General features: G+C 50.7%; 1 protein-coding gene across 3 annotated transcripts; it reads right to left on the bottom strand.

Annotated features, from left to right (window-relative positions):
- Positions 1 to 58,151: 58,151 nt before the first annotated feature.
- On the bottom strand, positions 58,152 to 130,096 carry Cplx2 (complexin 2). Of its 3 annotated transcripts, none has more exons than XM_021646441.2 (4): positions 129,795 to 130,096; positions 62,926 to 63,040; positions 62,629 to 62,804; positions 58,152 to 62,104 (listed from the first exon to the last, which is right to left on the bottom strand). In XM_021646441.2, the coding sequence occupies exons 2-4, from the start codon at positions 62,954 to 62,956 to the stop codon at positions 61,907 to 61,909; spliced, it is 405 nt and encodes a 134-aa protein (XP_021502116.1). In that variant the 5' UTR covers positions 62,957 to 63,040; positions 129,795 to 130,096; the 3' UTR covers positions 58,152 to 61,906. The 3 variants fall into 3 exon arrangements, with proteins under 3 accessions (XP_021502116.1, XP_021502118.1, XP_021502119.1); XM_021646443.2 differs by lacking the exon at positions 129,795 to 130,096 and adding an exon at positions 70,229 to 70,518; XM_021646444.2 differs by lacking the exon at positions 129,795 to 130,096 and adding an exon at positions 69,892 to 69,913.
- Between the last annotated feature and the right edge of the window lie 1,082 nt (positions 130,097 to 131,178).

Here is a 131,178-nt window from a genome sequence, read left to right as displayed (position 1 = left end):
CAGCACGGATGAGAAGAGGGATGCGTGCGCACGGAGGAGGAACACTCTCTGAGGCATTGCAGAGTGTGGGAGCCACGTGAAAGAGGTTTGAGCCAGTGGCGCCGACCTGGAAGGCTCAGGCAGTGGAGTCCGGCAGCCACGAGATGGGTCTCCCCTCGGCCCTCGTGCTGGTCATGCTCTAGTTCTTGATCAGAGGGCCCTATTGCTGAACACACCGCATATTCTGGAGTCACAGAATGTGTAGAAGCGTTGCCACGTTAGGGCAAACCTGATTCCATAGCACTGGGCCGGGTTACCTGTGTTAGGAAATACAGTTCGGCCCGGGGGTACCTAGGGTGGGCCCATGCCATGGTGTGCCCCTGAGGCATTATGCCATGCCACAGACCTGTTGTAAGGAGGTTTGCTAGGGAAGGGGAGAGGAGTGAGGGCCTAGGAAAGGGGTAGAGAGGACATGCAGACAGGCGGGCAGACAGATGAGAGCAGAGCCATGAGGGCAGAGAGAGAGAGAGATGGTCAATGAGGCCAGAAAGGGGGAGGGATAGAACACTGGGAACACAGAGAAAGGGCTGGGATGGTGGCGGTCCTTTTATATGCAGCACACATCTGGCGCATCTGGCACACCTGGCAGCAGGTGATGATGCAAACCATTGCTAGGTCCCCAACAGGAGGCTAGGGTACTCCCTGTTTACTAAAAACCTGGCTTACCAGTCTTACATGGCTATGACTCCTGTAATCCGTAAGAATACCTGGGCCTGGCATGACATGAATGCCATGAATGCCATGCCTCTGGGGTGATAGTGGCATGAATGTCATGGAAGTAGCCAATCACCATTTCCTGATTGGGCTTAGGGTCTGCTGCACAAGGTGGAATTCATGCTTGGCTCTGTTGTTATCAAGGTCAAAAATCTGTGGTTGGCTAGTTCATCGGCCCTTGGGTAGAGCCACTACCAGCTGTTTGCTGACTGGACAACAGCATTACACTGCCCGGGATAGCCACAGACCAGTGTGTGTGTCTCAGCCTTCATCAGAGAAGCTGCTTTTAGCAGCGATAACAGAGACCCCCAACTGCTCAGCAGTGACTAAGAAACTGCTCAGCCCTAAATCAGACATCCATACCCAACCTCTCCTGTCAAGGCTCAGGGGGAAGACTGTACCAGCCAGAGATGGTGGATGTCTGCAAAGCCAGGGTTCTAGGACACACAGGAACATCCATGTTGTGACAGCACCCATGAGGCTTGTGCAAGACCAAGCCAGAGAACAACTCAGCATGGGAGTTGGGGATGGGGCTGGTCATGAGGTCCTTCCCCTTGCTGAGGACCTATTGGCAGCTGGCTGTTGGGAGAGTCGGTTTTCTTCACAGAAGTGGTCCCTGAGAGGCAGCCCATACTATTGGCCCTCCTTTAGGTAGGCTCCTCGCTCCAGCCCAGCTTCTTTCTGGCTGAAGGGAGGAGGGATGATGGAGAGGTACTTTAGGGCTGGCTGTGAAGGGACTAACCGTTGAGCTAAGGGGGTCAGCCCGAGCACCTTTTGGGTCTTTAAGCGGTTGGAAGTTCTGTTTTAGAAAGACCACCTGGGGCAGTGTGAGACTTGCAGATGAGAAGGAAGAAATGCTGGAGGCCGCTGCAGAGCAGAGCTGCTCAGGAAAACTTCGCCAGTGGCTTCAACCCCTGCTGTTAGGTCTGATGTTGGCTGGGCACTGCCTAGCAGAACACTGGAACTTAAAAGGAGATATTTCCTTTAGTGGAGGGAGGGAGGGGGAGGAGGCGGGACAGAAGGGGGGGACAGGAGATAGAAATATCCTTTTTTAAGGGCGTGCCTCAATGAATGCTCCCCCCCCCCGTTAGGCCCCACCTCCCAATTTTCACCACTGTCTAATCGCTCGTCAGCTAGTAACCAAAGCTTCCAAGTTTAAATCTCCGACTCTGTGCAGGACACCGCTGCTGCTGGTGAATTCTTAAGGTACAAGGACACAGCTCCAGCAAGTAGATTAAACAGATCGTCCACACACATAGCCGTCTGGCCTTGGCTATGTAACCTTCGTGAGCCTCAGTTTCCTCCCCTGTTAACATGACACTACCTGGACTCCCAAAGAAAGTTGCAAGAATTCTGTGCTCCAAACAGTTCCTGCAAACAGCATCCCGAGAGTAGGAGGCTGTTGGGTGTCTTGGTACCACTAGGGAGGCTGAAAGGGAGGCAGGCTAGGGGCTGAAGGAGGGGCAGAGGGGATGTGGTTTTCAGGTTCGAGGCTCTGTGACCCTCACGCGGTTAAGACCTATCGGCCACTCTCTGTGTAGCCACTAGAGGGCAGCAGAGGCAAGGCTGCGGGAGGAAATCTGCCCCGGGTGCAGTGCGGCTGTCTGAGCCTTCAGCCTTTTTAATCCCTGTTGTGATCAGCGCTGTGTGTCTGCCTTGGACGGTCCCTCTTTTCTTCCGCCGAGCACGAGCTGAATGTTTTTGGGGAACACTCAGGGGTCCTTCGTGTCCCCGCTTGCCTTACGCCCGGGGTCAGCGGTAGATGAAGTGTGTTGTTTGAATTTCTGAAGACACTGGCTGTCTAGACCGTGGGCTTGCACCTGGCAGCTCTGCCAGTTGCTCGGAGTCTGCTCCATCTTGCACCCTCCCTGCTTCCCGGCTCCTTCCTGCACTCTTTGATCTTGTGTGTAGAGTATTAAAGTGAGCCTCAAATCCTTAATCTATTTTGAAGGCTGGCCGGGAGCAGCGTTTCTGGGGGCCCACTGAACAGCACAGGCTGGGTGCTTTCAGAGAAGGGCGGCTTTCATTCCAAGGTCATGGGAAAGGAGGGGCGGAGGAGTAGAGACACCTTTTAGGCTCTGAATCCATTACCTTGTGTCAAGCCTTTACACTGATTTATCCCATTACATCCATAACAAGTAGGCTGGGGAGGTACTCGGCAGGCAAAGCGCTTGCTGCGCAAACACGAAAACTCCAGTTTGAGCTCTGGAATACATGTAGAAAAGCCCAGTGTGGTTGTAGCTCAGTGCCCTGGAGGCAGAGAGAGGTCGAGCCTTGGGCTCACCGGTCAGCCAGCTTAGCCAAGTTGCAAACCCTGGAAAAACAAAGAGAAGGCCTCCCACGGGTCCAAACAGGGGTCGACCCCTGGACTCCACACCACGAACACACAGCTCTAGACACCCACACGGAGGGTGCACCCCTCCACAAGGCGCCCCCAAACACCGTGTCCTGGGAGTTTTCCATATTGTCTCTTCCAGCTGCCCGTGAGGTATGTTAATCCCAAAGAAAGGGGGAGGTATATTAGTTCATTTTCTCGTTTGCTGAAACCAAAATGCCCAGGAGGAAGGAAAAAAAAAAAAGCAAAACTTAGAGGTCTCTTAGAGGTTATTTTTGGCTCATAGCTTGAGGGTGCAGCCCAAGCCAGTGCAGATGTGGCTGGAGCGAGGGGCATCCGGTCCCAGTTTCCTCTTGGCAGAGGACCAAGAGCGCTGGCATCTCGGCCCTTCTCCCGGTCAGCCAGTGTGCGACCCTTCACACCAGCGGTCCATCTCCCCCTCTCAGTGCTGCTCCTCCCCCCCACCAGCGAGTGGCCCCTGGGTGATCTAAATGCTATCAGGTTGACAGCCAAGACTGACAGGAGGCTGTGTTGAGAGGCCCAGGCCTCAAGATGGTCTGTCAGCCATTCCAGCTGCTGAGCCAACTCCAAACTCCAAGCTTCTCCTTCCTAAGGTATTGGGAACAGTCCACTTCACTTCTGTCCAGACTGTTTCAGAGTGAGTTTACAGACACTAACCATTACGAGGGAGAAAGCTAGAGCTATGAGAAAACACCCCCAGAACTCTGGATCTCACAGCATCGGTGCCAGTTGGAAGCATGGATTCAGTATTGGCATGCCTGGGTTTGAATCCCTGATCACCCACCAGAGACTCCTCACCCCTCCCCCTCCCCACGCCCGTGTGTGTGTGTGTGTGTGTGTGTGTGTGTGTGTGTGTGTAAATAGCCCTCCTCTATAGTATCTGCTTCAGTTCTGTCTTTCAGGCTCCTGCTTTGAGCTCCCGTCCTGACTCCCCTTCATGATGGACTATAAGCTGTGAGCTGAAATAAACCCTTTCCTCTCCAAGTGGCTTTTGGTCATGGTGTTTATTACAGCAACAGAAACTTACTAAGAGGTGGTTAAGACTGGGGCAAGAACTGTAGGCTGGTTTCAGGCCTGATCGATTCTGGATGGAGGGGAAGAAGGAAGCAAAGGGTGGCCTGGGTGAAGTCAAGTGTTCTGTTGGAGCTAACATACTGCGAACTTCATGCAGGAACACTGAAACAAGCTGGGTCTTTCTTCGCCTGATATATTGAAGCCATGCCCTGAGACATAATGTTAGCTTCGGGCTTCGTCCTGGCTCTCAAGCACCCTGGGTTTTATGGCACAAGGAAACAAGTGATGATTAAGTGTGATTAGAGGGAATCAAGTCAGGACTTTAGTATGCCCCGACCCTCGGGACTTCAACGGGGTTCCTAAGGAGGAGATTGGAAGGAATGGGGGAGGGGAGGAACAAGAGACGCAGGAATGAAGCCAAGTCTGTTTGTCTGATCAAGGCCTCCTTTATTAGAAATTTTTACCCAACTTATATAGGGAGAAGGCAGGAAAGGGGGAAGATTAATCTACTACTGCAGGAGATAGGAAGAATGCTTTCATGGGTTAAATATTGTACCTGCAAGATACCATAAGGATGTTTTCTTTAAGATAGCTTACGGATGCTCTAACAAACGGATGTCCTCACAATCTATCACCCATGATTTAGGGTCTTAGATAACTCTTTCACTAAATAGCTTTAGGTCTCCTCTAAATGATCTTTGCTCACTACTTGGCTTTGGCTTCAGTAACTACCTTTGTCTCCACTAGATAGCTTTGGCTCACTAATTGACTTTGGCTTCTGTAGATACCTTTGTCTCCACTAGATAGCTTTGGCTCACTAATTGACTTTTGCTTCAGTAGATAGCTTTGGCGCCCAGCACTTTAGTAGAAACCAAAGCTTCTGGCTCATGTGTGTTGGACATGCTTAGCTGAGGCAGGACCCAGGGTCTCAAAATGCATCCTTAGGAAAGCGTTGGCTCTCTTGTCTCCTGTTTTACCCTTTGTAAAGCTCTCCATTTGTGGCATCACAGGTGTCATGCTGCTCCTGGATTCCATGGTAACAGTTCAGCCACCACAACAGAAAAGCCAAACATGCTTCTCATCAGTTTCCTCTGCTCTCAGGAAGCTGAGTCTCATTGGGTGGGGTGCTGGCTAGTCTGTGTCAACACGACACACAAACTGGAGTTATCTTAAAGGAGGGGACCTCAAGTGAGAAAATGCATCCACAAGATCTGCATGCAAGGTGGTTTCTCTTCTTTCTTTCTTTCAAGATTTGTTTACTTATGTATGGGTGCTCTATTTGCTTGTATGCCTGCATGCCAGAAGAAGGCATCAGACCCCATTACAGATGGTTGGGAGCCATGATGTTATTGGTGAGAATTGGACTCAAGACCTCTGGAAGAGCAGTCATTGCTCTTAACTGCTGAGCCATCTCTCCAGCCCCGTAAGGTGTTTTCTTTATTAGTGACTGATGTGGGAGGATCCAGCTCACTGTGGGTGGTTCTACCCCTGGGCAGGTGGCCCTGCATTCTATAAACAGACTGAGCAAGCCAGTAAGCAGCACCCTCCATGGCCTCTGCATCAGAACCTGCCTTCAGGTTCCTGCCGTGCTTGAGTTCCTGTCCTGACTCCCTCAGTGGTGGACAGCAATGTCGTCTTTCCTTTCTAACTTGCTTTTTGTCATGGTGTTTCCTTACAGCAGCAGAAACCGTAGCTGAGACAAGTTGGTACTAGTGTAGTGGGGTATTGCTGTGACAGATCTGGTCATGTTTTGGGGAGGATTGTGAAGAACTTTGGAACTTTGGGCTAGAAAAGCCATTGAGTGTTGAGAAGCTCTGTAGTTGCTTGGAAGATCAGAAGGGTGAAAGAGTGCAGAGGATGGAGGCCTGGCTTGTGAAGTTTTAGAGAGATGTCTTTCGGGCCATTTGTTATTTTTAGTTAAGTTTCTGTGGTTCTGGTTAGCTGGGGCTGAAGAATCAGCTATGATCAATGAGAGCCCAGAACCGCTAAATCGAACTTTGCGTTACTGGGACAATTGATGCTGGTCAGCTGGAGCTAAAAGTTATCGGTGAGTAAGAAGAGAACAGCATCACTGAGGTGAAATCTTCTGGGAAGTGTTTTCTGAGAGCATGGAGAAGCTTGGAACTGTGTAGGAGTCACCCAGGTGACCGGTTTTGAAGGTAGGAAGGGCTCATGGAGAGCCGCTGAGGCTTAGCACTGTGAGAGGCCAGGAGAGGCCATTGGTGAAGACGCAGCCTCAGGGCCAGTTGAAGGCCCAGGACTGAAGGGGTCATGCAAAGAAGTTGAGGCTTGGAACTATTAAGAGTGCTTATGCTATTGGTGAAAGTACAGCCCAATTGTAGCAAGGGACCCTAGAAGTTTTTGGGATGCCATCAAGAACAGGATAGGATGACCATCAAGAACAGCAGCAGGAGTGGGGGAGGAACCAGTGCTAGGAGATCTTAACTGAGAACCTTACTTGAGAAAAATATCTCCATAAGATCTGGCTGTAAGGTATTTTCTTAATTAGTGACTGATGGGGGAGGGCCCAGCCCACTGTGGGTGGTTCCATCCCCGAGCTGGTGGTCCTGGGTCCTGGGTTCTGTAAGAAATCAATGGCAGAATCTGTATACTGCAGAGGGCAGAGTTGGAGAAGTGACCCAAGCCCTCTGGAGGAGCCCAGAAGATTGTATGTGGATCCCAGACATTAGACATTGAGTTATTTATACTGTTGGAGTTTGGTTTTGCTTGGGTCAGATTGTGACTGAGCCCTGGTTCTTTCATCTTAAGGAAGGTTTTTAAGTTAATTTTTATTTTTATTTATTTTTGTTTTTAATGTGAGATCTTGGGGATGAATAAGAAGGGAAAGATGTGGCTTAGTAGTGATGCGTTTATATGTCAAGATGACCAGGGGTCAACCAGTGATTGCTGTGGGAGAATCCAGCCCACCGTGTGTGGTACCATGTAGGAATAAGGTTGCTGTGTAATTCAGTTGCTGACTTCTGTGCCCTCCTATCTGTTTGCAATCCCTGTTCTGAGAATCTCCTGTCTCAGTGTTGTGGAACACTGCTCCCCAGTTGTCCCCTGATGTGCCAATAAAACAGCTTGTAGCCAATCACTGAGCAGGGGAGAACATAGGGTTGGATTTCCTGCCAGCCAGGGGAGGAGGAGTTAGAAGAAGTAGGGAGATTGAGTCATAGTAGAGATCCAGAAGACAGCAGGGAGGAGCGGGAGTAGGGAAGCTACAAAGTGCAAGTATCTCTGGGATGTATGCTCAGATGAAACCAGTTTAGATTAGAGGAGGGTTAAGAATAGAATAACAGCTGATCCGTTATTGTGCTGTGAAGCTTATTATTAAACAAATATAAAAGAGTCCCTCTTATTTGTGTGATAACCGGTTTCAGATAGAAACAGAAACAAATGCAGTTTTGTAAAAGTAACTTCAACAGTTCCATTTCTGGGCTGGTGGTCCTGGGTTCTATAAGAAAGCAGATGAGCAAGCCATGGATCCCCCCATCACCTGCCTCCCCTGATAGGGCAGCAGGGTCCAGGCCAGGTCAGTTTGGTTTAGGGTATTTGGATTGAGCTTGAGGGGAAATATGGTAGGGCAAGAGCAATGTAGTTCACCCATGGGAAATTCAGATCTGTCACTAAAGGTAGAAACAGTGAATATTTTGTTTATCCATAGTTGTCCATTATAGCTACTGGGGTAGTTCGAATATGTTCTCGTGTTTTGAGTGTTTGGCACATGGGGTCTGGCACTATGAGGAGGTGTGACCTTGTTGGAGTCAGTATGGTTTTGTTGGAGGGAGTGTGTCACTGTGGGGGCGGGCTTTGATGTCTCCTATGCTCAAGCTATGCCCAGTGTGGCACATGGTCTCCTTTCGCTCCCTGCAGATCCAAGCGTAGAACCCTCAGCTCCTTCTCCAGCACCGTCTGCCTGCACGCTGCCATGCTTCCTGCCATGGTGGTAATGGTCCAAACTTCTGAAGCTGTAAGCTGCCCCAATTAAATGTTTTCTTTTGTAAGAGTTACCTTGGCCATGGTGTCTCTTTACAGCGACAAAACCCTAAGATGGTTACTGAGGAACAGAATAATCTAATTAAGCTCTCTAGATTGAGACTCAGTTCTACCACAGCTGGGTTGTTTTACCTGTCATCCTGAGTGTCAGTGTCCCAACTGCAAAGGGAGAGTGATACCACACACAGTAAGCTCAAGGCAGTGGTTTTCAACTTCCCTAGTGCCACGACCCTTCAATACAGCTCCTCGTGTTGTGGGATCGGAACCATAAAATTACTCGCTGCCGCTTTATAACTAATTTTCCAGTGTTATGCCTCATAACATAAATATTTGCTATGCAGGATATCTGATATGTGATCCCCAAAGGGGATGCCTTCCACAGGTTGAGAACAGGCTCAAGACAGTGTGAAAACACATTGCTCAGGTCCAGTCTCTGGGGGCACCATTGGCAAATTTTTACAGTATGAACCTTGACGTTTCTGAATCATAACCTGATCAGTAGCTACCAACAGATGTGGCAGCCAGGCATCGTAGATAGAACCCAGCTGTGCTTGGTTCAAGCCCTAAGCTTCCCTGAACAGTTCCACTGTATTCCCTCTCTGAAATGAGCATTATCATTCCTGCCTCACAGTGCCTTTAGGAGGAAGTGGTGAGGTGATGTCTATCTAGGACCTGCATGCATGTCCAATAGCCCATGCTGGGCACATTCTGGGCTGTAACTAGTGATGGATGGGTTTTTAGCAAGCCCGTACTCCTGAGCATGTCAGAAGTCCAGGCAGGCATCTATCAGGACATATACATGCCTTGGGAACCAAACCCAGACCTCTGGATAAAGTGTACACTTGCCCATCGGCCACAGGCCTAGGGGGAGGATTTATATAGACTGATTCTTTTTTCTTCTTCCTTCTTCCTTGCGGTGGACAGCCTCGCAGTCATGTGTCACTCTTCCATACCCCCAGGCTCCGTTATCAGCTTGTCTTTCATTGCCTTCACAAGGCTTCCAGCCAGGCAGTCATCTGGAGTGTGCTAATTCTCCTCTGTTGCTGGCAGAGCTCTGGGATCAGCTCTGCACTAGGACAAGTTGTAAGTAAACACACATTACTCAGTGTGGCCCTTTTCCCAGCACATTGTCTCCGAATTGTTTAACTTCAAACCAGGGAACCAAAGAGTGACTGGGGGAAAATATGTATGTTATTTAATTCAGACAATTAATATTATACAGAGACGATTGATGGTGCTTGGTTACACTGCCAGGGCCTTGAAGGAAACCTGTCAACAGACACAGTGCTCGGAGACCAGGCCTTCTGATTCTTAGTCTAAAATCCTGGTTATCTCCTGGATTTTTCTTGATCATTCAGTCACTCCAACATCTAATGTAAGCTTTGTTTGTACATTGTGAGAACAGAGTTGAAAAAAAGAGTCTCTGTTCTTCAAGTCCCAGAAACATTTCCTCCTTCCTCCCTCCGTCCCCTTTCTCTTCTTCCCTCCTCTGAAGTCCCTTCCTCTTTCCCTCCTCAAAACCTCACTTCCTCTTTCCGTCTACACACACCATCATCTACTCTGCATGCAGCTACCTGTGACTTTCCTGGCCACACAGTCTGTTTGTACTTCCCGCTGTCTTCTTCTCTTTCCAGCCCTCATCGATACATGTATTTTTTGCCTTGGCTGATTATCCGGCTATCAGTGGATCTCAAGCTCTGAGTCCCGGGCTGTGTGGATGACCACAGTAAACGGCACTCCTTTCTCTTTAGGCTTTCACCTCTCCTGGAGGAAACGGCCCCTCAGGATGTATCCAGGGCTCTTTATACAAGCAAGGGGACCTGCTTCTTATTTCTGCGAAGGCTTCATTCAGAGGGGGAAAGCACTTGCCTTAGGAGCTCCCAGTGGTAACAACCAGGAAGAAACTTCTAGGTTGAGGGAATAATGGCAAAGCCAGAGTGTTTGGTGGGCTTGGGAGGTGGGAGTGTAATGTCATTTGATGACTCTTTTCAGGAGTGACCTATCTAGTTGACACTGGAGCGAGGTTTTTAAAGGAGAACCTTCAATTCCAGACTCGGAGCCAGAATGCTGCCCTGTAGGTATCTGGAAACCATTGCAGGGCTCTCAGCAGGCGGGGACATAGGTCAGTGAGCATTTAGAAAGATCGCTCTTGGTGGTTGGATCTCAGGAGCAACTGGCAGTATTAAGAGTATTTAAAGGCTGCTCTAATAGCCCCAAGGGAATTGACGTCATGACATCTTAGCCAAAGAGCTGGAGACTGGCGGTGGGGTTTCAGAGACTGCAGGGAAAATGAACAATGACCATGCCCTTTGCTTAAAGACCACAGGAAGAAGAGGATGTCTGCGGGTGAAAACAGTTAACATACTTAGTTTTAGGTATCTGTGGAAACACTGAGGGGAAAGCTAGGGAGCAGTTAGTTTTAAAACCTGAAACTTCTGCAAGATAGCAGAGGGGCATTGGTGATGATGGTGAGATGTCTACAAGATGGCAGAGGGGCATTGGTGATGATGGTGAGATGGAGTGGAGAGCATCACAGCACATAGAATGATAGCTGCCACGGAGGCTGGAGACAATAGTTTCTGGGTAGAGTTCTCTGGTCAGCAGTGGTCAGTATAGAGAAGGAGCAGAAGGATGAGAACTTTGATGACTGTACTATGGTTATGTCTGTTATTAACATTAGAGGGAACAGGGTGATGCATATTTGTGTTATTCAGAGTTCTCTAGAGGAATACAACCAATAGAATGAATATATATAGATGGATGTTTTTCTTAACCTAGAAATGCTTCCACTAAAACTATGTTGTTATATCTCTTATGTAGCAACTTCCTGAGAGTGGAAACATTCATCCTGAAGGGAGGCTTGTTAAGACTCAGGAAGACAACTCAAAAGTCTCAGGAAGTCCATAAAACTGACCAGATTGCACAAGGCTCCTCAAGGTTATATAAGCAGTCAGCCCTGCTGAGGAGAGGAGACTCTGACGTGGTGAGCTGCCAGCATGTTATAAACAGAGCCCTAGAGATGCAGCTTTCATGACTATCGTCCATGCTTTTGTGGGCTTTCAGTGATGCAGCTGCCTTTGAGTTACACATATTCACATGAGTAACCTCAATAAACTCATGCCAGTGTTGGGGTGTTGCCTTGGTCTGATGTTAGTTTCCTCTCTGAGGTGAGAAGATGTTTGTTCATATCTTTTCATAAAATTATCACACAACATAAACTGAACAGGGGCAGAAAGACTAAAAAAAAAAAAAAAAAAGTTGGGGAGGAGTGCATGCATGGCTCCTACAGTGGGCACTGAGACGTACAGGTGAGGTTAAAACGAGTGGGAGTGTCTGCAGGGGAGGTTCATGTGGTGGTGGGGCACCTCCTCACAGTGCCAGTTGCATCATTGGTGTGATGGACCACCGAGTCTGAGGTGTCTGAGAAGAAAGCACTCGTGTGGTGGCATCCCAGGGCGGCCATCTTCCTCTGCTTGACATGTGGTGGGGGGGCATGCTGCTTTGAGGAGGAGTCTACCTGTTGAGAACAGGGATGCCCTGTCGACATCTGCTAGACTCAGAATGTGTCACAGTCCCTTCGAGAAGCACACAGGAGACAGAACTGTAAACGGACTGAGGTATCAGCTGCACAAGCCCTGTTCTGGGCAGGCAGGCATGCAACTGAGGCTCGGCTATCTTCCCAGAGAGAACCTGGGCATTTAGAGGAGCAATTACAATGGGAAGAACCTGCAGTTGCTACTGGCCTCCATGCTTGCTTCTCATGGAAAATAAAGTGGAAGAAAAAGGGAGGCTGAGAGAGAGAGGTCGGCTTGATATTTCTTATGCCTCAGGACCCTAAAGGTAAAGAGAACTCAGCTCTATCTTAAAGAGCCCCCTCCCAAAAGTTGAAAATGGGGGAGTATCCAGACAGTGAGAGAGCAAGCTAAAGTTGGCAGAAGATACAGAGAAAGGGAAAATCCACAATTCCATGTACAGATTGAAAGCCAAAACATGACCTGACAGGAGGGGCCATGGTAGCCACGGAGCATTCTGTCTCACCACAGCTTGAGTTGACTTTAAATAAGTAACAGAAGGGGCTGCCACAGCCTAGCACATAAGGCTGTGGGATATGGGGGTAGATGCGGTCACTGAGTCCTGTGGCAGAAGCTGAGCAATGTAACTACTAGCCATCCAAGACGAAGGCTACATCACCGCTGTAAAGAAAACTAGTCTTCAGTGGACCGGCTCATAAGGGTCATTGGGATGTGTGATTTTCAACTGCTGATGTCCCTGTGAGTACCAGGGCCAGGAAGACAGGAGAGGAAGGACAGGTGTTACTGAGAGCCCTGGGCGTGAGAGAGGAAGCTCCCGATACTCAGTTCACTTGGCTGATAGGAGAACTGAAAAGGAGACTGATCAGCGGGGGCCTCAGGAACAGTTTAGGGCTTTAGGGACTTTGCTGACCCTTGTACATTGTTGAACACTGGCTGGGCTGCATGGCTTTGATCTAAATATAAACAGGGTTCAAGGTGTAAAGACAATCAAGAAGGGATACAAGAAAAACAAAACCGTCCAAGTGCTCAAAGGCAAATACGCAAGGTTTGCATGGAGCTGGATTATCTCGAGAAAAACATCCAGCAGAAACCCAAGTGCTGTGCTGGTGAGTTTCCAAAAGCTGTTAAACCCCAAGCAACAGTTTAGATACGGAAAGACTAAGCCAGTCCTAGGGACGCCATTATTCTCTCAGAGTGTGTGGTGTAAAGTGTGTGGTGGTGGTGGTGGGGCACGTTAGAGACTATTCAGCAGGCTGGGGCCCTTGTGCCTGCTGATGGAAAGGGTGTGGCTGATGGAAAGGCTGCCAGAACAAAGGAGCCAGCTCCAGCAGCAGGCATGGTAGGTCAGAGGGCAGCCTTGGGCCTGAGCCAGATCAAACAGCACGGGCTGGCCCTGCTGGTACCATAGAGGCAAAGAGGTGCAGCAGCCCTGCGGTGGCTGCACTCAGGGTGAGGGGGCAGGTGAGAGGGTGCATGGGTTATAGAGGAGGCGGGGTGAGGGGGCAGGTGAGAGCGTGCATGGGTTATAGAGGAGTCGGGATGAAGGGGCAGGTGAGAGGGTGCATGGGTTATAGAGGAGGTGTGGTAGAGTCTCCCCACATGTGCCTGTACCCAGCCTTACACTTTTCTGGTGAAAGGACTGATAAAAGTGGTGAGAATTGTTTACGTGGTGGTGGGTCTCGCTAGTGTTTCCTTTTTGGTGTCCCTTTAGATGAAGACAAACTGATACTTAGTTGGAATGGAAGATCATGGCCTTCAGAGATTCTGCCCACTCTCTGTAAAAAATAAAAAATAAAACAAAACAAGACAAAAAAAAAAAAAACACCAAAAAAACTTTATTACATAATGGTAACCTTTGAGTGTCTTACAGATTTATACAAACATCTTTTTAGAAAGACAGTTAAAAATCCCAGTATAATTTTATAAAAGGTTATCCCACACGTTTGGGGGTGAGGTGGGAAAAGGCACTCTCAAGAGCCTGAAGGCTGTTAAATTAGAAATCCCAGGGCCAGAGCTGACTTACCACCCTCTGAGCTGTTGTTTAGGGAGGTCCCGGGAGCCCCCACAGTGACAAGGCCATTGTCGGCACTTTTAGTTACATGCTGGAACTGTATCAAAACCTTATCATTGCAGATATTGTCCATACATTGGTTACCAGACACAGAAAGTCAGAGCTGGACTGAAGGGAAGCCTTCCCGCTGCTGCTGGCTTTTGGAATGCTAAGGTGCTTCATGGGCACCAAGCACTACACCTGCTTAGCTATAGAGAACACTATCAAAATGCCAAGCAGGATGTGACAGAGAGAGGTTCGGGTACCAGCAGCTTTCTGATTGAATTCCAAGTCGTCTTCGTACTCTGAACTCATTTTCGGTGCTGTAAGTCGGTGGGGGGACCTCTGTTGGGGAAGTCGTGGGTCCCAGTGGGGAAACACGGCCCTGTTTTATTAGGTGAACATACTGTGCCTGTCAAGTGTCTTCTAAGAATTAACGCCTGTGCCCACAGATTGCTGTCGTCGGCTGGGAGTGGAAAGAAACCTCCTTTACAAGTGATGGTGTACCCTAGAGATGCACAATTGCTTCAGAAATACCTTGGAATAAATCTATGAAGGAAGTAAAAGGCCTCTCTATGTTGAACCCTTTAAAACACTCAAGATATTAAAGAAGGCACTAGGAGATGGAAAGGCCCCCATGCTCATACTTCAGAAGAATTGTGGAAATGGCTAACTTACCAAAAGCTCATCCAGTATAATACTCATCAAAATTCCAACGTCCTCCCATATAGAAAAAAAAAAAAAAAAACAACCTAAAATTCATACACAAGCACAAAACATTCCAGATGGCGAGAGCGAAAAGAACAATGCTAGAGGCATCTCCACAGCTGGTTTCAGGTTAGCCCATACTGTCCGTGAAGAGACACGAAACCGAACACACAGATCAATAGAACAGAAGGCCTAGATGTAACCCGCACAGCAGCAGCCATCTGAGTTTTGACAAAGAGAAGCAAAAATAAGCCCTGGAGGAAAGATGGCCTCTCCAACGGGCGGTTCTACGGAAACCGAGCGTCTTCATGTAGAAGAATGCAGCTAGGCCATCTGCACAGACAGTGACGCCAAGTAGACCGAAGACCTTAGGGTTGACACGTGAAGTGGCTAGAGGAAAATATGTGGAAACACTGTAAGTATAGTCACCTGAGAAGCCAGTGCCTCTGTTGGCTTTGATGGAACCACTACACTTTCGGTTTTCAGACGCGGCCACACTGTGCACCAGGGTTACAGCCCCCTCTGCTACCCACACCCCTCCTTCCCCCTCGCCTCCCAAGTGCCAAGAGGACAGGTACACATAACCAGGCCTGGCACTATTTTTGTATAAATATTCTGGTATTCCCTCCTCCCCCCACATAACGCTTTCATTGATTCTCTGAAAATTTTACATCATGTGTACCCTGATCACAGCCCCTTTCCAGCTCTTCCAGGTCCACCTCCCCCTTGTGACCTCCTCCACAAAAAAAGTAAGAAATAAAAAGGAGATGAAGAAGGAGGAGGAGAAGAAGAAGAAGAAGGAGGAGGAGGAGGAGGAGAAAGAGAAGGAGAAGAAGAAGGAGAAAGAGGAGGAAGAGGAGAACTCCACTTTGTGTTATCCACATACACATTGGGGCATGGTCCAACTCATAATGACCTACCTTTTAAATAGTACTGAGTCCTTCCCGTCCCCCACCTCCACCAGAAGCCACCAACTGTGGAGAGCTACAATTCAGCATCTCCATCATACTCCCCCACTACCTCCTGAGACAGGGTTTCTTTGTGTAATAAACCCTGGCTGTCCTGGACTGCTTCATAGACTAGGCTGGCCTTGAACTCACAGAGATCTGCCTGCCTCTGCCTCCCGAATGCTGGGATTAAAGGCAAGAGCCACCAGGCCTGGCTCCATCAGAACTGTAAGAACTTTGTTTGGTGGCTTCCTGTTTAGGCTCTTACTTTTGGGGGGGGTACGGGTTGTCTCAGAAGCCTTCCATGTCCCTCCCTCTCAACTATGCTCAGCAGCAGCAAGGACATCAGCACGGCCTCAGGTAGAACCCAGGCCTCTGGGGGCAGCATGGCTGCAGCACAGGTCCTGGGCATGGTCCTCAGTGGCAGCATGAGCTGTGGCTATCATCCTGGTCCCTGGCAGTCACAAGCCCTGATGCCTCAACAGGATGCTCGCTCTTCTACCATGCACCTGTCCCTCTGGCATTTTTTTTTTTAAGAGTTCCAAGGGATAGAGAGGAAAATCTTACATATTCACTGATATGTTTCAATTTTTTGGTGCTTTCTGCCCCTCCGTGGAGTTCTAGACTCCTATCTAAGTATGATTTTCCTTTACCTGAGGGACCTCTGTTAACACGACGCCTATGCAATTGTTACTTCTCTAGCTTGCTGTATCATGTGCCTTTTTTCTCTGGCTGCCTTTAAGGTGTTAGATAGTTTGGGTAAAACTGGTTGTACTGTGTCATTTTATTCTCTTTACAAAACGTTTTATTGTTTCTTTGACTGTTGTCTTTCTTCTCCTCATCACGCATGACTTGGAACAAGACTCCCCGGGCCTTGTTTACAAATCAGTGCTGTGTGTGTGCACTTACTGTTTTTTTTAGTTTGCTTTGGGTGTTTTTCATTTTTAGTTCAGATAGGTGCTTAACTTTTTGAATTGATGGATTATAGCTATCTTAGCTGTTCTAATGTCCTCATTTGCTAATTCCAGCATCTGTGTCACTTCTCAGTGCCAATTCGTGGGTTATTCTCTTCATTGTGGTTTATTCTTACTCTTTGCATTTCTTGACAATCTTTGATTGGATGCCAGCTGGTATGAATTCTGTTGCTGTTGGATATGTCCCTGTGAATCCATTCTCTGGCATGAAGTCAAGTTATCTGAAAACAGTTTGATCTCGCTGGGTCCTGCTTCTGTGTTTTGTTGGGAAGGCTCGTGACAGTGTTTTGTCTCTGAGTCATGATTCCATATGACTCAAGGAAGACCCTTGGGAGTATTCCATTGATGCACTGTGAAGTTTTAGCCTTTGCTGTTTGGCTGTTGGTGCTAAGTCCTGTCTTTAGCTCTATGTGGAATGCCAGGTAGCAATTCCTTCAGCTCTTTCAGACGAGTATTTCCACAGCCTCAGTGTTCTCCTTGTCTGCACCAGCTGAGTGAGCCTGTTTGCTGTTCTGGGCAGCTTTCTGAGCTCTGGACTCTAACGTGGGAATTCCGACCTTCTTGGTCTAGCTCTTTGACTTCTGGGATCTGCTGACCTTGGCTTCTTTTGGATAGCCACACACTTCATCTTGTTTATATCATGCCGCTCAGAGACCGTTGGCCTCTGTTGCCTGATGTTCAACCTCTTAGAAACTGTTGTTTTATGTATTTTAGTGGATTCTTTGATGCTTTCAGTGGGAGGACAACCAAACCAAAACATCTGTGACTCCGGTCTCTAAAGGCTCGCTCTTCAAGAACCAGCCTGCCTCCATCTTAGGCTGCAAAGTCATCTTATAGTAAAGACAAACCAGGCTTGTTACTATTTTCAATTAAACCTCTGTTTCTCAAGGATTGGGCTATGCCCCACCTGAAACCTTAACCATAAATGGTTCTGTACTGCCTGCTCCAGGAGACGGCAACCATGTTGTTTTAAAGAGGTGTAATGACCGTCTTGCAACCCTACCTGTGTTTCAATAGGTTGTTATAAGCCACCTTGTTTTGACTGCTTTGCTGTGTTCTGCTGCTGTAACCCTGATTATTTTGACCACTAAATGCCCCTACCCTTTGAAAACTCCCTACCATGGAGCTATAAAAACTTTATCTTTTTCGTGTCAACTGCTGATCTCTTTAACCCTACCTTAGAGGGAGGCAGCCTGTGTACACGAATAGAAGAGCTTACTTTAGTGCACATTCACACATGCCCACAAAATAATACAATTTTAAAAAGCTTCCTTTAATTAACCTGGCCGTGATGACTAGGGTCAGCTGTCTTTCTCCTTGCATCTTTGGGATTAACACTGTGTGTGGACTGGCTCTCATTCCTGGGTCAGTGTAGCATTTTCTCCATTGTTTGACAAAGGATTAGTGAATAACCCAGTGAAGAAAGAATTTCAGGCTTCATTGTAGAGAAGTACAATCAGATGAGGTAAAGTTTCATTATCAGTACACAGCAGAGTGTAGGTTCAAAACAGACCCGCTGACCTGGTCATTATAGTGGAGCATGGCTATAGTGAATGCCGCTTTAAAGAAAAGCGTTTTGTTAGATGTTTAAAGCTATCTCTAGTTAACACAAATTTAGGGTTGAGTCTCAGATTTGCCCTTTATTAACTCTGTGGTCTTGGACGGGGGCCTTCCTCGCCTCATCTCCTCCTTTTTTCCTCCCCCTCATCTTTGTTTTCCTGGAGCCTTACTTAACATCTATAACGGGGGAATGGAAACTCCTAAATCACAGAGGTTCCTCATGGGTTAGATGCTTATAGAAGGCTCTATGCAGTACCTGGTAGTGTAAATAGAGGCCTCTCTCTCAGGTCTATTGATTCCAGACTTTACTGGAGCGGAGGGCAGCATAAAAACAGGACCTGTGGGGATTGTGGAGCCTGGGGTGGCATTGTTTGAAAAAAACATATAAATTGTCATTGAAAGGAACCAGGTTCATTTGCAATTCTGTAATTCAGTTCTAACCCATGGGAACTTAAATTCTGGGTATAGATCAAATTTTCTAAGATAAGTAGAAAACCTCAGTTTGCTTTGTGGATTCTCATGATTTTCTTTTTTTTTTTTTAATGTCAGTATCCAATTAAAACAGAAACTATGTGGGCCAAACAATGAAGCTCTTGACTGCAGGTGAAAGGTATTCTGGGCAACAGAGCTCCCTTGGGACAAGGCTGGCAGGAGCTAAAGCTGGCTTTCCAGGGAGCTGCCGTACAGTGGAGAGGAAAAGCCTTTCACACAGGGAGGATTGGATATTGTGGGATTGGACCTTAATTATCCTTGACCTTCTTAGGCTTTCATCTATAGAATTCTCTCTTTCTTCTTTTGCTGAAATGCTGAAATTGAAGCAGAAAGCACTTCTGTGGCTCATAGAGGGAGTGCCTTCTTAGGAAAGAACGGCTTTCTCTTATCATGTGATTCATTCCTCCGGTGAGCAATAATCCCATTTTCCTTGTAGGGCCTTTGAGACTCAGACAGTAAGAATCTGAGAGTCCAACGGACCGGGGTAGGAGGGGCAAGCCTGGGGCCCAGGTCTTCGTTGCCTGTTTCTCATGTGGCCACACAGTGCTCAGGGAGGGACGCAGAAATGGGCCTTGACAGTGCTTGAACACGGAAGCTTCATGTTAATCTCAGGGGCCCTGCGGTCAACCCTGTGGCTGACTTGACCAACCCTACTTCAGAGCCAAGTTGAGGTCCAGAGGGATGGGAAAGAGACTCACCCAAAGGCAGCCTCTTACAGGCTAGCACATTCACGCTGTCTGAAGATTAACACACTAGGCCTATATTCTACTACATTTCACAGAAGCCCCAAACTGTCAGCAGATCCTCACTGGGTCAGTGATTCCAGCTTGGCAAAGCACGGGTGATTTAGACAGAGTCCTTCCTGGTTCCAAAGACCCTGTCATTAGGTCCCCTACACTGGCTCCTGGATAAGAGAATGATCTTAGAGTCTAACCCATGCGAGGGTGCATGGTTCTATTGCTAGCTAGCTTATTCCCCATCTATGAGGTGGGATTCACTTATTTGACAAACTACTCTCTGGGTTTCTGGCATATGATCCGGCCATTGTTCAAAGTACTGAAGACACTGCAATGTCTTAACATCCCTGCTGTCGGTAACTTTTATCTTTGTGAGGGCATAAAAGCAGTGAAGTGGTAAAGAGTATGCAACCCATTGACAAATGCTATGAAGAAGAATGGGGTAAGAGGGCGGGGTATTCTGTGCGTGTGGCTCAGCTATTTTTTTGTATCACATGGCCAGAGTCTTCTCAGATGGTCGTCTAACCCGAGACCAGATGAAAGGAGGCAGCCACGTGAATTTTCAGGGGGAAGATCCAGCCGCTGGGACGAGCGACATGCTCACACTGGGTGAGGCGCTACTCCGAGGGCTCCACTGCGAGGAAAACAGTAGCTTTCCAGATTGCACTCTATTGTCCTAGGAGACTGCGTTAGACTCAAAGGCAGCTTTGACTCCATCTTGAGGGAGAAGGGTGACTGTAGCCCTGGGTGGACCCAGAAGCTGTACCATCTGTTAGACAGCTCTATGCAGCACAGCAGTAAATGTCTTAGCCCTGGAAACAGAAAGGGAGCCACCTTTCTGTTGGGGTGAACTGGAACTTAGAGGGCACACGGGTGATTAAAATATCAGGGAGACCAGGACAAGAACTCACTGGCCATACCAGACCGAGGAAAGTTTGTAACTCCCTTGCCTCAACCCCATAAAGGGCTGGACAGCCAACACTGGACTGCATGGCCCCACGCCAGCCTGTCATCCGGTACTCAGCTCTTCTGCAGGCAAAAAAGTTTCTTTTTCCTTGAAGGAACACAGTATCAGTGAGTTCCACATTTGATGCAGCAGTAAAATGAGGATCCGATCAGGGTTAAGTTTGGTGATTGTGGACAGAGTTGGGGGAGGGGGAATGGGAGTGGGGGGAGCCAATAAATCGATCAGGTAACTGTGCCCCAAAAGCTCCTAAGCAGTGGCAAGCTAACCAGACTAGAGGGAAGACCTATGAAAGGGGCTCCCCACCACCAGACCCCAGCTCTGGGAGCTCCCACTCTATTCACGGGGTCTGCACCACCTGATAACAAACTTCTTGCTTTGTTCTGCGTGCATCACCCGTCTTCTAATTCTCTAATCAATGGAGAAAAAGAGCCCGCCAGCCTGGCTGCCTAGCCTCTTTGGTCATCACTCGCCGTAGTTATCTTTTTACTCCTAGTCCAAAGCAACTACTTCTTTACTTCTTGTGTATATATGGGTTAGCCTATCCTGAACATTTCATATAAATGGAATCATACAGTCTGCAGTATCTTTGTGTCTGGGAGATTCTGATATAATATATTACATTATATTTAATATAATATAATATATTAATATATAATATATAACATATTAATTCTATGATATGTACATATTGAAAATCAGGTACTGTACGTGCTTTACAGAATCGTTCCTCAAACTTGTGGCTATTTATTTTCAAACTTAATGTTGTTTTTTAAAATTTCCATTAAAATTACACTACAGCACCATGCTTTAGTGTAATAATTTGTGTTAGTAGCTGATTATATGGTCCTTCAAGACCCAGATCCAGAGTGTTTAGTGATGAAAATATCTCTTTCCTTATAAGAAACAATTCTACAAGCCGGGCATGGTGGTGCACACCTTCAGTCCCAGCACTCTGGAAAGCAAAGGAAGGTGAATCTCTGTGAGTTCAAGGCTGGCCTGTCTACAAAGTGAGTCTAGGACAGCCAAGGTTACACAGAGAAACCTTGTCTCAAAAAACAAAAACAAAACCAACCAACCAAACAAACAAACAAAAAAAGAAATGATTCTACACAGATCTATTTTATGCAGATGCACGCAGCATCTGTGCGTTTCCACACTGCAGAAACTTAAGGAATTTTCCTGCTTTAATTTTACTTAAACCTGTGGCCTTTGAAAATCCTTTCTGCTGTCTTTTCATGTAGAGAAGAATTTTTAATTTTGCTCAAGTGCAGCTTATCAATTTTTTTCTCTCTCAAGTCATTCTTTTAGAGTTGTAATGAAGAAATCTTTGCCCTAACCTATAATCATGAACATGGAGGAAGGCCATGATTAAGAGACTAGGAAAGTAGAAGAAGTCACAGTGGGGAGATTTTTCACAAGCTAGGTCCAGCAATCCCAAGCAGAAAAGCCTCACCCCCAGCCAAGCCCAGAGCAGCAGAGAGCTGCAACCCACTGCGGGGCTAAAGCCCAGGGCTGCTCCAGCCTCTGTTCGCGTCTGAACACCAAGAACCTAGCGTGCACGGCTGGGACTGCGGATCTGGAACACACACAGTGCTCACACTCACCTTCCAGGACTGAACAGCAACCAGTGTGGACTGCCCTCACTTAGGCGCCAGGAAGTGGAACACAAAACTATCGTAACTGGGCAAATGCTTTTCTAGGAAGGACCCCTGCAAGCCCAGCCGACAGGCTCACAGTGCAGGCACGGCTCTGGTCAGTCTTGGATTCTACTTTGATCCAAAGCATGAATGAATTCTCGGCTATGGAGGTAGCCAGTTCACCACAATAAGGATTTCCCCTAATTTTTTACGGTCAAAGATTTTCTTTTTAAAGAGACACAAGGAACGAATTTTTTATACAAGTAAAACATGTATATAGTGTTAGTATTTAGGCAGCCTGCTTCTGGGTTGCCTAGCAACCTATGATGTCATCATGTGTCCCCCACCATGTAGCCACACCTGGCACGGTTAAGTTTCTCCTTAAAGGTTCAACCTGCCACTTTGTCACTCTCTTGCCCTCTCATCTCTTGCTCTCTCCTCTTTCTCTGTCGAGGCACCCTCTCCCTTCCCCTAGCATATCTTGCTCTCTCCTTCTCTCCCTCTTTCTTCATCTCCTTCTAATAAACTTCTTTCATATAAAATCTGTGTGCGCATCATCGTTTCATTGGTCCTAACATTGGTGCGTTGGCCGGAAACCAAACCCTTATTTTTATGGTTGTGAGCCTGGCCTTTAATGGCTGAGCCATCTCTCCAGCTCCTGCCTACATACTGACATACAGACCCTTAGTTTTTATGGTGTTTAGCCATACTTGGGTCACTTTTGATCTGTAAAATCAGATATTCATGTAGTTCAAGTTCATGCTCTTTGTCCCTTACTAAATCATGAGCTGTTAGTCAAGCCACAGGTATCTCTGCTACAGTTCACTCCTTGCACTAGTCTTTTGGTCGGGTCCTTGAGTTCACTAAGCATCTGTCACAGAGGATACGAGGAGGCCGGTGGAGATGTGCTGTGTTGCAGAGCTCCACACAGACTTACATACAACAGAGTTCCATGCTGTCCTGGCATCCTGCCCTCTAAAACCAAGACCTCCACACACCTTCCCGGAGCACCACAGTTTACATATGTGGTTAGCTATTCAAACACCAATTGTGGTAGATGGTTAGGAATGTCCCCCAAAGGTCCTGTCGTAGTAAATTTAAAATAAATGGCTGTTGGGCTATACAAGGTTTATTATTAGCCCTAAGATTATCACGGCAGTATTATCTAACCTGCTCTCACAAACAACAAGACACAGACACCTGTTAGATTTATAATTGCCTTATTTACCTTGGGCCGGGCAGATATTTCACTTACACTGTCTCAGTATCCTCACCATCCATCTCCCAGCCCCCACCCAGTGCCATCCACCTTAATCCTCCTCAGCTGGACGACCTGCCATCCATAATCCATGGTACTTGCTTATTTTCTCCATCTGGGCCTTTTCACTCCATTATTGGAGTCTTTCCTCAGCCCACATGGTGTTTTCTTCAGGCTAATCCATCCTGGTGTCCTCCACTTTCCTCTCTTCACATAGTTCCTCATGGGTTTCTCCAAAGCCTGGGAACTTTAGCCATACTCACCTCATTCTGCCCTGCCCAGGTATAGGCTGTTTAATTAGCAGATTGGGTATAATGAATTTAGGCAGGTTTACACAGAGGGCCAGTAATTAGCATCAGACCATCTTTCCAAAGGCTCCTTGTTAAAAGGTTTGTCAGCGGGTGGTGCCAGCACTCCCTAGTGGCTGGTCCCTTTGGTCACTAGGGTCATGCTCTTGAAGGGGTTGTGGGCCTTGATCTCTTCCTCTTCCTCTTTGTTTCCTCGGTCAGGCAATCATAGTACTGCCTCACGCCATGGGGTCAATTGCTCATGTACTAAAACCTCTCTGCTGTGAGCCAAATGTGGCTTTTTGTTGCTATGGCAAGATGCCTAAAGCCGTTTAAAGGAGAAAGGATTTACTTTGAAACACGATTTCAGAGTTCTCAGTAAAGGAGCATGTGATCAAGGAGAATGCTGACCTCATGGCTCTAGGAAGGAGGGAGACCAAAACACACCCTCTAAATTCCTGTTTCCAGTGACCCACTTCCTCCAGGCAGCCTAACCTTCCTTACTTCCACCACGTCCCCACGTCAAATTTCTCAGTGCCCTCACTTCTTATTGATTAGGTGTGAGCCCTCGTTAGCTAGCTGTGCCCGGAATGCCCTCTCGGACATTTCATAGAATGCTCTCAGTCTATTTAAGTTAACAGTCAAGATTAACCATCACGGTGACTGGGTGTGTGAGTGTTCTGGTTGTGACATCTGTCACCCCAGCAATTGCTGGGGTTGGTTCAGCTGACTTGGCTGTTTAGGCACCTGTCTGATTCTTCTGTCCGGGTTCCATGTTTGTCCCTCACTGAGCCTGGTGCTCAGTGGACGAGGAAGACCTTCCCAGAATAGAGGCACACTGGTTCCCCAGGGTCTGCGCGTGGCTGTGCTGTTCTTTTAGGACCTCCGAAAAATCTCCAAAGCATCACAGGTAATTTTTCTTTTCCTTTTATTTTGGTTTTTGAGACAGAATTTCTTTGTGTGTGGGGATTGGGAACCGAGGAAAAGGGGAGTGGGGTAGAGCCCACTCGGAATCCCGGGAACCAGACTCCGGAGACCAGACAAGGATCTAACTTTATTGTCCAGGGTAAGAGCCTTTCAACGATTGAAAGGCCAATCAAACCATCTCCTGCTAGCCTCAAGCACCAATAACAATCTACTAGGTTCACACAAGTATAAGGAATAGGGGCGGGGTGGGGGCAAGGTCACCTTAGAAGGCTTCCTTAAAGAAGGGGAAAGCAGTTACCGCCCTAGCCATTTTGAGTCCATCTTGAGACCTCACTAGTGTGCCAGGAGGTCCTAGTGGATCAGCACTGTGTGCAGTGGATCAGGATCTTTTGGGGAGTTGTAGAAGTCACTGACCCTTCAGTCACCACTCCCCATGGGCCTCCAGAAGGCCCATTTCACATTGTATAGCTCTGCCTGTTCTGGAACTCACTCTTTAGACCAGGCTGGCCTGGAACTCACAGAGATCTGTCGGCTTCTGCCTCCTGAGAGTTGGGATTAAAGGTGTGGGCCCCTACCACCCGGCCTATCACAGCTAGTTTCATGTCTAACCGTTTGCTTAGCAATGGTGATAGGTGATAACAAGGGTAATAACAAGAACGACTGGGCATGATGTGTGCTGATGTTGAACATTTTGGCAACAGCCAACACAGTTTCTTCTCACTGAAGTTTCTCTTGTTATAGCTGCATAATTAAAGAGAATTCTGAAATTGCAAGCAAATCTAGCTTTTGAATACTCTTAACATTCTTAGTTCCTATTCTTTGGCAGACTAGAAGTTTTTAAAATATTTGCATGCTAAAAATACTTGAAAGTTTTGCAGCCTAAAAACATTGGCTCTGGGTTGCAGTGTGGTGGAAATATGACACGTCTGTCATCCGTGACTTCTCATTCTCTTTACCCACCAGCACATTCTCTCTGTACCCACAATTAGTCAATGACTGACCCATATTATGGTTTCGATCTTAAACGTCCTTTCAGTTCCTAACACCGAAGCTTGGTTTCCAGTATTCCTTGGGAGGTGGGTCCTGCTAAAAGGCCATTGTTATGTGCTCTAGAAGCAATACTGGGATTCTGATATCTCCTCCTCTCTCTCTGATTAGTGGATCCAGTGAGGTAAACCAGCCTCCCTTCCCGTGTGCCCCCACCATGAGCTCAAACCAACAGGGCTAAGTGAGTTGTACTGAAGCCTTCAAAATTGTGAGTTGAAATAAACCTTTCCTTCTTAACAGCTGATTGTCTTGGAATTTCATCACAGTAGCAGGAAGCTAACCAACGCACCCTATAAGAAGTCAGGGCTACACCAGCGGTTACATTTCTCAGAGTCCCTGGCATGTGACCTGAGGTGTGTGACAGGGGCTGAGAGGTCCAGCTGGGGTGTGGGCAATAATGAATGCTCTTTCTTCCCCTTCTGTAGAAGATAAGCCTTTACTATGGTAGGATAAAAAATAACCTGAGGGTGGGATTCAGGGTGGCTGGCTGGGGAGGTGGGGGAACAGTTCCCTGAGCTGCACTGACCAGCAGGAGCAGGAAGCCAGTCTTGTTTGTTAAGACGCTGAGCTGCTGATGCTGGTCTTTCCTGGATTACGCTAGATTAAGCAAAGAAGATGAAATTTTTACTAGAACAGAGCTTTTTATTTGTTCTGTATTGGGTTCCTTCTATTATTTATTGAAATATAAAGCATTCTTCTACTTCCAGAAGGTTCCAGAATCAGTGACTGACTTTAAGTTGGATTTTACAGAAGCAGAGATTCCAGCTCGCAAGAGAGGTGATTTGTCTGTGGCTAATGAGTGGAGGCAAGCCTAACAACTCTGACCTCTGTAGCTGGGGCCCGTTCTTTTGGTAAGGGCCATTGACTTTCCATTGCCCTTATCGGCATTTCATGCAAGCCTTGACTTCATCTCTCAGCTCCAGGCCTGCCCAATTTGGTTCCCTGCTCCCAGGGATTAGATTTGTGATGGTCATGTGACCCACAACAGCTCAAATCTCAGCCAGTGCCAGCATCTTTGCTGCAACGTCCCGGGCTGTTGGGTCAGTACAGGTCATCAGCTTCTGAGGCTATCTTAACACACCCAGATTAGATATGAAGACAACAGTGGGGAGCGGAGCTGCCGATGCCAGCAGACAAGGGGCCTGGTGTTGGAGTTCCTGTATCCAGCCATGCACAGAGCTGGGACCAGCACCTTTCCTCTTCTTGCTTATGTTTTGTTGTTGGTGCAAGTTTCGATTGACGTTTCTGACACTTGAACCTGACTTGTGCATGCATACTGCTGTCACTTTTTCCTCAAGGGACAGGAGTCCCTGATTTCTGTTCAGTGGTGTTTTCTGCTGATAGCAGGGAGGCCCAGGCAGCTTGTGATCACATGCTTCCAATCCTAAAGGCTTGTGACTCCCTCAGGAATGCCCACATAGGAGTTCTCCACTGCATTGAACCCCACCAGAGTCCAGATACTCTTTGAAACCCATGGGGGAGCACTGAACACAACATTCACCTCAAACTGACTTGCTACTGAAGCATTGCTGAAACAGAAAGAGGCATTTATTTCTACAAGGAGCGCGCAGAGTGTGAGGGAGAAGCTCTCACAGCCTGTGCACTAACAGATACGTAGTGTTACCAGGACTCCAGGTGCAAGAGCTGCTGTCTCCAGTGAGTGTGCTGAAGGTTGTCTGGGTGTGGGGAACCGTTCATGGGGCACTGGAAGTAGGAGAGCAGTGTGGCCCAGCCTTTTCAGAGCATAACTTGCTGGTGACTATTCCAGTGGGGAAGGCAGGAAGGCAGGTGGCCTCCCGCTTAGAACTGGGCTCTGCAAATAAACCTTGATGAGTTTGCAAAGGTGTAAGGAGATGCAAATGGGTAGGAAGGAATTTGTTATAGCAAAAGTACTGGTCACCATTACTCTCAGATAGAGAACTGTCTTCATCAGTCCTAGGACCTCCAAACCACGAATTAGTTCCAATGGCTAAGAAGAATGAGGTCACCCTGGATGCAGAGGGGTGGGAAGGCGTTGAGGGTATATGAAGCTATTAATGTCGAGACGAAAATAAGCTCTTTCCGAAGTTAAGATGAAGTTGGGAAGTAGGGCTAGGGAGGCAGGGGACTTTAATTTTCCGCTAATTAATCTTCTTCCACACTGGAGCGATGGCTCACTGGTTAAGAGCAGACACGGTCCACCGCCCGTAAATTCAGGTCCAGGGGAATCTGATGCCCTCTCCTGGACTCTGCAGGCACCTGTACTCATGCACGCACCCTCCCCCATCTCCTACCCATTAAAGAAATCAAGATAAATCTTTAAAAAAATCTTTACAATTTGATTTTTTAAATTGCACGAGCATATATTACCTTACATATTCATTGGAAAACTAATATTAATAATGCATGGAGTGAAAGATTCAAGAGGCTCAAGGGGGATGTGCCAGTTATCTGTAACCAACTGATCTGGAATTAATTTGTTCCTAGCATGTACTTATGGCTTCGAGGAGGAGGAGGATGGGTGAGGAAGGCCGGAGGACACTGGGGGTCACTGCTCTGTCTTTCTCACAGTCGTTCTTTGTGCATGGGCTGGCTGACATGAGGCTTCCTGAGCTCCACTGAAGTCCTTAGAAAGCCTTCGGGGGTACCCTACCCGTGGTCCTGGCTGTGGTTCTCCTAGGTCCGGATCCTGAACCAGGGGAACTAGACAGTGAGGCACTGGGTCCCCCAGGACTGGCCCCTTCCTGCCAGCTCCCTTGAGCCAGGCTTGCCTGGCAGATACTCAAACACTCATTAGGCAAGACAGATCTGTAGGCAAATATTTATCCCCGGGCAGCTGCGGGCTGCAGGTGCAGGCCGAGGCCTGTTTACCTAGAGTGCAGCCAGGCAGGCGCTGCCTGTTTGCTAAGTGCCCTTCTGGCTCTGCTTAGATGCCCACCTGGGAGCAGGCTGGGGCAGACCGGTCAGGTTAGAGGCTGAGAGATGCTGCCCTGGCAGGCAAGCCTTGCAGAGGCCCCAGTATCCAGTTCTGATGTGGCTTACATGGTAAAACAGGCTCTGCTCCCTTCCTCTCTGTCGCAACCGTCTCTTGCATCATCTGCTAAGGTGGCCATTGCCCACTTCTCTCTGGGATCTTTCTTGGCATTCAGCTCCCATGCTCACCCATCAGGGTCTTCATAACTCACTTCTACTCCAGAGTGGTTGGGGACACTATGAAGCCACTGTGGTGATCCCAGCAATCACCACATGGTAATGATGGCTGGTAACATACGGTTGTTTCTGGGACTCCTTGCCAAGACCAAGGGGGAGGGATGCCCATGGCCCTTAGATACTGTGTGTGTGTGCGTGTGTGCGTGTGTGCGTGTGTGCGTGTGTGTGCGTGTGTGCGTGTGTGTGTATGTGTGTGTGTGTGTGTGTGTGTGGTGGAGCTCAACTCCAAGGCTCAGGCAAAGGTTCTACTCCTGAGCTACAGTCCTCCCAGGATTTCTATGCTTGGAATCATCTCTAGACATGTACAGTGTCTAACTCCGTGTAAACGCTGTGTGAAAGCATATTGTATCACACAGCTCAGAGAACACCAAACACAGACAGATCTCTGCATGCTCAACACAGTTTCTATCCTGAGCGGGGAAGCTGCAGATGTGGAGGGTGTCCACACTTTCTTTTTTTTTCTTTTTTTTTTTTGTAGATTTATTAATTTTAATTTATCGGTGTGAGTGTTTTGTGTGTGTATGTTTGTGACCACAGGCATACCTGGTGCCCAAGGAGGCCAGATGGCACGGTTAGGTAGCCTGTCAGTTGGTTACCATCTTGTGAGCTGCTGTGTGGGTGTTGGGAGTCGACATGCTCCTAAGTGCTGCGCTGTTTCTCCAGCTTCCGTGCTTGCTTTTCCACACTCACCTGGCTCATGTTAGTGTTGGAGAGAGAATTGGTAGACAAGGACAGGGGCTTTTGCAGACCGTTCTTTCCCCAGGACTTCCCAGGGAGTAGAGTGCCCAGCAGATATCTGCTTAGGGCAAGCCTGAGTGAAGCTGGTCCAAAAGGCTTGAACGCTACACCAGGGAGGAGGGTGTTTCTAGCCAGAGATGGGAAAGTGTTGGTAAGGAAATGCCAATAATGTAAACAAGAAAATGATAATCCGGATGCTCCAGAGTGAGCAATATAGATTCTGTAAGGCTCTGCATTGCCTGCTCTCCCCAGTCACACCCCTTCCCTCACTCTCTCCCCTGACCCCAGTCCACTGGCCTCTTTGCTATTTCTTTGAAACAAAACAAAACAAAAAACAAAACTATGTATTTGTTTTTATATTACATCTATGGGTGTTTTGCCTGCACATATATCTGTGCGCCATTTGTGTGCATTGCTTATTCAAGAGGAAGGAAGAGGGCATCTGGTCTCATGGAACTAGAGTTACAAACAGTTGTGAGCCGACATATGCTGAAGATGGGGTGGGGCCTTTGGGACACACTAGGCTCTAAGTGTGTGTGGGGTCCTCGGTAGTGAAATAGTGGCAACAGCACGTCTCTCTCCGCAAGTGCTGTGCTTGAGTGCATCTTCCAGAGTGTGTGTGCTGGGACTAGCTCCTCTCTGCCCCAGTACAGTAGTCCTGAGGGATGGGACCTCTGAGAGGGATTACTTCGCAGGCTCGGAATAGTTTAGTACTGCTGCCTCAGGAATGGATCCTGATAAAAGGGTGAATTTAGTCTCCTCTTTCACTCTCCCCATTCCTTCTTTCTCTCATCCCCCCACCCTCCCACATTCTTTTGCATCTTCCCATATGATGGGGGTGGTGCTTCGGGAAAACCTGGTCTCTAGAAAACCTGGTCTCTCCTTCCTTCCTTCCTTCCTTCCTTCCTTCCTTCCTTCCTTCCTTCCTTCCTTCCTTCCTTCCTTCTTTCCTTTTTACTTTCTTATTAATAAATTGCCTAACCTGTCGCTTTCTGCTATAGTAGCTCAAGATGGATTAGGTCAATGAACTGTCTATGATGGTATTTTGTTAGAGCAACCCTAAACAGACAAGATAGGGCCTTCAACCTCACTGTTTTATTGTCTAGAACTGGTTCCCTTGAATGTCACCTGACCAGACAACCCTTCCTTTTAGTACAAAGGAGCCTCCTTGGCACCCCAACCCCCACCCCATCCCCATCCTGCTCATTTACATTTCTAACAGCTGGATCTGCTCACTTGCTTATTGTCTGTCTTGGCCCCTGGGATGGAAAATAGGAGTGCCATCCATGTGTGTCTTGCTGTGAGCCCAGAACACAAAGCTTTAGACTCAGCGAAAGCCTGCCGAATGAATGAGTGAATGTGGAATAGTAAACTAAGCTACCCCAAATCTGGAATGAGCTAATGCCTCTCGCATGGCCCACGGTGGCCCTGTTTGCAGGGCCTCGCTTAGCCCCCTTTGCTCCGCGTGTCAGCAGGAAGGGGATTATGACAAGCCTTAAAAAGTGATTAGTGACCCTGCAGGAGCTTCACAGCCACACGGAGCTGGGGGCCTGCAGGCTCATGGCTGCAGGAAAAGCCAATTTTAAACTTTGATGTGTGAGAATTGCAGCAGTGTGTTTTGTTTTGAAACAGTGGGTCCCTGGGTTCAGCTCCCAGCTCATCTGTTTACTGTACGGCCTGAGACTAAGAAAGCCTCTGCTGTGAGCCTCGGCTAGCCCTAGAACAGGGACAGCATAGAAAACATTTCAACAGGGCCATTTCCTGGACTACAGCATTCGGTCTGCATCCTTTTAGGGACCCGGGTAAGCCGAGTCTGTGCTTTGCTTAATCGGCTGGTCGTTTCTGGATACGGAACACGAGAGTCTTTCCCATGCACTGACCATAGGGAGGAGGTTGGCTAAGCCCTACTTTGTTTAGGCGCCTCTGCAACCCCATGTGTGCTGCTTTGCCAATGACGTCACATAGCTCAGAGCAATGGAAGGTCCGGGATCGGAAGCCACACTTATTCTTGAGTTGTTCTAACTGTCTGCGTGGGAGCAGAATCTTGTTCCTTTAAAAAATATGTTAATTTATTTGGACAAGATCTTACTATGTAGCTCAGGCTGGCCTCAAACTCATGCTCTTCCTGCCTCAGCCTCCAGAGTGCTGGAATTACAGGTGTGCACCACACTTTGGCTTACTGCTGTTTTAAAGGTTTCGGAAAAAGAGGCTCAGGGAGACCAGAGACTTGCCCTGGGCGAGGATGGAAAGAGCTGGGACCCAGATCTGTTGATTTCTGTCTTGTGTTCTCCTTTGGCCTGTCTTTGCACTTTGGGGCATCAGCCAAGTGTCACACTTCTCCTGAACGGTGGACAGTAAGTGACTAGAGAGGGCTGAGCTTTCAAGTGTCTGCTCCATCACCAGTGTCAGGACTGAGGACAGGTGGGGTGGGGTGTGTGGATCGCTGGCGAACAGAAAAAACCTGTCTGCACACGGTCTCCCCCTCCTTTCTGCTGCGTCTTTCTCCCCCTTTCCCTCTCTTGCCTCCCAGAGAGCTCTGCACTAATTAATCAGCAGACATTAGCTATTCCAGCTGGGACCAAGTGGGGTAGACTCATTAGTACATGATGACATTAATGTAACGTTGTTGGAGCAAATTCAATGATTTGGGGTAGGCGCCTATGGACGGCGGCTGCCTGCGGAACTGGCACGGGCAAAGAAACAGTTGTGCGAGGCAGAGAGGAAGCCATGTGGATGCGGAAGGAGGGCCAGCAGGCCCTGTCTCCAAGATGACTGGACAGAGGAAAGGCGCAGAGCATCTGTAGCTGAGGCAGGGACTTTTGTCCTCCAGTGCTTACTGGTATTGACTGGTTCATTCCTCAAAACCTTTGGTGGAGGCCCGGCAGCTCTCCTTACCCTGTTTTAGGAAGTCTTGCTCCCTGTGTTAGCTTCTCACCGACCGAGAACCTCTCCAGTGTGGTACAAGGACTCATTGCTGACTAGCTGGTTCCTCTGGGAGGCATGTGGGGTAGCATTATGGAAATGAACCCAGAAAACATGACTCCCTCAGCATCAGGCAGGTTGGAGTGCTTGCTGTGCAGCAGCTTTTGGGCCTGGATGGTTTGGGATAGAGGGGCTGTTGAGGCCCATGGGGGTGACATCCATCATGGAGCATGTACCAGGGGAGAGGGAATGGCCTTCTTCTCCACCTTCCTTTCAGTCTTCATTTTCTACTTAGGAGAGCTGAACAATTCTTGGGTATAAAACATTATGCGTATTGTATGTTTTCATCATGTGTGTGGGGACATGAGTGCTACAGTGCAGGCATGGCGGTGTCTGTGGAGTGAGTTATCTCCTCCACCTTCCATGGCTCCCAGAGATTGACTCAGGTTGCCGAGCTCGAGCAGCAAGGGCCGCTACCTGTGAGCCATCTCAGCGGTCCTCAACATCAACCCTCTTTACCTTCAGAGACAATAGACTCTCAGGAGCCCTGTGCAGGGAGACTTCGAAGTTGATTTCAGCCTTCTTCCCGTGCTAGGATTCATTTCTTCACTCCCTCATGTATTCATCCACACAGTAAGAGCCTCCCATGTGACAGCTGGGCTGGACGACGAGGTGAAGGAGACTGTGACACCATGCTTCTGTGGGGAAGATAATTGCTAGACTACAGAATAAGGAGGGCTGTTGGATTTTCCCAAGATAGGATTTCAGGTGCACTGTCTCCTGGTCCCGGCGACCACCCGAGCTGCTCTCATCTTCATTTCTTCAGAAAACGTAGCTGATGTGCCTATCATCTTAGACGCTGTGGAAAGGTGTCACTCAGGAGAAGTGAGTGTTCCAGTTTCTATCTGAAGTGTCATGTGTTGAAAACTTGTGTAGCTCATTGTGTTGTTGGGAGGAGGTGGTGGAATCTACAGGAGGTCTGTGAGGGGCCGTGCCTTTGAAGCGTACATCAAATCCTGGAGGGCCCATTATCTAACCCAGGCAGGTGGCTTTGTTCTGCCATGTGCTCCGAGGAATGGTGTAGCTGGCTCATATAGTAATTCTATTTCGGTTCTTTGAGAGGCATCCACACTGAATCCCAAACTTACACCAGAGTGTATAGGGGTTCCTTTTTCTCTGCATCCTCACCAGCGTTTGGTGCCATTTGCTTCTTTAGTGATGGCTATTCCAACTCACGAAGTCTTAATTTGCATTTCTCTGGTGACTAAGGATGCTGAACATTTTTTCCATATGCTCATTCGTCATCTGCACTTCATGTTTGGAGAACTGTCTGTTCACTTCACTGGCTCTTTTATTGATGGAGGTTGTTTTTGGTATTTAGGTTTTAAAAGTTCATTATGTATTCCAGATATTAATCATCTGCCGGATGTATAGCCAGCAAGGATTTTCCTCCCGTTCTGTAGGCATCTCCTTCTCTCTGTCTTTTATTGTGTGCATGCATGATTTGTGCGTGCGTGCGTGTGTGTGTGTGTGTGTGTGTGTGTGTGTGTGCTGTTGTAGGTAACAACTGGAAAACGACTTTGTGGAGCTGGTGTGTCCTTCAGTCTTTATATGGCGTCCAAATATCAAGCGAGGTCGCCAGACTTCTGAAGCAAGTCCTGTTACCTCCTGAGGCATCACTACTGCCCCTCAGCTCTCTCCTAATTCAATTAACTGTTAAATTGCTGTGTAAAAGCCCTTTAATTTCATGTAATCCCATTTTTCAACTCACAGCATTATCTTCTGAGCCACTGCAATCCTGCAGGATGTCCTTCCCTAGGCTCACATCTTGAGGGGTTTCCACTACACTTCCCTGTAACGGTTTTCAGGTCTCAGATTAATGTCTTTGTTCCATGTTGAGTTCATGTCTGTAAACAGTGGTTAACAGAGACCTGCTTTCATTCTTCTACAGTGGATGTCCAGCTTTTGCAGAATTACAGAATTATTTACTGAAGAACTTGTCTTTCCTTCAAAATATGGTCTTTGTAGGGAAAACTCAGGTGACTGTCGCTGTGTGTGTTTAGGTCTGTGTACACCACTCTGCTCTGCTGATTGCACGCCTGTTTTTTTACTATGGGTCTGTGCTATAACTTGATGTCAGGCATGGTGATACTTATAACATTGTATTTTTTTGTTTTTGTTTTTGTTTTTTTGACCAGGATTGCTTTGGCTGTTTGGGCTGTTTTGTGTTACCATGTGGATTTTAGACTGTATTTTCTATCTCTGTGAAGAATGGCATCGGTTGGGGCTGGCAATGGAATTTAAATGGGTATTGCACTCTCTGAATCACTTTCTCCTGTGTTATTGAACTAAGACTTCAAGGACTGTGCTGAAGGGTGAACACTCATGGTTATTTTAATTTTAGTGGATTTTTTTTAATCTGCGGCGGTTAGTACTGTTTGTCAACTTGACGGGTGTGGTGGTGCGGATAGGAAGGGCCCCGTAGATTCATGTGTGTGAATGCTTGGCCCATAGGTGCTGTTAGGGGGTGTGGCTTTGTTGGAGGAGGTATGGCCTTGCTGGAGGAAGTGTGTCACTGTGGGGGCGGGCTTTGAGGTGTCCTATGCTCAAGCTACGCCCAGTGTGACACACAGTCTCCTGCTGCCTGTGGATCCAGATGTAGGACTCTCAGCTCCTCTTCAGCACCGTGTCTGCCTGCGGCCATGCTGCCCGCCGTGATGGTAATGGACTAAACCTCTGAAGCTATAAGCCAGCCCCAGTTAAATGTTTTTCTTTATAAGAGTTGCCTTGGCCACGGTGTTTCTTCACAGCAATGGAACCCTGACTAAGGCTACTAGACCTAGCCTCGGTTAGGAGAAAAGCCTCTGGGCGTGCCTGTAAGACTTGAGTTGTCTATACTGGGCTGGTTAAAGTGGGACGACTCCCCTTAAATGCGGGCAGCACCATAATGGCTGTGGCCTGAGACTCACTAACAAGGAGGAAGTGATCTGAGCCTGGGCTTTCATCGCTTTCTGCTTCCTGACTGTGCGTACGACATGACCAGCTGTCTCATGTTCTTGGGGCCATGATGGACTCCACCCTCAAACTGTGAGCCCCAATTAACCCTTACTTCCTTAAGTTACTCTTATGAGGTATTGGTATGGGACCATTGCTGAGATAAACCTGACCTTGTGATCCTTAGGCCTTTGGAATTGACTTGTGGTAGGCGCGTGGAAGAGTTTGCAACTTTGTGCTTAGGAAAGCCCTAGAATGACCTCTGTCTCTGTCAGTGAACACTCTGTGGCTTTTCTGAGTTCTCTTATAAACGTTGGGTGCCAATTATAACTGGACATTCTTGTACTGACAGCTCCCAGTAATGACTCGGAGACTTTTTATTGATTACTGATGCTTGGCCTTAGTTTAAGCCTGTTTCCCAGCTGGCTCTCAGCTTAACCTAACCCTTTTATATTGATCTACATTCTGCTGGTGGCTCGTTACCTTTCCTCAGTTTCTCAGTCCCAGCCCCGTTTCTTCCTCAGTGTCTGGCTGGCGAACCTTTCCACCTCAGGTTCTTTCCCGGAGTTCCTCTCTCTGGGCATCCTGCCTTCCTCTCCTTCCTTTGCTATTCACCATTCAGCTCTTTATTAAACTGATCAGAAGGTGTGGAGGGAGTGATTATAAAATATGATGCAAATACCAAAGTCCAGCATGTCCTCTGTTCCCTGCTGTGCAGAGATCAGCATATGAATGATACAAAGACAATCTTCACACGGTGCACAGAAAGGTCGCCCAACATTCTCTCTTCGTCTTTAGAGGTGGTCCCAAGCATTTGCAGTTGCCGTAGCTCCTTTTTGGGAAGTGAGCACTCCCTGCTGGGGCCGAGCCCCTAGGAAGGCCTCTGGACTCTTTAATTCTGCCTCCTAAAGTCTCCTTTCTTTGTTTGTTTACTGCAAACCAAAAGGTAGTTGCTCTGGTCTAACCCCCTCCCCAGAGATTCTAGTGTCCCCCTGTGTGTGCCACCCACCATTGTCCTTCTTCAGGGAGCATTTAAACAGATCTTCACGCTGCTGCGGTTTACAGGGTACTGTTAGGAACTCAGCCACGGTGCTGACCAACCTCCTCAGCCTTCCCACTCACCCTCACCCTCAGCCCTCCCACTCACCCTAACCCCTGGGAAAGTTTTTCTTTAATTTTGTTTTTTCAAGACAGGGTTTCTCTGTGGAGCCCAGGCTGTCCTGAAACTTGCTCAGTAGATGGGGCTGGCTTGGAGATTCACTGTCCCTGCCTCCTGACTGCTGGGATTAAAGGCGTGTACCCCCCTAGGCTTACCCCTGAGAAATTCTAAGATTTTACTCTGTTTCTGTTTGTTTTTTTTTTTTTTTTCTTTTTGACATTTCCAGATTCCACATATAAATGTGATATCATGTGACATTTGTCTTTCTGTGTCTAGCTTACTTCTCTTCACATAAATTTAACTGGGTGTCCTGATTTTTCAGTTACTTCCCACTTTTGACACTTTGGCTTTGCTGAAATGGAAGCCACCGGAAGATGTGGGGTGGAGCGGGAAGGGATGTGAGCAGTTTCACAGCTAGCCTCTGGGAACTTTTTCAGAGGGCAAAGACAGAGACTTATTTTGTAACTTTGCAGATAAGGAATGGTGGACTCACCGCTGGGGAGGCACTTGGGAGAGTGCTGAGCGAGTTTTGAAGGCAGAGCTGAGCCCATGTGTTGTGGGTTGGGAGAGAAATGGAGGGTTCAAGGAGGAATACAGGGCTCTTGGCTTGAGCGGCTGGAAAAGATCCCAAGGAGACGCCCCTGTGTACGTCAATGGGAAGAGATGCTTATGAGGTAGCAGCTGTGGTCATGGTCCTGACTTCATTTGGTTGTTGGGACAAATGTCACCAGGGGCTGGGCAGCTGGCGAGATCGCCATGGAGGTGCAGACACTGATGTGCGGCTCTGCCACCGGCACCGGGACTTTGAGGGTCTAGTGCGCTGCTCCTCCGCAGGACACCGAGTTTGGCTGTTTCTCCTAACATGCTACGGATAGTGCAATGGGCACAGCCTTAAGAGCAGGAGCTGTGGGGCTTCTGAGCTCGGGAATGACACGGAAGATCTCTGATATTGGGTCCTTTGCAGGAGAGAGGGTTTGAAGGGCCGCTAGGGGACTTGACCGTGCCTGCCCTGGCCCCACATGAGGAGGCTTGGCCCACGGCAGTGGCTGGGGTTCAGGGACGGGAAGGCAAAAAGGGAGAGTGCGTTTGTGCTCGGAACTGATGGGGCTGGGATGGACATGAGGAGCAGGAAGATGGATGCTAGAGCATTAAGCTCTCCCAGAGGGTCCTCGTGTTTGTCTCTGAGGCGTGCGGGCTGTCCTCACCGCATCCCCAGCACCCTATGGCCAGTGTGCTTGTTAACAAGGAACACTCCTCAGAGGAAACATATGTGCTGTTATTTTTAGGTGATTAGCCACACTTCGTGGTGTGTTTGACAGTCGTGGGTAAACAAAAGCCATTTGTCAAAATGAGATGTTCCAGCCTCGTCCCCTTCAGCAGGCCAGTTGCCGCACTGTGAATTTCTGTTGCATCCGAAGCCAGGCTAATTAGCACCATGGCTCTGAATAATAACGTCTGCGTCTGCTCAGGCTCCTGTGTGCAGGGCCGGCTTCCGGGAGTCACAGGTGCAGCTTTTTTGTTGCCACTGTTTTAGAGTTGGAGGAGCTGAGGTTAATGGAGGGAGAGTGAGTTCCTCATGGCTCCAGATCCTTGGACTGGGACTTCGAGGGGCTTCTCTGTACTCTCTGAATCCCTCCCCTCTCCCATCCTGAGAAACGCCCTAGCAGCTTGGTGTTTAGAGGACTGCCATTCTTCACACCGAGCTCGAATCTGGTTTCCGGGGATTCCATCCAAGCCACTCCCCATCCTTCTGCAGTAACTCAGGTAACGAGGGAACTGGCAGCTTAAAGGCCTAGTGTGGGGCTGCTAAGGGAGTGAAAAACAGAGTTGCCATCTCGGCCCAGCCCACGGGGTGCCTTGGCCCGTGGTCCCACCCAGCGGTCTCCAAATTACCACATACAGTTGTCCCTCTGTATCTGTGGGTTCTACATGAGTGGATTTTTACTAATCAAGGGCTGAAAACAGAGAAAGGGTTTTGTTTGTGCTAAACACGTACATAATATTTCCTGATGCCAGAAGTTTAAGTCAGTTTATAGCACTCAGGGAGAGGTGCCGAGGCTACACACAAACGCCCATGCCATTGTGTCTATGACAGCTGACCATGCTCAGGTGGGCACCCACGGGGGTTCTGGACCCTCCCACATTGGCAAATGGAGGGATGACTGCATTTTCTTAGAGAATTCTGAGTGTAACAAGACAGACCTCTGTGCTTTCAACTCTTTCTCCCCGACGCTATAGAGAGAACCAGGCCTGACCTCCCACCCTGAAACTCACCAGTCCCAGGAACTAGGCCGTAGCTCACCAATTCCAACAACGAGACAATAAAATTACCCACCCAAGGAACAGCCTGGAGGCAACCACAAGAACGGGAAGGTATCTCATCTCAGGGTGGGGCATCCGCGCTGGGCTGCCCCTTGGATCTTATAGTAGAACATTCTGGGCACAGAAATACCTAACATTCCTCAGGTCTATAGATAGCTTGCTCAATGTTAGTTAGCCACAATTGCTTTGTAACAAGCTTGCCCTTGCTGAATGTCACCCAATTGTGTAACTGCTAAGCTGTAATTTCCCAAGCCTTGCTGTAACCCTAAATAAAAACCTCTCTCTCCCTGAACTTGGGGCTCTACACTCAAGAACCACTGTGTCAGTTATGGTGTAGGCGGGTGCTCGAGCTTGTAATAAAGACCCTACTGCGCTTGCATCAGAATCGGCAACTTGGTGGTCTCTGGGGTCCGTGAGACTTGGGCATAACACTATGAGACAGTTCCAAAATGGCATTGCCAGCTGCCTGCTCTGCCTGTAGAGAGGGTCCTCACAGAACTTCTAAGTGTGCACTCCTGAAAGCTGGAGGCCTTGTGGAGTGGACGTTGTTTGGTGGATGCTGAGTCTATGCTGATGTGTATGTGTGGGGAGAGAAGGGTTCTGCTCCTGTGTAGTACTTTTCTGACACCTCCTGGGTTATACCCTTAGAACATAATCCCATGTTCTCACAGCATCCTGCAGCTCTCTGGAGGGGTATCTCCCTCTTTTCTATCAAGCCCAGCATACCCATAGCTTGTGATTTTTTTCCCCTTGTCTTTGGCTTAGTCTATTTTCTGTTGCTATGTTGGGATGCCGAGCCTGGGAAGTGACGTTTTGGCTCATGCTTCTAGATGTTGGGAGGTCCAAGAGCATTGCTTAGCCTCTCGGGAGGTGACTGTCTCGTGGGGGAAGCAGAGGGGACGATGGAAGGAGGAATCAGCTTGTGCTGTATCAGCGTGCTCCGGGGGGAACATTTAAGTATGTGAGGACTCTCCCAAGAGACAGCAGCAATCCATCCTGAGGGTGGTGCCTACCTGAGCTGAACATCTCTCTTCTGGCCCCACCTCCCAACCCTGCCACATCGGAAATAGAATTTCAACCTGTGTTTTGAAGAAACCAGCCATATTTGACTCACAGCCCTGGCCTGGTGGCCAGGAAGAGCAATGGAAATTGGAGGCAGGAGACATGACAGGAGTGTTAGCCTTCAGTGGGGAAGGAGGCCCATTTGTGTTGGCTCCTAAGGCCAAAGGGATCTGGAGAGGAAACATCTGCTAAATCTCCATTCCAGATATTGCCAATTCCACCTTGTGCTTCTGAGATGAGCGCCCCCTACGGGCCGGCAGGGGCCTGTCATTGCTGACCAGCCATGCTCAGCTTGCTATCCTTCTTTCTTTCTTTCTTTCTTTCTTTCTTTCTTTCTTTCTTTCTTTCTTTCTTTCTTTCTTTCTTTCTTTCTTTCTTTCTTTCTTTCTTTCTTTCTTTCAAAATCATTTTCTAGACCAACTGTGTTTAACAATGACCACTAGTTAAGTGTTCCTTCTAGTCACCCCTTTGCTCACACCTTACAAGTGTAACACACCAGTTAATGAGTTCTTCCGTCACATGTGCCAGGGCATATCTGAGCTGGCTCCTCCGAGGGAGCCAGCAGCAGGCAGCTCAGCTGGGCAGCATTCATCCCAGGATCTGCCTTTCTGACTTGCTTTCCATAGCACCTGTCACAAGCTGGGTTCCTGGAAAGGATGCTGACAGCTCAGCACATGGGACATTAATTAAGAGGGAGTCTTAGGTTGGCGTTGGTGGCAGGGAAGTGATGGGAGCAAGCTGGGGCAGAGTGGCAGCCTCAGCTGACATGTGGGAGTTCTGAAAGCGTCCCGACCCTTTAGCAGCGTTCCCAGTTAGGGCAGAAGGTCCTAGTCTTCTGACCCTGGTACTGAGTAGTTATTGAGCTCAGCGGCCCTGGGACAGCAGGCGACCTTGGGTAGGGTAGGCCCTTTCTGCCCAGGCATGGCACTTCCCACACCTGGGAAACAGGGGGACATGTTTGGCGTGTCACAGTGTTCACTATACCCCTGTGGTTCAGACACGGTGGCTCACACCTTTAACCCCAGCCCTCAGGGAGGCAGAGCCAGGCTGACCAGCCTTGTCTATAAAGCGAGTCTTGGACCTTGAGGTTACAGAGAGAAACCTTGTCTCAAAAAACAAAATAACAACCAAGAGTATTTGGCTAAGTTCGGAGGCCTCCACAGGAATAGCCATTCCGTATCAAACATGCAGTTATTTGTGGGTGTTTACAAGTGAATCAACTTCAACTCAATCCATTTTCTTTAAGGGTGTGGCTCCTGGTAGGATGGCCATGCTCTAGGGCCATAGCCCCACGTTCAGGAGTAAAGGGGGAGCAGATTGGAGTCAGTGGGTAGCTAAAAACAAAGAGGGAGGTCACGAAGTGGGCATAGGAAGGTGAGAGTGGATCTGGAGGGAGGCAGGGCAAGAGTAGAGTGGAGACTATGATCAAAAGACATGAAATTTTCAAAGGATTAATGAAAACATTTTAGCAGGGCGGTGGTGGCATATGCCTTTAATCCCAGCACTCAGGAGGCTCCAGGCAGGTGAGTTCCAGCCAGCCTGGTCTACAAAATGAGTTCCAGGACAGCCAGGATGGCTACAGAGAGAAACCCTGCCTCAAAAAAAAAAAAAAAAAGTTTAACTAAAACTAATGTAAGCAATGAGAGGGAGTTATTTTTTCACATACTCAGGAAAACCTCTTCAGGAATGGATGGGTCCAGGATTGTCCTGTGTTACTCAGATTACCAACGTGCTATGAAGACCCCTACCCCACCCCCATCTCTTGTCTCTAAGTTTTCTGAGCTGGCCTCACTTCAAGCAGTATACCTTTGTGAACGGAGGCCTGCATCCCCTGAGTACTGTGACACTAGCAGAGCAGGGTGAAAACCAGACTGAAGCAGGAAAAACCAACCCACCCAAACTGGCTAACAGCGCCAGGACACTCATTAAGCCAGACCTGGGTCACAGGCCTTCTGTGGACTCCAACCCCTTGATAGGAAGCTCAAGAGATTTCCCAAGAGGAGACAGATAGCGCCCCCCCCCATGAGAGAAAATCTAGTCGAATCAAAGACAGCCGTTTCCTTCATCAGTTGGATACCTCGGCCACCCTTCTAGTTGGCAGAAGGGCTTCAGGTTGTCCAGTGAAGGGTTATTGAGCTAAGAGCTACAGGCAGGCAGAGAAACTCCTGACTGGCTGATAAAGTCTGCAGGTATTTGGGGATAGGAAGTCCACATATCAATAGGAACTCATGACCTTGGGAAAGCAGAAAATAGATGCACACAAGACACATGGAATTTTCCACCCCGAAAGCCCCATTTTCAGCTTTATAAAGGTCTCATCTCCCCCTGAACCTCGGAGCCGGGTCTCCACCGTGAGAGATGGCTGTCCTTCACCAACAATCTGCTTTGGTTGAGGTGGCTCCCCACAATATGATCTAACAGGCTCCCAGGCCCACGTGTGTAACAGGTTTGTGTGTGGGTTCCTACATGTGTAACAGGTTTTGTGGCTGCTGGGAAACACACTGCATGGTTGTCCTGGCCGCATTTCTGGGGTCCATGCGCAGGGTCCCAGCCTCTGGGTGAATGGAAGACAGATTTGGGTGGATTCTGTGTGATCTTGGGGCTGTGTCTTCCGCGTCTTCTGCTGTCCCCAAGCCCCGGTGCCCAGCAGCATGTTTCCCTGAAGCGCAGGGCAGACTCTGGCAGGGAGGATTAGGTGGGAGTGAGTGTAAAAAGCATCTGGCAGAAAGCCCGGCACACCGTTTGTTCGGGTATTAAACATGAGAATATTTTAAGCTGCACTTCTTGGACAATCAGAGTCTGATTAGGAGGGGGTGGTTGCCCTGGAAACACAGGTTTCTCTGCACAGAAAGGTCAGGAACTCCTAAGGTCTGCATTTGTCTTTCTGCCTTTACCTGGGGCAGAGATCTGGGGGTTTTGATCTGAGGGAAAAGCCTTTCCCACGTTCCCCAGAGGCCCTCCTTTCCGCCTCTGTATTCTGGACTCCAGTTCCTTAAAAACCGCTTGGCGGCAGGTCCTTTGCTCAGTCAGGCCCTGGAGACAATCCTGTCCTGGCTCTGAGATGGAGACCAGGTGAGCTGGGACACCCACACAGACCCAGCTCATTTCAGAATCATTCCTTCCCTCTGCTTGTGCCCATTTAGTGTGTAGTTATTAGCGTCTAGTTTTGCCAGCCCCGGGGTTGGCTCTGGTGACCACGTCTCATCTTAATTTCTGGTGGGAGGCTGAGGTCTGGGCCACACTGAGTGCCATGACTGAGTGACAGTATGCCCTGGTCCCCTTTGGACCTCAGGGAGGACACTGGGAGGAGATGGAGTCTGCAGGAGGAGTGAGACACTGGCTTCTCCCCTCACCCTGGCCTCTGAGCATCTCTGTTCCCACTCCCTGTGAGGAGGCTCAGCCAAGAAGGCTCTCATTCTTGCTTGATGAAGGTGCCCAGTTTTGGACTTTCCACCTCCAGACTTGGAGCTAAATAAACTATTTACAAAATACCTAGCCTCAGGCATTTCATTTAACAGTGGACAAAGTATTGACAGTGAGATTTGGGCCCGGTCAACCAGCAGCCCGCGTGCCCGTCTGACCTTCAGATGTCGCTCTTGGCTGCAGGGGTTTAAAAGCATGTATTTACATTGCCTATGGCTTTAAATTTGCTATTTCTTTCTCTCTTTCCCTTTCTTTCTTTCTCTCTTTCTTTCTTTCTCTCTTTCTTTCTTTCTCTCTTTCTATCTTTCTTTTTCTTTTTTTCCCCCAAGACAGGGTTTCTCTGTGTAGTGCTGGCTGTCCTGGACTTGCTCTGTAGACCAGGCTGGCCTCAAACTCACAGAGATCCGACTGCCTCTGCCTCCTTGAATGCTGGGATTCCAGGAGTGTGTCACTGCACCCAGTGTGCTTTGCTCACAAGAGAGAAATGATTGGGCTTCTGCCTTTCAGGGTGGCTGTCCAGGTCACTTGCAGGACCATGGCAGCCTGACCTACGTAAATCTCTAGTGTACAGAGCATTGTCTTAAATCTTACCGTAGTATACATAGTATATGGGCATTCCTGCTGAGTAGAAGCACACTTAGAGCGATCTTCCCAGGCTAAGCGGTATGAAGCTCCCTTCCCATGCTGGGCAGGAGCACTGAGCTGCAGCTCCAGCCAGTTTCTGGATGGTCGTAGCAAATTTAGCCCTGCACTCTGCAGCTAAAGTGATACTGGCTTCTTCTGCTACCAGGTAGGTGAAGTTCACTGGTGCAGTTTTTTATTTTTATTTATTTATTACTTTAGATTTTCACCTGCACAGGAAGCATAGCACACTCTTGATCTATGATATTTTCTTTGAAATAATAATAATAAAAAGATTCATTTATTTGTTCAGTATGTGTCTATGTGTGTGTATGGAAGTCAGAGGGCAACCAGCGGGAGTCCGGATCAAACTCAGGTCAGATTTGGTGCTTGCTGAGCCACATTGCTGGCCCCCAAACTTTAGATATTTTTAACATATGATGTTCTTTTTGGGACATAACTCCATTATAAGTGGAGAAGGATTTATGTTCTCACCGTGGGGCAGGGGCACAGGGAGGATTGTGGTGGGGGGACCAAGGTGGAGCCTTGGAGCTCACAGGATAGAGAAGAAGGAATAACGCAGTCCCACAAGGAAGGTATAAGCTCTCCTCTCTCGCCTGTAGGTATTAGTCCTATTTTATTGATTATTTACTTTGTGAGTATGCACGTCCACCCACAAGTTGGCTCTCTCTTCTGTGCTATGAGTCTTGGGGCTTGAACTCAGGTTGTTAGGCTTGGTGGCAGGCTCCTTAACCTGCCGAGCTGTCTCCCAGGCCTTCACCCTGTCCCAAGACGGAGCCATCTCATTCAGACTGAGTCAGGCTCGCTGAGTGCAGCTGTGCTCCACGCTGCCTTCTGAGTCCAGAGGTGCTGCCCTCAGCGCTGCTGCACTCCCGTGCCGGCTTGGTGTCTCCGAGCTCGGTCACTGCGGCACCTGAGGGCAGCGTCCTCTGAACGAAGGCAGAGCTTTGTGATGCCCAAGGCCCGGACAACGTGCTCAAGTGCTCAGCCCCGCTTCCTGTGCGTGAGCTTCCTCCCATGAAGGCTCTTCTCATGGCCACCAGCTTCTCCAGACATGCATGTGGCTACCTCAGCTAACAGGAAGAGAGAGCCTCTTTCCCCTCAAGTTTACTAAAGTGCTAGGGAGCGTTTTCACTGGCCACACCTGAATCACGCGATCATGCCCGAACTAGTCACTATGCTTAAGGAAATATGGTCTGCTTTGGGTTGGACCTGGCTCACGCAATCATCCCAGGGCCAGAGGGAGTCAAAGCTGCACAGGCTAGGTGTGTGCATGTGAGGAAGACCCTCACCCCAGGTATTGGAGTCCTGGACCTAGACGGGAGAGTAGCTGGTCAGGAAACAGTGGCTGTTCCTCAGAACAGCCCAGAGGACCCCATGGCCTGGTCTGTGATTAAGAGTCTGCTTTGGCCCCCAGGATAAGCTTAGGAGGCACAGGAACTGGAACCCAGTGCTTAGGAAGGTCCTTGTGGAGGAGGCACAGAAGGACATCTGGCCTGGGAACCAGCTCAGGGCACATGATGCCTCCACCATGGAGGAGTGGAGCTGGGTGCAGGCTTCTGCCATGGCCAGCACCTTGGGTGTGTGGGAGTGCATTCCCATCTTCTCCACACATTATCCTGACTATAGTTTGGAGCGAGGGTCAAGCTCCCCTATTCGTGGGCTCAAGCCACAGGCTCCATTCGATGATGTTCTCAGAGATCAGCAGTAACTAAGCAGAAAGAGGGTTTTATGAATTAGTTCCAATCCCTGAAGGGACAAAACCAGCCAAAGGGAAGGCAGAGAGGTGAGCCCAGTCCCCATGGCATCCACTGCCCCTTTGTGCAGAAAATCCTGTGTTTCCAGGGCAACTGCTGCATCCTGATTGGACACCCCACCTTGCTGGGGAGTGCAACTTGAAACCTTCTGGTGTATAATTTATTTTGAACGTTCTGTGCATGAAGCATGGATACGATCTCCTTTTATCCTTTCTGCACGAGGGGCGTGTTCCTCGCTTTCCTCACGGCTGTGACAAACTACCTGGCAGAAACAAGCGAAGGAAGGAAGGGTGCGTTTGTGGCTCACAGTCTGAGGGTGCTGTCTCTTCTCCTGGGGAGTGCACAGGGCGGCTGGACCGCCCTGTCTTCTCTCTAGTCATGAAACAGAGAGAAAGAGGAAGATGTTTCAGTTGCCTTCTCTGTTTCATTCAGTCCGGGACCTCAGTTCACAGAACGGTGCTGCTGATGTCAGGTCTCCCCTCCTCAGTCAGCCAACACAGATACAGAGGGCTATTTGCTGGGTGACGGAGTCCTGTCAAGTTGTCGAGATTGACCATGATGTCAGGTGTGGTAGCATGTGCCTTTAGTCCTAGCACTTGGGAGGCAGAGGCAGGTGGATGTCTGTGAGTTTGAGGGTAGCTGTATCTAGTTAGTATATAGTGAGACTTTGGGAAGAGAGAGAGAGAGAGAGAGAGAGAGAGAGAGAGAGAGAGAATATTAACCATCACAGAGGGGTATGGTTCACATTTTACAGAAAGCTGGTAGTAAACACAAGACTCTTCTAAATTTACTTTAGGTCTAAGCAGGAATTTTTCCAAGCTAGGTCCCCTTTGATTCTGCTAGGTTATAGACCCAGTGGAAGCCTAATGTGCCTCCAGAAGTGGCATGTGTGTGCACACATGTGTGTGTTTGTGCATGTTGCTGGTGTCCATAGTCACTTGACAAGTGTTCCAAAGACACTCGGGGGAGGCCTGACAGATATCCCATTGCGGCCTTGTCAGAGTTCTTACAGCCTTTCCCAGAGCTTGGTCCTTTCTTTCTCATTTGGGGCCCAGGTCCAACTGCTCCCCCAAGGTCCGGTTGCCTCAGTGAGGATGGTGAGAGGCGCAGGAGGGCTGAAAGGAGGCAGGGAGGGCATGGGGGCCAAGGCTAAGGCCTCAGAGGAGGAGACAGGAGCAGAGAGGAGGCGCCATTATCCTGTCCCCAGTGGTCTTGGCCTCCTGTTGTGAAATCTTGGTGGTGTAAGGGGGTGGTGGAGGAGGTAAGCTGGACTGGGACATACCTTGTTGTCATTTAATGGGGGCAGGGCTGAGGTTGGCTTCTCCAGGAAGCCATGGTGTCACCAGGTGGGAGCCACCCTGTGAACAGGTGTCCTCGTGGTCATCTTTGGATGCAGGCAGGGAGCTGAATTAGCTTGGGAGTTGGTTCCTGTGGTGTTTCCAGGTCGTGTCACACCCTGGGGGTGGGTGGGGTCCTGGATGGCCACGGCCACTGAGCTGAGGGCAGCGGTAATCATTTCATCCCTGTCTCCTGTATCTCTGGGAATCCTCAGTCTTGTGCCATCTTCTTGTCCCTATTAGAGGTTCATGTAATTTCCTCCACAAAGTGATCTGGTTCCCAGACCCCTTCTCTCTTTCATCATCAGAGCACAAACCTTCCTGCTTCCAACCCGAAGCTCTTAGTAAGCAGCTGTCTCCTGAGTGTCTCCGGGGTGGAGACTGGCTTCCAGGCATCTTGACATCTTCTCCAACCCGCTCATCCTCTGTGAAACCTCCACTTCCACAAGGGACTCAGATAAAATACCATTCTGTTCCTTCCTGGGCCCTCCCTAGGCAAGCCCCACTCAGCTCTTTGAGCTTCCTCCTTGGGGATCTATTATGTTTTATTCTCTTTCCTGTTACATTCTAATCATTGCTCCCTAAACTTTTTCCATTCATGATCCATTTATAACCAAGAAACTTTTACATGACCCCAAGAACACAGATATATAAAATAGGAATACAAATAAAATACTTACTACTAGTGAATCATAAACATACATGGTACAAAATGGCAGAAGTATATTTAGGGATACTTCAGAAGTTGTTGAAAATTCTGTCCTAATCCCAAGCCAAACTGTAATGATTTTTAAAAAAAAATGAGCTTCAAGTCAGTAGTTCAAGCATAGTTTTTAAAAATAAGCATTCTCCTACAACCCAATCCAAATACAGATCGATCTGATACCTCCATGCTGAAGGATAGTGATGGGAGACATTAAAAACTTTGTTTTCCATGGTTCTACATGTTTCTTCAAGAGCAGGAAGCTTTGCACACACAGTGAAGACACCACAGTCCATGACACACAGTAGTCTAGAATCAGAGCCTTGGTGGTGCTGCTTGGAGCCATGGCATGTGCCGTCACATGTGTCCAGAGCCAAGGCTGCCATGAAGACATGCAACACAACAAGGCAACATGGGTGGGTGCTGCCTAAATCACCTTGACTTCATGTTTGGTTGCATGTTTGATTTCAAATTAATTTTTGGTCCTTGAGCTTCCAGATTTTCTCAACCTTAGCATTTGATGATGAGACTGGGAGCAGAGCTTGAGAAGCCAGGGTCTAGTTCACACACCTTCCCACCCTTCCTGAGGAGCTATGAGGGGTCACTCCATAGCTTCAGCCTTGCCCACGCTGCCTGCCTGTCCCTCTCTTCTGCCTAAAATCTCCAGTGGCTGCTCAGCATCTTTGCAGAGGTCCACACCCCTTTTCCCAGGCACCTGGGGTTGTGGCCTGCAGCTGCTGCTTCCGCATGTGCCTTCACACTCCAGGGCCTACAGTGTGCATGGTTCCTACGCACTGCCGAGCCTTCACACATGCGATGGTTTCTGCCTCGGATGCCTCTCTCTCCTCTCCTTTATTCCTTTTTGGTACCAGGAACTGAAGCCAGGGCCTCTGCCTGCAGGAGGTATGCTCAATCACTGAGCTACACCACCAGCACCTGCTGTGGGTTTTAATTCTCAGCTCACCGGAGAGTGAGTGAAGCTTCCGACCCCTCTGAAATATCCCCTGAAGCATCTGTCTCCTTTGTGCCCCACCTCTGGGCTCTGGTCACATCCTTCATGGTTCCATACTTATAGACATCTCTGTCCTCCAGCTGACTGTGAGGGCCTGGAGGGCCAGTGGTGTTCATTCGTGAGGTTCCCATCACTCAGCTTGGAACCAGGCCTGGCCCTGTGCTTAGCTGAGGCTACAGGAAGGATGAGATACCTGACAATCAGTCTCTCCATAGCCTCCACCAGGGCCTTGTGATGTACTCTTTGGCCTCCTATTGCTAGTGTAACAAGTGACCACAGCCTAGTGGTTGAAAAAATACAAATATGTTGTCTAACAGTTCTGGAGGTTAGTAATCAGGCAACCTCAGTCTCACCGTGTGGAAATCAAAGTGAGGACGAGGCTGTCTGTCTCCCTTGAACACTGACAGAAGGAGCCACTTGCTGCTCCTAGACCTCACTCACTTCTCACTTTCCCTGGCCTTTGGCCTCTTGTACATCTTTTAACTTCAGGGATGCTGGGCTGAACTCTCACAGAACCTCTCCTCGTCTCTCTTCTGTTTTCAAGAGTACTGGTGTTTGCACGGAGCCCAGTTGGAGGGTCTAGGGTAACCTCCTTATTTTAAGGCCAGACCCTTAGTGACTCAGTTTACCTGTAGCCTTACTTCCTGCTTTGCAACACCAAGCTCACAGCCTCAGGACTGCGATGTAGCTGTCTGTGGGGAAGGAGACATCGTTCTGCTCACCACACTGGAAGGAGAGGATGATGCTCTCTGAAATTCCAAAAATTAGGGAAATCAGGGTCAAAGGACAGTGCAGATGAGAAAACTTTTTTTTTAAGATTTATTTTCTTTTATGTGTATAAATGTTTCGCTTGTATGTATGTATGTATGCATGTATGTATGTTCACCACACATGTGCGTGGGACCATGCTTCCCCTGGACCTGGAGTTACAGATGAGTGCTGGGAACTGAACCCCAGTCTTCTGCAAGAGCAACAAGTGCTCTCAACTGCTGAGCCACCTCTCCAGCCCTAGCAAGCAGGTTTAAGGTAGGTAGGAGTGTTTGGCGTAGGGGGAGCCAGAAGGGGACTTCCTATCATGGTGGTAAACTTGAAAGGGGCAGAAAGATAAGCCTAACCAGCTTGACACAGAGAATCCCCGGCTGCCGTTTCACATTCCGGGTTTTCAGTGGTTCACGTTAACTGAAGTCTGAAACACTGACCAGGCAGAAACAACTGAAGGTTTTAAGCTGTACACTCCTCCAAGTCCCATGGTGCATCTGGTGCTGCCCTTCGGATGTGAACCCTCTCTTTGTTCTGTGTGCCATGCTGTACTTACCATCTGCCTACATGCCCGTGGTTGCCTCCTCTTGACCGACTGTGGCAGCATCACAGGGCTTGTGTCCACGTAAGCCTTGGTTTACTTAACAATGGCCCCAGAGCACAGGGGAAGTGACGCTGGAGACTTTATTACAGTAGAGTATTGTAATCATTATTAATTGGTGCTATTAATCCCTTACTGTTGTTAATTCGTATGTTGAACTTTATCATAGGTATCTATGTATAGTAAAAACATTCTAAATAGAGTCCTTACTACCTGAGGTCTCCAACTGCCTCTGAGGTCTTGGAATGCATTCCCTGGAGACAAAGGCAGACCTTGCTCAAGAGGAAGTGGCTAATGGTGGTTTCTCCGGGCGTGGCTAGGTGGACGTGCAGGTGATTTCCTGTAGCTACACGTCTCGTCTCTTTATCTCCCAGTTGCCTTTGTCTCAGACTGGCTTCATTTCAGGCCTTCTGAGGGGGTCATGCCACAGCAGCCACTCCTGCTCCTCAGTCCTAGCAAACCTCACTGAACCTTGCTCCCTCCGCTGTCCTCCCTCTCTATTCCCACCCAAACCACACACTCATTAGACGGTGCTTAATCCAAATCATCACAGGGTGGACTCCTAAAGGAGATGCTGGTTGCTATGCACCAGTTGAGGGACAGTCAGGGACACCATTTCTGGTTCTGCTGCCCTTTGCTGTGCGATATTGGGCCACTTACTGTTGTCTCTAGGCCTTTTTGTAGAAGGAGGGGTGGGGCTGGCTGCTCTTTAAGGGACCTTCCAGCTCCCACAACCTTTTCACTCAGAGGCTTTCCCCATCTGTCTAGCCCATCTGCTTTCCTGTGCTTGCAGACACTAGGAGCAACTGTCCTTAGAAAGCATAGTGCGTTTTCTGCAGGGAGGATTGTGGGGAAAGAGTGCCGACCGGCTGAAGCAGGGCTGAGAGGGCTCCAGAGGGGGTTCCACACGAAGTTAGCAAGGGGGCTGGAGAGACGGCTCCCCGGTAAGAGCACCTGCATCTCTGCCAAAAGATTTGGTTTTGGTTGGCAGCCCCCACACTGTGGCTAAAAGCTGTCTGTTCTGTAACTCCAGTTCCAGAAAACCCAAAGCCCCCTCCCTTTTCGACCTTTGTGGGTACTGCACACAGGTGATATACAGACATTCATACAGGCACACACCCAAACATGTGAAATAAAGGAATGTTTTTAAAAGGCTAGGAAGGGCTGTGGGGAAGAAGCATTGGGTTCCTGGAGAGTTTTGATTTGCAGGTGAGCTAATGGACAGTTGGGGTAAACACGACCCAGGGCTCTGTTCTGTCCTGGGACTTCAGCCTCACCTTGTGCTTGATTACAAGGCTTGGTGTGGTCAGGGCTGAGCCTGCATCTGAATTGGTGAGGGAGTGGTCACAGTATGGAGGAGCTGCTGACTCAGAGTGGACCGGGTACACAGGGAGGTCTGTGTCCTGTGAAAAGGGCAATGGTCTCGTGGGAAAGCTCAGACATTTACCATCATTTGGCATGTTATGCATTTTATTGCTCCTTGTCGGTCCTCATGGACTGGAATGTTAATCCTGTGTTAATTCGATGACCTTGTTCTCCAAGTCATGCTGGAGTGACTAAATAGTGCAGAGGTGTGGGCGCCAGGGTAGCCAGTGCTGTGTCTACTGGAGCAGTGGTTCTGCAGCCTGGTGCTACAGCAGGACCATCTGTGGGGCTCTTAAAAATCCCAGTGCCCAGGCACACAAGATGCCATTTAAACCAGAACGGTAGGAGCCTGAAGCCACGCGTCACTATAGTTATTAGAAGATTTTCCATTTCCCATTCCACTGAACTCTGAAGCCTGAGAAGCAGTGTATCCGGCTGGGCACAGGCGGGCATACACTCCCCCGGGACACATGTGGCAGGCTGCCCGCACCCACGCAGAAGGGAGGTGTGGAGCTGGAGCCGGAGCTGCGGCTGGCCCCGGCTTCCGGGCAGTTGGATGGAGACTTTTTGTCCCAGATCGCCCTCGCTTTCTCAGGACGCTGGCTATGGAGGTGACTACTCCACTCTCATGGAATGGATTTTGGTTGCGAGTCAAGAAGAGCTCTTGTTCCCCAGCTAAATGATGGCAAATCAATTTGAGGTCTTGGCTGGAGCTGTTGATTAGGGCTGGCAGCCAGGGAGCCTGGGGCTGTCTGAGCCAAGTCAGGGCTTAGCCAGTCTATGGGAGGGGGTAGCAGGCATGAGCTGAAGACCAGGGTTGGGTCCAGGAACCCAGTGCTCTCTCCTAAGGCTCTGGGGGGTATAATCTCACTTTGTTTATCGCTGCAGTGCTGATAGTTTTTAAGCTTCTCCATTTGTTTGGGGGCAGGGCTTTGCTTTGTAGCCTGTGCTGGCCTGGGAGTTCACTGTGTAGCCTAAGCTGGCCTTGAACTCAGGATCTCCTGCTTCAGGTTGCTGAATGCTGGAATGACAAGCTGGAATGACACCGTGCCTGAGGAAGGTCTGTAGTATTCATGGTCTTAGTTATCATTTATTGAGGAGTAGAGGCTAACACATTTTGTAGCTAACTGGGCATCACAGGCCTTGCCCTTTTGTAGTGCAGCTCCTAGGAGGTGCAGTGCAATATCCAGTGCTGAACGGCTCCCAAGTTCCAAACAAGGCTTCCTGGGAAAAACTCCAAGTGCTGTCTCCTGGGCTTGACCGTGCGTGGTTGTGCTTGACCGTGCGTGGTTGTGCACATATAGACTCTGAGCTGCCACGAGTTTGGCAGATGCAAACCTACAGGTAGGCCTAATGGGCTAAAGGTAGGCCTGACAGAAGGCCTCCAGGGAGGGTTTGCTGAAGGCAGAGGGAGCAAAGAGACTTTTACTGTATGGATGGATCAGTGAAGGAACATTTACTGACTAAGCCTTGAATAAAGATCCTGTAATGTAGATTGAGGTTCATATTGTGAAGTATGTGGCCCCCCACTACGTCCCAGGCCCCAGCCATCTTTCTTTCTGAGGTTCATGCTCTGCAGTATCTCCAACACTGACTTGGAGCTGGTGTCGGGACCAAAAAAAACTACAGAAGCAGCGGTGTGAGGTCTACGCCTTCTGAAGCTAAGTCTAAAGACATTTCAGCTTCTACCTGATTCTCTTGAATGAGTCTCTCCTATGGAGGCTAGTGGCCAGCATTTGGAGGGCATTCAGGAGGTTCTACAGAGAGGCCTCCTTTGTAAGGAGAGCTGCCGACAGGACAGAACTGTCACCTCTTAGCTGTCTCAGAGGCGTGTCATCTGGACACATCTGGTCAGTCCAGCCCTCAGATAAGAGTGTAGTCCTTATTTGCCATCTTTGCTGCTGTTTTGGTATTTGAGACAGGTCTGTGCATCCTTGGCTCGTCTAGAACTTGACATGTAGCACAGGCTGGCCTCAAACTCAGTTTCCTCTGCCTCTGCCTCCCTCGTGCTGGGATTAAAGATGTGCACCACCATTCCCAGTGATCCAGGCTGCTATCTTGACCACATAACAGCAGATCCCCTTGCGGATTGATAGAGCCCCCACCCCAGAATTCATGGCCCAAGAGAAAAGCAAATGTGTACTGCTTGAAGCCACTAAATTGGGGGGGGGGGTAATTTGTTATGGAGCTATCATTTTAAGATCCAAGAAGGAGCCCTGAAGGAGACAGTTATTATTATCCTCTTGGCTTGTTTTGTATTGTTACACTGGAAAGGCATGGAACAGATCCGGCTTTCTTTTTTTTTTTTTTTCTTTTTCTTTTTTTTAGGACAGGGTTTCTCTGTGTAGCCTTGGCTGTCCGGGACTCATTTTATAGACCAGGATGGCCTCAAACTCACAGACATCAACCTGCATCTGCCTCCTTGAGTGCTGGGATTACAGGCATGTGCCATCATGCCTGGCTCAGATTTGGTTTCTTATTTATCTCTCCAATTTGTTATTTGGATGGCTGGAGTCTCCTGATCTCCTTTGAGTTCTTCTTTCTCCTGTTATTTTTCTTTTTTCATCAGCAGTGTTGATATAGTAATAATGGTAACATTTAGTAGCTGTGACTGTTAGTTTTAAAATATGTGCCAGTACAATGCTAGACTTACAGGCATATATATATATATATATATATATATATATTATATATATATGTATAATCTAATCCCTTCTATGAGCTTGGTGGTTAGACATTATTATACTGTCTGAGTTCCATGCCAGGCATCAATTTCTGCTGTACAGCTGTTTCCTCACAAAAAGTACCAGAGAGGCCATGAAACCTACAAGACTCACAAAGCCCTTCCTCAAACAGTAAAGAGAGCGGAGACTGTTTTTCAGAGATGGAATGTAGCTTCTGTGCCACCTTTCCTGCGGAGGTAAGGCTTTTTACTGGTGCAGCTGCTCAGGGGTTGCACACACTCCTGTAAACAACTGAAACAAACTCCTCAGTCACCAAGCTGGACTTGGATTGAATCATTTTCTTTTTGGTCTGTTGTTGGTGCTTTATCTGGTGTAAACAGACATTTGTTCATGTGTCCTCAGGAAGTCACACAACTTCAAAGCTTCTCTTTCTCATGTGTAAGATGGGGGTAGTGCTGAACTCAGATTGTTTTCAAGGTAGGTCATGTGTTTAAAGCAATCAGCTCTTGTGGGTGGCATATAGCAAGTGTTTACTGAGTCGGGGAGGGGGGCTCCCTTTTTCTCCCCTAGCTTATTGTATTAAATGACCGTTACACAGACAGGGTCATGTCAAATTTGTCTCACAGTGAGTGTAACAGGGAACTGATGTAACCAAGAGCTGAAGAGCTTGAGCCTGCCTCAAGATGGATGCTTTGGGTCTGGAGACTAAGATGGAGATGGCCCCTCTCATGAAACCTATGAGGCTAAAACACATGTCAGCTCTATGCTTGGAGCTGGTAATGCTCTGCCTGAGCTCACACAACTTGGAAGGACTGGAGTCTGCATTTATACCCAGGTCAGCATGCACGCAGAGGCTGTGTGTGAGAGAGGTCTCCAGCTGGAGGAGCCTCACTGAGAAAACATTGTCTTCAGGCAGTATCAAATCATCTCTCAGATCAGGCAAGAAACCTCAATTAATTACAAGTGCTAAGTGAATGGTCTAGAAGCTGGGCTTTGCAGTCAATTAGTGAGATACAGAAGGAGATTTATTAACCCCCTGCCTTCTGGCAGTTTTTAGTTTAGGGAAAGAAGGGAGCTTTCAAATTAGAGTGAGCTTCAGGATGCTGTGTGTGTGTGAGGTGCAGGCACAAGAGTACCCTGACCAAGGTTGGCACAGGGGAATGGGTTTGAATTTAATCCCCCTGCCTGCTCTTCAGGATCTTCTGGTCGTATGGTGAAGTCAGTGGTCAGAATCCTTCTCAGCTGTGGTGCTAGACCATGCAAAATGCAACGTGTGCTCCCTATGAGGAAGCCAGCATGGAGCACAGACTACCCACAGCATGGACTCGAACCCAGGTGCCTTGAACACAGAATACCCAAACCCATGACCTTCTTCCAGCTTGACCCCCGCCTCTGTGTTCCGTGCTCTGGAGAGTCCTGTTATCAAGGCAGAGACACAGAACCTGGTCTAGATGCCTTCCTCACCCATGCTCTGCACAGAGGTCCTGACCACTCGCGTTCTGATGGGTCCCTTCATTGTGCTGCTTCGTCACACTCAGCATCAGCAGAAGTCCGCTGCATCTTCTCCTACCTTGATGTTGCACTGTCTCCTTCCTGGGTTTTGAGTTTCCAGCCTCTTCCTCTCAACCCGAGAAGACATTCCTCTATCTGCATCTCTGCTTAATACCCTCCAGTGGCTGCTGGTGGCCTGCAGGTAGAACCTAAATTCGATTGCTTGGCACCTCGTTTGCTTCTGCCCAGACTCAGCTTCTCACCGACAGCTCAGCCAGCTCCTGCAGACATCTCTCATGCTTCCTGGCTCCTTTCCTGCCCCCTGGACCGAACTGCTGTTGTCCCATCTCCCCCTTTGGCTTTGCTCTTGGTACCAGGGGTGCCCTCCTTCCCCACTAAACAGCCTCCTCCCCATTTCAGACTCATTTCAGTTGCTGTTTCTCTGGGGAGCCTTCACTAAAGGCCTAAGCTCTGCTGTGGTGACTGATTGGTCTAGCTCTTTCTTTGCAAGTAACTACTTGCAAGGCAGCTGGACTGGGCTGTGCGGCTGGTATTCTTGGTATCTAGGACAGTGCCAAGCACTGTTTGCTTTAACGAAGAGATTAAGATGCCTATGAGAAAAACTTTAGAATTAAAACCAGGAGGGTGGTGGTGTTTGTCCACTGCCAGGCTACAGGTGCCCTGGGACCCACTGTAAGGAGAAGAGAGGGGTGGGGAGGAGAAGAGAAGGGAAAGGAGGGGAGGGAAGGAGAGAGGGGAGGGAGGGGAAGGGAGGACAGGAGAGGGGAGGAGAAGAGAGGAGAGGACAGGAGAGGGGAGGGGAGGAAAGGCATTGAGCAGCTGGGCTAAGCTATCATGAAGCTGGCCTGGGTCTTGAGGGGCAATGTCTGGTGACTGGCAGAGTCCATTGTGTGGTGGCCTCCCAGGCAATTCTGAAGTCCTCATTTTCTTTTTTTCCCATGGTTCTGGACCTGAAATTGTCTTGCAGAACTCCTCAGGGAGCTCACCCCCAACTGCTCCTCCTCCATGAGGTGTCTCCTCTAACTCTTGGGGCTCTGCCTGCGAAGGTCTGGGACTCAGGCACTGCCTGAGGAAGGGAGGCTCCAGGCTCAGTCCTGGTATTCTCACTTTGGTGCAATTCCCTCCCTGTCAGTGCAGGAAGAACTTGTAATTCCTTCTGGCTGAAAGCACATGGCCCATCTTCTGCAGTTAGGTGATATAAAATTGTGTGTGGCTTCCGTCTAGCAGACTCATCTCGAGTTATCTTGGTTTGCATACTTGGGTAGAACAAGCTTCATGTTGTGAGCTGCCTCACTGGAGGGGCTCATGGGGCAGGGCACACAGGACATTCTCCAGCCTACATCCAGGAACTGTGTTCTTCCAGCCACCATGGGAGCTTGGGAGAGATCCTTGCCCAGCTGAACCTTCTGATGAGGACCCCAGCCCCGGCTTGCACTCTGCCAGCATCCACTGGAAAGCAGAGATTCCAGCTAACCTTGTGCCCGGACTCCTGACCCACAGACACCGGGAAGTAACCCGTGTGTTGCCCTGATGGAGACTGCAGCTGTGGGAGAGATGCGTGTCTCGCGCATTAACGAGAGTGCACAGTGCTAGTCGAGTGCCTGGGCCTGGTACTCAACGATAAGGGCCTGAGTGCAAAACTCGACTTGCTCTTCACAACAGTGGAGGTTAGAATAATTATTATCATCCCATTTCCCTTGTGAGAGGCTGCTCACAGGGGTTAAGTGTCTCGCTCGAGATGGCTCTGCAGAGGCGGCAGCGCCTGTCTGTAAAACGCTCGGGGCTTTTGTTGCAACACAAAGCTTTGTGCTCTGTGTGCTTGGCGACAGGCTCTGCTGGGTCAAGAGACAGACAGCCGTCTCCGTGGCTTTGCAGAGGGGAGCTAAGTTAGGCGAGGGCTTGAGAAGCTTGAGGGCGGGGCCAAGGGTACAAGGAGGGGCAAGGGTAATTTATGCAAATGTGATGTAGCGATGATGTGGGGCTGGGCATACTGAGGTGGGTGTGGCTCTGATTTAGGTTGGAATCCTTGAAGTCATCTCACAAGGGGCCATTTTGACAATTTGGATGCTGTGTTTTCTCCCCCCTCCCCTTAGGTACATCCCATAGGCAGGTGGAAGGGAGTGGCATGTTGATGTTTTTGTTTTTTAGACAGACCCTCTAGCTGGGGCTGGGGCTGGGGCTGGGGCTGGCCGGAGAAAGGATAGTTGAGAGGGAAGAGGTAGATCACTACGTGGGGACAGACCTGTGCATGACAGTGGGGTGTGCTGGGAAGTCAGAGGGAAGGCCTCACTTCCGGCTGGCCTGGGTATGTGGTCTGACTGAAGGGAGTAAAGGGGGTCTCCTCCTGAGCCTTCAACAAGGTGTGTCCAGAGGAAGGCTGAGTGCTCCTCTCTCTGTGTGCAGCCTCTGGCAGGCCCCCAGGCTCAGCAGGGAGCAGATGCCTCCCCCATGTTTGATTTGCCAGTCTATTGTGTTCACGGAGCTCTCAAGGTGTCACACCCTGAAGAGGGGAGAAGGGCAGTCGGGGATGGGAGGTAGAGAGATCCTGGAACTCGGGCCAGCCCTAAGCTGGGCTGGCGTTGACTTCTGAGGTCATTTCCACAGTGTCCGGGACGAAAGTGTGGGGCATGAAAGAGGGTGTTTTGGGGTACCTGAGCTGTTTGTGTTGTTTGTCTGCTGTCACTGGTGGTGCCAACAGACAGAAGAAAGCAGACAGATAAAAGCTGCTGTACAAGGTCTTTTTCTTTGTTGTCATGGTTGGTTTTGTACATCTTAGCATTTGCATCATACAAAGGGGGGAGCACAGCCATGGCTTTTGGTCAGGTTCAAGGGGGTGCGGGGGGTGGCCCTCCCCTCCCCCAGATACTGACACATTTAAAGGAAGCAGAGCAACAAGGACAGAGCACAACTATGGGAAAGAGGTTCCCTACATGAGCAGGATGGCCCGTCTCACCCGGGTCTCAGTAGGACTCCCCACCCCTGTCCTGCAGCACCTCTGTTCTCTCCCTGGTAAAAAGGGTAGGGCAACAGGAATGGGGACTAGAGCAGGGGACATTTGCTGGGAGGCATACCCTTAGACCTGGGAGATGGTCCCCATGGGAGCTAGTCTGATCCCTAAGCCTCCCAGTGCAGACAGGGGCTGGCTAAACCTTAGAAAGATGGAAGCAGGAGGTCAACCCTGCTGGCTGCATGCTGGGTATTTATGGAGCTGGGAATCCTATGCCATCCTTCCTCTAGCCACAGGTCTTTAGGATGGCTGGTTTGCCCGCCAGCTACCCCATACATGACAGTTGAAATACTCTATCTTGTTCCTGCTCTCTCTCTCTCTTTCTCTCATATACTTGGCATGGCCTACGGACCTCTTACTTCCATTGAAGGAAGCACCCATGAAGCCTTACTGCTAAGGACTCACTTTCTGGTGCTTTGGGGCTGAAATGGAGGACAGGCACTTGGAAACCCTGTGTGAAACCCTTTCTTCTCTCTGATGGTGGTTTCCAGGTGCAGGAGCCTGGTGGCTTTTCCCAAGAGCGCAAATGTTAGCAGTGTCTTTCTCCAGCCATCTAACACTGTATGTGTAGCCTCTTTTCAGCGAGTCACCTGGACACTGCATTTGTTTATGATAGGTTCATCTGCTCATTCCGTGGGCCACACACACACCTCCTGCTTTAGACACCTCAGGTGAATGAACACCCTTTCCCCTGCTCAAGAGCCCAAGCTTTGTCCTCCCATGAATGTGTTGTACATGGCAATCTTTAAGAGTCACCCAGACTATCTCCCTGTAGTCTGGGCTGTGTCAGAAACATCAATCATTATATTTCCCTGGGTACCATGTGTGTAGAACCAGGTATGTACCAAGTAGAATTTCTCTTGCCCCAACCACCACTTCCAAAAAACCTTCAAATCTGCTGCCTGGGCATGGAAAGGAGGCTTAAATCTAGATTAAGCCAGCCCAGCCTAGAGGGCACTGAGTGGGGCTGAAAAGCCCTGCGCCCATCTGGGTACCCAGAGGAAGCATGGAAACCACCGAGGACACTGTTGAAGGGTCTGGAGTCCCTCAGGCCCGGTGAGTTCTCACATGGCTGGGTTCTCTTGCTTATCTGCAGCTCCCTGGTCTCCACTACCTATCTGGTGCTCTGTGCTCCACCATCACCTTTGAGGTCTAAGGGTCCCTATCAAGGGTTAGGCCTTTCTCTTCACTGGTATCCATCCCTGTCTTCAAATGGGGGTCACCCTCAGGGTCTAGGGAGGCCTGGGGCCCCTGGACTGGTCCCTGCCTGTCTCTGGCCCAAGACCCCAAGGCTCTGGAGAATGACCATCCTGCCCAGGATAAAAAACAGAAACAAGCAGACAACAGGGGTGCAAGATGGCTCCCCACCACAGACATAGACACAAACAATGGCCCCCGTGGGATGACACAGGGGCCTAAGAGGGTCGGGGTGGGGGAAAGGGTAAGTCCCGGGAGCTGGAGCTGCCGAGGCCCTGCTCCTTAGAGAAGGGACAGACCAGGGGACTTTTCTGGTTCCCTAAACATACAGATTGTTTAGTCTCGTCTTTAAAGTATTGCGGTCTAACTGATATGGCTTTAACTATTGGAAACGGACAGGGAAGACACATGTCTTTCCTGAAATAAAAGCGTAAGTCCACTAAAATGAAAAACCTGCAGAATGCAAACTGGGGCCAGTGTGACAGGGGCTCCAGGGGTGGGCAAGCCGCCCCCTCCTAGGCCCCTGCTTTTGGGATAGGCCCTGGTGGGGCCCAGCATGGCTTCCTGGGGCACTGCCTGGGTCCGTCCCAGTAGCATTCTGAGGACCTCAGGTAGGAAACCCCCAAGGGTGGGAGGACTCTAGGCCAAGGGTAAGATCTCTGTCAGATGTGGCCATCTGTGACTAGTGGTCTCAGGGTTGGGAGGAGGCATTTTCTCTGGTTCAAGCACATACTTACGCACACAACTGCCTGCTTTAGACCCACACACATGAACACCATCTTAGCCCATCTGACAGTTCTCTCAGACACACATTCTGCATCTAACATGTAACTGTCACTCTTGACACACATGCCATTTTGAAAATACATGCATATACAAGCTAACACATGCAATCTTCAAGCACATGAGATGGCTAGCACACACTGAGAACTTAACTGAAATCCAGGCATAGACCACATCCCACAAACACAGATACAAAGAGTACATCGTATGGACAACCTCTAACAGAGGTGTGAAGGCTAGCACACACATGCGATCTCAACACACGGAGCCTAACCCGACATGCTGTGTGATGGGTCTGCCGTGCGTTATCCGGTGTGTGGGGGCTCACACATTCATCCTTCATTTGTACCTCCCCCTCTGTCCCTACTCCATTTCTATACAAGTCACAGAACAGGAAGCCTTGACAATGTAGGGTGTGAGGACAGACGCCATACATCCCAGAGGAGAGCTCAGTCTTGGCCAGTGGGATGAATGGACAGTCTCATGAGGTGGGAATTGGCTTCTCCCAACTGCTTGGGGCTTTGGCCAAGAAGGGTCCTCCTGTGGACAATGGGGACTTGGAAGCACATGGACAGGACATGGAGGGGTGGAAGGGTGGATAGGAATGGGGGCAGTCTGGCTGTACCAGTGTGGGGTCCCATGGCACAGACCATCACTGCCCGATGGCTCCAAGTATTTTCTGGGGGCCCGGGCAGCCCCTTGGCCGGGCAAACTGGGGCCTAGCCTGGCAGTGGGCTCCCAGGACCTAAGTCAGATGGGGGAGGAGAAGGGGTTGCCCTGCCCTGGGCTCCTCCACAGATGTGCTAAGTCCAAAGAGGATCCATTTGGAGGGAGCAGCTTGGCAGGGGCCATGCTTCTTTAGGTCGGGTTGGGGAGAGGTGTGCTCCTGGTAAGTGGCACGAGGAAGAAGGAAGAGGACGGCCCAAGCCTCCCGCCCAGGCTCTAACCTGGCCAGACCTAGCTAGAGCAGCTCAGGGCTGTGCTGTCCAGGACAGGCTTGCTCTGAGCAGCCTTCCTGGAGCCAGGCCACTCAGTGCCTCTGCCCCGACCTGGACTCCCAACTGGGGGTTCAGAGGCCAAAGGTCAGCATGCTGGGCAGGGCTGGAATGTGTCATTACTTTGGCTGGCTGGGGACGGTGGTCCTCCTGGCAGTGGGGAGCATGAAGGAATGTGTGGGGGTTACCGCACTAACATGGACCGTGGGCTTCTGGAGGGGCGCCCAGCGCCTTTGGCTCTGGGTTCAGTGCTCCCGGCTGGAATAAAGCTGTCTTCTTAATTTTTTTCCAAGCTATGCGGGAGTGAAACAGGACTAGAAACCCTGGGATGAAGGGAGTGAAAAGGAGCGCAGAGGGGAGGGGTCCCCGGCTAGGGAAAGGGGGCAGAGGCCAACTGAGGTTTTCCCCTTTGGAACTGAGACTTAACTGAGTAAAAAGAAAAGAAAGACTAACAACGTCGGGAAGAAGTCGTAACGTGGGTGGGGCAGGCGGACGCGTTACTTCTTGAACATGTCCTGCAGCGGCCCCGGCAGGTATTTGAGCACTGTGTCTAGGATGCTCTCCTCTTCCTCCTCCTCCTCATCCCCACAGCCCGCAGGGATGGCCTTTTTGGGTCGGGTCAGGCTTCCCTCGCAGGGCTGTTCCATGGCTGCCTTCTCCTCTGCTTCCTTCTCTTCTTTCTTCTTCAGCCCATACTGGGGAAGAGAGGGAGAGAGAGGGGCGTGAGGTCAGGGAGGGGAGGGGAGAGGGTTGCCTAGTGTCTCCTCAGCACTTTTAAACTCTGCAGAAAGAAGGGGGAGCAGATCCCAGGCCTTAGCAGGTGGTGACTATCAAAGAGCATGACTCAGCTCCTTTTAAAATTCCCACTTGCCGGTAACACCCCTGGGTCCCTTTGAAAAAGTTCTGAACATGTAATGTCTCCCTATGTTTTGAGGCACTTTTTTTTTGTGTGTGTGTGACGCAGCTGGCTGGCTGATGGAAGGCTGCTTGTGCTTCACAGAATGGTGCTACTAGACATTAAATGAACGGCGAAGGGTGATTGATGCCCCGCACCTGGCGCTGCGTTTCCTCTGCGCTTACTTAGTTACTGCACAGTCTCTGAGGGCCTGTTCCGAAGACTCTCATTTTCCTGATGAGTGAGGCTGGGGGGCGGGGAACCTGGTCTAAGCTGAGATCTGGGCTACAGGGGAGTCAGAGGCGGGCTCGCAGGGGTGCCGACCTTGTCTCGGATCTGCTGCCGGACCTTCTCGCGCTCAGCCTCCATGCGGGCGTGTTTGGCCTTGCGCTCCTCCTCCTGTTGCCGCAGGGCCTCCTGTCGCTCCTCCTCCTTCTTCTGAGCGTCAGGGTCCTTCTCCTCCTCTCCCCCCAGCATCTTCCCCATGTCCTTGGTGGCCCCTACAGGGAGAGGCAGCGGGCAGGGGAGGAAGAGGGTGTGGTCGGTTGGGAAGGGAAGGCGGTGGGTTGAGGCTCGGTTTCTCCTGGGTCAAGGGTGCGTGGGGAGGGTGGCGGGGCTCACCTCCGAGGGCTTGCTTCATAACGAAGTCCATGCTGCAGGCGTTGGTCAGTGTTCCCTAGCCCCTGGCCGAATGTGCATTCAGTTCTGCTGCTCTGCCCTTGGGAAAGGAGCCCACCTGCAAAAGAGGAGGGAGGGTCAGATGGCTCTTCTCAGGCAGGGTGGCTGAGCCTCCCTGGGGCAGCCTTTTCTTGTCTGGACAGGGCACTGCCAGCTAAGGATAAGGCTCAGTGCCCTGTACTTGCTGAGAGTGTATTATGGGCCAGGCACGGATCAGCAGTTACACAGCTTCTGGTCCCCATTTAAGGTCTTTTATTTTTAAAAACAGGATTTATTTACTTTTATTTTTTTGTATCTGAGCGTTTTGCCCTCATGTAGGTATGTGCGCCGTGTGTGTGCAGTGCCTGTGGAATCCAGCAGAGGGCGTGAGAGCTCCTGGAATTGACGTTACAGATGGTTGCGAGCCACCATGTGGGCGCTGGCACTAGAACCTAGGTCTTACCCTGAAGTAGTGTACACGCCAAACCTCTGAGAATCTCTCCAGCCTTGCTTCCTGTTTTACAGCCTTCCTTTCGAACTTTTTTTTCTTTTTAATTTGCTTGAAGCCAGAAGGCTTGAAATGAGACTGGAATTTGGGCTTGGAAGAGTTGTTGTCTTTCATGTGACCTTCAGCAAATGAAACCCCTTCCTTAAGCTCTCAGTTTCCTCTTCCTAAAACGGAAGTGGCAGGGCCTGAGCTACTGTGGAGAGCAGGAAGGAGCAAGGCTGGGCCATTGGTTCAACTCACCAAGCAAATGAACATGTGCTCAGGGCTCCACAAAATCAGTGGTGCATGAAAAAAAAAAAAAGGTATAGCTAGCATGAATGGGAAGCTCTCCAGACTTTGGAAATTAGACAAGTAGAGAAATAACATTTATTGTTGTAGCATATTGTAGCATATAAGGTTTGCATTTTATAGCTTAATGTTGATTTTTATTTTAAATTATACATGAGGGCATTGGGGTTATTATCACCTCAGAGCTTGTGGGCTTTACAAAGTGAGGTCCTTACAGGCCCTCTGCTAACCCTACTTCTCTATCCTCCTTCCTAAAGTACTGATCTTCAGTTTTTATTATTATTTTTATTGGTTTTTCTTTTTGTCTCAGAAGATTTTCTCCAAATAAAGCCATAATTGGAATGCAGTATGGATAAGATAACCAATGGTGGTGGAGGTGCCTTCAGACTGAGCACAGGGCCTCCTTCTGGAGCAGCTCGCCTCTGAGAGGAGGTCCCAAAGCTCTAATTTACAGGTCTCCTATTTTCATTTGCACTGATTTTTGAAAGTATGTTTTAAAATGTTTTTTTTTTTTAACACACACACACACACACACACACACACACACGGCCTGTTACCTAGGGCGTCAAAGCCCCTGGCATGAAGTTACCTGGCTGTGAGTCACCCTGTGGGTGTGGGGATTGGACCTTGGTCCTCTGGTATGGCAGCTCTTAAGCCCCGAGCTACCTCTCCAGCCTGAGCTATACCGCTTCTTTAACAGACAGGGCTGCTCCCCGACTCCCCTGTCTGTGCATCTGTGTCAGTGAACTGTCCCAAATGTGGTATGGGCTGGAAGTTAACTGGGGCTAGGCCTCCTCCAGCCCCAGGGCCTTTTATCTCTTATCAACTTCAAGTGTCTGTTACTTTCTAGGAAGAAAAGACGGTTCTGGGAAATGATGACCGAGAATTCTGCCAGGCTGATTTTTGCAACCAAGTCAAGTTCAAGGTCACAGGCTATTCACTGATGGATATTCCTCATTTCTTTCCAAATGAGAAATCATTAGCAGACTGTGAGCTTTTCATAATGAGGGATCCAAGAATGTATCTACAGGATTAGACCAGTTAATGGAATCTTTTTGGTGAAGAAAAATCATAACATACTGGATGAAAAGTTTCTCAAGGGTTTTGGTACCAGCCCTAACCGGTTAAACATTCTAGACCGGGGCTGAGTCTGGTAACGATTTAGCTTGTTCCAAATTGGGCAGTGCTAGTGATCTCTGTGCTGATATTTAAAGGGGAAAAATGTGGATCAAATGTCTGGAGGAGTAGGGGGAAGTAATACAAATGGCAGTCATTGCTGACTACATATGGGACCACATTAACCCAAAATGAACACAGGCTTCCCAGTAAAGGCAAGAGAACCCACCCTGGCCTGGAATCTGAGTCTGAGGGTTGCTCAGCTCTGTGGAGATGTTTCCCATTGATTTTAGACCTCAGGAGAAGACTTAATTTCTAAGAACGTAAATGAACAGAGAGCGAATGGAGTGATTTTAGGAACTCTGGCGTTTCTACGCAGTGTTTACACAGAGCTCACAGGATTACCAGGTGGTAGTGGGAGAGGCGGGACTCTAATTTGAGATGATTCAAACTGGAAAGCAGGACACCTGGGCCAGGCTTGGCTCCATCCCTGACTTGCTGCACGACTCGGGGCGGACTCTCCTGGGACCAGATGCTCTTCCACAGCTCTCCCCAGTGCTCCTGGTGAAGCAGCGTTGCTGTGACCTATGCACCATGCCCCCAACCCTTCTCTTCTTTGTTCTGTAACTCAGTTCTTCCCTCTTCTCTCATCTCCCCTACCTCCCCTCACTCCGTTCTTCCTCCCACTCCTTCTCTTCTGTCTGTCCTTATCCTCCCTTTTCCTTATTGCCTCACGTTCTGCTTGCTTCCCTGACTCTGGCCTCAGCCCCAGCTTCTGCTTCTTCTGTGAACCTCCCCTCAGTGGGGCTTCTTCTGTCTAGAGGCTTTATTGATCACTGACATCACTGACATCACTGACATCTAGACCTCTTATCTGGAATTTGATCCCATAGCAAGGATTAGTTGAGAACCTACTACGTGTTAGCATCTTAGACACTGAAGACGTGACAGTGAACTTAGAGAGGCACCACTGTGCCCTCACACACATTTCATTCTGAGGTGTCTGTCTGTGTGTGCCTGCCTGTGGGGAAAGGCACAAAAAATAAGTCCAGAGATGCATTCCTGTTCTGTTGACACCACTCAAATGCAACAGGCCATCTGTCAATAATTGTATTCACTCATTGCTCCAGCAGTGGTCATGACTGCTACCCACTTCCCTCCTTGAATCTTCAGAATGCATCAACTCAAGGACTAAATCTTCTCAGTGTCTCCATCTCTATTACTCCCAGAGATCCTAAGTAATCCTTGGGTCTACCCCCAAATCCTGTTGTCTAATCTTAGTGTCACCTGTTTAGCCATTAGGCAGTTTCCTTACTCATATGGCTGAGGTAGTCCTGAGTGACTTCTGAAGCCCAACCTGTTCCTTACTCCTGCTTTTTTTTTTTTTAGTTTTAATCTTAAAAAATATTTTTCAAATTTATTCCTCTCTCATATATCACATCCTGACTGTAGTTTCACCTCTCCCCAGATCGCTCCTTTCCCCTTTTTCTTCAGAAAAGGGCAGGCCTCTCAGGGATACCAGCCAAACATGGCATATCAAGTTACAATAAGACTTGGCATATACCTCCCTCATAGTAAGGCTGAACAAGACAATCCAGCAGGAGGAAAAGGAAATCATGAAAAAGAGTCAGAGACAGCCCCCACAGGCACTGTTCGGAGACCTATGAGAATTCCAAGCTTACAGCGGATGTGCCAAGGACCTAGGTAAGACCCAGATGGGCTCCCTGGTTGTCAGGTCAGTCTCTGTAAGCCCCTGGGAGCCCTGCTTAGTTGGTTCTGTAGGCCATTTCCTGGTGGAAATGTCCTTGACCCCTCTGACTCCTCCAATCCCTCTTCCACAGGAGTCTCTAATGTTTGGCTGTGCCATCCAGGCCTCTTGACAGGAGACTTCCTCCAGGTCAGGCATGCTGTTGAAGGGGTGCTTTCTTCTAGTGAGGCAGCTCTTTAAAACTGAGTCTTTTCTATAAAAGGGGGGCTGCATGGCCAGTCTGAGGTTAGAAATGATCTGTGATGTGTTTGCCACGTGACAGGTGCTCAGTTAATGAAAGCTATTATTAAAGTGATTAATGATGGCCATTGCACACATCTGCAGCCTCCCCTCTCCTGGCCCAGTGGAACTCCCTCATCCCGGATGAAGCCAGCCTAGATTTTTCTCTCTGTACCTCTTCCGTTACCTTTTCGTCATCACGCCTTTCTTAGTTCTTACGTCTTTACATCTTTCCTGTCCTTTCACTGTCTCTTCAGTCTTCTCCTTTTTTTTAATCCTTTCCTTGAACTGTGCACTTCTCTGACTTTTTCCCCTTGAGTGTGCCGGAGTCTGCGCTCTGTGCTGCTTCCTCCGCTCCTGGTGAACTGCTCCTGAGGCCTGCTGTCTTAGCACACAGCCCTGGAGCTACCGTAATCAGCGTGGCCAGGAGAGCAGTGCTTGGCCGGGGTGTCCACAGCCCTCTGCTGCCGCCGCCTCTCTCTTTCCGTAGTGTTTGATGCTGACAGTACCCCTCCCCCTAATTCCAGCCTTCCCAGATCTGAATTCCATGACACAGCACTCTTGTGGGTTCCATTCTCCTCAAACAGGTCCTTTTCCCTCTTCTTTGCTAATTCCCTCTCCAGGCAAACTCCCCCTTCGCCTTCCTCTGCTCCTCCCATGGAAACCTCCTGTCTGTGCCTACTGATTTAGGATCCTTAGTTAGCACGCGTATGCACGCCAAAGCCCGCACATTTTTAACCCTGTGCTGTGTGCCGTTACACACGTTTTCAGTTCAGTCTCGGGAAGATGAATCCCCCCCCTTGCTGGGCTCCCATCTTGTCCACCGGAGAACCTTGTTACAACTGCTTTCCCCAACGACTCCAGCCAGTGTTTCTCATGGCACAGGCTCCCTCACTCGCTCCTTCTGTGTTCTCTGAGCACCGACTGCCCAACAGGCACCATGGGAGACATCAAGGCGTCCCCAACACCAATTCTCACAGCCCTCAGGTAACCGGGGAGGGAGGAGTTGCACAGCAGAACACACAGGGGACCTGGTGAGAGCGATTGGGCCAGGGGCACAGAGAAGAATTCCGGATACCGCTCACCACCTCCTCCCTCCCACCGCATGATGCCTTGGTTCATGGCTCTCACCTGCCTTCCACACGACCCTCAGATTCATCTCCCTAAAAGGCAGGTCTGCTCATGCACAGCCACGAGCCTGCACCGGCTTCCCATGGCCTTGCCAAGCCTACTGCGGTCTGCTCTAACCCTGCAGCCTAGCACCGGCTGCCGTTCTTTGCTTCTCATTTCTCATCTCTCGCACTTTGCTGTGTTTTAACCAGACCCCCACGATGTTATTTCCATCCACATCCGGGGCAGGGTGATCCGGGCACACTATCCCCACAGCCTGAGGGACGCTTAGCCTCATCCCTGCTGGCTCGCATCTCGGCGCTACTACTTATTAAAAGCTCTTGAGTACTTAGTGTTTTCTCATGTGTAAAATGGAGACAGTCGAGGCCCTGGGCGAGGCCTGCTGCTAGCACGGAACTTATGCAAATCAGGTGTCTAAGCCAGTGTCTGGCAGGTCGTAAGCGTCCCCGTTGTCACCATGACCACCCACAACAGCGGCAGCCTTAACTTCCTGAGACCCTTTGCAATTACAGTTCTCCTTGACAAGATGGGATGGATTCTTGCCTTGCCGAGACATCAGGCACTTTCTAGGACAGTTACGCTGCCTCTTATTCATGTTCGAGCTGTCTGGGTATCTTTCTTTGTTATCACAGGAGCTTCTCTGTTGCCTCTGTCTTATTTGGAGAATCCCCACAGGGTATCCTCAGCACGCCTGCTCAGTGGAACTTAATGTCGTGCGCAAGGGCGCAAAGCATGAGCCTGCAGGTCCGACTGAGAACCTCTTAGACCCTGGGCGTGGGCGTGTGTGTGCCCGTGGGCCTGCAGCTGCCAAACATGGGGCACTGCAAGGGAGAAGGCCTGCGGCTTGCGTGCAGGTGAGGACTTGGGCCTCGCCGCCAGGAGGCGCTCCTCAGCGGAGCTGCGGAAAGCTGCCGTCTGTTTCCCTGTTTGCTGCGCGGGAAGGGTGCTGGTGGGGGTGGAGGCTGTGGCTGCTGGTGGGGTGTTGGACTGGGGAGAAGGGGCGCTCGGGGGGGAGGGTAGGCAGGCTGATGCAAATGTTTCCATGCTGGGGACTCAGGGCAGGCCCTCACCTTCCCTCCAGATCCCCCCCCCCCCATTACTGCTCTCAGTCTCAGCCAAAAGGCGGCCAAGGCACTTGCTCCAGCTCCGTGGAGTCCGAGGGACCCGGCCCCTCCCTCTGACAAGCACGCAGGAGCACCTGCAGTGTTTGTCTTTGCGGCTGTTTTTCTGGTTTTTTGTTTTAATGATTCAGGTACGGGCTACATTTACAACTCAGTTCAACACTCAGTTTCTTTTCGCAAAGGACTGCGCGCTAATGGAGGTGGCCACGACAGAGGACGTCCCCCTACTCCCTCATCCTACGCCCCTAGAAGCAAGGCGTCCTGGGGGTGGGGAAGGAGAAGGGGGAGACAAGGATGGGCAAGAGTAAGGGATAGCTTGTCTGGGTCACCAAAGTGGCAAGGGCTTCCCCCCACAGAGGGAGGGCAAGCTTCCAGGCGCCGCTCCCAGGGCCCTCATGGAGGCAAGCACTCGCGACAGCTCTGCCTTGGGCTTTCAGTTGGCTCGTCCCCTTCCTCCATACACACCTCTCAATTCTGAGCCCCAGCCTGCTCTTAAACTTTTCTGGGGAGGGGACGAGCAGCCTGTGACCTCCGCACCCCCCCCATGGGCTCGCGCTGCCCCAACAGCGTTCTTGCGGGAAAAGGACAAATAGTCCCTCTGCCCCCCACCGACGTGGGCACTCCTTCCTCCACCTGGCCTCTAGCACCCTCGGCTTCCCTCGGGAACCGAACTCTAGCGTCTGGGCGGCTCTCTGCTTCTGGAGCAGGGGCCCGGGAGGGCTTCAGAGGTAGCCACACCCGGAAGTAGCTGAGGACCCCGTCGCCCACCCCAGCCTTACGGGCTCGAAGTTGTTCTCCGGGTCCACACTTGAGTCTCCGCACTCGGGGCGGTCCGGGCTCCCCGAGCCCTGCTGTCCCCAGCTCTGGGTGCCCGCCCGCCCACACATCTGCCCGCCGGGTGCCCGCAGCACCCGCCCTCCCTCCGGCCTCCGTGGGGAGCTGTCCCTTCAGCACCACGCCGAGAAGGCAGGGGCTGCCTTCCCCAGGGCAGCGCCCCGCGGTCTTGGGGAGCCCCTCACGGCCACACTGCCCGCCTTCCCCGCTCTCCCCAGGCCAGAGCAGTTCCCTGTTGCACCCATCCCGGCTCCGCCTCCCCGGCCCGCGGCCAGCACCGACCTGGTGGTCCCAGCAACCGTCTAAGCCACTGCAGGGCTCAGGCTGACTCCAGCAGGCGGTGCCGTGTGCTCAGCTTGCTCGCGCCGCCGCCTGGTGTAACTCCGCCGGGCGAGCTGGGGCCGTGGCTGCTGCCGCGGGCGGATACCGAAGGCGCCCTCCAATCACGCCCCTCAGCCAGGCCCTGACGCCGTACAGCTTCTCTTTCAGAAGGGAAATTCAAAACCCCTCTCTTCTCCCCCTCTCTCCCTCTCTTCTCTCTCCCTCTCTTCCTTCTCCCTCCCTTTCTTCCCCCTCTCTCCCTTCTCCCTCCCTCTTCCCCCCCTCTTTTCCTCTCCCCCTCCTTTTCCTCTCGCTGCCTCCTCCCCCTTCTTCTCCCCTCTTCCTTTTCTCCTTTCCCCTCTTTTTATTCTCCCAGCCTTCCCCTTCCTCCTTTCTCTGTTCTTTTCCTTGTCTACTGTGATTCCTTTTGCAGATAGCCCCGATGATTTGCCTTCAGCTAGGCTTCTTTCCAAACTCCTCTGTTTTCAAGCTCCAAGAACCTCAAGCCAGCAGCTTTGGAGGGGTGATGGGGGCAGTAGTGGAAGAGCAGACACCAAAGGATTACCTCCTCAGAAAAAGCTCTCCTTGGCTCTTCTGGGCACACGATGATAGACACATTCCCCTTGAGGTACCCACTTCCCTAAAGGAACCCCAGTCTCAGTCACTCCCTTTCTCTGCTTGTGTCTTGCCCATGAGCAGCTTCTGAACTGGGCAGTTTACTCTCAGATCATTTCTGCAGTTTACAACTGTAGTGCCAGCTACACACTTGCTCCAGAGCCGTTGATGTGCATGATGAGGAAGGCCCTCCTAGAGGGTAAGGGACTCTCTGCTCTGGACCCAGAAGCAAAAGACTGCTGCAGAATTGCAGGGGGAACCTTAGGCGAGCTGCAGAATTGCAGGGGGAACCTTAGGCGAGCAGCTCCTGGTCCTCTGTAGATCTGTTATCCTCTGAAGAAGATATAGCTTGTGATATTGTTATTCTATAAGGTTCTCCTTTCCCTCCCAAGCTCAGGGAAGAGAACGGGATGCCCATGACAGAGGAACATCTACTCCATGCTCAGTCTTGCCTTCTCTCTCTCCTCATGAGCCTTTTCATTCTGCCATCTAGTCTATTGCTTCTCACCCCTTCCTTTAATCCAGGCTGAGGTGCAGGAAATGGCTCCAGGGAAGTCCTTGTTCCTGGCCTTTGGAAACTGTGCAGGGGCTCATGCTTCCATCCGAGTTAGGTCAGAGTGGAGAGGGCTTCTCTCTCAGGAGGGAGAGCTGCAGGAGAGCAGGGAAGGAAGGAGGGGTTCACAGCAGGTGCCTCAAAGTGAGGGAGCCTTATAGATCAGGCGACCTCGATGTACAGACCCTGCCTCCCTGCAGAGTCACCTGTGTGGAGCTCACCTAGTCAACCCTTTCAGGCTGGGTGCTTTGAGCAACAGCAGAGTTCTCTGGTTGGCACTGTTGAGGCATCAGCTTAGCATGCTCACTATTTCCCTGTGATTTCCTAAGGTAACCTAAAGAATGTGTATGTGTGTGTGTGTGTGTGTGTGTGTGTGTGTGTGTGCTCCTGTTTGATTAGAGTGGCTTAGACTTGCCACTAATGCCTAAGGGGAGTTCTAAGCCAAGAGATCTGACATTTTGTCTTTCCGAGAGCAGCGATCCCCACCCTCCTCTCTTGTGTAAGTTCTTCAGCAGCATGCCTGAGTGGGGCCTGTGCCACACTGCTCTGGCCACAGCTGGGGCTTGCTTGGCCTTCGACATAGGCATTGATCCAGCTAGGGTCAAAATCCAACTTAGGCTCCAGGAAAAGACCAAGCTCAGTCCTGAGTGCTGCGTTCTAAGATGGACCTGGATATTGCTCTTGATAAGATGCTAGCCTAGGGATGCAGAGGCAGAAGGGTTTGTGAAAGGCTTACCCTCAGGACAGAACTGGGGGGACACAAGACCCGGAAGGGCTGATGAGTCTTGCTTTGTTGGAATGGACTTGGTTTAACAGTTGGCAAAGTGGATGCTAAGGTATACTTGCTGAGTGGATAAATAACCATTGCAAAGAGACCAGAGCTACAGTTTTTTTTTTTTTTTTTTTTTTTTTTTAATTCTTTTAAACCTTTGCTGGTGGTGACTTTAGGGCAATGGGGAAGGTAAGGAGAGGCAGACAGAAGCTCTAAGAGGGAGACCCAGATCTCAGCTGGGGCTGTCCTTCCATGCTGTGCTTCCTGACTGGAGGCCATTAGCTGCGGCTGAATAAGAGGGCCACCCCAGCAGCAGTTACATTTGAATCCAAGCCTTTTGTGAACCTATTAAAAATCCTCATTATCTCACAGGAACTGAGCCTCCTTGCAGAAATCTTACTGATGAGCAGAAATTCAGCTCAGTTAGGTTTGGGTGGCTTTGTCCTGTTGGTCAGTTAGGGGTAAGTCACAGAGCTACTGGTCACTTTCCATGGACAGGAAGAGGTGGGAGAGGAGTTCTCTCTCCCGTCAGCGTGAACAGCCTAGACATGGTTTCCTCATCTTTCGTTATTACTAAAGACAAGTGGCTGACTGTTCTAGATATTCCCCTAATGATGATGATGCCACTAACCTCAGCAACGGTCTACGCTCCCAAAGGACCTGAGGTGCCAACTTTGGGGCTTTTATGTAAATCACACTTTCTCATTTAATTTCTACAAACGCTCACTGTCAAGATGCAGACACTGAAGCCCAGCGGGAGAAAGTGAGTCTTGAGTGGAGCCAGGGTTCCAGCTGATGTGGGACTGGGCTCCACGGGCCTCTTTTCACCTTGGGATGCTTATCTTGTGACATGTTTGAACATGCCACAGCCTATGCAAGTGGAACTCTTGCAGCATATATGTATTATAATAGATATTAAATACATACATACGTCACTGGTATTTATAGTCATTTCTATTTTCTAACACACACACATTTGCTCTCAGATCAGGGCACTCATGTCATGCAGACTGCAGTATTTCCTTCCCCTCCTGGCTGTCTAATCCAGCTCACCGTGAATGAGCGTGAACATGGAAAGTGCAAGCAGGCAGTGTCTGGTCTTTACCGAGTGTGGAGAGCAGGAAAGGGAGCCAGGTTTGGAAAGATTCAAAAAATGGTGTGGCTATGCCTTGGATGTTCACTGGGAAGCCAATTAGGAAAGCCAGTGCCTGGACTTCCATAGGACTGAGGAGCAGCGCGTGAGGAATGACAGCCGTCACAGACTGCCAATGTGCCCATCAGTGAGAATGGCTTCCGGAGAGTGCTCGTCCAAAGGTCAGCTCATTTCTCCCCTGCCATCACCTCGCCCTAGCCGCACTCTGGATGACACGAGGAAGTGGCAGATCTGCTCTGAACTGGAGCTTTGCTGGCTGCCTCTCACCTCCGCTGGCAGGGACTGGGTGCAGGGAGACCTGAGCTGCCCACGTCCTATGGTTCTAGCTTGAGCCTGCGGGGGCAGCACTGGCCTTGGTTTGGGGGAGTGGCCTGGTGTACAGGGAAAGGTTCCTCTGGTGACTACCTTCCTTTTCGTCAGCAACAATGGCCAGGGTATGATGTGAGCCTTCCAGTCCACCTCTGTCAACATGGAACGCCGTGGCGTGAAGGCAAACTTGTCTTGTGTAATGGCATACCTGTGCGCGTGGCCACTGAGGCCGGACAGCATCCACGCAGGGTGCACGTGCCATTATTGTTGTATCACACGGCTTGTGTCAGTCTCACTGTTTGGTGGCGAGTCCCTCCTGTGCTGTTAAGAACCAGTGTGATTCCCTTTATAGCAGAGTGTGTCAGTGGTCCCATGAAGGCACTGGTGTGAGGCAGGGGTATACATACAATCGTGTGGGCTGTCTGCCATGGGGCCCAGTGTACATCGTTTGTGCCAGATTCAAAGGTTCTAAGGATGTACCTCTGTTTCTGGTTACTAACGTTGCTCTCGAGCAGAGGTGGCCCGGGTGTCAGGTCCTGGGTCACTCTCAGCGGGGGGGGGGGGGGGGACGGGGGCGCTATGTGTGGGCAGCAGTAGAAGTATACCCGAGTCATATGTAGACGCACACACGTACAGCCAGAAGTCTGTCCTGACCACTGTGAAAACATGAAGACGACACTGCTGGAGGTGAGGAGCCCTCCTTTCCACTTCCTTCCCACCATAACGGCCATAGCTCCTGCCCACTTGGGAAGGAGGAAGGCTCCGAGAACCCTACAGTTTCCACTTTAGTATTCCAGAAAGTTCCTAGATGTTGCTTCTGCACCCTGACTCACTGGTGACACATGGGTGTGTCTGTGGAAGTTCTCTAGGGATCCTTTCTCATCCCCAGAGCCTTGTCTCAGATTCTGCACCTCCCCCCTCCTCATCCGCCTACCAGTTTCTCCTGGGTCCTGCATGCCCTTTATCCGTGCCCATCTCCTCATCCAGGCAGCCATTAGCATGTCAAAGCAGCCTGTTCAGCCCACACACTGTACCCTGGGGCATCCCTGCACAGAGGCTCCCCCTCATCCGAAGCGCTCCAGAAACCTTGCATTTTTGTGTCTGTTTGCCTGTCTGCAGCTGGGGTGGAGATTCTTCCTGCTCTTGTTGCAGGTTCTCTCTCAAGCTTCCTGTTGTGACTTCTGTCCCTTCACTTCTACCCTCAGCTCTTCTATCCTTCAACCCTTCTGGGTATGGCCAACTGTCCCTGTCCTCTGATGACCTCAGCTGAGCATGCGCTATCAGCCCCTCTGTCCCTCTATCCAGACTTCCCCTCCATCCAGGCTGCCATGACCTGACTCTTGCCTTGCTCTTGCACAGTGGGTGCCTCTGGAGGATCTCCTTCTTGATGGTTCTCCACCTTGTAGGCTCTCAGTCTCTTCCCCTCCCTGCAAAGGACCCGCTCAAAGCAGTCCTGATACCACAGAAGGCTGCCTTTCAGTTCATGGAAACAGCATACAAAGCAGAAGTCCCCGAGAGGATTTAAGCCTCAGGACTCTCTGTGCTCCTGGAGGCTGCACGTCTAGCCCGCTCCTTCTCAGAGGAGGTGGAGTCTGGGACATGTTCTCAAATACCCTGCAGATTCTCAGGCCTTGTCCCACGTGGAGCAAAGAAGGTTCTGGCCTGGGAGCCCCAGAACTGCATCTTTTACTGGCTCCCCAGGAACTTCCGACCCACACACTGGCTGGAAAGCCCTGGTCTTGAGCCCATAGAATCTGAGAATGCTGTGATTCTGTACCTGATTGTATGCAAAATAAAATAAAATAAAATAAAATATCATGGAGTCATAGAACATTTTAGGATTAAGAGAGGTTTTGCTCACTCTGTCCTAGAAGTCTGAGCCTAAGACTGGAGCTGGAGGCTCTCCATCTGGGAGGAACTTTGGCTTTCCAGGCTCCTTGCTCCATTTTCCGTGGAAAGCCCCTCCTCCATCTCTTGAAGGACTGTTGTCACATGCCACTTCTATTTGTGAGGACCCAGGGTCTCCCTACTGGTGCAAAGGCAACTGGCAGGGCACAGAGTGGGTGAGCAGAAAATGATGTCTCTGTCCAGTTAGGAGCAGCGTGTGCTGGCCCGCAGACAGATCCTGCTTGTAGACAAGATGAGCTGGCGAGGACGTTATTGCTGTTTTATTACAGCAAGAGATAGCAAGGCTCACGGACAGATGATATTAAGCTCTTAGGCCTCTGGCCAGGAGATGAGAGAATGTGTGGAGGGGCCTCAGAAGGCTGTTTTCTGAGACTGATGGAGGGGAAGAGTACATGTGTTTAGGAGACAGGACGACAGAAGGTAGTCACACATGCATCAGAAGTTAATAACACTCAGTGGTGGAACACTTGTCCCGTGCACACATGGCCCCAAGTTCAGTCTGGAGAACCACATAGAAAGGGGGAAACCAGCAATGACAAGACTGATCATTTTCTGTATTTGTACACTTGGGAAAATGGGGCCGGAAAAGGAAAGAGCTTCTCTCAAGGTCACCCAGCAAGTTCGATCACCTTTGAATTCCTAGGTAGCTGTTTCTTTGTAGGTGTAAGTCAGCACGCAGCCAGACCTTTCCTAACGACCCCCTTTATAGCAGCTGCTGTTTTGGGGCAGTGGAGATGCTGGCTCTTTCAGCGTGCTTGCGTTCAGTTATCAAACATGGATGGAGAGCCAGCTTCTTCCCGAATTGCTCTCCCTCCTTAGCTTCACGCCAAGAGATACACACATGCTCTGATTCACACTTTCAAGGTCCTTTCACTCCCAAACTCTTTGACGTGAGCGGTGGAGAGATGCAAACAGTCCACGCTATTACAACACTTGAAGCGCTGTCCTAGCGGAGAGGGAGCTGGAGGGGAGAAGGAAACACACAGCTTGCCAGCCAGATGGAACTGAAGGCTCCAAGCAGGGCAGAGACACGAGCTATGGTGCTCCTGGCTGCAAAGGCTCCAGGGTTTCTGAATCTTCTCCAATGCTTCTCCCAAGAGGAGACAGTATGGTTCTGTTGTAGAGAGGTGTGGGAGGGCTTTCACTTGCCCTCTGGCCTTCCTGTCTATGTGACTGAGTACTGAGTATGAGTACTGAGGGTTAGTTTCCTCATCAGTACAATGGGAGAGCCATCTTTACCTGCCAGCATAGTGGACAGAGCTTGGCTTTGAAAAATGACACCCCACTCCCTGGAGCACCAGCTTCTTTCAGCTGTCAGCGAATACTTAGGGCTTTTTTCTGGAGTCTGGGACAGTGTAGCCATTAGGCACTGCCTACTTTTATGACCTTCTTTGGCCAGGAATTCTGCCTTTAAATCCTCTACGGTTTAAGTGGGGATGAGAAAGAAAAGAACAGAATGCTAAGGTAAGTAGAGTAACCCCTCTTCTTCCCTTTTGCTGGCTTCCTCTCCAAACACAGGACACAGAGATGCAGAACTCCCCAGAGGGAGCCGCCCGAAGGAAGTGCAGTGGGACTCAGACATCAGGCTCAACAACAGGAGGAATTTTCCACACACAAATTTAGAAATGGCTGTTTCTGCTTCTCTGAAACTTCCAGCTGTTTCTTTCTGGTAAAAAAAAAAAAATAACCAAGACCAAAACAAAACCCAAAATAAACCCAAACCCCTTTTATTTGGCAAGCAAAGGTCTTAGGAAGACATAGCCAGAAAAAAAGCTTAAAGGTGCTACATGCGGCAAAGGGGATTCTGTTCCTAGGCATCTCAGTGGGGCAGGAGATGTGCAGTCTCTAAGTGACTGGATCGCTGTTGCTGTGCTTCAGCAGCTTAAATGCCATCACCTCCACTCTACCCTCCGTTAGCGATATTCAGGTGCAGAGAGGCTAACCACCGTGGTTAGCTAAGAAATGTCAGCATCAGCATTTGAAGTCGGGATGCGACTATAGTTGGTCCTGTCCTTAGGGAGGAGCTGGGTAGTTATCTGGAGGGCCAGGCTGGCGGTACAGCTGCAGGGCCATTGGTCCTTGGGTTTGGGGGACTCTGATGGGACATCCTGGGGACCTGTCACAGACTGTTCCTTACAGGGACTGGCTGTTTCAGGTCTGAAGTTGGTCAAGCGATGGGAGCTATAGGTCAAGGCTCCAGAAGGCCGCCCTGAGGACTTAGACGAGACCCTCCTCTCCCTAGCAGGCCTCCACTTACTTCCGCCCAAGCCCCAACCTCCTACCTCTGTTCTCGCCTGCTAATGTTCTTTCTAACTGGCTTTCGGATCTGTGGGAGAATGGTGCTTATAGAATATACATCTGACTGCATCCCTCAAGGCACATGGTGGCCACGGCTTCTTTTACCACCCAGCACCCACTCCTCCCTCATGTGCCGTCAGCTTTGGAGAAGCCATCTGTGTAGCGGGTCCTCAGTATCCATGGGGGAATCAGTTCCAGGACCCCCGTGGATACCAGCATTCTTGGATGCTTGAGTGTCTTGTATAAAACAGTGAAGTATTTATATAATGTGGTGTGTGCTTCACAGCCTGGATGACCATGAATGCTAATTTGTTGGCTCAGGCGCTGCAATTTAGGTGGAACACAGAGGCCCTCCAAATCTACTCCAGCTCCACTGAGCTACAGTCCAAAATCTTTGGGAAAAGGTTGCCTCTGTACTGAAGATACATGGGCTTTTCTTTTACATTACAGCTTGAGCGAAACAGGACAGTGGACTTCCCACAGTGTTTATACCACGTTAGACATTGTAAATAACCTAAAGAGGTTTTCCGGTTTATGTTTGTTTATTTTTAAAGACAGGATCTCTTGGAGCACAAGATGGCCTGGAACTCACTATGTAGCCAAAAACTGGCTTGAATTTCTTTCTCTCACAGCTTCTCATCTGTGTGCAGGGGTTACGGCTATGCACCCTCATGCTTAGCAAAGATTGCATCTTTGGACCTCCATGTCTTTGCGGGGGGTCGATCCTGGAACCAATCCCCTATGTATACCAGGGGGTGACTCTAAGAGCATGTGTGAAATGCCAGAGTCTTTTCTGGGTGTGGGAAACACCTGGGAAAGCATTACAAACTTCTGACTCTTCAGTAGGGGAGCTTGGCACAGGGTTGGGGTAATTCCTGAGGGTGATAGGGTTGTGGCAGATGGAGAAAAGGGGCAGCTTTGTGTCTTTGGGCACAGAGCTTTCCCATTCAGGGAAAGGTCCTGGGAAGAATTTGCTTGGTGAATGAATAGGGACCATCCCGGACACCCAGCAATGGCCCTCAGTCCTCCTCTGTGTTGTCACCAGGGCTCTTCCGAAACTCTTTGTTGGTGATTTAGTCTCCGTTTTCAGACTACATCTCTTCCTGGGGCAGAGGTGGGGTCGCGGTTATGTAAGTAACATCTCTGGGGGAGCAGGCCTCACCTCTTCTGATGGGAGCTGAACAAAGCAATGTTCTCTTTACTCCCCAATGCTGCCATTCTTGCCTCAGCCGGCGGCAGGACAGCCTGATGCCCGGGTTGACTTTGATCAAGGCTCCCCCTGTCTTGGTTTTTCAGTCTTCACTCTCCCACTCCCTCCACAGGCCCATCGTCAGCCCTTTGATCAGCTCTGTGACTTTCCACTGTGCCTCGGCTGGCTCCATTAGGATGGTGAAGCCTCCTCTGGTTCCTGTCACTCCCATGCTCGGACGCCATCTCTGACTCACTGTTGCCTGGAGCATGGAGTCCAAATCCATGAGCCCTGGGTAGCTTTCAGCCCCCTCCCCAACCTGTACACCGTGTCTCTGCTCCCAGACACTACTCCTATGATGTCTGTTTCCTCTCTTAACATTTCCATCCTTTCGTTTGCTCAATTGGATGTCAGAAGCTGGAGGACACCGAATGTGTCTTGCTTTCTCAGCTGTAAGCCTGCCCTTTGGCCAGTGGTCAGTGACTGTTTCCAGAATGCTCGGAGCACACATGTGGTGTCATGCTACTCTCGTGGGGTTGTAATAGCTTGCTGTGGCCTGGGGGACTTGTAGACACAGGTCCTGAGTGAATAGAAAGTTCTGGGACCCTCATCATCCTGCACTCGCCCACACACATACCCTCTCTGGACGTCTCCCATACTTGAAGCCACAGTGGTGTTCTGTCCTTGGGGTGTTTTGGGTGTCATTTGCTGTGGGGACAGCACAGTTTTGACCTGTCCATTGGGAGTCTATTTGGAGTACCCCGGTCATTATTATCTGGGTGGAGATGATTTCAGGCTTCACCTCTGTGGAGGGCATCCGACTCAGAACTGGCTTAGTTAGAGTGCCAGGTGTCTTCCTGGTCTCAGGGACAGCCCCACGTGGCAACTGACACCAGGCTGGTAAGAATAAGCTTTGGGTGTGAGCTGTGGGCTTTGCAGGGCCAAGGCTCTAGGTATTTTTCCCACTTTTAGAGGTGCCCACCGGAGGGCAACACTAACACAGAGAAGCCAAGGGCTTTGAGAAGGGCAGAAGGTGAACCCCTGATGACCTATGACACTGTGAGGACCCACATCCCTTTCAGCACCTCTGCTCATGTGGTCAGGGATGACAGCCACTAAATACTACCTTACGCTGTAGCATTGTGGTGGTTCCTGTCTTTGAGGTTGTGCATTTCCTTCTTCAGAATGGGCTGCTATGGAATACTTTCGAGTTGGAAAAAGGAGCCAGGCACAAATGGCCATGTGGCCTATCATAGCATGACTCTACTCCCAGAACTCAAGGTCAAGAAGGAGCTTGTAATTCAAGTTCCAACTCAAAGCTGTGTCTGAGTCACAACTTTGTATCCATAGATCCATCTCCTATAGTCAATTCTGAAGACACTGAAGACACTGAAAACACTTGAAGCGATCACAGAGCTTTGTCTGTGGTCCATCCACCTCCCCTTAACCCCGCAGTGCTTTAGCTTTGTTGAGTGGGTGCTGTTGCTCCTGGAGACTTTTCTGAGTTTTGTTGCCAGTTGAAGATACACACTCCCTGCCCCCCTTGCCCCCAGAGCAGTGTTTGGTGTGGGGCTGCTTAGAAAAGAAGGCGGGGACTTTTTCCAGGGTCCTCCCCAGTGGCAGTGAAGCTTTCTCAGACTGGGGATCACTTCAGCTCTATCCCAGAGCTGTCTCTTCAAGCATCTTGCTGGGCCTTTGACCTCTTTTTGTTTTTGATATATTTGAAAGAATTCTTATTCTTGGCTGTATAGTCTTTCCCAAGGTGGCTTCTCGAGTATTTTTTTGGACTGTGTAATTTTGAGGACTCTCTTCTCTAAGTTGGTCTTGTGGTTCTGAGGCATCAGTTTTCAAAACCTTTGTTCTGGGACTGGAGAGATGGCTCAGAGGTTAAGAACACTGACTGCTCTTCCTGAGGACCCGGGTTCAATTCCTAGTACCCACATGGCAACTCACAACTGTCTGTAATTCTAAGATCTGACGCTATCACACAAATGTACATGCAGATTTTAAAATAAAATCATTTCCCCAAAGGTTCAGCAATCCTAGCTTGTTGCTTTGTTTTGTATGGGGCTGTGCAGGGGACTCGCAGTGGTTCCAGCAGCTCATGGAGCCCCAGTCTTAGCATGTGGCTTTCGGGGAGGGTGTTAGGAGGTCACCAAGCCTTTCATGCCAAGCAATGACCTTCCAGGGCACTTTGCACGTGTTCTTCCAACTCCTCTCTTCCCACGCTGCTTTGGGGAGAGGAGGCTGTGCTCTGTGGCCCCTAGTGTGTGGATTCTAGTTGGGTTTTATAAAAATGTATTGGCAAGGATTAGAGGCAAAGGACAGAGCGAGGTTAGAGTATCCTTTGGCTGAAATTCACAACTCCTGCTGAGTGGTTGTTTGTTGTACAAGCAAGTCTTCCGTGAGTGCACGGCTGAATTAGCTTGTTCTAAGTTCCAAATTTTCTGATCCCCCCTCACCCTTAGGTCAATTCTTTTAGCAAGTGGCTGTTTTCAGAGACCCAAAGGCTTCCACTAGGATTCTGCACAGACTCTGCCACTACTGGGGAAACCAAGGCCCACAGTTGTTTGGGTCATATCCTGGCCTCATTGATAAAGACTACAAACAAACTCCCCTCCTGTCCCCTTGGCTGGGCTCTGGGCAGAGCAGGCCTCACATGGTCACCATCTCCTTCCCTGGCACGACTGACTCCCTTTGTAAATAAGGAAACTGAGGACTTGGCGGCATCTCTCCATCACTGCTCACCTCAGGACTCCCCTCCTCCCCCCACTGCATGCAGCAACCCACACAGCATCCTGTAAATAACTGTATGTTCCCAACACCTCTCCCTCTTCTCCTTGGAAACCTGTTCTGCCTTTGGACTTGGGCTGTCAGATTTTCCTGCTCTGCACAGAGCAGAGCACGGCAGGCGCCAGGCGCTTGGGCTGCACTGCAAGGCCTAGAACCAGGAACTGGCTCCGGCTCCACCAGCTGCCTGATCTTTGTCACATCACTGTACCTTTCTGAGCCTTAGGTTCCTGGTTTAGAATGCAAGGATATAATAGCTGATGTCTACGGTGAAGATTAAATGGGGACTGTCACACTCAGTTCTTGGCTGAGTGCGCGTAGTAGGGGGTCGCTGAAAACAAGTGTCACACACACTGTCACGTGCGGCAGCCTTGTGGGATAAATGCTATCGGTAGTCAGATTTTTGGTTAAAAAAAAGGGAGGGAGAGGGTGGGAAACTGGCCAAGGTGACACTGCTTGAAGGTGCCAGAAAGATTTGCGTCGGGGCCTTCTGTCCTTTTGAATGGAGATGGGTTCGTGCAGGAGACTGCCCAGGACTGCTTACCCCGCCTAGTCTGTGGCTGAGCTGTGGTTTGAGGACGCTTTGCCCAAGTTCCTGAAAAGGAAATTTAATCTCCCGTCGCAGCTCTGCTTGGGAGGTGTTCAAGCAGTGTGTGGAGCCCCCACTCTGGGTGAAAGCCTTCCTCCTGTGGGCGAGTCCTCTCTGTCAGGCCTGATTAGTCACTGGGAGGAATGTTGTTCCAAAGGGTTTTGTCTCTTTCTCAGGGCTCATTCGTCCTCACACCTTCAGCTTCAAGTGGAAGTGGCGCAAGGCTGCCACTACAAACAGAGAGATCTTAGTACCGCGCCCTAGGGCGTCCTCGCCAGAGCAACCCTCCGTCATTACAGACTACTCGCTCCAAGGCAGCCACTCACAGCGGCAGACAACAGGCAGCCCACTGCGGCGGGCACAGGCTGGCTCCTTTGGCCCTCGGAGTTTCTTCTTCCCTTTGGGAAGCTGCCCCTCTCCATTCCCTCACGCTGTCTAGACAGGGTTGACTCCCTCCCCCCTCATGTTCTAGGCATTGCCATGGAACCCAGGCGTTTGATTTCAGTTTCATAGAGGGTCAGACATGTGACTGAGAGGCTAGTGAGACACAATCCTTGGATTTAGGGATATTTGAAAAGTTCTCGTATTTGGCATTGCTGAGCCAGGAGAGTGAGATGGAGAGCTGCAGAGCCACATTGGGGGGTGGGGGAGCCTGCTCATGAGGAAAGCCAGGCTAGGTGTGAGGAGAGCTGGCAGGGAGCAGACCTGGGGACACAGGACAAGCTGCTGCATCAAGCTTTTCTGAAGTCCAGTCCACTTCTCATATTTACCATCACTTGAACCAATACTACTCCTTTCCTTTGAAGCCATTTTAGCTCCTTTTTCTACCAACTGCATATAAAATAGACCTGGCTGGCATTGTGCTCTGTGTGCCATTGTTTGTTTGTTATTCTACTTAAGCCAATGAGGCGGCTAATATGTCTGTTACGTAGAAAACAGAACAGGGCTAAGAGACAAGGGTCAAGTTAGCTGAGGAGTCATGGGAAGGCTGGGACTAGATCCCAGGCATTCTGACTCCAGTCTCTAGACTTTCTAGCACTCTCTCACGGTTGCAGGTCTGCTGACACCTGTTCAGTGCTGAGAACGGCCTCTCTTCAACACAATGGCAGCAGGCTGGTTTACTCACCCCTTTTTGGTACTGGGGATGCAACTGCAGTTTGGCTGTGTGATGCCAACATGCCAGCTCCCATCCAGCCCCCCCCCTTCCTACTTCCTCAGGGGAGACGCTTTTGCTAGCCACACCTGCTGACCAAACTGTGTCCTGGAAGGTATTATTGCAGCCTTAAGCTTGCCTGCCTGCTCTCTCTCTCTTTCAAGAGAGGGTTTCTCTGTGTTGCCCTGGCTGTTCTGGATCTCACTCTGTAGACCAGGCTGGCCTCAAGTCCAGAGTTTGCCTGTCTCTGCCTCTCAAGTGCTGGGATGAAAGGTGTGCACCGCCACTGCTCAGCTCAGCCCCTAATGTTTTTCTGGGCTTGACTGAACCTCAGTAATTACGTGGTCCAGGCTTAGCTCTTGTGTAGGGGAGCGCAGGGGGCAGTGATGACCGTGGCCTGGCCCTTGTTGGTCCAGTGCCTGGCCTGGGGTGGCTGTTTGCACTTCCTCGCTCCAGCACCGTATCACACATCTGTGAGAAAGTATGCTGGATTGTTTGACTCTGCAGAATTCCCTCCTGGCCTGGGTGAAGTTGGCACAGCAGGTAGAGGGACTTACCAAAGCCTGGAGCCATGAATACAACCCTCAGAGCACATGTAAGAGTGGAAGGAGAGAACCAGCCTCAGCAAGTTTTCCTCTGATGATGCACACTTAGGACATTGATCCCATTGTGAGCCCAAAAAACTGTGAACTATATAAACCTGTTTCTTGTCTGGTGTGGCTAAGCCCCAACATAGGCCTTTAATCCAAGAACTTTCTGTTTATTGTAAAGAGATGATTATGGGGCTGGAGAGATGGCTCAGAGGTTAAGAGCACTGGCTACTCTTCCAGAGGTCCTGAGTTCAATTCCCAGCAACCACTTGGGGGCTCACAACCATCTATAATGAGATCTGGTGTCCTCTTCTGGCGTGCGGGTGTACATGCAGACAGAACACTGTATACATAATAAATAAATCTTTAAAAAAAATGGTGTGGTTCACCCAGCCTTAGCACATACCTTTAATCCAAGAGCTTTCTGTACACAGGATTTAACATGTGCCTTCCCATCACACACACACATGCACACACACATGCACACGCATACACACACATTAAGTAAGTAAATATATATATCTAAAACAATTCCTTCCTGCGTGCCTGTTCTGCGGCTCCTCAGCCACAGCATCTCTTCTTTGCCTCTGTATGCTGGATACTGTGGAGAGTAGTTCTGAGACTCTTTCCTTGGTGATATTGATAGTAACAGCAGGACAAAGAAAATGCCAGAAGTGTTACAATACCGCCCTATTCCTATGGCAACCCTCCCATTCACTTCTATGACCCGCTGTATGCCGGGGAAGCCGAGGCCCACACAGGACCCTCTGGCTGCTTTTGTTTCATCAGTTTGAGTTGAAATTTTTCTCATAGGATTGAGAGTCCTTATTTTCAGGTGAGTTTTGGTAGAAATAACTCTGCTGGTGGGAGCCTGGCTGTCCCCTGTTGAAAAAGAGGCCTTTGTGGGGCCAATAGAAGGAACAAGGACCTGTGAGAAGTAGGGAGAGCCTCAGGTCAAGGGTTGGGGTGGTCACAAGCTCAGGGATGCTGGCCTGAAAGTGTTTCTGCATGGGTCCCAGCAGCTCCTCTGTGCCCTGGGCTAGGCACTTCACCTGAGTACACGCCACAGAGCTGATGCCAGGACAGAAGTAACACCAGAGATTATCTACGCCATGTCTCAAACACTGTGCATGAGTGTGGGCTGCAGGCCAGGGATGCAGAAGATTTTCAACCTGTATGCCATCATCATTACAACCCCAAGGGATGGTGCCACGTGCCAGGGCCTGGCACTGGGGTGAGGAGCACTGTGTCATTCGTGTCACTCACTGGAGTAGCACCTCCGTGAGTCTCGCCATGCCCGCATGGCACCTATGCTGTTGACTTAACATTTCTCTCTAATGCACTCACTTACAAAAATAAAACCCTTCATTGCATTTATTTTACAAAGAACCCTCAGAGGGCCACTTTAACCCAGTGAGCCTGAGTTTCTCCTGTGCACAGGATGAGCAGTCTCAATAAGAACAAGGAGAATGATGCCATGGGAACACTGAGTGAGCTCCAGCTGTTGAGGACCTGAGAACCAGGATGGCCCTTGATGCTGAGGCTCGCCCTACAGTCAGTGAAATGAGAGAGGAATGTCAAGGGAATGTTGGGTCCTCACACACAAATGAGGAATGTGCACTGAAAGAGCCAAAAAACCAGAAAGGCTTCCTCTGTGGGCCTTACCTCACAGCCCAGAGAGGAGGATGTGCTCCCTGCTGTGATCCTCAGTTCTCCCAATTCCTAGTGGTTGAAAAGTGCACATGTGATTCCTGTTGCCAAAGGACTACTATCAGGCGCCCGGCACCGAGGATGGACACATGGGTATTGCCCCTTGATCCTAATCAGGCTGAGCTCTTTGCATGCTCTCTTCCCACGCAGAGAACCTGACAGCCACTGGTTCAAGTCCTTACCCTTACAGCCCCCCAGGGTCTGGGCTCCTTTCTGTGCAGTCACCTCTCCGGGTTTCTGTAGAGCCAACACTTGCCTTATGGGAAGCCTTACACGCATGTGAAGGCCATCTCTAGTCTCCACAACTCCCCGGCAATGAACAGGTTTCCCGTGTCCCTGGATCAGTTTGCCCCCCGGGAAATCCGAGCCCGCACGGAAGGGCCTAGGTTCCTGACAGGGAACACAGCTGCCGTCGAGGGGGATGTTGTTGCAGTTTCCAGCGAAGGCAGCTGCTGTTTTTAGCTGGAGTCACTCCTCAGCCTTCCCCCTCCTCAACCCAAAGAAGGAGCTCGGTGCAGAAATAGCCTGTCCCAGGGGCTGCCCAAGACAAGGGCTTATTTTGACTTAGGATTGCTGCTGAGGCTGTGGCAGCCTTGTCAAAATACATCTGCCTCTCCTTACGCTGCCCACGGATCCTGAGCCGCAGCCAGGACCTCAGTGCGCTGCTGCCAGGTGCTCACATCTGGAACTTGACTCCTGGGAGCTGAGGACAACCGGCTTCGGCTCCGAGACAACTACCTCCTGAGCGTCTGGGGGCAAGAGGGGGTCTCTAATCTGTATTCAGGTATACTCACTTGTGTGGAGCCATGGCTTGGAGTATGTAAGCCTTTCCTCTGTGACCCTGCAGAGGGGCTGCAGAGGAACAATAGACACCTGTTCCATGGGCGGGGAAGCTGCCCAGGAAAGACCTCGTCACTGCAATGAGTCTGTGTCCAGCCCACGCTTCCTTCCAGTCCAGCCCCTATGCATCCTGAGGCCTCAGCAGCTCTCTCCCTGCAAGCCCTTTCTTTTGCAATTGTTCATAGCCCAGGCCCCACGCACTTGCCCTGGGCAGGACTGCTCACTAGTGCAAATTCACCACGACCCTTGTTTTCCTCCTGATGGCTCAGCTTGTCCCCCAACTCTGAGATGCAGCGCTGAGTGGATGATAAGCAATGATGAGCAATGCTACAGTGAGGGTGCGGCCACCCAACCCTATCACTTCCAGGGCGATAGAAAAGAGTGGGGCAGCCTGTGTCATAGGAGCATACTCTTCCTGCATGAGTGTGGCCCCATCCGACCTCTCTTCTGCCCATTTCTCACCCACCCTGCCTCCTGCATCCTTCACGCTGTGGGTGCCACCCTGGAGCCCCATAGGTGTGTCCCAGCCTCTGCCTGGCTCCCCTGGTTGCTTGCATTCCGGCCTCAATTTTGTCTGCTGCTCAAGCTGCCTTTGCAACGCCAGCTCTGACCCTGCTTGAAAAGTCAGTCAGCAATGTGTCCCGTCTAGGTGGTCTGTCCAGGGAGTTAAGTGGGGGTGGTGGCATCTGTGCAGCTGAGGGCCTTGGTCCAGGGAATACACATGACCGGTATTAGAGGACCCTCAGGGCCTTTCACATGCCGTGGGCTGTGATTTTTAGAGAGGGTACACAGTGTGATATTTCCAGAGCTTCCTTGCTCACAATCTTTCCGATGGAGAGCACGGAGGGCAGGGGCCACTCTTACGAAATGCTGCTGTGTTGGTCAGAGCCCAAACTGCCATCTCTGGTGGCTGAGGCCCTTCTCCGGGTGACTCCTGTCTACTTATCCAATAGCTGCTCTGGCTAATCTTCTGATATCCAAAAACATTCCAGGGGAGAAAAAGAAATAAATGAAAAAGGAAGTCCAAGACAAAACAAATCAAAGCAACACACTTCTGGCTGCTCTCTGGGCCTCCTGTGGCTTTCCTGCCTGCCTGCTGCCTACTCACCTCCTGCCAGGCCCCTCATCTCACATCTCACCTGTTCTAACCTGCACAACGCAAGCGCTAGCATGCCTGGCCCCGCTGCCGAGCCCTCTGACAGCGGCAGAGTGCAGGAGGCAGGTCCACAGGGAGGAAGACCCCTGCTCCGCTCTTGTACTGGGCCCTGAAAGTTGGCTGGTGTTATATCACACCAGATCTGATGGATTACAAAGGAATCTTTGGATTTACTCTAGTTTGAAAAAAAACAAGAAAACCAAAAACCCAAGCTTCATCTGTGAGTGTCAGTATTTTACTCAGCCCTCCCAGCAGGTGACTGCCGCATCGTACTGTTGCCATGGCCTGATGGCCGGGGTGGGGGGTGGGGTGGGGGACCCTGTGCTCTTGGCTGTACATTGCACTTGGCCCACCCCAGTCCACTCAGCAGTATACAGATGGCAAGAAAAAAGACGGCACGAGGAGCCACCTGACTCCTGCACTTTCGGTCCTGTGGTCACCCCCCCCCCCCCCCCGCCGGATGGTTCCATGGATGGCCTAGGAGGGACTGGCCACAGAGGGCTCACTGCATTGGTCAAGGCCAAACAAGAGCTCCAGGGGGACAGACGCTCGGAGGCTGGCGGGCCTGGCTGAGACACTGCTGGCAAGCAACCACGTGAAGAGTCCTCCTTTGGGTGAAACCAGCTCCCTGGCTCTTCTTCCGTAAGGACTTGGACCGCACTGTCTGCCCAGCCTCTGTGATCTCTTCCAGTGAGGCTCCCTCAGGCCACTACACAGCACCCCAGGCTCAGGAGTCTGATCTGTGCACATGTCCTCTCCAGACAGATGCTTCTCAAGTCCAACAGAGTCCTGCAGAGCTCCTCTGCACTGGAGTGTGTACGCACGAGTCAAGGGGCCGATATTTCTTGGCCTAAAGAGGGTTCTGACCCTTTGGAAGGCAGTCCCAGAAGGATACAAACTGAGGCCCTGTCACGAAGCTCACCATCACGCCCGAGGAGCCCCCTTTCCTCTCATGGCGGGAAGGTGGCTAGCTTCCTGGTGACCACACAAGGGAAACTAGTTTGAGCCCATTTAGGAGACAGCTGATGGAAGTGAGTTAGCAGCACCCAACGAGCAAATAACGGATTTCTGCCTGCCCCTTCTGAAACGCCAGCACCCTTGTCACTCGCACCAGCTGTGGACCTCCGCCCGAGGCCCTCTGTGAAACCACCACAGTTAGGATGTGAGGCCTGGTCTCTGAGTCCCCACAGGACACGAGTCTCCATGCGACCCGACTCCCCTATCCTCTGCCCTCACCTGCCCCACTGCGGCCCCTTGGACTCCTTGTCCACTTTGAATCGCCAGGCTTGTTCCCGCCCCAGGACCTTTGCCGTTCTCTTGCACCAACCTCGCCTTTCCTCCATCTTGACTTGGTTGGCCCCTCAGTGTCTGTGTTCTGCTTTCTCTGCCGCTGTATCGGGGACACTTCCTACCCTTGTGCTCTGTCTTCACGGCACCTCTGCTGTCTAAATGATATTTTTGCCTCTGTGTGGCTCTAGGGGCATCTCCATGAGGCCCTATACACCCTCTGCCCTCCGAAGCACCCACTGTAAGCACTGCGTTCTCTTACCTCCCCACCCCCGCCTGCTCACCCTTGTCAGTCACAAGCTTCAGGCATGGTGGCTGTGCACTTGCTGGCTCTTCTCACACTGTTCTCTGACCTCCGTGTGGCTCCTGCTGCTCCCTCTGCCCCTCCCGTCACTTGGTTTGCACACATGTCTCCACACAGCTCAGCTTCGCACCACTTGACCTTGTCCTATACACCAGCCCTGCCAGTAGCGCCCTGGGCCCCTCGTCGTGTCCCTGCTTGGATCCCTCCGTCCCCTAGCCTGTTTCCCCTCCTCCTTCCCCTTCCCTGTTCCACCTTAGGGGATCTTCCTGAAACTTGGAGGAGGTGACAGCCCTGTCTCCTGGGGCCATCTGTTTTTTCCAACACCTTTCCCCATCATGGTGTCCACTGCCAGCCCCAGGGTTGTTTTCGGACAGGACTGCCCGAACGTTCAGCTAGCCTTAGAGCCAGGCTCAGAGCCTACTGCAGAGCCAGCGCCACGAGGGATGGAAACAGGCCACTGCTCGCAATGGGTAAGCTCTGCACAGGCCCCGGAGGTGTCTGCGGCCAGGAGGTGTGTCCCTGTAAGCCGGGATAGGAGGAGAGGGCTGGGGTCCCGGTGAAGCACCAGAGACACTGCCTTCTGCGGTTTTGCTCCACTAGTCGGGACTGGGGGGAAGCACTGAAGTATTGGCCCCAAGAAATGGGTCCTGTTTGTACTCTTTGGGCTCACAGCCCTCCCTGTTCCTTTAAGCTGGTCAGGGACGCCCATCGGAAGCTTCCTTAGGTTTCACGTGGGACAGCTTCGTTCCTTGGTGTGTCTGTCATGCCAGCACAGAGCAGCACTACATGAGGGGCACCTTGGTCCTAGTCACACCTGGCTCTGATGGCTGCCCTGAGCTCAGCTGCTGTAACGAAGGTGTGTTTTGATAAAGGAGTTGGTGCAGCTCAGAGAAGGGCCTGGTTCCATTTTCTGGGTGATGGTGACAGCCCTGGAGTTTTGGGTGTAGTCTGGGATGGGGCCCATTTCTCATATTGCCTTAAACACTGGAGGATTTTGGGGGGGCGTTTGCAAGTATTTTCCAGGCATGGATCTCATCCTCCCCCACACAGCTCCACAGCTCAACCTGCATCATGGTGCCAAAAGAACCTTCCTGAAATGCGGTGTGCATCACGCCTCACTGTCACCTCCTGCTCAGACTGCTGCAGTGGCCTTGTGTCCCCTGTGACCTCACGTCGCCTGATCCCCCTGCAGTCCCCAGTCTTTCTTGACTCTCCAAAGCTCCTTACTGGAGTCTGTCTTAGCAGCATCCTCACAGAGAAGAGACAGCCTGGGTGTGTTATGTGTGAGGAAGAGGAGGCTGCCCCTTCTGCAGACCTGTGGGGCCTCTTGGTACCCAGCTCTTACTGCTAAGGGCCACCTTATGGCAATACAAGCGATACAAGATGCAAATCTACACATGGCTGGAACAGAAGGGCTTGGGGTGTGGGCATTGAAGGACAATCTAAGCAGTGAAGGCTGTAGCCGAAAGCCAGCTGTAGAAGCCTTAAAAACAAAACAAAAACAACAAAACTCTCCTTTATTTGGGGTGTTTAGGCCTCCCCCAACCTTAAGTGGAGTAGTGGTTAGTGGATAGAGAGGGCCCAGACCCCTTTACTTCTCCCTGCTGTTTAAGGTCGAGGGGTTCTTTTAGGGCTCTACACCAATCTCCATCAACCACAGTCACAGCCAGCAGGCTCCTCATGCTGCTGCACCCTAAAGCCTTTCTCCCCATCTGTCTGCTCCAAACCGCCACACCGTCTCTCCAAACTGCTCCACGCCACACGCCAACACCGAACACCACGCAGAACACCTCACAGCACGACACCAGTCTCTTTCTCGCTCTCATTTTTATATAGTCCTAGACCGCGCCCCTCTCTATGTCCAATGTGGAAGGCCATTACCAGCTGGCAGAGACCACACCCCGCACAAGACAACTATCAGCTGTGCACAAATTACAGCCCAACTAAAATCCCACACCTGGGATCAAAACAAAAGCAGTTTTACATGACACACAGAGAAACCAAAACTTGCATCACAGAAGGCCCTCTCAGCAGCCGGTATAAAGGAGTAGCAGGCCTGGGCTCGGTCTCGCCTCTGCAGCCTGTAGCTGGGAGGACTTGGGCAGCTTCTTGGTTTTCTGTGTCTGGGACTGTGGTCCCAGGTTGGTTGTGAGACTAAAATGTGACAACAGATATACAACAGGAGTTTAATAAAGGCACCGTATCTTAAAAACCGTCCCTTCTCACTGGAACGGAAAAATTCTCTTGAGGACATTAATTCTCCCTGTTTTCATTTTGCAGATGAGGAACTCAGACCTCGGAGGAGGGAAGCAGCTTGCTTGAGCTGTTCCTCCTGACTCCCCACCCAGCTGTCCTGTGGAGCCGATCATGTGTGTCGCACAGCCTCCAGGAAGCACAGTGAGTGCGGGGCTGGTGTGCCATGCTTGTCCTGGGGGGCTGCTGACTGTGTGCAGAGCGGCTGGTGCCTGCTCCTGGCCTCCTCTGGAGAGGATGTGCTCAGGGGTTGGGGACAGGGCTGTGTGTCTGCTCAGAGTGGGCAGTGTCAAGACAAACACTGAAAGAAGGGAAGAAGGGGTCCATGGCAGCTGAGTGACAAGGGATTGCTCAGTCTCTGAGTTCTGGTCCCCACTGATTCCGGAGTACGCAAGGGTAGGGGGCCTCTCCTTTCACTGCTGGAGCTGAAGCCGGAGGGGTTGGAAGCAGGGTGCATCCTTCGAAGCCCTGGAAGAGACTCTGGCCTTGGGAGGTGGAGGTGAGAGTGGGCTCAGCTGCAGTCAGCTAACAGCTGTGGCAGCACAGGCTCCGCATTCATCCAGCCATCTTTCTAATCCCCTTCCGTGACTCTGTGCCTGGCAGAGTGCCAGCCTCGGGACTAGCACCAATGGCAGATAATATATGAGCAAACAAAGGCAAGAACATTCTGGACACACATGCCCTGAAAAAAAGAAAAAAGCCACAGCGAGGCACTAGGGGAAAGGAAAGAGGAGAGGTGTCACTCTAGGGGAGAACCCCCAGGAAGGGGTCATAACTTTTACAGGATGGGACCCTATTAGGGTAGGCTACCCCTCTCGTGGGTTTCACTAGATCCTGCTGGGAAATACTCTGGTGATCACACAAGTCTGCATTTTGGAGAACACTCCAGATCCAAGCTATAACCCGGCTGAACTTGGGGAGGAGAGCACAGTGAGGTTCAGAGAGAGAAGGGGTGTGTCTGAGGTCTCAGAGCAGGGCAGCAGGGGAGCTGGGAGGAGGGGAGTCTCACCACTCTGTGCTTTAACTACTGTGACAGTTTGGTCTAGGACACCTCCCGTCCCAGCCCCCACACCTGGAGACCTACGGCCCCCACGTCTCTGAGGGCTCCTTCCCGGACCTTGTACAGGGCAGATGTGTCCCTGCTGCTGAGGGGTTTGGCCCTCCTGAGCCTGCCATGGAGAGGAGGCCTCGGGGTGTCTAGAGTCTGTGGATCAGGGAAACAGTTCTTGTAGCAGCAAAGTGTGGGCGCTGGGTGTTTACAGCGGGGGACACTCAGAGCTGCCCCTTCCTCTGTAGGTTGCACGGGCAGCTTCCTGGGATGGGCCCTCCTGTGTCCTCTCCTAGGAGAGCTGCCCCCTGGGCGGGCCTTTGTGCCCACTTGAGTGTTGTTCCCTCCCTATGAGAATGCAAGCCATGGATGGGCCTACCAGGAGGCCTATTGCAAATGTCTTCCGTGCCGCTCTGCGTTCAGGTCATTGTCACAGTGTCTGTACCCATGTCTGAGCGTGCAGATTTAGGGGCTTGTGTGCACCTGTGTGGGAGCTGGACAAGCCGCCTGAGAGAGCACACGGAGCCTGGAGTTGTGGGTAGCCAGTGGCTTGGACTTGCCTTCACCTCAAGGTCTTTGCTTCATGAATTGGAGCACAGAAAGCCTTGTGTGCACCTTCCAATAATCCTGCATGGCCAGCGTTTGCTGTGCTGGGGGCTACTGAGTTTCCCACATTCCTACGTGCTGCTGTCCTGTGAGGTGAGGACAGTCAGATGGGGTGTGCCTTGGAGGTGGCACCGATGTGCCGGTGGAGAATCTCTCTGGGCCAGGTGCCACCTCCAAGGAAAAGAAAACCGAGTCAAGTGGTGTATAGGCATGCTTGCTTCCTGGGCACGTGTGAGCAGGGACAGTGCCTGGCACTCTTGCGGGACAGGCTCAGCACATCCTAGCTGTGCTCGCCCTGGTACAGAGCAGGTGAGACCCTCATGAACCTGCTGTGGACCTCAGGATAACTGCACGCTCCTGCATGGCAAAACATGGCTGAGCGGGGCTTTCCTTATGTTGCCTCTGCCCGGATACTTCACCTGCATGGAGGGCTAGCCATTCATCTTGAGACTAGAAAGATGTTTTCTATTTAAGATGAATGGGGAACACAGAATCTTTGAAGGGATTGTGGGCTCTGTGAACTTGGATGCAAACTGGTTTCCCAGACTTAAGGCTTCCCCTAGCAGGGTCCATCTGGTGGACGAGTTGAATATTCCACCCTTGCTTTATTTTCTTTGTTAAATATCCACCCAAGGAGAAGGCAAAGATTTAGAAGTGTTTACCAGCTGCTCTCACCGAGCTGGGCATTGCACGAGGCTTGTAGCTCTTGGGACCAGTGTCCTGAGCTGTAGGGCAGCAATCCCATTTCCACAGGCAATGTGCTCAGTGTAATCTTGCTTGTTGCTGTGTGCAGTTAGAGCCAGGGTTTAAACCTTGCTTTCTGGCTCCAAGTTGAAGCCCTTGAGGAAATGGCACCCATGGTTCAGGTGAACTGGTATGGAAGCCAAAATGGGTGATTCCGGCCGTTTGAGGTCATCATGGTGGGCTTAGAGACCCCTGCATCCGCTGTCATTCTCTCAGCTGGCAGTTAGACCTGTTGTGGAATTTTGGGACTTCAAAGAACACATCTGGAAACTCAGGTGGCCACTGTGACCAACTCCACAAGGAAAGCCCAGGTCTGAGGGCTGTGTGGCCAGACAGCCCAGGGAAGGGACCAGAGAGGAAAGACATGAAAATAAAAGTGCTAGATATGATTGCTCTTGTGAAAGAAAGGAAGGGAGCAATGCTGCAGGCTCCCCGCAGCCCTTTGGCCAGGGGACTCACTCCCTAGGTGCTCCCTGGCTGTTGCAACAAAACTCACAGGTCCCACAACGATGTCCACGGTTCCCATTTCTTAGGGAACACATCTGTGATTTTCTTGATAAACATGGCAGGAAGCATAGGACTCCACCATCTGGAATCATTTTTGAGGTGTATAAAGCTTTGAAAATAACCCACACGGGATGGTTTGAACAGCCTCGTGATGATGAGTTGTAATCTTGCTTAATTACTTATTTTCCTGTTTTTGTTGGTTTGTCCATGTAGACTGTGAACTAAATGGGAGTAAGGACCTCACCGGTCAGTGCAGCACCCCAGTCCCTGGCCCAGCGGCTGGTCTACGACGAACACTTAAGTCTGTGCGGCTATAGTCTGGGCCCTTGGGAGGGTAAGACGGAGTGAGCTGGAGTTTGGGGTCAGCTCAGGTGACGTAGCAAAACCCCGTCTCAGAAACAAAAATAGAATTTAAACACGGTGAAGGACCAGGCAGGCCGACAGAAAACGTTCTCTTCCTTTTGCAAATAAGAGAACTAAGGGCCAAGGCAGGCTGAGCGACTCCCTCTGTCAAGGCCTGGCTCCCACTGCAGAGCCAAGGCCTCATTTGGACCCAGCTTTCAACTTTGTTAGTGGTGGGGCAACGACAGCCAAAATAAATGTATTTATTAAGCCCTAATCTTTTTTTTTTCTTCTTCTTCTTTTTTTCCTGAGATCAGATTCAGCGTCTTTCAGTCTAAAAGCCACTAGCCTGTCTACAGAACAGGACACAAAGACAGGGAAGTCTCTCTGGGGCTGGAGGATTAGATTAATCAGCAATTAGTGTGCAGAACCCTTTCCAGACAAATGCTAAGTATTATCAGTATTTAAATTTGGTTTCATCATCCCTGCAACCTCACAAGAGGGAACAGATGGTCCTGGCTTCAGGTGGAGAGGAGGGTGGGACCAAGAGGGAAGTTAGCAAGGCTCTGGTTTCCAATTAGCTCCATCAAGCCTGGGAGGTCTCCCCTGCCAAGGCCCTATGAAGATGCATGGAAGCCGCAAGGCCTCCTAGACACGTGACCTTGAGCAGGACTCTTGCCTCTCACGTCTCCAGCTGACAGCCTCAAAAGGGAGGAAATGAAGCCTGTGAGGATGCCCTGTGGGCCTCAGTTATTCCTCTGTCCTTTAGGAGACCCAAGCAAGGGGCTGGCTTCCCCTGGAGAGGTTTGCTAAGACTCGGGAACACTGGGGATGTGGAATCCCATGACGGATCTGAACCCAGGCTCTGACTGCCTGGGTGATCTGCTCCACTTTGGACCTTGTGTTGCTTCCGTGACAGTGGCATTAACTCTGCCTGCTTTGCTCAGGAGGAGGCAACACAAAGGCCAGTGCTGTGAGGACAATGACTCTGTCTCCTTCCTGTTCCCAGCAAAAGCCTCTGTCTATAGGCTGTGCAGGGGAGGTGTGGGCAAGACACAGAAAACCTGTCCAGACTTCCTCCCTGGGTGACTTGCAGTTAGGTGGACAAACACCTGGTGTCAAAGGCGCCATTTTGCCACCTCAGAGGCAGAGCTTTGCTTGAGACACTGGGACAGTCCAGAAGTGGGCGAGCGAGGCTGGGGAGAGCTGGCCTCCTGGACACTAACAGCGGCTTCAGGCTACACCTGGTCTTCGGCATGACCCAACACTTCACTTTCTTTCAGTTGCTTTAAAAGGCTGCTTGCACCTGAAGTTTTTCTGATGGAGTCACCTGCCATAAATGACTTGTGTTAAAGGGACCTTGATTTCAACCAAGGTTGTGTGTGTGTGTAACTCAGGTGTGAGCTGCTGTGAAGACTGTTTGGAAGGTTGGGTTAAGTGTGCTAGTATTTTGTGCAGTTTCCCTGTCTGTGTTCCTGAGTGGGGCTGGCTGTAGTTTTCTTGTAATGTCCTTCTCTGGCTTCAGGGCCAAGCTCAGGCTGGCCTCCTAAAATGAGGTAGGAAGGTCCTCTGCTGTTTTCTAAAAGATTCAGGGCAGAATGCATATTATTTCTTCCTTTAAATGTTTGATGGAATTTACTGGTGAATCACGATTCATATTTTTGATGCTATAAATTACTTTTAAGAAAAAAAAAGGAGCTGTTTTGCTCACTATTTCTGTCTTATGTGTTGATTGAACTATTTTCCAACACTTTGTTTCCCAACATTTCTCCTGGGTTCTTGTTTGGGGCTGTACCAGGCTCCAGTAAATGAAATATGATCTAAATTTACGTGTTGTGATTTTTCAGTTTTTACTTTTCAAAAGACGCAACAAATTGCTTGCAATCTGTTTAAAAGAAATGAAAGGTTGACTTTGATCTCATGCTGCTATGAGCAGCTTCCTTTCTTACTCTGGTGTCCCTGACTGGCCCCTGCTCCTGCCTCCTGCCCTTTGCCTATTCTGCTGTCTTTCTTTCAGACACCTTCCCCAGAGCCTGGCCTGGTTTGCTCCATTGGGATGACTGACACTTCAGTAAGACCTTTCTCTACCTCCCAGGCTGGGCTAGGTGACCCCCGTGGCAACTCTGTCCCCTGCGATTGGTGTCCTCAGGCACCAACCATATTATAGTTGCAAACTGCTTAACCATTGAGACATTCTGAGAAATGAGTTGTGTGACTGTCACAGAGCGCTTACAGAGACCTAGGCGGGACGTGCCAGTCTGGCCTCCGTGCGTTCTAGAGACATGGAGAGTATGAGAGGGGTGTCCCAGAGGGTGGCACAGATTGGCACAGGGAGCCTGGTAATATTCTTGTTGAGTGAGTGTTTATCCCTATTCATGACGATGCACACCTGGGTTACCACGTGAGCAGCCCTTGCTGTGGTTCCTGTGCTTGGTGACAACACCTCATTGTGTATTCGTGGACTCCAAGACTCAGAGAGACATAGTGACTGCACCAGGCTCTACAAATGGCGGAGCTACCGTCAAAGGCTGCACCGCTGGGTTCCAAATCCAGGGTTCCCCTGAGTTTCAGTTCCGTACCAAGATGGCAGTGGTTTGGGGATGTCTTAGGGTTCACTTGTAAGTATAATCTTACAAATGCAGCAGAGAGGGCGCTCTGGGGAGGAAGGACAGCCATGTCTCCATCAGTGGGCTGGAGCCATGCGCCTATAGAAGCTTCACATTGAAGTCGGACAGGCTCCCTGGTAATAAGGAAAGGAGATTAGAGACAGCATGAGGCAGGTAGCAGCAGCTGGCAGCTGCGGCCGTTTCCTAAGGGGCCTGGCTAGTGTAGGTGGAGAGTCCCCTTCAGTCTTGGAACTTGCTGACTTTGGGGATAGGGTCAGCTACTCTCTGTCCAGTCTCTGAAGTCCATCTTGTATCTTTGTTTCCAAACTTCCAGACCACACACAGCAAAACAAGGCTTTTACAAAATGCACAGGCTAGCATCTGGAGCTGCCCGAGCCTTTGATCTATTGCAGACTCTTCTTTCTCATTTGTGCCTAGATCATCTTTGGGGCTCAGCTTGGTTGTCCCACCTTGAGGAAGCCTTTCAGGTTTTCCAGGTCGGGAAGGGAGTTCCTTGTACACTCCTGCTCATCTTCTAATCCAGATGGGTTACCCTGGAAGTTCGCTGTGTGCTGCTTTCTTCTTCTTCTTCTTCTTCTTCTTCTTCTTCTTCTTCTTCTTCTTCTTCTTCTTCTTCTTCTTCTTCTTTTTCTTCTTCTCACTTTTTTTGACACAGAGTCTTGGTACATAGTCCTGGCTGGCCTGGAGCTCATACTGTAGACCAGGCTGGCCTTGAACTCACAGAGATCCACTTGCCCCTGTCTCTTGAGTGCTGAGATAAAAGGCATGCTCCACCACACACTGTGTGCTTGTGACTGTTGAGCACAGGTTTTTGGAGGTTAGAGCCTGGCCTTCTTCAGTTTGTCCATCATGACAGCCAGTGATTTTCCTCTGCAGAGTGAGGGCAGCAGTTTCTCATCGGGAGACTACACACTGGAGACTCAGCAATACACGAGCTTCCCAAGCCTCCCAAACTCTATAGGTGGCATCACAGGGGAGGAATCTGGTTTTGTGGGTGAAGTTGAAGAGCAGGTGCCTTTTACTTTGGGTGTGGCAAATTCTGGGTAGAGGAACTTTCCTGACAGGATGAAGGCCTGAGGGGCCAGTCAGGTCCCCTTCGTTTTCCACATACCCCCCATCACCCTGACCCTGGCGTCAAGCCTGTTTGGTTTATGTTGGTTTCCCCTAGAGGGAGGTCTCTAAGTCTGAGGGCTGACAACCCCTCTCCTGCCTTGCTTTCCCCAGCTCCGATAGCTTTTCCAGGAGCACATGACTGACAGGAGCTCAGGAGTCCAGCAAGATGAGCACAGGCAAAAGAATAGCGGCTTTGCTGTAGCAAAGCCTAGACTTTCATCTGCACACACAGCACAGCTTGCAGAGGGAACCCAGGCCCGGCACTGCACGGACCTAACCTGGCCTGGAGGGCTAGCAGGCTCAGCTAGCCTTCCTGTCTCAGCCCGCGGCTTCCTTTCAGAAACAGGGCTTTCAGCATTTAATTTCCTGTGCTGTTGCAATGACCCATGTCTGGCATACCACAGTGCTCAGAGAGTCCTGCCTCTGGCCGGGACTTCTCTACTCACTGCCCTGGCCCAAGGCCAGGCACAGAGGAAATGGAGACTTGTAGTGCCTCCTGCCTTCCGACATGGATCACGCTCAGAATCCAGAAGCTTTTTGGTGCAGGACATATTTGCTGAATGGGTGAATGAATTCCAGTTGGTGGGAAGGAATGAATGAATTCCAGCTGGTGGGAAGGAATGAATGCATTCCAGCTGGTGGGAAGGAATGAATGCATTCCAGATGGTGGGTACAACTAGACTTTGCACAAGAGACATGGAGGGCAGACTGAGTAGATCAAGGAGGGAGGGTAAGAGGCTGGTGTATAAACTGTGCCCCCAGCTTGGAATGCCCTTTGTCTTTCTAGCTCAGCCTTGTTTGTTTGTTAGATTCTCATCCAAATGTCACCTCCTGGTGAGCTTTGTTTAGCCCTCTGGATAGTCAGCTGCTTCTCTCTCCCCCCCCCCCCAGCCCCCCATGTCTTTTTGGGCCTCCCTTTTTGCTTCCCACCACAGTTGTCAGTTTACTCCTGTGAGACAATGAGCTCTTGAAGGCAGCGGCCGCCCCCCACCCCCGTCGGGATCCCTGTGGTCTCAGAACTGGGTGGCTAACAGGTTGGTTAATTTTCTTTCCTTGCAGCAAGGCTTGGTGATCTAGCGGTGATCTAGCCAGAGTCCTAACACACACCTTAGCTGTACCTGTTTCTCTCCCACCCCCTTGGAGCCCAGTGGGTGGGTGGGTCAGGAGAGCAGGGAGGAGCAGCTGTGGACCCTGGAGATGGAGGTGCCAGGACCACCAGGTTACCAGGCTTTGGGAACCAGGAAGCACACCTGGGTCCCAGCTGCCCTTGGGGCACGTCCCTCCTCTCTAAGCTTCCCTTTCTTTTCTGTGCCTGGAGCAGTGGGAGGGAAGGGATTGAGCCACCGGAAAGCCAGTGTCCCTCCTACTTCTAGAATTCCTGAGATTCTTGGAGACACACACGAGTGCTCAGGTATATACACACCTACACACATGTACACAGAAGCAAACCTATGCAGAGGTGTGTAATACATAAACGCAGGAGCGTCCCATCACCACCTACTGGCTTTCTACAGGCAGATGCATACACGTGTGCCTAAAGATCACATTCGCCTTGGATGTAGAGACACACTTAGGCTGACACACTCACCCTAGGTTCTCGGGTGGGACTTTGAAGTCGGAACTCACACAGTCTCACTGAAGCCACGGGTGTGGACCCCAGTTACACACTCACAGAACATCACCTGGGGAATCCAAAGTCCCTCCCACTCATGGCGATGAGGTCATTAACGCAGACCCACACCCTCTCCTCTCCCAGGTTACTGCGGAGGGATGCTTTAAAAAAAAAATGCCGTCTTGCTGTTTCCGGGACAGCTCTAGGGAATGAGCAAAGACTAGATTTGCCTGTTCTCGTGCCTGCCTTGCCCGTAGAGCTCTGTGCAAGGGCTCCTTGTGAGACCACTGAGGTCCCCGTGGCTGTCCTGTGGCAGAGGAAGAAATGAAGGGTGGCCGGTAGGAGTGAGAGTCTGGCTGCTGCACATGGTGTCTGAAGGCTGCCTCACACACGACCTACTAAACATCTGTGGGGGCGGGGCAGCGTGCCACAGTGATTTGTACCTGGCTATGCTTCATGTTTGTGGGCATCAGTGTTCACAGGAAAACAGAGTGACTCAACTCTCCCGTCATCAGGACTGTGAGAGTGAAAACAGGAGAGCCTCACCCGTCGCTCCTGTTTGAATGGGCCCCGCAGTCACGCGGCACCCTGGGCCTGCTGTGGCGTGCGCCCTCGTCCTTACTCTCCCTCCTGGCCTCCTTTGTGTGCACTGTCTACCGTCTGCCCTTCCAGCCCACCTTGTCTTTGTACTGAGCGACTAGTCCTCACCTCCTTGCATCTTCAGAATCTCAGAGAGCTCAGAGGGACACCAGGCAAGGGGGGCAGGTGAGGGGGACCACCAGGCACTGACCAGATGCCATTAAAGGCAAAGAACGCTGACATTTGGATGGAGAGGGAACTGGCAGCTGGTGGGCCCAGGAGTAGCCACCATGTGTTTGCTTTTCCTCACATCAGTGTGAGTCTCATGACCATAAAGTCCCTTTAAGAACCCCGGGGGAGACATTGTCACAGTGGTGAAGGCCTGAGCCTTCTTTGTGGAAGCCCTGGGTAGATACTGTCATGGTGGTGAGGGTGTGGGCTTGCCCCTGGGAGAGCTCTGGGCAGACATATATGATGGAGAGGGTCTAGTCCCCTGCCCCAACTTCTGCCTCCTGTGGTCTTGGGGATAAGAGGTGCCCTCTTGGGTCCTTCCTCTATATTCCAGGCCTAATCCTGTCTGTATTACAGGGTTGTATCAGGGAAAACTAGCTGTGGAAGACATATAGGTGTGGCCAGATGGGGAGGTAGGGTAAGGAGCTGTTCCCAGGAACAGTGTTATGGAGACCAAGTCCTTTGAAATGACAGGGAAAATGGAGGCTCAGAGAGAGCGAATGAGGGGTTTCAGAATACTCAGTGAGTTCAGAGGGCAGGGGAAGCCCTGGGCTCGCCGAAGACCCACCCCTGCCTTTGGAGTTCAGAGAGGCTTGGAGCTTAGGTCTGGCTCTGGCCTAGTGTCCTTGCTCAGGAGAGACTCCTAGAAGGGGCAAACAAGCTCTCACACACCCTCAGGAGGCACTGTGACTCCAGTGCTCTCGCCGCCACTTGCTTGCTGACTGGCCACATGCTGACTGGCCACAGACAGTGGCCGGCACCTCTGAGCCTCAGCGACCTGGCGCCCTCTCCCACCAAGCTAGAAAAGGCAAGGCCTCCTGTGCAGGGCTGTCATGGTTGGGCTGAGGTGAGAAGAGTCTTGGATGGCTTACAGAAGGACCAGCGAGGGACCTGCCTCCACCTCTAGTGCTGACCTGTGTCTGACCTTGGCAGACTAGACTGTCATGGGGCCTGGGCAGCGGGGAGGGACAGGTCCAGGTTGTTGGGGTGGGAGGGGCTCCTTGCCTGGACTTCACTCTGCCTGTCTGAGTGCAGGGGAGGGACTCCCTGTGGGGATGAATCCCAGAATCTCCAGACAGAAGGCTCAGACAGACGCTGCCTCACACCTGCAGGCTTGCTGGCCTGGTTAATCAGACACCAGACACTGGGAGCTTTGAAACGTGCGGAGGCAGGCGTGACACCCGGGGGTTATCTAGGTCACTAAGGCTCAGAGAGGGGTGTATTTCACCCAAAGCCACACAGCAAGAATGGTAACGAAGCTAGAACTGTGATCCATGGTTCAGAGACCTCCTCTTCACTGGAAAAAGCTAAGGTCATTTGGTCCAACTTCCCACCCCGAGAGTCCTTACACACTTCTAGCATCAAGGAACTCATGCCCTCCATGGCAGTCTGCACACTTTGAATCAGCTAGTGTCCCAGGCGTTTATGTGGAGCTGCAAACCTACTCCCCGTCATGGGACTGCTACCCCCAAGATCAGCAAGCATGCTGCCACACGCTGACCCTCTGCAGCAGGGCTTGCACATGCTGGGTCTTTGTTTGGGCAGACTGTAATGGAGTGCTCCTCTCTTAACACAGAGGCTTCCAGACCCTCCCCCGCCAGCCACTGAACACCACTCTTTCTCAGAATGCAGGGCCAGACTTAAAGAGGATAAACCAGGAGGCTCCCAGAGGCTGCCTTAGTGAGACTGTTCGATAAATGTAATAACAATTAGGTATTTTTATCAGTGGAAACAAAATTGACTCAGAAGTAAAAGGAGGATTTTTAAAGGCGTTTTCAATTCCTGACTTTCACGGAAGCCAGTTAAGTTGGCAAGCAGATAAAAGCATCCATGGGCTGGGGAGATATGCAGAACCATGCAGGTTTTGGAAAGTGAGTCTTTCTGTGGCAAACTGTCAGATTATAGAGCTGCAGTGGTCTCTCCTCACTGGGAACTCCTGCAGGTCAGAGCCAGGGACTTCCTAACCCTATGCCTGGCTAGCACACATTGGAGCAAAGACACAGACAGACACACAGTTCTGGGTGGCTGATATTTCAGTGTGCAAAAGGTCAAATGCACCTCTCTGTGTCCATTCAGCCTTTGGACTTCACGAGTGTCTTGAGGGAACCTAATAGAATACCATGATGTGGGTGTCATCCACTGCAAATTCTGGGCCACCCTGGGCAGCGCAGGCTGCAGGAGCCCTGAATGATTTGCTTGTCCTTCAGTTCCTGCCTCCACTTCCTTTTTTGTTAACAAGAGCATGGTCTGTTTCCTCCTGGGGACCAGTTTCTCTCTAGTGTCTTCTTGCATGCTTTGGGGGTGCTGAGTCCCAGCCTGGAGCTCCCCTAGAGGGACATGGTTTGATAAGTCAGTGCAATTCTTCTGCACATAGGTGCATGGAAGGCACATATGGCCCCTGGCTCTTACCTGCCTTCATGTAGTTTCTGTATCAAGGCTGATTGCTCAGTGAGGGCAGGTGGGGTCCCTTCTGTCTCTGACTCCTCAGAGCCCCGCCTATACTGGCACAGGAAAGGGCTTCAAAAGCCTTTTGTGCAGTGGTCCCCTTTATCCAGGCTTCTCTTTTTGTAGTTTTAATTTCTCTCATCACTCATGGCTTAAAAAAACATTAGGCAGAAAGTCCCAGAAATAGATATTTCACGAGTTTTAAATTGTGTACCTTCCTGAGTAGTGGGATGAATCTCAAATCATCCTATGTCTTCCCTCCACAGATGCGGGCCATCCTTTTGTTCAGAGCATCCGTGCCGTGTATGATGGCCACTTTCTCATCACTTAGCAACCATTTTGGTTATCAGAGCATCTAGTACCACATTCACTTCACTTCCTCCCATCCTGAAGGTACTGTGTGTGTCATCCAGCATCACAAGAATGTAGTGAGTTTGGGCTGTGGGACATATCCCTATAAACATAAGGGATGGCTGTGTGTTGAATTTCTGCCTGAGGAGCTGCTCATTTTTCTGGCCCAGTCACTAAGTTACAAGGGCTGTGTGTGTGTGTGTGTGTGTGTGTGTGTTATGTGTGCTGTGTGTGTTCATGAGCATGTGTTCGTGCGTGTGTTCATATGTGTGTGTTAAATTTGTTCACTTAAAACAACTCCCAGGGAGAGACTAGTCAATTGCTCAATTTTTACGTTGCTCAAGAAAGAGAGGGAAAGGGATAGGTTCACCTCCCTTAGTTTTTAGGAGCTGGAATTTTATTCCAGCCTCATTATGCAGTCTTTGGAAGTATGCAGGTTTTCCGGGGTGTGTGGAAAATTTCAACCATCCCCAACCCAACTTCTACAAAACCAGACACAGAAGCAGCTGGCCACAGAGCAACGGTACTGGGGGAGGTGATCTTGTCCCATTGTCAACCATCATCCTACAGTTATCTGGCCCAAGGAAACAGCCTAGCTAACTGACAACAGAGGAAAGCAATAGTTTCTTGTTCCACAGCCCGGGAGACCCCCAAAGACAGAAGCAATCAAGATGGCACATTCTGGGTATGCCAGATAGAAGAAGAGGGCATCAATCTCAAGCACTGTGTCCCTCCCTTCCCAGCTGGTCGCTTATGTATGCCATGAACCCCTTGAATGCTCGGTTTTCTTTTTGTACCAGGAGTGAGGGATCCAGGGGACTCTCTGCTGAGTCTGATGTCTATGTAGTGTGGAGACACAGTGATGGTGCTGGCTATAAAGCCACTTCCTGGCCTCACTCTCTGCTGTTAAGGTCTCCTGTGTGGCTGACCTCATTGCCAAGTTCTAGGTCAGTTAAACCTTGGGGGGGGCAGGCCCCAGCCTTCAGAGCTCCTGGATCCTGCCACGCAGGTAAGTCCATGCTTGTTTCTTGGTCTCAACTGCAGTTTGGGCAATGAGAGCGCTGTGCAGAGTCCCTCTTCTTCCAGCTGTGGCTCGCCTATTTCTGGATTTTTTTCCTCAAGTAGGATAGTAATAGAGGGTATCCGGCAGCTAGACAAGATGACTACTGATATTGTCTTATTTCTTCACTTTGAGTTAGAATAATTTCACCTTGTGGCTCACCTCTTGCTGATCAAAGCTCTGACTGGCAGTTAAGTGCCTTTGATTAATAAAAAATGGGGGAAATGAATTAATCATGACTTCAATTCGGAGTGTTTGGGAAACACTCTTTAAAAAGCCAAATCTGCTAGGGCCAGAAGGGGAAACACAGTATCCTTTGGGGTGAGAGGGTGGAGGCTGATGCGGCTGTCTGTGGAGTGGCTGGCTCCGGGCAGAGGACCTGTGCAGGAGCAGGCGGCCTGGTGTTGCTGCTTGGACGGAGGCTGGGTCCCTTTAAGGCTCCTCTCCCCCCTGAGCCCCAGGCCTGTGCGGAGGAGGACATGCATTATTGAAAGCGCATTTCAATACCTATCCTCTCCCTCCTCCTGTGGGCGGCAATCACAGTTTACATAAGCTGTCTCTCTGTGCTCCCAGGCAGCTGCTCCCTTCTGGCTGAGTGGTTTGAGGAGGGAGTAGAAGGGAGGGATACTAACTCTGTGCTGCCACCTCAAGTCTCAGCCAAGGTGTCTGGTAGCGAGGGGTGGCAGGTCTTGGCACCACACAGGCCCAAGCTCAAAAGTTCCTTATGCACCAAGTACTTTGCCCCTTCCCTGAGATCTTTGTGGTTCCCTCCCTAGTGTCCCTGTTAATGGCTTCCCACCTCTGTCTACAACACAGAGGCGTGTCTTGCTCTCCAGGTTCTTCCACAACCTGTTTGCAGGGGCAGCTGTTGTCCAGCTCATAGCCAGGTCAAGTTCAGCAAACCCCAAACTGACCTTACCAGTTTTCTCCCAAGCCGTCCACTCCTTCCATCTTTCCTGGCTCTCTGTCTTCTCATCCTTTCACTCATGGGACCATCACCCATGCATTCACTCTCTGCTTATCCCCTCACCCGTCCATCATCTTTACTGCCATTCACTGATCTACCATTTCAGCCGTCCATCTAACCACTCCATCTGTCCATCTATCCTCTCGCCATTTATTAAGAGCAGATTTTATTGTCAGTATTGAGAGTACAGATGCTGGGTTTGTGCTCAACTTCTTAGAATCTTCTGACAGACAACATGCAGGCGAGTAGACTACTGTAATAAACACGTTGAGTAGAGGAGAGGGCGAGGTGCTGCAGAGGCAGACGGGTGCGCACTCTGGAGTCCTGCTGAATATTGACCACTTTGTTTGTTTATTTGTTTATTAGTTTGTTTGTTTTGAGACAGGGTTTCTCTGTGTAGCCTTGGCTGGCCTGGAACTCACTTGGTAGACCAGGCTGGTTTGGAACTCAGAGATGAGCCTGCCTCTGCCTCCCGAGTGCTGGGAGTGAAGATGTGTACCACCATGGCCTGGCTTGAATACTGCTGTCCATATGATGACAACAAAGCACATCCCTGAGCGCTAAGGAGGGCACTTGCTTCTCTCCTCCTGATCCCTTGTCTCTACCTCCCCTGACAATACCTCTATGGGAGGAGTTCCTCTTCCATTCCTTCTTCCTCATGGTCTTTTTTGGCCTGGGTGGGAAGGTCACATTGTCACCAGACTCAGGTGACAGAGTGGGACCTACACCTGGCTGTGGGAACGAAGTTAGGGCTTTGTCTGCTGATGCTTAATCCCGAACACCACTGCTACCACTGGAAGCTGGGCTCCCATTCCCAGCGGGGCTGCCTGGCTGGTAGAAAGGTGGGTGGATAGATGAGAAAGCTTGCCAAAGAGTGAGGAGCAGGAGCACAAGGAGAGGCCAGACAGATGGGAAAGGAGTCCTAAAATTTTCTCCAAACCTGTCTGGCGAGCCAAAGGAACCCTTGTTAACAGCAAAGATCCTCAGAAGCAGCAGGACACAGTTCCACGTTCGTCTTATTTGATTTTGCAATAGTTCCAGGAGGCTGTTTACAGGTGATGGGACAAAGAAGAAGACCTAGACAGTCCAGTCAGCAGACCTAGCCTGGGGCCTTTAAGACAGCCTTTACCCCAAGGGGAATCGGAAAGGATGCTGGAGAAGATCTAAGAGGGAAGGATGGATGTGGATGGAAAGGAGCTGAAGAAGCCCAGAAGCACTGGTCTCTTGAGAGAGCCATTGTGAGACGAAGAGAAGGTGGATTGGTAGGAAGTGAGTTAGAATCATAGAGTTGCAGAAGTGGAGGAAAGGTGGCAGCATGAAGTTCAAGGTTTGCTACATTCCGGCCGCGTGAGGTGGCATCTGGGCCACCAGTGCACCAGAGAGGGCCTCGCCCCCAGCCAGCCCGTACTGTGTTGCTTGACCATATTTCAAAATCTGACCTCCTCCCGGAAGCACCCCTCAGACCCAGACTCCTCCCTGTAGACTCCCCAGTCCCTCCTCCCCCCCCATCTCCTCTGTAATGCTGGTCATGCTGGTCTCCCTGACCAAGTATGACTCATCCTCCCTGGGGAAGTCTGTGCCTTCCTGGACTGTGGTTAGACCCAAGCTCCCAAACCCAGGCCTGGCACCCAGGCGTGGCTGAATGCATATCTTTTAAAAAAGGGTTTATTTGAAGGAAATGAAGCTAGATAAGGCGTAAAGTCAGGATATGAGTGTGACAGAAGGATAGAGGCAGGAAAGCAAGCTACGCAGAGAAAAATCAAATCAGTGAGGAATGCAGACAGGGAAAATGGAGGTCTGAGGAGAGAGAGGCTCAGAGTGAAGTCAAGGGTGAGGCTCAGAGTCCATTGGACCTCTGGGATTCATCTGACCTTGGTCCTTGCAAAGCACCTCACCCTGTTCTGCGGGAGGACCATCCAGTTGGCCCAGCGTTTCTTAGAACTGGGCAGACTAATCCCATAGGTCGGGTGGGGAGAGGCAGGTGCAACAAGAGTTCTTGCAGTTCCTAGCCCTGTCCCGGGCAGGAGACAAGAGATGGTGGTGAAAGGATGCACAGCTACCCAAGATAGGAAAGGGCCGCAGCTGGGGGTCCAGGTCCCTTGGTGCCTTTGCCTCCTGGGACTTTCCTGGGGAGTCCGCGGTATGACCCTTCCCTTCAGTAGCTGCCTGTGGATTCTAACCCAGGAAAGGACCCACCTTCACAGCCTGTGAGTTCTCCCACCCTGCTCTGGAACCAGATGGTTGACCAACAGTCCCTGTCTACCACAGCTTTGTCTTTATCCTCTCCAGCCCTGAGCACCGTCCAAAGTAATCCTATTTATTCTGTCCATCTGTTTGTTTATTGTCTGTCTCTCCCACTGTAGGAGACTCTATGGCAGGGACTGTGTGGGTCTCGCAGTGTCTAGCCCGGCACCTGGAGATGCTCGCTGAATGATGAGCAGCTTAGTGAATGGGAGGACGGGTGGATGGGTGGCGTGGGGATGTGATATGCTTGGACGTGGTGTTGATGAAGCATTTCACCAAGCAGGGCTCCAAAAATAAAGGCACCCGAGCTGTGAGATGAGAACCCTTGAGAAAGGCCCTTCCTTCCAGGGCTAATTGTGTGCTGTGAGCTGGAGAGCAGCAGCTGCCGGGAGACAGCAGACAGGGAGGTCCCCATGGGGGGTGCAAACCCAACTCCCGGGGGACACCTGCTCTCAGGCAGCCAGGAAACCCGCCAGGGGCTGGCTGTTGTTGTAAAGGCAAAAGGGTGCTAATGTCACTACTTAGAGACGGGGGTGGAGGGGTGGGAGGGAGTGGGGGTGTGGGAGGGTGTGGGGGGGTGGGTTAGCACTGGACTGGGTAGGATGTGAGGCACTAGTCCGTGTGCCTAGTGTACCGAGGCAAGGCATGTTGGACACTTCTGTTATTTGTTTGTGTGCCCTGTCTGCCCTCCGCCTCTCCCCCCTCAAGGGCTCAGAGGAAGACCCAAAAGCCCAAAGAGCTAGCGGGATCCGCTCAGCTTCTTCCTGCAAGTGTGGCATAGCCAGGGCTCCATCAGCCTGGTCTGAGTGGATGAGCATCTAACATGGCATCAGGGTGGGCGCTCACCTCTGCCGGGATCTTCAGTGTGCGAGAACCAGGAAGGAAGGACAAACGGGAAAAGTTACTATCCAGAATAGGGGTGAGATGGATGACTTTGGGATGGTTCTTTCTTTTTTCTTTTTCTGTTCTAATCCCTCCTGGAGCTGCCTGTTCTCATCTGAGACTTGGATAAAAATGGGCACAGGGTCCCCACTCATAGACTGCATTCCTGTCTCCAACTGCAGAGTGCTGGGCAAACCACCCCTACCTGTGAGGTGTTGATAACAATTTGGAACCCCGAAGGCACAGCAAGGATTCAAGGAGGCAGAGGAAGTAGGTGAAGTGTACCCATAGCCTAAGTGATGCTTGTGAATTAGTTGTAGACCTGAGGCCCCTTCACCAAGATGAAATGTGGACCTGCCCCAGACCCCCAGGGGCGTGAAGAGACCTTTGTGAAAGAGGGCAGTGGGATATAATCTAACAATGAGAAAATTGTAACCAAGTACAAAAGCACTAGAGAATCTCAGCCACAACTGAGCAAATGGAGACAGAGACTTGACTTTAATTTTGGCGTGACTTCATTTATACGAAGTTCAAAACCAAACTGTGTTCTTATGAGGTTAGACGTTTAGGTGGTCATTCCTCGTGCGGGGGAGGTGGCAATTGTGAAGAGAAGAATCGGGGCTGTCTGTGAAGCCTCTGCTCCTTCTCTGTGGTGGGTTATTCCGGTTCAGTTCCATGTGGAACTTTATGGAAGACTCTGAGTACAGGTGAGTGGTTGAACTAGCTCCTCATGTTGAAGGCTTGGTTCCCAATCAGGAAGGGCTTAAAGATGGAGTCCTAAGAGGTAACGGGCCCTGAGAACACTGTCTGACCAGTGATGAGCTCAGAGGTGAAGGCCACCATCTCCCGAGGCGTGTCCTGGAAGACTATTCGTTCACCCTTGTCCAGGTTCCTGGCTGCCTGTGCTGCAGCTTTTCCTCACCACCTTTCTGCTGTGGGCTTTCTTCTGCAGCACGGTATAAAAGCCAGTCACCCCTGGGGTGAAACCCCTCAAACCTTGATTCAAAATAGATCTTGCCTATTAAAAAAGGTTATGCTTATTTTATGTTCATGACTGTTTTGCCTGCACATATGTGCAGTACCCACAGAGGTCATGAAAGAGTTCTGGACTCCCTGGACCAGGAGTTACATGCATTTGTGAGCCTCTGTGTGAGTGCTGAGATTTGAACCTGGGTCCTTCTTCGACAGTGTACCCTCAACCTTTGAGCCATCTCTGAGCTGATTTTCTTTGGTGTTTTGTCACAGCAATAGAAGGCCAACTAACACAGTTATATTTCAAGGAAAGTTTTCTGAAAGATAATCTAAAACCAAAGATTAAATGAGAACTCCATCTATGCTTCTGTCTGTCTTGGGACAGAGGCTCAGCTTTGTGGCTGTCACCTGTCACATCGCCTGTCGTAAACAGCAGGGGGCAGTAGGTAGAGGCTGTAAGTCACTCTCTGCTTTTGCCCATCCTTTCCTGAGTAGCTCTCCCCTGGCGGGCCACGTGCTCCTTCCAAGCTCCCAATGGCCCCATCACCTCGTTTGTCTCTGCAGCTCTCATGTGGTTTAACATTATCTTATCCTGTCAGTTCCCCAACATCAGGACCAATGACTGATCCATTTCCATGTCCCCATGCTGAGCACAGGGTCTTGGCATGGTGGCACAACAGCATTCTGTGGTACGATTGAAAGAAAGTATTTATTTATTTATTTATTTTTTTTTTTACTATGAAGCCCTAGCTGTCCTGGAACTTACTAAGTAGGCCAAGATAGCCTTGAACTCACAGAGGTTTGTCTGCCTTCACCTCCTGAGTGTTACACTAAGGGTGTGTGCCACTAGACCCGGCTTAGGAAACCATTATTATTTTAGGCTCCTATCTGCTGTGCTAGGGAGCCCATCGATTGATGTAGGTAGACCTTTCTTTGCTGTTTTGTGACACGTCTTGCAGAGATTTCTATTCTCTAGGATAACTGACCCTAATTTACATATTTACATCCTGTGACCCACAGGATGGGTTTCCTCCTTTTCTTTTTGGGTTCTGTTTGTTTTTGTTTTTGGTGAAGCACAAATGGGTACACAGCCCTTCTCCTGATCCATCACCTCCACCCTCACCATGAGAACAACTTTCTGAAGGCCAAGGTGGTGATTGGTCAGGGGGAGAGGCAGGCCCTCTCCCTTAAGCCTGAATCTTTAGGGATACCAGGCCCTCTCATTGCAAATACGAGGCCATTGTTTAGCACAGAGCAGGACACTGGAGGTGTGTGTGTGTGTGTGTGTGTGTGTGTGTGTGTGTGTGTAAGCTATGAGCCTCTTGTCATCAGAGACAAGCAAGTGAGAACTGGCTGGACAGCAGTCAGGAGTTCCGGGTGGGTTGCTAGAGTCACTGCCTCCAGACCCAGTGGAAAGGGAAGAGAAATGAGGCCTTCCAGTGCACAGCTTTTAAACACAGTCCCATGGACTTCAGAGGTAGTTCTTTCTGCTCTCCCTACCTTTTAGGACATTAAATGTGCAAATGAAGAGAGGCTTCCACACCTGACCATGAGAAGCTGTTGCCTGGGTCCTGATGCCTGAGGCCCTCTGGGGGTCTGAGGTCACCTCTGGATCTCCAGACATTGGTTGCAGGTCATAGTCCTTATTGTAGGGGGCACAGGCTCAGTGAATATAAGCTTTCACTAATTTCTCCACCTCAGGCATGGAGGCAGCTAATGAGATGGCCAGGAGAGAATCAACGCCATCACTTCCGGGCTGAGGTGGTTAAGAGCACATGGTCCTCCACTCCTTCCCTCCCCTGCTGCACAAGGATGAAGCCAGCCTGCTTCCCAGAGTTGCCACTGGGAAGGAGATGTAGTTGATTTCACAATGATGTCATGAGAGGGAGAAATGAGAGCTAGTGTGTCAAGTCACACACACCCGGCCTTTTTTGGTCACTGTGGTGTGACCTAGCCACAAATAGCCTCTCCTCCGTCCCTGCCACAGCACTATGCGAAGCATGTGGCCGGCTCCCATTAAACCCAGCACGACTCCTGCGGCCAGAGAAGCGGACAAGAACCAATGAGTGTTTAGAGCAGAGAGGGTCAGGATTGTGACAGGAGGGGAAAGGGGCCGTGGATGTCCAAGGAAGGGTGATGAGAGAGAGGAGGGGGGAGGTCACAGGAGACCTTCTGCAGGAAGTGACGTCTCAGCTGAGTTATAGAGGGTGAACAGAAGTGAATTTGGCAGCGACCAACCGGCACTTACTGTCTAGTCAGCACAATATTGATATCTGTTGTTAACTGATAATATTTAAGAATGAGCTTCCTGTAGAAGTCTGGGTTTGACACTTCACTTTAAAATAAATACTGAAAAGTGACTAAAAGCAAAACAAAAAGGAAGGGAAACACAAGGCTATCTGTCAACGCCAGGACCTGTGTGGTGACAGCTAATTTGCTTCAAGCTGGCAGTGACTGTCATGTAGACACATAACCAGGTTGCCACAGCTCCCCGGGGGGCATCTGCCTCCTGCTTTCCCTGCGCCCAGCAAGGCTCACATCACCTCCGTTGGTAGATTCTTCTCCAGGTGTTTCCTACCTGTGACCTGTAGCCTGATACAAAATTGCAAATTTACTTAAAACAGTGTGAGTCTTTTTCCCCTCCTCTTTTTCTTTTGAAACTCCTGGCTCTCAAGTATCAACTTGAATGGACAGTGTCATTTTTGCAGTGTCGAAAGGTTGGACACCCCATTTAGATTTTCTCAGCCATGAGCAATGAGGCCAAGGGCCACTGGCTCAGCCTCCTTATCTTCCCTAGAATGCCTGTCTAGAAGATTCTGGGAGCCCAAGGGGGTCAGGCTGAGAGAATCACATTGCTGGGGCTCCCTTGGCTCTTGGGAAGAGACCACTACTGGTTTGGGCTTTCTAGGATGTCTCCATCCTTGCTTTGGTCTCAGCTCTTTCTCAGTGTATAGTCCCGAAGGTTGTCTGATTGGTGTACGCAGGGCCAGGCCCACTGGTCTCCCTGTGGATGGGGACTCCCAAGCTCAGCTGTGACAGCTGCATCCCATGGGAAACCTTGAAACTGCCACCCAGGGCCTCTTCTTGAGCCCTGCTGTTTCTTTGACTTCTGTTCTTCCTGGGCCTGGCAGCTAGTCCTCCCTGAGTCCATGGGCAGCTGACGACCAGCAGACCTTTCCAGCTGATGCTTATTACCAACATGGCTGAGGTAACACATGACCCTTCGAGGGCCGATGTGAGCAGTCTGGGTTCACACCAGTTTTTCAGATGCTAAGCTGGCCCAGGCTACCTCTTCCTGACCCTCAGATCTCTTCTGGGGAAGCCTCCCAATCATTCTTTTTAAGATCAGCCTTGCTAGATACCAGAGGTCTGAGCTCTGTTCCAGCTCGAACCTCTAGCCATGGCCCAGGTCCTGTCTTTTGGCCAAGCTGTTGTCCTGGTCCTTAGACCTCTGGCTCAATCAGGAGACTCTAGGTCACTTCCCCAGCAACTTCCTCCTTCTCGGGGGTCTGCATTACTCCCTCCAGGAGATACCCCACAAGGTTGGTGGTGTGGGGAAAGAGGCATCCCTGCTCATGGGCTAGCGTGGGCTCTGAGCTAAGGGTCCCCCACCACGTTCCTGCCATGCTAGTGCTTTCTTGATCTTATTGGCTCCTGAATATTTCGCTTGTAGTGCTTCACAGTTTGTTGGTCACAAGAGGAAGTGTCTCACCATCTCATCCTTAGTATATATGATTTTAAAGTGGGGACATGCACACTGCTGTAAGCTAGAATCCGGTATAGACCCTCCTGGATTTACAATGGGGCCATATCCTGATAAGCTTATTCTAAGCTGAGTGTGTTGTAAGGAGAAACACATCTAAACACCTTCTTTATGGAATGCCCAGCTTAGCCTAGCACATAGTACATGGTGGAGCACTGTGTCCCTTGTTTTAATGGGTGGCTGACTAAGACCTGGGCTCCCTGCCACTGTCAGGCTCTGCTAGAGACAGGCTCACATGGCGTAGTGATAGCTCAGAGAGATCACAATGTAAGGCCCGAGTGCTGGGGTGTGTGTGTGTGTGTGTGTGTGTGTGTGTGTTAGCGCACACACGCATGTGTGTGCCGGAGGACAGCTTCGGAGTGGCTCCTCAGGCACCGGGTATGTTTTAAAGAGTTGTGTTGAGCGATTTGCCATAGGGTATCAATTTGCTCCTGCAAGAGGTCAATCCTCTGATTGAACACCATCAAGCTTCCTTTTAGTTGAGCATTAATTCTTTTATGTACAACTAAGGCATGAGCTACATTGGCTAAATGATTATTCAGGGTCTGAGCAGTCTGCCCAGTATGACTCATGGCTAATGCCCTGGTGGTAGCTCCAACAGCCGTCAATGAGATGGTAGTAACAATGGTGGCTGTAGTTCCAAGATCCCTTTTCTGTCTGAAGAGAGTCATAGCGTGAGGGGCATCAATGGGCATAGGCACCCAGTGAGGCATGCGAGTAACCAGGGCATACCTAACTTTACTAGCATTCCAGCATTGGGCAAAAAAGCAAGTATCATTACCACAATTACTTGGCTCTATCTGGCTAATAATGAATAAAAATGGGGGATATAAACAAACAGGCGTGGGCTTATAGGAAATATTATGAGAAGCCTTAACCCCTCGTTGGAACATCCTGCGTCAGTTCTAGAACTAGCAGTGGTGGTGTCCGAGGTCTGAGTAGGTTCAGGAGACCATTGCCCCCAGGGGCGAGACGTGCTCCATGCCAATTGACTAACTCCATGTTTTCCTCCAATTTTGAAAGTCATTTAAGGTTCTTAAATTATTTTTTTCCCTTTTTTCTTAAATTTTTCATCAATTACACTTTATTCATTCTGCATCCCCCCATAAGCCCCTCCCTCCTCCCATCCCAATCCCACCCTCCCTCCTCCCTCTGCTTGCATGCCACTCCCCAAGTCCACTAATAGGGGAGGTTCTCCTCTCCTTTCTGATCTTATGGCAAATCGCTCAACCTGGCTGTCAATGAAAGTATGCTGGACTTTGTGTCACTAGCATACAACATGGGAATTTTTCCTGCACTGCAAATCTGTCTAAACAATTGTCTAGCTATATTTTAGGTAATTGGACTGGAGAATTCGATACTACGATGGAGCAGCTGAGAGTGGCCATTGTCACAGTAAATTCTACCGGAGTGGACGCAGGACTAGCCACAGGATTATCAACATGGATTGCTGCAGCCATGAATCATCTGAAGGAATGGGCGGGCATGGGAGTGTTAGCAGGCCTTCTGGTGTTGGTCTCCTTGGTTTGCCTGTGGTATATATGCAGGATTAGAGTCTCACAACAGTGTGATGCAGCCATGATCATTCAGGCCTTTACAGCCATTGAAGCAGGACATTCTCCCCAAGCATGGTTGGATACCATAAAAAGCTAAAATGATACGCTCAGGATGCGAGGCTAAGCACTGCACTCAGGGTCAGCCGCTTTGGACCCAGAGAAGAGCATGTCTGATTGCATGCGGGTTGATGCCCCAGGTCCCGCCTCTGAGAAAAAGGTATTGGACGGGTCTGATGTTCTTTGGGTGGATGACACCTAAATGAACATCTGTACAAAGTCCCAATTTATTTCTAATATCAGAGATCAGACCTCTACTCTTGCCTGATGCGTCTAAAACAAAAAGGGGGAACTGTAGAGAGCTGTGGAATGCTATGCCTTAAAGATGGAGCTGGTTTCCGCCTTCCACCTTCCCGATGGTGAGTGCTCTCTGTCACGAACAACTCCACATTTGGCTAAGGCCGAGGATCTGGCTTGCTTCCATGTATGTGGACCTATCTGCATTGCCCCCGTGGCACGCCTGGGTTGGCTACCCAGAGGCTATTTAAGCTGTGGGCTGGCTTTCCCCGGGGTCCGAGGATTGTTCAATGTTCCTGAATAAACTGCATTGAAAAAAAAAAAAAAAAAAAAGAGTTGTGTTTATTTGTTTGTTTGTGCACTCCTGTCGAGGTCACAGGGACAGCCTTCGGGAGGTGGTTCTCTCTTGCTGCCATGTAGGTTTTGGAGACTGAGCTCAGGTGGGTTGAGCACAGAGACGAACATCTTCCCTCAGAGTCATCTCACTGGCCCTGAAGACGTAGCCTCGGCTGCCCTCACACTCATGCCACTCCCGCCCCTCACCCCTGTAGCATGTTCTTCGGGTATGTGTCACCACAACTGACCCCCCCATCCCCAATACCAGTCTTCCTTTAGTCTAGGATGGGCACCTGCTCTGCCTCAGTGGATGGGCTTGGCTCCAGGTCCATACACATAAGAACACTAGAGGGAAGAGAAGGAAACCAGAACTCCAAATTTCGACTCCCTCCTAAGTGACAATGTGATTGCTGTTTTACATCGATCATTTCAAATTCCCCCCTCAGTTTTATTCACGTCCTCCATCCACGATTTGTGCCCTACACATACAATTCATTTGCTTGGCAGTTCTCTTTACCCTGATTTGCCGTTTTTAAAATGCACAATTTTATCTTCACCAAAAATGCTATATTATTTCCATAAATCAGAGTTGATACATGGCTTTCATATTTCTAACATGCCTCGGCTGCGAGCTGTTAAAATAAAAACCGTGCTTCTGAATACACCTAAAGTCATCTTGCGCGGCATTAGTCTGTGTGAGACGGCCTCTGGGAGATTCAGCAGCACCCCACTAAGGCAGCACGCACTCCTGGGAGGATGCTCTACAGGCAGGAAGAGGGAGGCTCTGAAGCTTCCTTCTGGAGGCTGGGGGCGGGGATGGACTTGAACCCAGCCATCTATCTATGGGTGTGTGGGCCTTTTCAACGCCAGTGATTTTTAAGTCTATGTATTTTTGAATCCAAAGACTTTTTAAAAAATTAAACTCAGAGCTTTGTGATTAAAATGGTCTGGGAACCCAGGGCTTCTTTTAGGGACTTCCTTTCTGCTCAGGTTGTCATCCTGTTATTATCGTATGAGGGCCTTTCTCCAAACCCTGTGACACATAAAGGATGTCATTTCAAACCCACAGTCTGTTACTGTCCCTTGGTTCTATTTAGTTCCTCTTTCTCTGTAGACTTCTGAGGGTCTGTCCTGTCCTTCCTAGTTGGGCCTTTCTGCTTTTGGACTTTGGTCACTTTGATACTTCATCCTGCCACCTTGAAATATTCCTCTGGCTTTCTAAGCCTTGCTCTGACTTCATTGTTCATCCATCACCCGCTGATAGAACTGTACCCAGTGTTTTAGAGGGCACAAGGAGGGCAGGGAAAACTGGAAGATCAATCCTCTATGGGGTTTCACCGGTGTGGGAGACAGTGTGTGGTGTGACAGACACAGGCATGCCCAGAGTACAGTGGTGGGTGTCCCCCTGCTCACCCAAAGTGCATTCATTCTCCAGGTCCTTGTCTTTCTCAGGGCCCTGGCTGTATTCTGGGTAGTAACTGAGCTAGTCAGTTAAAGAGCCCCGGGGATGCTGGCTGCCATCCACACTGCCATGCCGAAGGTCTTAGCCCGTCCCCACAGGGTCCTGTGACATTGTTCCTCTCGGCAGTGTGTGACTGAAGCTGGAGTCAGAGTCACACCCCACATCCTCTTCCCAGTGAGGGCTGTTTATAAGTTTATCCCAGCAACTGCCTGGCTCCTGACCTCAGCCTGCTTTCCCTTCTCATTGCTGAGTTTCTTGGATCCCCTAACTAAACTTAGAGGTCATGATCCCTATAAAGTGAGAGCTTCTAAAGGGCTCCTCTTTGCCTAGAAAGAGAGGAGCCTGTTGGCTTAAAAATATTGCAAGATTCGGACAGAATTACAGTAATTTGTAAATAGTTCTAATGATATTCTAATGATATTCTCTGGACCCTTGGCTATACCAACACTACTACCCTCCTTGTCCCCGTCTTGAATATGGCCTTGGCCCTCTCTGAAATTCCCTGGAATATCCTTAGAACACCATCTTTGGTGGGAGTGTTCTTCCTTGTGCCATAAGGCCAGGTCTCAGCTAAGTCCAAGTTCCAGAAAGTTTTGCCTTAGTGGACCATGTACATTACTAAGTTAAAAACTACACAAGTCAGTTAGAGAATTCTGCTCAAATCAAACCGAGTCAGTCAACTCCAGCTGGGGTATACCTGCTGTGAACCTCTGTTTGTCCATCAGGGAATGAGAGAGCCTGGAAGTGAACGAGACACAGTCTTGACTCCCCAGGAGTGGTTTTTGCTTTGAATCAAGATTCCCATCTCAGCATTTCCTGTGCATGAAGAGCTGCAGAGGGGATTAGACATTCTTGGCCTTCTTCCTAAGGTTTGCTCTGGTGGATTTAATGCTGGTGCCTGGTTATAGAGCCCAGGGGGTGATGCCTGCCTGGCAGAAGGCCCCTGTGTGTGCCTCAGGCCCCCTCTAACTCCCAGTACTCGTCCTATGAACAGCTGTTACCTTACACGCCGCTGCTTCAGGTGGGGTAGTCCTGCCCCTCCACTGTCTCTACCACAGGGAACCAGAATCATAGCCAGGAGCCGACATCATCTGCCCCTCCTGAAGTGGCCGGCAGGTGTCTGTCACAGGGACTTGCCCCTCTCAGACCACCTCCCGGAGTAAGAGCCGAGCACCTCAATGGCAGTGCTCACCGGCCCCGCCCTTTTAGGGTCTGCTGTGCGAGGGTCCTGAGCCATTGCATCATCATCCAGTCAGTTGTTCATCTACTCGTAAGCAGTGGGCGCAGATGTGATCGGTTCTATACAGACATTATCTCATTTAACTCCCTGTGACAATTAAATTGTCCAGGTCTCTGGGTAATCAATGTAAATCTAGAGCTGTTTAAGTGGCCAGCCCGGCTGCCAAAGCCATGCTCTGTGTGCTATCTCTGCTATCTGTTAGAATAGCCAAATAGACGGTAGTCACCAGTGCTTAAAGAGGGAAAAAAGCGATTAATGGATGTTTTATGGAAGGGCCGAATCCCACCAGACTAGTTTATTAGAATTCTTTGGGAAGTGAACTAACGTAGGGAGATAAACGGTGACTTTCACAAAAAGCCTTTGTTAAGTTTTATCCCCAAAGCCTATTAATAAAATTGATTCATTATAGAATTGGGCAGAAGTGGGTGGCAAGTAGGAGGGAGCCTATTTTTATATGGATAGAGAACTGGCTCAGAGACAAGAAAGAGGGTGGAGATAATGGCGCTTCTTCAAATGGAGAACCAGGGTTCTTCAGGAATTGCTATTGAGTTAGGTCGGACTAAAGCTCAGTCTGTGAGCACACAGGGTGTGCGAGTCCTGATCCAAACATGGCATAGCTCAAGTGAGGGAGATTCCACTCGGCTCTTAGAGGGTCCAAGGAAAACAGTGCTGAGTGATCCTGCTGGGATAGGATGCTCCTCAGGGGAGCCACAAAAGGTGGCCAGGGAGCGAAAGACCTGCTGTGGTCAGCAGGCTGGAGGGGGTATCAGGTCTGTCATCGACTCTCTGTGGGACACTGGGAAGGTCCCTTACCCTCCTCAGTCTCAGCATTAATTCCTTTCCTATACAGTGTTGGCTCTGGTGGCCTGGGAAGGTGGAATGCTGTGTCTTGAAACTTTCTCTAATGGGAAAGTTTCTGTGTCTCATAACCATAGTACCCCCTCTGTCACTATTCTGTGATGGGTTTTCTTCTCTCCTTTCCCTCTTCCTCCCACCCCCTGACAGTGAGGCAGAGAGCCACAAGGCTGTGGTGCTGGGGCTCAGAGCCTGGGATTCCTCAGTGGCGTTGTCTATGAATGACTCAGCATCATAAATAGCTCCCATCTGGATGAGCCATGGTATCTATAGCGCTCAAGCGATCCCTGTATCCACACACACTCTTTCTGTGCAAATATGTGGATCACTGTATGCTAAATATGAGGTGGCCTGGAGCCGTTCCTCCTCTTAAAAGACTATTTGCTATGAAACTCAAGGCTGTTTATTTAAAGAAACGAGTTTACAACTACGCACATTAGATTACTGGCAGTGGGTGGTGGGGAAGAGATGATGTGGATGGAAGGGTGCGGGGTGGGGGAGGTTATGCTTGGCCTGCTAACCTGCAGGAGAGCTGTTGATTGCTCAGTCCATGGTCCTCTGTCTTTGCAGAAAGAGGCAATGGACACCATTACTGAGATACAGGATGGGGCGGGAGCAGAGGAGGGGTGCTGTGATTCAGCAGAAAGAACAAAGAGTTGGTGGGTGACGGGAGAGCCAGGTCCTGCCTCAGCCCTGCCCTTCACCTCTTCACACATGATTCCTCAGCTTCCTTATTCATCTGTCAGATACAGACCAAGTTGCCCTGTGTGCATAGGCTCCTGGACCACAGACAGGGAGAGGAGATTGGAACGCAGCCTTAGCCACCTGCCAGTCCTGTGCCCTGGGGTGGTCTCTGAGCTTCAGTTTTCTTATCTGAACCAGGGACAAGAATGCCCACCTCGGCCTTTCAGAGGGAGTGCTGGATGAGATAATGTACCAAAGATGAAGCCTGAACAACCTCACTCCACTCATTTCACTCGAGATAAAAGAGGAACCTCCTTCCTCTCCGTCCCAGGCAAGAGACTCCCCCAAAGCCACCCATGGCTGTGACTGTGGGCAGAGCCCTCACCTGTGCTCCCTGGATAAGCAGGGATGTAGGGGCCTAGGCAGCAAGCATGGTGAATAGCATGTCAGGGCTGCTTAACCTCCTAGGGAAGGAGAGAGGATTTGGAGCTGAGAGTGTAGCCAGGGCTTGGGCTTCCTAAGTGAACATGAGGCCAGTATCCTCACTCACTACCTTCTCCAGCCAAGGTCACTGACGCTTTTCCTGTTCTGGCAAAGGGCTGGGTGGGGTGGGGCTCTGTCTGGCATCAGAGACAACAACTGGCCGTGCTCCTCCACTTAATAGTTGCCTATCTTGCTTGCTGGCTCAGGGAGCACTTGGATGGTGCTCCTGGGCTGTCTTATTGGTGACAACACGTACGTTTCATTGTCAGTCATATCTGGTTTCCAGCTCTGGCCTCGGAGGTGTCCGCTGCGTCTCCCTGAGACGCTGCCTCCTCCTCTGGGTAATGGGCTTTAATGGTGCCCCCTTCCTGCATGTAAGCTGGACCCTGGCTGTGAAGGCACATAGGAGACGAGAGCCTCTCAAATCCTAGTTGCTTCCCTCGGTTTGGTCCTGGGGTGCCAATCACGCCTTAAGAGGCCAGATCTGGCTCATCTGTGTCTGTTTCCAGACCTTGAACAGGGTCTGGCCATGTCTGTGTCCCGCCGGTGTTTGTTGACTGAGCCGGCTCCCATGGTCTGGTAGAGCTGTCTACACACAGAGGATTACAGAGGTCCCATTTAACTGAGCACGGAGAGGGCAGCCAACATGGTGGTCAAGTTCACATAGGGGAATGCAGAGCTGGCATCCCAACATGGCCCTCTCACTGCCCCTCCCAGGTGCTGACCTCAGGGCCTGCGGGGCTCTTCTTGGCTGAGCAGCAGGTGTGGGGTGTGGAGGGGCATCGACATCTGCTTGCCCACTTCCTCCCAGACTCCCCCTCTCCTTCCCAATAACAGTCCTGCTCCCAGGGCTGCAGGAGCAGGTTCAGCTGAGGTTCAGAAGGATGAGGGCTGCCTGGCTCTCACAGGCCCTGCGTGGTGGAGCAGGGAGCCCTGGAGTGCTCAGCTCCACTTCGGATAACGTGTTCATCCAACCCTGCATCCTGTGGGCTAACCTTCACCACCACACGCAGCTCCAGCCTCTAACCCTACCTTTGGAATAGGGGCTGCTCAGGCTGCTCCCCAGAGCCCAGGACTGAGCAGGATTTGGCATGAGTCTGATGAGTGAGTGAATGGGCAACCGGGTGGCTGAGTGAGAATGCCAGGGCCTGTTCTGAATGCTGTGGAACAGCAGCAAAAGGGGTGGTGCGATCCCTCCTCGGGGAAAAGCAGCGACTGCAACCACGGCCAAGTCACTGCTTTCTTCGGCTGTGGCGGGGAGTTGGAGCTGTGTGTGTGCGCGTGTGTTTGGGGAGACAGGGGTGAAGGGATCGCATTCTGTCCAGGAACAGCATCTAAGTGCAGATGGCGATAGTGTGTCCTTGGGCCGGGCCACCTGGGTGTGGGGTCAAGTATCTGACCTTTAAGAAGGCAACAAAGAAAAATGCATAGGTAAAAATGTACAGGTAACTGCTTGGTGTCAACCTCCTGACTCCCAAGCGACTAGTACTTTCAGGTGTTGGCACATAGTAGGTACTGGCACATAGCAGGCGCTTAGTCAACTCCTGAGTGAATGGGAGAGTAGGCAGAGATCAGGTCAGGGCAATTTACATCTCAGGGCTTGTGGGCTTCAAAAGCATCGACTCTCAGCTTGACTGTAGACCCTTCCACAAGCTAGCTACTCTAACCACACGGGGGAGGGCTTTCAGCCCCATCTTCAACATCTCACTCATGGGCCAGCCCAGTGTCGTAGCTTCCTTCTACAGAGGGTGGCAAGGAGGCTCAGTAAGGACTTGACCCATAGCTGAAGCCAGGTCTCCTGCCCTACTCTAGAAGAAAGGAGCTGAGTAAACAGCTGCCAGGACGGCAGCCGACTGAGTGCAGTGCGGGTCCCGCTCTGGTGCAGGCTTGTCGAGGGTTACCCTTCCAGGAGCAGCGGTGGCTTCCTCGAGAAGACGAGCTGGGGGCTGACACTTAGAGAGACCAAGAGTGGAAGGAACATCATCTGCAAAATCATGGAGGGACTGTGATCCAGTGAGGGAACTTGGAAGCATGTGGCTTGGCTTGGGGCAGGATCAGCAGGGCCCGCTTGTGAGGGGCTTCAGAGCATCCAGGGAGAACCATTGATGGCCTCAGGTTTGTGCCCCTGGGGTCATGGGGGATAGGATTTAAGTGCAGGGAGAAGGTGGGAGCTTGGAATTGTCTTGCCCAGGTTGTGGGCAGAGACTCAGAGGATTGAGATGGGAGAAGCAGGAAGCAAGATTTGTGCTGGAGGAAGGGTGGCATTGGGAAAGAAGGGTCCCAGGCTCCTCCCGTGGGTGGAGTAGTGACAGGTGAGAGGCTGTGGAAGACCCATCCTGGAGAGATTCTCCAACAGACCTCAAGAGCTCTCTGTGGCAGACCCTAGTCTCTGCTGCAGCCCCTGCCCAGCCCCACCGGTTACTCAGCCGTTCCCAGTGGCACAGTGCAGACCTTGGCAACACCAGCCCCTGAGGGCTCCCACCACCTTCTGCCCACACTGTCTACCTCGTTTTCCTCTGTTCACTCCATTTCCATCCTGCAACCTTGCTGGGTTTCCCATGACCTAGGACATCTGCCCTTTCTGTTTCTGCTGCTTGCTTGTCCCATGGCCAGCCTTTTTTTTTTTTTTTTTTTGAGTTGTTATCTTCACTACCTCTTCATGGATTCTTTGCCAGGCGCTTTGTTAAACAGACCCACTCTCTGTTACACACTCACTCTTAGATTATGGAACCTGGTGAAATGATCATATGTGTTCATTTTCTTTCTCCCCACTAGACTTAAGCTCTGTGGAGGTCAGGCCCTTGTCCTGGCCCAAGGAGACACTTCTGGCTTTGCTTTTGCACATTTTGGAAACAGGATGCTCCCACTTACTATACGAGGTTATTGATGGCATTGAGGATACCCTGGTACAGAGCCTGCCAAAGTCAGAATGACTTCAGGGGTCCCCCCAGCCACTCTGAACTTTATGCATTATGACATTGAAGCTGAGAAAGAATGAGGCTGGCCACATGGCCCAGCTGGGAGGAGCTGGGATGGGCTTCTCTGCTGCTGGAGAGGTGCCTGGCCCTGTACCCTGCTCTGAGTGGGCGTTCAGCAGCGAGAGCTGGCTCTGGGCTCCTGCAGCCATCTGCTGCTTGAACGGAGAGACCCTGCCTGCTTGCCTGGCTGTCACAGCTTTCCAGCCAGTCAGCCCCAGGAATTCTAATGGCTGTGGCTTTGTGGAGCACAAAGGCCTGCCTCCTGCAAATGGAGAAGTGCATTTTCTCTGCATGGCAATCACCACACTGAAGGCTGTGGGCAGCAGTGTTCATGCTGTGGACCCTCTGAGGGATGCTTGTTTCGGACTGAGGGGCATCCAAGGAGGTGCACACACTGATGTCTGCTATCACAAGGGAACCCAGGGTTTGAAGGGCTCAACACAACGTCTTTAGCCATTTGATCTGTCTCATGGGGAGCATTTTCCTCATTGTCTCACATGCTTTCTCTTCTCAAGGACTCGAAGTTTCTGATGTTTCCTGTCCTGCTTGGTCGCTGACTCAGCGATGTATTATGTAAATATTTACCGAGAAGGCACTAGGAGTTCTTATAGGCTATGACAATGTCACGGAGGAACAAAATATGACCTGCGGTTGTCATCCTACAGACACGGGGGAGACAGATGGCAGAGTCCTGCTGGAATCCGGCTGTGTGAGTGTGGGTAAATTCCCTTCCCTTTCTGGGCCTCGGGGTCCTGTTGCTCTCCACGGCTAGACTCCCACCTGGCATGTTCTGACGGCCCTCACTTAGGATAGCACATGGCAGCCACCTCTAGCTTGTGACTGTCGGTGCCTCCGAGCTGGGCTCCAGCTGGTCTTACTCAGCACAGGCATCCTGCTCACCCACTCTCTTTTGCCCCCTTTATGTAGCAGCACACACACTGCTCTTTCTTTTTTGTTCTCAGTTATTCTGTACATGTGGCACATGTGATTGTGTTTGTGCATATGCACCCCCCCCTCAGTGTGTGTGTGTGTGTGTGTGTGTGTGTGTGTGCGCGCGCGCGCGCGCGCGCGTAAGCGCACACACATGAGTGCGCACACTAGAGGTCAATGTCAGGTGCAGGTGCTCCCTCAGTTGCTTTTCTACATTATTATTATTATTTTTGAGACAAGGTCTCTCGCCAACTTAGTTAGGTTATCTGGACAGAAAGCCCTGTAAAACTTCCAGTCTTTACCTCCCCACACTAGGATTCCAGGTGCACACAACCATGCCCAGCAAAGGCTGGGCTGGGGATCTGAACTGAGGCCCTCACACTTGCGCAGTGAGCACCTTCTGTTGGAGCCGTCCTCCAGTTCCCACGTTTGCTCCCTGAGTGCCAGGACTCTCCGAACATCTCACTGTTTACTCCTTACAGAATGCCCTGGAAGGAGGGACTTGGATGCATCATCTCCACTTTAAGAATGAGGCAGTGTAGGCTGCAGAGACCATGACGTCTCTGAATTCACCAAGTGTGTTTGTGGGGGCTGTGGGCTGTGCTAGGCAGACCCAGGCTGTGTGCCTCTCTGCCACGCTTGTCTCTGCCTGCCTGTGCAGCGCTTCTGTTCCTCTCCTTCCGGATAACAACCTGACCTCCACTGCCTGCCTCCACAGGCTCCCAGAGGCCCGTTTTGAGGAAACCCTTCTTAGGCCTGTGCTCCAGCGACCCTGACCATGCTGGGCCTTGCCATGGGGTGATGCGATCCTGGTCTGTTTGTGTGCTGAGCACCTTCCTCTCTTTCTGCTCCTAACCCAGCATCCTGGGCCATCCACGTTCCACACAGCCACCAAGAGCTTATTTAAAAGTCAAACCCATTTGTTAAAAATCATTTTTATGTGTTTTGAATAAAAGAATAAAAAGCCCATGACCATGGCTTGGAAGGTTCTCACTGTTTAGTCCTGCCCTGCCCTTCCCGCCCTCACCTATGGCTAGTCCTCTCTTCTCCCTTAACTCCAGACACACTGGGTCCCTGCCAGTCCCCAAAGCAGCCCAGGCTCACGTTCAGCTCTTTGTTCTTTCTGGAAGGTTCTTTGCTGCAACAGGGTGTGACTCGGTTACTTGGGCCTCAATTCCATGTCACCATTTCCGTATCTGTCTGTTTAGGTGTTGCCACATTTGCCTTTGCATCTTATTAATGACGGCGTCTCCTCTGAGTGTGTGAACCCCTGGAAGGCAGGTGTCACAAGTGTCTGGTCCTCACTGGCCACCAGCACCTGCCGTGCCTGATATGGAAGAGCCAGTCAGAACTGTCTACATAACGACCCAACTAGGCCCAGGGAGGGCAACACATCTGGGCCTGTTAGCTCAGGCTGACCTCACAAGGCGAGCACTCACTGTAGGTCACTAGCTTTGCCTGGGGCAGTCTTACACCCAGTTGTGAGGCAAGTTCATTGGCTGCTTTCTGCTGGCTCCCTTACACCGGGGAAGCTAAGAGCTCCTTGCCTGTTTCCTCTTTTGTTTTTAACTTGGGGTGACTTATGAAATATTATTTTTCACAGTATCTTGAAGGCCAGGGGCTCCCCAAATGCTACCTCTTAAGTCAGAACACCAAGGCCCAATCAGGGCACTCCCACTCAACACAGCTGCTGCATTTCATCAGTTGCTGGAGAGACTTTGTGCTCTAGAGAGACACAAAATGCTGAGTTCTGCCAGGGCCTGGGCCAAATGCTAATCATGGAGTATATAAAGGAGAGACAGCCTGGAGCCCAGAGGGAGGGACAGCCAAACTCAAGGCAGATGGAGAAAGAGGCTTCCTGTTTGTCTGGGTAATCCTACCAGGACTGACAGAAACTGTGCAGAGCTGCAGAGGTGGAGTCTGGGTGTCTAACTTCAGAGCCCTGGGCTAACAGGAACCAAGGAGCCACGTGGGAGGGTCGGTGCCACGGACCTACATTCAGGTCACTTCTAAAGCCTGTGAAAAGGAAGCTTGTCAGGTCTCAGAGACCAATGGCCACAGGTGACCTTCATCTTGGAAACCAGGAAAACACTCCCTGCCCTGTGGTTGGGCAAGGAAATAGCATACCGCTGTGTGTACCAGGAGACCCCAAGGCCATATCTTCTAAGCAAAATAGTGAACTGAAAAGCTCAATGGATGATATTTCAAGGATCCTGGCCCTGCTCTCAGCGCCAGCGAAATCCATGTTTTGGTAAAGTGTGACTTACTGATCACACCTCCCATCCTGTGAGTTCATGATGAAGGTCACGTGGAAGGAAAGCTCACTTTTTCTTTAAAGGACTCAGGTTTTCTTTTTATTTTCTTTCTGGATACCAGCTGATGGCCTCAGTCGTGGAAGCCATTAAGCTGCCATCATCGTACTTTTTTGGCTTGGTAAAATTTGTCGTCACCCCATTCCTCCCAAAGTAGCTCCTTCTAATGTGTGTGCCACCAGCATGGCTTAGTCCTCAAGACTTCACCCTGAGGGTAGGAAGGCCAAGACTAATGACAGCTGAGGTGGTGCGGCATCCGAGTGACATCAGTGGTTACTGATGTTAGAAAGATCTCGGCACAAAATGACAAGAATTCTTACATGATGTCTTGGGCTTTTCCCAAAATTAAGTCTGCAGGTGTGTGTGTGTGTGTGTGTGTGTGTGTGTGTGTTTGTGTGGAGAGTGGGTATGGGTGTAGAGGAGATTAAATGGGCCAGCCACTGAAGCTGCTCCCTCCTCTTCCCTGCTCCCTCCCTTTCCAGGGTCTCCTGTAGTGCAGACTGGCCTTGAATTCCCTTTGTAGGCACAAAGAACCTTGAACTTCTGATCTTCCTGCCTCCAACTGGGATCACCATTGTGTGCCACTATGCCAGACCTATGCAAGAGAAGCGCCGGAGACAGACGGACAGGAAGAGAGGAGGAAGGAGGATGCCGCGATGGGTTAGCATGGAGAGGGAACCACGTGGGCTGGGAGGAGGGACTCCAAGGATGGCGTGGATGGAGAAGACACCAAGATGAAATATAAGCCAGCATAGGATTATGGGTGGAAGGTAGCCCAGCTAGGAATGGCTAAGGTGGATGGCATTGGATGGGGGCTGGGAGGTGGGTTTTGAGGTTATTGAGACGGCATAGGTAGAAATATTTGCTCAGCCAGCCCAAGGTAAACAGGCAATTGTAAAATCTAACAGGCATCTGTGTCTTATTATTTGTGATAGCGGGTTAAATAATACCGCCGTGATAATCACAGGGCAAATAATAATAACACGTAGCCCAGCGCTCTTTTTATTTGTTTCCTCCAACAGTAGTGCTGGGGATCGAACCCAGCGCTTGCTGTGTGCTAGGCTGCTGTCCTGACGATTGAGCCACAGCCTAGCCCTTTATTTTTCTCCTCTATTAAAATAGGCTTGAAACAGTCCGTCCTGAAAGGCACTTTGGGGACTGGCCTCAGCCTATCTGTTCTCATTTCGCGCTCCCCACCCTGAGGACCTTCTGGCATGGTGACATTACCCTGGTGGCTGTGATTTCACACCTCTAGGCCTTTGTTCACAGCTCCATCTGTCTTCGATCCCTTTCTCCCAGAATCCAACACTCCCGCCTCTGAAGTCCCACAGCCTTGTTTACTAGCCTGAGCTTATCACACCACAATTTTCATTTTACATTACGCTTCCTCTGCTGGCCCGTGGCATCCTCGGGGCGCTTCTCCATCCTCCCAAAATGTATCCCCAGAACATGTTTTCAGAAAGAGTAATTAATGTTGATAGCTACCCAGTTTATTTATTTATTTTTCAGTATGGATGTGCCAGGCACAGCACTAAACCCACCGCGTAGCTACGACTTTAGATCTTAACCCAGTGTGTACCGGTAATGCCATCACCCCCTCTTGAATAGTTAACACGGTGTCGGGAGGTTATTTACCCCTAGCTGCGTGCCACAAGGTGACAGAACGGAAGCTGCGTTCAGAATAGACACCTCCTGTTCTTCCTCCTCTGGGTCCGTATGGTTCCAGGCACTGAGGAGACTGGGTTCTAGGCTCACTGCTGCTATAGATTGCTAAGTGACTGTAGGGGGCATCTCTGCCCCCCAGGCCCTGTCTGCCTGCAAGAGTCTTTGAGAAAAACTAGAGGGTCACGTGATACGAGGGCCCTCCCAGCTTCAACTCCCCGAGAGGAGATCCTTTTTCTTCCACGGTTGGTTTTCTGCCCAGGAGCTGGCTTTCCCGTCTGGGAACCTCCCAGCTTCTCAAACCCAGCCTCTTTTCTGGCTACTTGTAATCTCAGAGCAAAACCGCGTTTGCAACCTGCTGCCCGGGTCGCCTCTACGTCCCTCCCTCCCCGGCAAGCTGGGGTTTCTCTATAGGTGGGGGTGGAGTCCTGGGCAAGAAGGAGGGGAGCCCGTAGCTTCCCGGTTCCTTCCTGCTCCCTGTTGTTTCTCAGCCCCTTCCTCCCCTCCCCCCGACGAAAACTCAGCCTCATACTTTCTAGGGATGTTCCCGGCACAGCCGGAGCCAGCGGTCGCAGGCAGCAGGCGCAGGCTTCTGGGTTGGTCTCTCCCAAGCCCGCCGCCCGGAGGTGGGGTGGACGTCTGCAGGAAAGCGGGGCGGCGCGCTCCTTCCTCCCAGTGCAGACTAGGCCCAGCGCGCCCCGCCGGAGCCGGGGACCCTCCCGCGCCGGTCCCCTCCACCCTCGTTCAGTGTCCTAGCTGAGCCCCGCCATCGCTCCGCCAGGCCTCGGTGCCTGCAGACCCAGGCTGGGGCCGCGGCGGTGACTAGGCCCGGGTCCAGCGCTCGCCCGCCGCCGCCGTTCAGGGAGGAGCGGGAGTCCCCGGCAGGGCAGCCTTGCGCCCCGGGAGCCTCCAGGCCCCAGCGCCGCGCTCCGCGGGTCGCGGCCGAGCTGCAGCGGCTGGCGAGGGCGTCGGGGCGAGCCCAGGGGCGCGCGCGCGGAGCCCAGCCCAGGCCGGGAGCTGTCCCCGGGGCGGTGCTGATGGGAGCAGGGGAAGCCTTGCAGAGGGAGAGGCCGGAGCGGCGGCGCGCGGGGCTCCGGGCAGCGCGGGCCCTCGGCCGGGGTCTTCCCCGGGCCGCTCGGCTGGCGACGCGGAGAGCGAGCGCGGTCTACGAACCTGTTGGTGGCTGCAGTTCCTCCGCCGCCGACCAGAGCGCCCGGGACCGCGGCTCTGGCGCTCCTCTCCCTCCCGTCCTCCTCACTCCTCCGCCGAGACGCTCCCTCCTGCCGAGCTTAGCGCGAGCCAGGCGGGGGGCGCAGAGCCCCTCTTCTGCAGCCCCTGGAGCTGGTGGAGCTGCAGGGCACGCAGCTCAGAGGCCTCCTCCAAGGGCAGCCCGGCTCCCAGGGAGACCCGAGCTTCCTGAGACGGGAGGCGGGGGCTGGCTGCTGGGACAACACAGAGTGGCAGAAGAAATGGCTGGGCAGGCGAGAGGGAGACGGGGGAGTTCCCTCGACTCACAGCTCTGTCTTGAAGTTTGGGGACACCGAGTGGGGATATCTGTTGCTAGGACATCTCATCTTGGAAGTCTCCTCCCCCTCCCCCTCTCCCTTCTGTGGCCAGTAACTACACATGTGCCTTACCTGTTCAGCGGCAGACTTCACTCGGCTCTGCTGTGCTATCTCATGCGGGTTTGTCGTTAAAAGTCCCTCAGGGAGAGCTTTCTAAAGAGGATATTTAAGGTCACTCAGCAGCAAAAGGCCAATCTCCTTTCTGGTTCTCACCGGGACAGGGGACTTGCTCGTTCTGAGCAGACTCACCCCTGACTCACCTGTGTCTCTTACCTTTTGGCTACAACCTTAAGACTCAGGTTTAACCCACAAGGTAAAGCGTCTTCGCCGCCAGTGAAGTCTCATGTGCCGTAAGGTCAGCCTGTAAGTCCCTCTACTCGCTGTTTGGTCATATGTTATAATTATGTATCTCCATCCCCCCGCCACAGCTGCCTGTCTTGTCAAAGCTGGATCCGTATTTTTCTCAGGATCTCCACCACCTAGCACACAATAGCTGTTCAGCTATAACCACTAAATCGGGGGACTCCCCTTTCTTCCTGGGACTGCTCACTTGATTTCTGTATTTTCATCGCAGCCTTCCAGGCCCACTTGGCAGCCTTGTCATCAACACTTCCCTCCTGAGTCACTAGCTTCCCTCACAGTGACCTCACTTTCCACCTTGAGCTGCTTAAAAAAAATAGAAGTTGCTATATTCTCTTTGCTTGCTGCACTCAGCAACCCCACTCACAGGGCTGAATCCTCTGGTCACTCGCATTTTAGCGCAAACGTTCAAATGCCACTCCCTCAAAGAGCCCGTCTCTGACCATGTATTTAATCCAGGCGTGCCCAACATGTTTGTAGACGACAGCACCAGATCACAGTATCGAAAGGGGAAGCACCCCTGATTTAATCCTCCCTCAGTTACTGAGTAGCATTACTTAACAATTTTCCTTCGCTGTACTGAGGCTCAGATTTCAGTTAGTTAGTAGTTACTGCTCTCTGAAATGATTTTA

This window comes from Meriones unguiculatus, chromosome 19, assembly GCF_030254825.1.
Source record: "Meriones unguiculatus strain TT.TT164.6M chromosome 19, Bangor_MerUng_6.1, whole genome shotgun sequence".
Classification (NCBI taxonomy): Eukaryota; Metazoa; Chordata; class Mammalia; order Rodentia; family Muridae; genus Meriones; species Meriones unguiculatus.
Note: the sequence above shows the minus strand (reverse complement) of the source record. Positions and strands in the feature narration are given on the sequence as shown.

Coding starts and splice junctions, on each gene's coding strand:
- Cplx2 (XM_021646441.2), bottom strand. CDS start 62,956: ATGGACTTCGTTATGAAGCAAGCCCTCGGAG. Junction 62,805..62,925: donor TATGAAGCAAGCCCTCGGAG/GTGAGCCCCGCC, acceptor CTCTCCCTGTAG/GGGCCACCAAGGACATGGGG. Junction 62,105..62,628: donor GGCAGCAGATCCGAGACAAG/GTCGGCACCCCT, acceptor TCTCTTCCCCAG/TATGGGCTGAAGAAGAAAGA.